Here is a 144,179-nt window from a genome sequence, read left to right as displayed (position 1 = left end):
ATATCAGTGATCAGTTACCTGAACAAACTTCAAGTTATATGTCACTGATCTCACTGCAGTCCCTGAATCATACTTGACTGTAGTACTTGATCACATCCAGTCTTCTGGGTTAAATAATATGTATAAGGCTTGAATATTAGCCTTTCAAGAGTTAACAGGGAAATGAAATCGCATTAGACTTCTAACCCCTGCAACTCTAGTACGGGACATCCATCCTGTACGAACAGACGCACAAATGTGTGATTACTAACTACTAACATCAAATTAATCTAATAATTCGAAGGAGGAGTATCGGTGTTCGTCTGTTCTAAATAGGACTTCGACCCGTGAGCAGCCCCCTGGGGAATTATGTCGGAAAATCCGACACCATTTAATATATCATACAGACAGATAATAGCTGTGTTGTATAAACAAGTTAACCTATAGAAAACGAAACTTGTAGTGGAATTACCGTCTAAAGAAAACGGGATATCATCACCACATACTATTATATTCACCACCTATTATGGTGGGAATTATTCTTAAATACATTAGTCTTTGGACTTAAAACATCTCATATAAATTAACTTAATTATCAATATTAAAGTAGAGTAAATGTGACCCTTCTATCACTTTCTGTCATCTGGACAATGTAAGCCAGGCGTCAGGGTGAGGGAGGAGCAGCCATTGTTTATACTGAGACCAGAGGCTCACGGGAGCAAATTCGGCTCCTGTTAATTTTACTTGGACGAAGTGTTATGGAAACCAAAGGTGTACCATTATCACACGCTGTCAACAAATTTAAGTTAAGTGTCTTTCCGAAACCCGTTTATCTATCATTAGTGGCCATTAATGTCATTGGGTAGGGTGAGCCGGGTAGATCACGAAATCGCCTCATACTAAAGGTAATTAAGCCAGGTCTTCATTGTTCCATGTACAGTGTTTCTCTGATATACCTGTCATATATAGGATTCTGGCTTTACAGCTAGCGCCCTTTTAACAGGTCAAGACGAGGAAGCATGCTTAGTGCATCAGTTACCAGGGTGATGGAAGCTACCTCAAAGAAGGAAAATGTGGTGTCTACACCCTAGTTATACCTGGTGGACTAACCTGCTGTACTATAAGATAAGGAACCTTTTCAATGTATGTAGTTAATACTGTAGTTTGATTGGCTGCATATATATAAATTTAATAAACCCCCCTAATGTGTAGAGGATCGATTTGTGAGATTATGAGATTATTGCAGAAATACAGTCCACTTATCATTATACAAATTGCTATCGAAGTATACAAATTAACGTAAATATATATTCATATAAATTAAATAAATATAAATCTCACAGGTCGGTTCCCACATTATTTGGACCTTCAGAACCGGATTATTCGGTCCTTTGAACCCACATTTGGTCATCTAGTACCGGATGAACCAGTTAACCAGTGGATTCATTAAATAAACTAGTGCAGTGTGATTTAAACAAAGGCCAGCCAGTCAAAGACAGCGGCGTTGCCTCGTGGGAGCTCAGGAGCCCCCCTCAACTGAGTTCAGCCTCATCAGCGGTTTCATGCACACCCACAGATATTTGGTGGCGTGTTATTTCGTGAAATGACAGCGCTAATATTGAAGCTAGCCAAAGTAGTGGCTGTGGTGTCGCGTGATTGTTCACGGATTTCGTGGTGTTAAATTTCGCGAGAGATTATCCACGAATTTTGTGGACTTTATTTCGCGAGGTCACTAATAATATTTAATAGTTCTTGATAATATTAGAAGTTTTATAGAGGCTAATTAAGAGGCTATTATCAATAATTGTAAATATTATTTCTCCAAAATAGAGAATTATTTAATATATAGTGCACTAGTGTTCTCAATATAATATTATTAATTGCCAACCCACAGCAGGGTAGGATATTAAAATTGACTAGTTGAACTATTTATTGTTCATCCTAGTCCCATTATTACCATAGTCAGTTGTACTATATTGATCAACCTAACACCATTAACGAATGGTCCAGACCCTATTTTGAGTGTAATTTTTATCAACTCGAGTTGAGTTGTATATATAATAATTTACTTATGATCATTACACCTTTGAGTGATTAATTAGTGTCTCTACCATCCTAGGGTGATATAGAAGAGCATACCTAAAGGTACTTCCAGTACTTCCAGTGACACTGGTTTATCACTCAAATCATTAGTGTGTATGATTGTATATATATAATGTGTATTAATTTTAAGTGCTAACCTCTAGTAGAGGTAGGATTATTGCCTAGTGAGTGCAGAATTTACCCTAGGCTATCATTAGAGCTTGTTCAGTATTATGAGCGGCCCAAGTACAAGTCCCACAAGGCTTCACCAACTAGCCAGTATGGATAATGCAGGGAGAATGAAAAGAACCCTTGCAGGTCTTAAAGGCTACTTAACAAGACAGATCAAGAAATGTGAAGATTTGTCACAACAATCAACAGTTGATTATGCTGACCTGGAAAGCTATTATCAAGCAGCTGCAGGTAAATTTGAGCAAATCAAATGCCAAATAGCAACATATGTGGCTGAACTTGCCAACACTAATTTATCAGAAACAGAAATAGACGACATTATGGTTGATCTTGCGAATTATGAAGATCACACTCAGGCCACGTTACAGCCTTATGTCAAATTAATTACCCAGAACAAGGCAACAGCAACAACAACAACAGTTGCATCTAATACGAGTCAAGCAGAAGCTCGACTCCCTCCAATTAATTTACCCACTTTCTCAGGAAAAGATGAGGAAGATTGGGACGAATTTTGGAACAAATTCCTTGACCTTGTAGACTCAAAACAATCTTTACCAAAGAGTAGTAAATTCTCTTATTTGCAAGGTCAATTATCAGGTGAGGCTAAAACAGTAGTATCCCATCTGAGATTAACTAATGACGGCTATGATCTGGCAGTAAAACTCCTCAAGGATAATTATGCTGATCCAGAAGTAAGAACATCACATTTAGTTCATGAGCTGTTGCATTTACCCCCACCGGAGGCTTCAGCTGATTCACTCCAAGTCTTCAAGCTGAAGATAGAATCATTGATCAATGCCCTCAGCCTGACAGCAGATACAAACGGGGCTGAGTGGGTCTTGAAAATAATTGTCCAGGAGAAAATACCTAGGGACATATTGAGACAAATGAGTGCTCATTACAATAAAAGCATCTTATCCATGAATGAAATATCTGAAGGTTTAAAGTCAGTAGTTCATCAATTACGAACACATGACAAATTAAAACCACCAGGTAAACCCTCAGAAACCAATAATAGTAAACCACAGAGTACCAAAGGTACTCCAAATCAATCTAGACAATATAATTCAACACCAAAGTGGAACAGTGGCAGTGTGGGCGTATATGCAGTGGGACCCTCCAAGCCTATAGTTACTGTGTCACCCAAGAACGTGACACCAAAGGGTACTGGAAGCTATGGAACATGTTTGTTCTGCAATGAGAAACATTCAATGTACCACTGCCCTAATTTTCCTGATAGTGACGCCCGTGTTGAGCGACTCAAAGATTTGCAACATTGCACGAGGTGCCTCAGGAAACATAACATCAACGACTGTGATACCCAATTACACACCTGTAATAGGTGTAACAAAGGTCAGCACCATGCAGCATTGTGCAGAGACACCAAAACAACGTCTCCTAACCCCAAGGTGGAAGATAGCATTCCCACCACAGTACAGTACTGCAAGGTGCAACCAACAAAGAGTGTCCAATCGGCGAAGTCTAAAGGTAATACGACTTTGCCTACTGCCCAAATTACCATCCTGAATAAGAGGGCCAAGGTCCATACCCGTGGGTTGTTTGACCAAGGATCCCAGAGAACATATGTCACTAAAAAGTTGGCAGATGAACTACAATTAAAGCCCAGATGTAGCCCAGATGTCATTCAACATCTCAGGGTTTGTAACAGATGCAGGACCTCAAGTCTACCAGGTGGTACAACCATCAGTACGTTTAGGCAGGTACGTCTGTCGAGTACAAGCCATTGTGGTGGATAAAATACCAGTAGACCTACAAGTTCAAGGTCTGAGAGCAACAGCCAAATTCCTGAGAAATAGAGGAATAAAATTGGCAGATAATATTAAGTCTGATCACCTCACCGACTTCGGTCTCCTTGTAGGGACAGACTATTGTCATCGATTCATCGGTAGACCTACTAAATATCAGGGCATAACCATGTTAAACTCTGCAGGAGGTAAATTACTCTCAGGCCCAGTATCAAGCCTGTGGAGACCTATGCCTGCAGATAAACAATACTAGTAGAAATCTAAATTTGTCAGCTGATTATATTTCTCCAGTAGCATTATACTAAGGAGATTACAGCTGACTATACCAACAGAGGTTGATGTTAGTATCATCATTTGAAGCTGGAGATGAGTTCATGAGGCCTCAGTGGCAAATCAGTGAACAGTAGCCTAAACAGCTACAAGTCACTGCGACCAATGTCACTGAACCCACTGCAGTCTCAGAACCATACTTTACTTTAATGATGAGCTATTCAATCTTCTGAATCAATTAACTAAATTAAACCCCAATAAATCTGATGACTGATTTGATACATTTATTATTTAATCAAGATGTATTCCATGGGCCTCAGTGTTTATATATCAGTGACCAGTTACCTGAACAAACTTCAAGTTATATGTCACTGATCTCACTGCAGTCCCTGAATCATACTTGACTGTAGTACTTGATCACATCCAGTCTTCTGGGTTAAATAATATGTATAAGGCTTGAATATTAGCCTTTCAAGAGTTAACAGGGAAATGAAATCGCATTAGACTTCTAACCCCTGCAACTCTAGTACGGGACATCCATCCTGTACGAACAGACGCACAAATGTGTGATTACTAACTACTAACATCAAATTAATCTAATAATTCGAAGGAGGAGTATCGGTGTTCGTCTGTTCTAAATAGGACTTCGACCCGTGAGCAGCCCCCTGGGGAATTATGTCGGAAAATCCGACACCATTTAATATATCATACAGACAGAAAATAGCTGTGTTGTATAAACAAGTTAACCTATAGAAAACGTAACTTGTAGTGGAATTACCGTCTAAAGAAAACGGGATATCATCACCACATACTATTATATTCACCACCTATTATGGTGGGAATTATTCTTAAATACATTAGTCTTTGGACTTAAAACATCTCATATAAATTAACTTAATTATCAATATTAAAGTAGAGTAAATGTGACCCTTCTATCACTTTCTGTCATCTGGACAATGTAAGCCAGGCGTCAGGGTGAGGGAGGAGCAGCCATTGTTTATACTGAGACCAGAGGCTCACGGGAGCAAATTCGGCTCCTGTTAATTTTACTTGGACGAAGTGTTATGGAAACCAAAGGTGTACCATTATCACACGCTGTCAACAAATTTAAGTTAAGTGTCTTTCCGAAACCCGTTTATCTATCATTAGTGGCCATTAATGTCATTGGGTAGGGTGAGCCGGTTAGATCACGACATCGCCTCATACTAAAGGTAATTAAGCCAGGTCTTCATTGTTCCATGTACAGTGTTTCTCTGATATACCTGTCATATATAGGATTCTGGCTTTACAGCTAGCGCCCTTTTAACAGGTCAAGACGAGGAAGCATGCTTAGTGCATCAGTTACCAGGGTGATGGAAGCTACCTCAAAGAGGGAAAATGTGGTGTCTACACCCTAGTTATACCTGGTGGACTAACCTGCTGTACTATAAGATAAGGAACCTTTTCAATGTATGTAGTTAATACTGTAGTTTGATTGGCTGCATATATATAAGAACATAAGAACAAAGGCAACTGCAGAAGGCCCACTGGCCCACACGAGGCAGCTCCCATTCTATAACGACCCAATCCCGCTCATATACTTGTCCAACCCGTGCTTGAAACAATCGAGGGACCCCACCTCCACAATGTTACGCGGCAATTGGTTCCACAAATCAACAACCCTGTTACTGAACCAGTATTTACCCAAGTCTTTCCTAAATCTAAACTTATCCAATTTATACCCATTGTTTCGTGTTCTGTCCTGTGTTGATACTTTTAATACCCTATTAATATCCCCCCGGTTATGTCCATTCATCCACTTGTAAACCTCTATCATGTCACCCCTAACTCTTCGCCTTTCCAGTGAATGCAACTTAAGCTTTGTTAATCTTTCTTCATATGAAAGATTTCTAATTTGGGGAATTAACTTAGTCATCCTACGCTGGACACGTTCAAGTGAATTTATATCCATTCTATAATATGGCGACCAAAACTGAACTGCATAATCTAAATGGGGCCTAACTAGAGCAAGATATAGCTTGAGAACCACACCAGGTGTCTTGTTACTAACGCTGCGATTAATAAATCCAAGTGTCCGATTTGCCTTATTACGAACATTTATGCATTGATCCTTTTGTTTTAAATTCTTACTAATCATAACTCCCAGATCCCTTTCGCAATCCGACTTCGCAATCACAACACCATCTAGCTCGTATCTTGTAACTCTATCATCATTACCTAACCTCAGAACTTTACATTTATCAGCATTAAACTGCATCTGCCAATCCTTTGACCATTTCAAAACCCTATCTAGATCAACTTGAAGTGATAGTGAGTCCTCCTCCGAATTAATTTCCCTACCGATTTTCGTATCATCGGCAAATTTGCAAATGTTGCTACTCAAACCTGAATCTAAATCATTTATATATATTATAAACAACAGAGGACCCAGGACAGAGCCTTGAGGCACTCCACTTACAACATTTTCCCACTCTGACTTGATTCCATTTATACTAACTCTCTGTTTCCTTTGGTATAGCCATGCCCTAATCCAGCTTAATATAGCACCCCCAATACCATGAGACTCTATCTTTTTAATCAGTCTTTCATGTGGCACTGTATCAAAAGCTTTGCTAAAGTCAAGGTATACAACATCGCAATCCTTACCACTATCAACTGCCTCAACAATGCTAGAATAAAAAGATAACAAATTTGTTAAACATGAACGGCCATTTATAAAACCATGTTGCGACTCAATTATTAATTTATGTTTTTCAAGATGAAGACGAATTGTATTTGCTATTATAGATTCGAGTAACTTTCCCACAATAGACGTTAGGCTAATTGGTCGATAGTTAGACGCAAGTGATCTATCTCCTTTCTTAAAAACTGGTATCACATTAGCAACTTTCCAAAACTCTGGCACTCTGCCTGACTCTATTGATTTATTAAATATGGTTGACAGTGGGTCACAAAGCTCCTCTTTGCATTCTTTAAGCACCCTGGCAAACACTTCATCCGGCCCTGGGGATTTGTTTGGTTTGAGTTTTACTATTTGTTTAAGAACATCCTCCCTGGTAACTGTTAAACTCGTCAACCTGTCCTCGTCCCCACCCACATAGACTTGTTCGGCTGAAGGCATATTGTTAAGTTCCTCTTTAGTAAATACAGATACAAAATATTTATTAAAAATACTACTCATCTCTTCATCACTATCTGTTATTTGACCTGTCTCAGTTTTTAATGGACCTATCCTTTCCCTAGTCTTAGTACGATATAACTGAAAAAACCCTTTAGGATTTGTCTTTGCTTGCCCTGCTATGCGAACTTCATAGTTTCTTTTTGCTTTCCTTATCTCTTTTTTAACATTTCTAACCAGTTGTACGAATTCCTGTTCTAAAGTGACCTCCCCATTTTTAATCCTTTTGTACCAAGCTCTCTTTTTACCTATAAGGTTCTTCAAATTCTTTGTTATCCACTTTGGGTCATTAGTATTCGATCTATTCAATTTGTATGGTATACTACGTTCCTGTGCTTTGTTTAGAATATTCTTAAATAAGTTATATATTGAATCCACATCGAAATCCCCATTTAAGTCACCTATCGCTGGGTTCATGTCTCGCTCCAAGACCGGCCCACACCCCATACCCAAGACTTTCCAATCAATTTGACCCAAAAAATTTCTTAGGCTATTAAAATCAGCTTTACGAAAATCTGGCACTTTAACAGAATTTTCTCCTACTGGTCTATTCCATTCTATGCTAAATCTGATTTCTTTGTGATCACTGCTCCCTAGCTCACTCCCTATTTCGATGTCATTAATTTGCGTTTCCCTGTTAGTTAACACTAAATCTAAAATATTATTTTCCCGTGTCGGTTCCTTAATGTGTTGCGTAAGAAAGCAATCGTCAATTAATTCTAGAAAATCTTCTGCTTCACTATTCCCTGTTTTGTTCAACCAGTTTATTCCGCTAAAATTAAAGTCACCCATGACATAAATACTGTTAGATCTAGATGCTCTAGATATTTCATCCCATAGATGCTTTGCTTCCATTCTGTCTAAATTTGGTGGCCTATATATTACTCCTATTATAATATTATTAGCTTTTTCGTTTAATTCAATCCAAATAGTTTCTGTGTGTGGCTCTGTTTTGATTCCCTCTTTGAGACTACATTTCAAATTGTCCCTAACATATATGGCTACTCCACCTCCTCGTCTAATATATCTATCTGTGTGAAATAGTTTAAATCCATATATTTGATATTCAGCTAATAGTTCTCTATTTTCTACATTCATCCACGTTTCGGTAAGTGCAATAATATCTATTTTTTCTGTGCAGACAAGAGCATTTAATTCGTTAATTTTATTTCTTAGACTTCTACTGTTAGTGTAATATACCCTAAGTGAATTGTTATTTTGCGGACCTTCTCTTTCCCTGGTCGTTTTGCCAATTCCTTTCTCCCACAAACACATACTTTTATTACCTCCTTCCTCCAAATCAATTCCCATACCTCTATCTACTAACAGTTTAAACCCAAACAAACACCTCTAACCACTTCTTCTAACGAGTTCGCAACAGCAACAACCCCAGCTCTCGATAGATGCACCCCATCACGAGCATACATTTCATTTCTTCCATAGAAGTGTTCCCAGTTGTCTATGAAAGATATTGCATTTGATTTGCAATATCTTTCCAGCCGGCAATTGACACCAAGTGCCCTCGATATCCATTCATTTCCCACTCCCTTTCTTGGAAGAATGCCACATATGATCGGGATTCCTCCCTTGCTCCTAACTAACTCTATGGCTGTTTTATACCTCTGAATCAGTTCCTCACTCCTAACTCGACCAACATCATTTCCTCCCACGCTAATGCAAATAATGGGATTGTTCCCATTACCAGCCATAATATCATTCATGTTGTTTATAATATCACCAATGCCAGCTCCGGGATAGCAAACCCTTAACCTGTTCCCCCTATCTCTAGCACAAAACGTTCTATCCAAATACCTTATCTGGGAATCTCCCACAACTAATGTTTGCTTAGGTACTTCCTTTACCCTCTGAGGGGCCTGCGCTTCCTTTCTCTTCGTTGCTTTCCCTTTTGCGCGATCCACAGTCTCTCCACAGCACTCGTCCTCCAAAACGTCAAATGAATTAGAGGTTGCTATGGCGTTTGAAGGCGGCTTTATCAAAGTCTTCTTAAGGCCCCTGTCTTTCATATAAATTTAATAAACCCCCCTAATGTGTAGAGGATCGATTTGTGAGATTATGAGATTATTGCAGAAATACAGTCCACTTATCATTATACAAATTGCTATCGAAGTATACAAATTAACGTAAATATATATTCATATAAATTAAATAAATATAAATCTCACAGGTCGGTTCCCACATTATTTGGACCTTCAGAACCGGATTATTCGGTCCTTTGAACCCACATTTGGTCATCTAGTACCGGATGAACCAGTTAACCAGTGGATTCATTAAATAAACTAGTGCAGTGTGATTTAAACAAAGGCCAGCCAGTCAAAGACAGCGGCGTTGCCTCGTGGGAGCTCAGGAGCCCCCCTCAACTGAGTTCAGTCTCATCAGCGGTTTCATGCACACCCACAGATATTTGGTGGGGTGTTATTTCGTGAAATGACAGCGCTAATATTGAAGCCAGCCAAAGTAATGGCTGTGGTGTTGCGTGATTGTTCACGGATTTCGTGGTGTTAAATTTCGCGAGAGATTATCCACGAATTTTGTGGACTTTATTTCGCGAGGTCACTAATATTATTTAATAGTTCTTGATAATATTAGAAGTTTTATAGAGGCTAATTAAGAGGCTATTATCAATAATTGTATATATTATTTCTCCAAAATAGAGAATTATTTAATATATAGTGCACTAGTGTTCTCAATATAATATTATTAATTGCCAACCCACAACAGGGTAGGATATTAAAATTGACTAGTTGAACTATTTATTGTTCATCCTAGTCCCATTATTACCATAGTCAGTTGTACTATATTGATCAACCTAACACCATTAATGAATGGTCCAGACCCTATTTTGGGTGTAATTTTTATCAACTCGAGTTGAGTTGTATATATAATAATTTACTTATGATCATTACACCTTTGAGTGATTAATTAGTGTCTCTACCATCCTAGGGTGATATAGAAGAGCTAACCTAAAGGCACTTCCAGTACTTCCAGTGACACTGGTTTATCACTCAAATCATTAGTGTGTATGATTGTATATATATAATGTGTATTAATTTTAAGTGCTAACCTCTAGTAGAGGTAGGATTATTGCCTAGTGAGTGCAGAATTTACCCTAGGCTATCATTAGAGCTTGTTCAGTATTATGAGCGGCCCAAGTACAAGTCCCACAAGGCTTCACCAACTAGCCAGTATGGATAATGCAGGGAGAATGAAAAGAACCCTTGCAGGTCTTAAAGGCTACTTAACGAGACAGATCAAGAAATGTGAAGATTTGTCACAACAATCAACAGTTGATTATGCTGACCTGGAAAGCTATTATCAAGCAGCTGCAGGTAAATTTGAGCAAATCAAATGCCAAATAGCAACATATGTGGCTGAACTTGCCAACACTAATTTATCAGAAACAGAAATAGACGACATTATGATTGATCTTGCGAATTATGAAGATCACACTCAGGCCACGTTACAGCCTTATGTCAAATTAATTACCCAGAACAAGGCAACAGCAACAACAACAACAGTTGCATCTAATACGAGTCAAGCAGAAGCTCGACTCCCTCCAATTAATTTACCCACTTTCTCAGGAAAAGATGAGGAAGATTGGGACGAATTTTGGAACAAATTCGTTGACCTTGTAGACTCAAAACAATCTTTACCAAAGAGTAGTAAATTCTCTTATTTGCAAGGTCAATTATCAGGTGAGGCTAAAACAGTAGTATCCCATCTGAGATTAACTAATGACGGCTATGATCTGGCAGTAAAACTCCTCAAGGATAATTATGCTGATCCAGAAGTAAGAACATCACATTTAGTTCATGAGCTGTTGCATTTACCCCCACCGGAGGCTTCAGCTGATTCACTCCAAGTCTTCAAGCTGAAGATAGAATCATTGATCAATGCCCTCAGCCTGACAGCAGATACAAACGGGGCTGAGTGGGTCTTGAAAATAATTGTCCAGGAGAAAATACCTAGGGACATATTGAGACAAATGAGTGCTCATTACAATAAAAGCATCTTATCCATGAATGAAATATCTGAAGGTTTAAAGTCAGTAGTTCATCAATTACGAACACATGACAAATTAAAACCACCAGGTAAACCCTCAGAAACCAATAATAGTAAACCACAGAGTACCAAAGGTACTCCAAATCAATCTAGACAATATAATTCAACACCAAAGTGGAACAGTGGCAGTGTGGGCGTATATGCAGTGGGACCCTCCAAGCCTATAGTTACTGTGTCACCCAAGAACGTGACACCAAAGGGTACTGGAAGCTATGGAACATGTTTGTTCTGCAATGAGAAACATTCAATGTACCACTGCCCTAATTTTCCTGATAGTGACGCCCGTGTTGAGCGACTCAAAGATTTGCAACATTGCACGAGGTGCCTCAGGAAACATAACATCAACGACTGTGATACCCAATTACACACCTGTAATAGGTGTAACAAAGGTCAGCACCATGCAGCATTGTGCAGAGACACCAAAACAACGTCTCCTAACCCCAAGGTGGAAGATAGCATTCCCACCACAGTACAGTACTGCAAGGTGCAACCAACAAAGAGTGTCCAATCGGCGAAGTCTAAAGGTAATACGACTTTGCCTACTGCCCAAATTACCATCCTGAATAAGAGGGCCAAGGTCCATACCCGTGGGTTGTTTGACCAAGGATCCCAGAGAACATATGTCACTAAAAAGTTGGCAGATGAACTACAATTAAAGCCCAGATGTAGCCCAGATGTCATTCAACATCTCAGGGTTTGTAACAGATGCAGGACCTCAAGTCTACCAGGTGTTACAACCATCAGTACGTTTAGGCAGGTACGTCTGTCGAGTACAAGCCATTGTGGTGGATAAAATACCAGTAGACCTACAAGTTCAAGGTCTGAGAGCAACAGCCAAATTCCTGAGAAATAGAGGAATAAAATTGGCAGATAATATTAAGTCTGATCACCTCACCGACTTCGGTCTCCTTGTAGGGACAGACTATTGTCATCGATTCATCGGTAGACCTACTAAATATCAAGGCATAACCATGTTAAACTCTGCAGGAGGTAAATTACTCTCAGGCCCAGTATCAAGCCTGAGGAGACCTATGCCTGCAGATAAACAGTACTAGTAGAAATCTAAATTTGTCAGCTGATTATATTTCTCCAGTAGCATTATACTTAGGAGATTACAGCTGACTATACCAACAGAGGTTGATGTTAGTATCATCGTTTGAAGCTGGAGATTCATGAGTTCATGAGGCCTCAGTGGCAAATCAGTGAACAGTAGCCTAAACAGCTACAAGTCACTGCGACCAATGTCACTGAACCCACTGCAGTCTCAGAACCATACTTTACTTTAATGATGAGCTATTCAATCTTCTGAATCAATTAACTAAATTAAACCCCCAATAAATCTGATGACTGATTTGATACATTTATTATTTAATCAAGATGTATTCCATGGGCCTCAGTGTTTATATATCAGTGACCAGTTACCTGAACAAACTTCAAGTTATATGTCACTGATCTCACTGCAGTCCCTGAATCATACTTGACTGTAGTACTTGATCACATCCAGTCTTCTGGGTTAAATAATATGTATAAGGCTTGAATATTAGCCTTTCAAGAGTTAACAGGGAAATGAAATCGCATTAGACTTCTAACCCCTGCAACTCTAGTACGGGACATCCGTCCTGTACGAACAGACGCACAAATGTGTGATTACTAACTACTAACATCAAATTAATCTAATAATTCGAAGGAGGAGTATCGGTGTTCGTCTGTTCTAAATAGGACTTCGACCCGTGAGCAGCCCCCTGGGGAATTATGTCGGAAAATCCGACACCATTTAATATATCATACAGACACATAATAGCTGTGTTGTATAAACAAGTTAACCTATAGAAAACTTAACTTGTAGTGGAATTACCGTCTAAAGAAAACGGGATATCATCACCACATACTATTATATTCACCACCTATTATGGTGGGAATTATTCTTAAATACATTAGTCTTTGGACTTAAAACATCTCATATAAATTAACTTAATTATCAATATTAAAGTAGAGTAAATGTGACCCTTCTATCACTTTTTGTCATCTGGACAATGTAAGCCAGGCGTCAGGGTGAGGGAGGAGCAGCCATTGTTTATACTGAGACCAGAGGCTCACGGGAGCAAATTCGGCTCCTGTATTTACTAAAGAGGAACTTAACAATATGCCTTCAGCCGAACAAGTCTATGTGGGTGGGGACGAGGACAGGTTGACGAGTTTAGCAGTTACCAGGGAGGATGTTCTTAAACAAATAGTAAAACTCAAACCAAACAAATCCCCAGGGCCGGATGAAGTGTTTGCCAGGGTGCTTAAAGAATGCAAAGAGGAGCTTTGTGACCCACTGTCAACCATATTTAATAAATCAATAGAGTCAGGCAGAGTGCCAGAGTTTTGGAAAGTTGCTAATGTGATACCAGTTTTTAAGAAAGGAGATAGATCACTTGCGTCTAACTATCGACCAATTAGCCTAACGTCTATTGTGGGAAAGTTACTCGAATCTATACTAGCAAATAAAATTCGTCTTCATCTTGAAAAACATAAATTAATAATTGAGTCGCAACATGGTTTTATAAATGGCCGTTCATGTTTAACAAATTTGTTATCTTTTTATTCTAGCATTGTTGAGGCAGTTGATAGTGGTAAGGATTGCGATGTTGTATACCTTGACTTTAGCAAAGCTTTTGATACAGTGCCACATGAAAGACTGATTAAAAAGATAGAGTCTCATGGTATTGGGGGTGCTATATTAAGCTGGATTAGGGCATGGCTATACCAAAGGAAACAGAGAGTTAGTATAAATGGAATCAAGTCAGAGTGGGAAAATGTTGTAAGTGGAGTGCCTCAAGGCTCTGTCCTGGGACCTCTGTTGTTTATAATATATATAAATGATTTAGATTCAGGTTTGAGTAGCAACATTTGCAAATTTGCCGATGATACGAAAATCGGTAGGGAAATTAATTCGGAGGAGGACTCACTATCACTTCAAGTTGATCTAGATAGGGTTTTGAAATGGTCAAAGGATTGGCAGATGCAGTTTAATGCTGATAAATGTAAAGTTCTGAGGTTAGGTAATGATGATAGAGTTACAAGATACGAGCTAGATGGTGTTGTGATTGCGAAGTCGGATTGCGAAAGGGATCTGGGAGTTATGATTAGTAAGAATTTAAAACAAAAGGATCAATGCATAAATGTTCGTAATAAGGCAAATCGGACACTTGGATTTATTAATCGCAGCGTTAGTAACAAGACACCTGGTGTGGTTCTCAAGCTATATCTTGCTCTAGTTAGGCCCCATTTAGATTATGCAGTTCAGTTTTGGTCGCCATATTATAGAATGGATATAAATTCACTTGAACGTGTCCAGCGTAGGATGACTAAGTTAATTCCCCATATTAGAAATCTTTCATATGAAGAAAGATTAACAAAGCTTAAGTTGCATTCACTGGAAAGGCGAAGAGTTAGGGGTGACATGATAGAGGTTTACAAGTGGATGAATGGACATAACCGGGGGGATATTAATAGGGTATTAAAAGTATCAACACAGGACAGAACACAAAACAATGGATATAAATTGGATAAGTTTAGATTTAGGAAAGACTTGGGTAAATACTGGTTCAGTAACAGGGTTGTTGATTTGTGGAACCAATTGCCGCGTAACATTGTGGAGGTGGGGTCCCTCGATTGTTTCAAGCACGGGTTGGACAAGTATATGAGTGGGATTGGGTGGTTATAGAATAGGAGCTGCCTCGTATGGGCCAATAGGCCTTCTGCAGTTACCTTTGTTCTTATGTTCTTATGTTCTTATGTTAATTTTACTTGGACGAAGTGTTATGGAAACCAAAGGTGTACCATTATCACACGCTGTCAACAAATTTAAGTTAAGTGTCTTTCCGAAACCCGTTTATCTATCATTAGTGGCCATTAATGTCATTGGGTAGGGTGATCCGGTTAGATCACAAAATCGCCTCATACTAAAGGTAATTAAGCCAGGTCTTCATTGTTCCATGTACAGTGTTTCTCTGATATACCTGTCATATATAGGATTCTGGCTTTACAGCTAGCGCCCTTTTAACAGGTCAAGACGAGGAAGCATGCTTAGTGCATCAGTTACCAGGGTGATGGAAGCTACCTCAAAGAAGGAAAATGTGGTGTCTACACCCTAGTTATACCTGGTGGACTAACCTGCTGTACTATAAGATAAGGAACCTTTTCAATGTATGTAGTTAATACTGTAGTTTGATTGGCTGCATATATATAAATTTAATAAACCCCCCTAATGTGTAGAGGATCGATTTGTGAGATTATGAGATTATTGCAGAAATACAGTCCACTTATCATTATACAAATTGCTATCGAAGTATACAAATTAACGTAAATATATATTCATATAAATTAAATAAATATAAATCTCACAGGTCGGTTCCCACACATTGTGACCACACTGCGCCTTGTGATGTGTTGGCAGGAGATGTCTCTCCCGTCTCCCGATGCTGATAAATTTAAAGTTCTGAGGCTAGGTAATGATGATAGAGTTACAAGATACGAGCTAGATGGTGTTGAGATTGCAAAGTCGAATTGCGAAAGAGATCTGGGAGTTATGATTAGTAAGAATTTAAAACAAAAGGATTAATGCATGAATGTTCGTAATAAGACAAATAGGACACTGGGATTTATTAATCGAAGTGTTAGTAACAAGACACCTGGTGTGGTTCTTCAGCTCTCTCGTGCTCTGGTTAGGCCCCATTTAGATTATGCAGTTCAGTTTTGGTCGCCATACTATAGAATGGATATAAATTCACTTGAACGTGTCCAGCGTAGAATGACTAAGTTAATTCCCCAAATTAAAAATCTTTCATATGAAAAAAGATTAACAAAGCTTAAATTGCATTCACTGGAAATTCGAAAAATTAGGGGTGACATGATAGAGGTTTACAAGTGGATGAATGGACACAACAAAGGGGATATTAATAGGGTATTAAAAGTATCAACACAAGACAGAACACGAAACAATGGGTATAAATTGGATAAATTTAGATTTAGGAAAGACTTGGGTAAATACTGGTTCGGTAACAGGGTTGTTGATTTGTGGAACCAACTACCGCGTAACGTGGTTGAGGTGGGGTCCCTCGATTGTTTCAAGCACGGGTTGGACATATATATGAGTGGGAATGGGTGGTTATAAATAGGAGCTGCCTCGTATGGGCCAATAGGCCTTCTGCAGTTGCCTTTGTTCTTATGTTCTTATGTTAGCCATGCCCCAATCCAGCTTAACACAGCACCCCCAATACCACGAGACTCCATCTCTTCAATCAGTCTTTCGCATCAAAAGCTTTGCCAAAGTCAAGACACACAACATCACAATCCCCACCACTATCAACTGCCTCAATCAGCTAGAACAAAAAGATAACAAATCTGTTAAACATGAACGGCCATTTATAAAGCCATGCTGCGACTCAATCATCAATCTATGTTTTTCAAGATGAAGACTAATCTCATTCGCCACTACAGATTCGAGTAACTCTCCCACAATAGACGCTAGGCTAATTGGTCGATAGTCAGACGCAAGTGATCTATCTCCTTTCTTAAAAACTGGTATCACACCAGAAATTACGAAAATGAGTTTTGGAGAACTTCTCTTTCAGCTAAGCTCCTGATGTCAGGGAGGGATAGAAGCCCTAAATTAGAAGATAATAAATACAGAATATGCAGTCATATTCAATGAGACATAAAGAAAACTATCTACCAGTACACACCAATATGATCTATTATATCTACTTATGAAACTGTGTATGGAGTCTGCCTCCACCACATTACTCCGTTCTGGGAGTAGTCTTAAAAGACTTCTGAATCTTCTTTAAATTGGACTTATGTTTAAGTAGGTATAGACTCCAGGCTGCATACTACAGGATTGGTCTGACATAAGTAGTATACAAGGTCCTGAACATATCCTTACACTTAAGTTTATTTTTTTTACTTGAGTTTTTCATCCAAATATCCGATAGTATAGTAATATGTGTACTGCTATGTCCCTCCGCTACCGATAGTAAAATATACAAAAGTCGTTTAGGAGCTTATATTTTATTATATATAATATCACTACAAACTATTAGAAATACATTCCATTATTTTTACGCACATTATTATTACATTCAATAATTATTACATTCAATAATTATTACATTCAATAATTATTACATTCAATAATTATTACATTCAATAATTATTACATTCAATTATTATCACATTATTATAATGTGATACCAGTTTTTAAGAAAGGAGATAGATCACTTGCGTCTAACTATCGACCAATTAGCCTAACGTCTATTGTGGGAAAGTTACTCGAATCTATAATAGCAAATAAAATTCGTCTTCATCTTGAAAAACATAAATTAATAATTGAGTCGCAACATGGTTTTATAAATGGCCGTTCATGTTTAACAAATTTGTTATCTTTTTATTATAGCATAGTTGAGGCAGTTGATAGTGGTAAGGATTGTGATGTTGTGTACCTTGACTTTAGCAAAGCTTTTGATACAGTGCCACATGAAAGACTGATTAAAAAGATAGAGGCTCATGGTATTGGGGGTGCTATATTAAACTGGATTAGGGCATGGCTATACCAAAGGAAACAGAGAGTTAGTATAAATGGAGTCAAGTCAGATTGGGAAAATGTTGTAAGTGGAGTGCCTCAAGGCTCTGTCCTTGGACCTCTGTTGTTTATAATATATATAAATGATTTAGATTCAGGTTTGAGTAGCAACATTTGCAAATTTGCCGATGATACGAAAATCGGTAGGGATATTAATTCGGAGGAGGACTCACTATCACTTCAAGTTGATCTAGATAGGGTTTTGAAATGGTCAAAAGATTTGCAGATGCAGTTTAATGCTGATAAATGAAAAACATAAATTATTAATTGAGTCACAACATGGTTTTATAAATGGCCGTTCATGTTTAACAAATTTGTTATCTTTCTATTCTAGCATTGTTGAGGCAGTTGATAGTGGTAAGGTTTGCGATGTTGTGTACCTTGACTTTAGCAAAGCTTTTGATACAGTGACACATGAAAGACTGATTAAAAAGTTAGAGTCTCATGGTATTGGGGGTGCTATATTAAGCTGGATTAGGGCATGGCTATACCAAAGGAAACAGAGTTAGTATAAATGGAGTCAAGTCAGAGTGGGAAAATGAAAGTGAAAGACAGGGATCTTAAGAAGACCTTGGCAAAACCGACAACTAATAGCCTACACCTAAGGACTTTTAATGCATTTGACGTATTAGAGGACGAGTGCTGTGTTGAACCTGTTGTTCAACGAGGTGGCAAAGACAAAGTAACGAGGAGCATTAAAGCGCAGGTCCCTCAAACTGCTCGAAAGGAAAAGGGAGGATCGAAGCGAATTTTGGTTGTGGGAGATTCCCAGGTGAGGTATTTTGACACAACGTTTTGTGCCAGAGATAGGGGGAACAGATTAAGGGTTTGCTACCCGGGAGCTGGAATTGGTGATATTGTTGGAAACATGAATGATATTATGACAGGAAATGGGAACAAACCCATTATTTGTATCAGTGCAGGGGGTAATGATGTTGGACGAGTTATAAGTGAGGAACTAATACAGAGATTTAGGACAGCCATTGAATTAGTTAGGAGCAAGGGAGGAATCCCGATCATATGTGGCATTCTTCCAAGAAAGGGAGTGGGAAATGAATGGATGTCAAGGGCACTTGGTGTCAATTGCCGGCTGGAAAGATATTGCAAATCAAATGCAATATCTTTCATAGACAACTGGGAACACTTCTATGGAAGAAATGAAATGTATGCTCGTGATGGGGTGCATCTATCGAGAGCTGGGGTTGTTGCTGTTGCGAACTCGTTGGAAGAAGTGGTTACAGGTGTTTGTTTGGATTTAAACTGTTAGTAGATAGAGGTATGACAATTGATTTGGAGGAAGGAGATAATAAAAGTATGTGTTTGTGGGAGAAAGGAATTGACAAAATGATCAGAGAAAGAGAAGGGCCTCAAAATAACAATTCACTTAGGGAATATTACACTAACAGTAGAAGTCTAAGAAATAAAATTCACGAATTAAATGCTCTTGTTTGCACAGAAAAAATAGATATTATTACACTTACCGAAACGTGGATGAATGTAGAAAATAGAGAACTATTAGCTGAATATCAGATAAATGGATTTTAACTATTTCACACAGATAGATATATTAGACGAGGAGGGGGAGTAGCCATATATGTTAGGGACAATATGAAATGTAGTCTCAAAGAGGGAATCAAAACTGAGCCACACTCAGAAACTATTTGGATAGAATTATACGAAAAAGCAAATAATATTATAATAGGAGTTATATATAGGCCACCAAATTTAGACAGAATGGAAGCAAAGCATCTATGGGATGAAATATCTAGGGCATCTAGATCTAACAGTATTTACGTCATGGGTGACTTTAATTTTAGTGGAATAAACTGGTTGAACAAAACAGGGAATAGTGAAGCAGAAGATTTTCTAGAATTAATTGACGATTGCTTTCTTACGCAACACATTAAGGAACCTGTGGGAACCGACCTGTGAGATTTATATTTATTTAATTTATATGAATTTATATTTACGTTAATTTATATACTTCGATAGCAATTTGTATAATGATAAGTGGACTGTATTTCTGCAATAATCTCTTAATCTCACAAATCGATCCTCTACACATTAGGGGGGGTTTATTAGTTTATATATGCAGCCAATCAAACTACAGGAATAGACTACATACATTGAAAAGGTTCCTTATCTTATAGTACAGCAGGTTAGTCCACCAGGTATAACTAGGGTGTAGACACCAAATTATCCTCTTTGAGGTAGCTTCCGTCACCCAGTAACTGGTGCACAAACTCTTGCATCCTCGACTTGACCTGTCAAAAGTGCGCTAGCTGTGAAGCCAGAATCCTATATATGACAAGCTATATCAGAGAAAACACTATACAGTACATGGAACATTAAAGACCTGGCTTAATTACCTTTAGTTTGAGGCTTCCACGTGATCTAACCGGGTCTCCCTATATCCTGACGTTAATGGCCATAAATGAATGATAAACGGGTTTCGGATAGACACTTAACTTGAATTTGTAGACAGCATGTTGACAATGGTACACCTTTGTGTTCCCTGTTCCCTTGCTCACTCCCTATTTCGATGTCATTAACTTGTGTTTCCCTGTTGGTTAACACTAAATCTAAAATATTATTTTCCCGTGTTGGTTCCTTAATGTGTTGCGTAAGAAAACAATCGTCAATTAATTCTAGAAAATCTTCTGCTTCACTATTCCCTGTTTTGTTCAACCAGTTTATTCCACTAAAATTAAAGTCACCCATGACGTAAATACTGTTAGATCTAGATGCTCTAGATATTTCATCCCATAGATGCTTTGCTTCCATTCTGTCTAAATTTGGTGGCCTATATATAACTCCTATTATAATATTATTTGCTTTTTCGTATAATTCTATCCAAATAGTTTCTGAGTGTGGCTCAGTTTTGATTCCCTCTTTGAGACTACATTTCAAATTGTCCCTAACATATATGGCTACTCCCCCTCCTCGTCTAATATATCTATCTGTGTGAAATAGTTTAAATCCATTTATATTCAGCTAATAGTTCTCTATTTTCTACATTCATCCACGTTTCGGTAAGTGCAATAATATCTATTTTTTCAGTGCAGACAAGAGCATTTAATTCGTTAATTTTATTTCTTAGACTTCTACTGTTAGTGTAATATACCCTAAGTGAATTGTTATTTTGAGGCCCTTCTCTTTCCCTGATCATTTTTGCCAATTCCTTTCTCCCACAAACACATACTTTTATTATCTCCTTCCTCCAAATCAATTCCCATACCTCTATCTACTAACAGTTTAAATCCAAACAAACACCTGTAACCACTTCTTCCAACGAGTTCGCAACAGCAACAACCCCAGCTCTCGATAGATGCACCCCATCACGAGCATACATTTCATTTCTTCCATAGAAGTGTTCCCAGTTGTCTATGAAAGATATTGCATTTGATTTGCAATATCTTTCCAGCCGGCAATTGACACCAAGTGCCCTTGACATCCATTCATTTCCCACTCCCTTTCTTGGAAGAATGCCACATATGATCGGGATTCCTCCCTTGCTCCTAACTAATTCAATGGCTGTCCTGAATCTCTGTATTAGTTCCTCACTCCTAACTCGTCCAACATCATTACTCCCTGCACTAATACAAATAATGGGTTTGTTCCCATTTCCTGTTCCTGAATAATATCATTCATGTTTCCAACAATATCACCAATTCCAGCTCCCGGGTAGCAAACCCTTAATCTGTTCCCCCTATCTCTGGCACAAAACGTTCTGTCTAAATACCTCACCTGGGAATCTCCCACAACCAAAATTCGCTTCGATTCTCCCTTTTCCTTTCGAGCAGTTTGAGGGACCTGCGCTTTGTCTTTGCCACCTCGTTGAACAGCAGGTTCAACACAGCACTCGTCTTCTAATACGTCAAATGCATTAAAAGTCCTTAGGTGTAGGCTATTAGTTGTCGGTTTTGCCAAGGTCTTCTTAAGACCCCTGTCTTTCACAACTTGCCAAGACGAGGACTTCTTAATACTGGTCCCGTCAGTCCTTCTTAATGAGGTCCCGTCAACACTGGCCTCCTCCTTCGTTTCATCCCGAAGTCCTAGCCGTCGCACCTCCTCCCGCAGGGAATCCATCTCTGCTCTTAGAGCTCCACCAAATCACTCACTAATCCCTCCATTATTGCAATAATAATGTTATTAGAATCGGAGCTCCAGCTAGCACAACCTCTCACTGCATCGGACCTCTCACTGCATCTGCCAATCAAAGGATTGGCAGATGCAGTTTAATGCTGATAAATGTAAAGTTATAAATGTAAAGTTCTGAGGTTAGGTAATGATGATAGAGTTACAAGATACGAGCTAGATGGTGTTGAGATTGCGAAAGGGATCTGGGAGTTATGATTAGTAAGAATTTAAAACAAAAGGATCAATGCATAAATGTTCGTAATAAGGCAAATCGGACACTTGGATTTATTAATCGCAGCGTTAGTAACAAGACACCTGGTGTGGTTCTCAAGCTATATCTTGCTCTAGTTAGGCCCCATTTAGATTTTGCAGTTCAGTTTTGGTCGCCATATTATAGAATGGATATAAATTCACTTGAACGTGTCCAGCATAGGATGACTAAGTTAATTCCCCAAATTAGAAATCTTTCATATGAAGAAAGATTAACAAAGCTTAAGTTGCATTCACTGGAAAGGCGAAGAGTTAGGGGTGACATGACAGAGGTTTACAAGTGGGTGAATGGACATAACAAAGGGGACATTAATAGGGTATTAAAAGTATCAACACAAGACAGAACACGAAACAATGGGTATAAATTGGATAAGTTTAGATTTAGGAAAGACTTGGGTAAATACTGGTTCAGTAACAGGGTTGTTGATTTATGGAACCAATTGCCGCGTAACATTGTGGAGGTGGGGTCCCTCGATTGTTTCAAGCATGGGTTGGACATGTATATGCGGAATGGGTGGTTATAAATAGGAGCTGCCTCGTATGGGCCAATAGGCCTCCTGCAGTTGCCTTTGTTCTTATGTTAGCCATGCCCCAATCCAGCTTAACACAGCACCCCCAATACCACGAGACTCCATCTCTTCAATCAGTCTTTCGCATCAAAAGCTTTGCCAAAGTCAAGACACAAAGTCAAAGTAAATCCCCACCACTATCAACTGCCTCAACCATGCTAGAACAAAAAGATAACAAATCTGTTAAACATGAACGGCCATTTATAAAGCCATGCTGCGACTCAATCATCAATCTATGTTTTTCAAGATGAAGACGAATCTCATTCGCCACTACAGATTCGAGTAACTCTCCCACAATAGACGCTAGGCTAATTGGTCGATAGTCAGACGCAAGTGATCTATCTCCTTTCTTAAAAACTGGTATCACACCAGAAATTACGAAAATGAGTTTTGGAGAACTTCTCTTTCAGCTAAGCTCCTGATGTCAGGGAGGGATAGAAGCCCTAAATTAGAAGATAATAAATACAGAATATGCAGTCATATTCAATGAGACATAAAGAAAACTATCTACCAGTACACACCAATATGATCTATTATATCTACATATGAAACTGTGTATGGAGTCTGCCTCCACCACATTACTCCGTTCTGGGAGTAGTCTTAAAAGACTTCTGAATCTTCTTTAAATTGGACTTATGTTTAAGTAGGTATAGACTCCAGGCTGCATACTACAGGATTGGTCTGACATAAGTAGTATACAAGGTCCTGAACATATCCTTACACTTAAGTTTATTTTTTTTACTTGAGTTTTTCATCCAAATATCCGATAGTATAGTAATATGTGTACTGCTATGTCCCTCCGCTACCGATAGTAAAATATACAAAAGTCGTTTAGGAGCTTATATTTTATTATATATAATATCACTACAAACTATTAGAAATACATTCCATTATTTTTACGCACATTATTATTACATTCAATAATTATTACATTCAATAATTATTACATTCAATAATTATTACATTCAATAATTATTACATTCAATAATTATTACATTCAATTATTATCACATTATTATAATGTGATACCAGTTTTTAAGAAAGGAGATAGATCACTTGCGTCTAACTATCGACCAATTAGCCTAACGTCTATTGTGGGAAAGTTACTCGAATCTATAATAGCAAATAAAATTCGTCTTCATCTTGAAAAACATAAATTAATAATTGAGTCGCAACATGGTTTTATAAATGGCCGTTCATGTTTAACAAATTTGTTATCTTTTTATTATAGCATAGTTGAGGCAGTTGATAGTGGTAAGGATTGTGATGTTGTGTACCTTGACTTTAGCAAAGCTTTTGATACAGTGCCACATGAAAGACTGATTAAAAAGATAGAGGCTCATGGTATTGGGGGTGCTATATTAAACTGGATTAGGGCATGGCTATACCAAAGGAAACAGAGAGTTAGTATAAATGGAGTCAAGTCAGATTGGGAAAATGTTGTAAGTGGAGTGCCTCAAGGCTCTGTCCTTGGACCTCTGTTGTTTATAATATATATAAATGATTTAGATTCAGGTTTGAGTAGCAACATTTGCAAATTTGCCGATGATACGAAAATCGGTAGGGATATTAATTCGGAGGAGGACTCACTATCACTTCAAGTTGATCTAGATAGGGTTTTGAAATGGTCAAAAGATTTGCAGATGCAGTTTAATGCTGATAAATGAAAAACATAAATTATTAATTGAGTCACAACATGGTTTTATAAATGGCCGTTCATGTTTAACAAATTTGTTATCTTTCTATTCTAGCATTGTTGAGGCAGTTGATAGTGGTAAGGTTTGCGATGTTGTGTACCTTGACTTTAGCAAAGCTTTTGATACAGTGACACATGAAAGACTGATTAAAAAGTTAGAGTCTCATGGTATTGGGGGTGCTATATTAAGCTGGATTAGGGCATGGCTATACCAAAGGAAACAGAGTTAGTATAAATGGAGTCAAGTCAGAGTGGGAAAATGAAAGTGAAAGACAGGGATCTTAAGAAGACCTTGGCAAAACCGACAACTAATAGCCTACACCTAAGGACTTTTAATGCATTTGACGTATTAGAGGACGAGTGCTGTGTTGAACCTGTTGTTCAACGAGGTGGCAAAGACAAAGTAACGAGGAGCATTAAAGCGCAGGTCCCTCAAACTGCTCGAAAGGAAAAGGGAGGATCGAAGCGAATTTTGGTTGTGGGAGATTCCCAGGTGAGGTATTTTGACACAACGTTTTGTGCCAGAGATAGGGGGAACAGATTAAGGGTTTGCTACCCGGGAGCTGGAATTGGTGATATTGTTGGAAACATGAATGATATTATGACAGGAAATGGGAACAAACCCATTATTTGTATCAGTGCAGGGGGTAATGATGTTGGACGAGTTATAAGTGAGGAACTAATACAGAGATTTAGGACAGCCATTGAATTAGTTAGGAGCAAGGGAGGAATCCCGATCATATGTGGCATTCTTCCAAGAAAGGGAGTGGGAAATGAATGGATGTCAAGGGCACTTGGTGTCAATTGCCGGCTGGAAAGATATTGCAAATCAAATGCAATATCTTTCATAGACAACTGGGAACACTTCTATGGAAGAAATGAAATGTATGCTCGTGATGGGGTGCATCTATCGAGAGCTGGGGTTGTTGCTGTTGCGAACTCGTTGGAAGAAGTGGTTACAGGTGTTTGTTTGGATTTAAACTGTTAGTAGATAGAGGTATGACAATTGATTTGGAGGAAGGAGATAATAAAAGTATGTGTTTGTGGGAGAAAGGAATTGACAAAATGATCAGAGAAAGAGAAGGGCCTCAAAATAACAATTCACTTAGGGAATATTACACTAACAGTAGAAGTCTAAGAAATAAAATTCACGAATTAAATGCTCTTGTTTGCACAGAAAAAATAGATATTATTACACTTACCGAAACGTGGATGAATGTAGAAAATAGAGAACTATTAGCTGAATATCAGATAAATGGATTTAAACTATTTCACACAGATAGATATATTAGACGAGGAGGGGGAGTAGCCATATATGTTAGGGACAATATGAAATGTAGTCTCAAAGAGGGAATCAAAACTGAGCCACACTCAGAAACTATTTGGATAGAATTATACGAAAAAGCAAATAATATTATAATAGGAGTTATATATAGGCCACCAAATTTAGACAGAATGGAAGCAAAGCATCTATGGGATGAAATATCTAGGGCATCTAGATCTAACAGTATTTACGTCATGGGTGACTTTAATTTTAGTGGAATAAACTGGTTGAACAAAACAGGGAATAGTGAAGCAGAAGATTTTCTAGAATTAATTGACGATTGCTTTCTTACGCAACACATTAAGGAACCTGTGGGAACCGACCTGTGAGATTTATATTTATTTAATTTATATGAATTTATATTTACGTTAATTTATATATTTCGATAGCAATTTGTATAATGATAAGTGGACTGTATTTCTGCAATAATCTCTTAATCTCACAAATCGATCCTCTACACATTAGGGGGGGTTTATTAGTTTATATATGCAGCCAATCAAACTACAGGAATAGACTACATACATTGAAAAGGTTCCTTATCTTATAGTACAGCAGGTTAGTCCACCAGGTATAACTAGGGTGTAGACACCAAATTATCCTCTTTGAGGTAGCTTCCGTCACCCAGTAACTGGTGCACAAACTCTTGCATCCTCGACTTGACCTGTCAAAAGTGCGCTAGCTGTGAAGCCAGAATCCTATATATGACAAGCTATATCAGAGAAAACACTATACAGTACATGGAACATTAAAGACCTGGCTTAATTACCTTTAGTTTGAGGCTTCCACGTGATCTAACCGGGTCACCCTATATCCTGACGTTAATGGCCATAAATGAATGATAAACGGGTTTCGGATAGACACTTAACTTGAATTTGTAGACAGCATGTTGACAATGGTACACCTTTGGGTTCCATAACACTACGTCCAAGTAAATTTAACAGGAGCCGAATTTGCTCCCGTGTGAGCCTCTGGTCTCAGTATAAACAATGGCTGTTTAACACTCCATACTATTGACGTTACTGGCCGACATTGTCCAGATATGATAGGAGCTAAATTTGCTCCACACGTCTCGGAGGTGACACAACAATGGCTCCCTCCTTCCTCCCTGACGCCTGGCCTACTTTGTCCAGATTTCAGAAAGTGATAGAAGGGTCACATTTACTCTACTTTAATATTGATAATTAAGTTAATTTATATAAGATGTTTTTATGATGGTAAAGTCCAAAGACTAATGTATTTAAGAATAATTCCCAGCAGAATAGCTGGTGAATTATAATGGTATGTGGTGATGATATCCCGTTTTCTTTAGATGGTAATTCCACTACAAGTTACGTTTTCTATGGGTAACTTGTTTATACAATACAGCTATTATCTGTATGATTATTAAATGGTGTCGGATTTTCCGACATAATTCCCCAGGGGGCTGCTCACGGGTCGAAGTCCTAATTAGAACAGACGAACACCGATACTCCTCCTTCGAATTATTAGAGATAATTTGATGTTAGTAGTTAGTAATCACACATTTGTGCGTCTGTTCGTACAGGACGGATGTCCCGTACTAGAGTTGCAGGGGTTAGAAGTCTAATGCAATTTCATTTCCCTGTCAACTCTTGAAAGGCTAATATTCAAGCCTTATTACATATTATTTAACCCAGAAGACTGAATGTGATCAAGTACTACAGTCAAGTATGATTCAGGGACTGCAGTGAGATCAGTGACATTAGATATAACTTGAAGTTTCTTCAGGTAACTGGTCACTGATATATAAACACTGAGGCCCATGGAATACATCTTGATTAAATAATAAATGTATCAAATCAGTCATCAGATTTATTGGGGTTTAATTCAGTTAATTGATTCAGAGGATTGAATAGCTCATCATTAAAGTAAAGTATGGTTCTGAGACTGCAGTGGGTTCAGTGACATTGGTCGCAGTGACTTGTAGCTGTTTTAGGCTACTGTTCACTGATTTGCCACTGAGGCCTCATGAACTCATCTTCAGCTTTAAATGATGATACTAACATCAACCTCTGTTGGTATAGTCAGCTGTAATCTCCTTAGTATAATGCTACTGGAGAAATATAATCAGCTGACAAATAGATTTCTATTGGTATTGTTTATCTGCAGCCATAGGTCTCCTCAGGCTTGATACTGGGCCTGAGAGTAATTTACCTCCTGCAGAGTTTAACATGGTTATGCCCTGATATTTAGTAGGGCTACCAATGAATTGATGGTAGTAGTCTGTCCCCACAAGGACAGCCATTTGGCATTTGATTTGCTCAAATTTACCTGCAGCTGCTTGATAATAGCTTTCCAGGTCAGCATAATCAACTTGAGATTGTTGTGACAAATCTTCACATTTCTTGATCTGTCTTGTTAAGTGGCCTTTAAGACCTGCAAGGGTTCTTTTCATTCTCCCTGCATTATCCATACTGGCTCGTTGGTGAAGCCTTGTGGGACTTGTACTTGGGCTGCTCATAATACTGAACAAGCACTGATGGTAGCCTAGGGTAAATTCTGCACTCACTAGGCAATAATCCTACCTCTACTAGAGGTTAGCACTTAAAATTAATACACATTATATATATATACAATCATACACACTAATGATTTGAGTGATAAACCAGTGTCACTGGAAGTACCTTTAGGTTAGCTCTTCTATATCACCCTAGGATGGTAGAGACACTAATTAATCACTCGAAGGTGTAATGATCATAAGTAAATTATTATATATACAACTCAACTCGAGTTGATAAAAATTACACCCAAAATAGGGTCTGGACCATTCATTAATGGTGTTAGGTTGTTCAATATAGTACAACTGACTATGGTAATAATGGGACTAGGATGAACGATAATAGTTCAACTAGTCAATGGTTTTATCCTACCCTGTTGTGGGTTGGCAATTAGTAAATATTATACTGTGATCACTAGTGCAATATATATTAAATAATTCTCTATTTTGGAGAAATAATATACACAATTATTGATAATAGCCTCTTAATTAGCCTCTATGAAACTTCTAATATTATCTAGAAGTATTAAATATTATTAGTGACCTCGCGAAATAAACTCCACAAAATTCGTAGATAATCTCTCGCGAAATGTAACACCACGAAATCCGTGAACAATCACGCGAAGACACAGTCACTAATTTGGCTGGCTTCTATATTAGCGCTGTCATTTCACAGAATAACACTCCACCAAATCTGTGGGTGTGCATGAAACCGCTGACGAAGCTGATCTGGGCTGAGGGAGGCTTCTGAGCTCCCACGAGGCTTCGCCGCTGTCTTTGACTGGCTTTGTTTAAATCACACTGCACTAGTATATTTAATGAATCCACTGGTTAACTTGTTCGTCCGGTACTAAGATGACCAAATGTGGGTTCAAAGGACCGAATATTCCGGTTCCGAAGGTCCAAATAATGTGGGCACCGACCTGTGAGATTTATATTTATTTAATTTATATGAATTTATATTTACGTTAATTTATATACTTCGATAGCAATTTGTATAATGATAAGTGGACTGTATTTCTGCAATAATCTCTTAATCTCACAAATCGATCCTCTACACATTAGGGGGGTTTATTAGTTTATATATGCAGCCAATCAAACTACAGGAATAGACTACATACATTGAAAAGGTTCCTTATCTTATAGTACAGCAGGTTAGTCCACCAGGTATAACTAGGGTGTAGACACCAAATTATCCTCTTTGAGGTAGCTTCCGTCACCCAGTAACTGGTGCACAAACTCTTGCATCCTCGACTTGACCTGTCAAAAGTGCGCTAGCTGTGAAGCCAGAATCCTATATATGACAAGCTATATCTGAGAAAACACTATACAGTACATGGAACATTAAAGACCTGGCTTAATTACCTTTAGTTTGAGGCTTCCACGTGATCTAACCGGGTCACCCTATATCCTGACATTAATGGCCATAAATGAATGATAAACGGGTTTCGGATAGACACTTAACTTGAATTTGTAGACAGCGTGTTGACAATGGTACACCTTTGGGTTCCATAACACTACGTCCAAGTAAATTTAACAGGAGCCGAATTTGCTCCCGTGTGAGCCTCTGGTCTCAGTATAAACAATGGCTGTTTAACACTCCATACTATTGACGTTACTGGCCGACATTGTCCAGATATGATAGGAGCTAAATTTGCTCCACACGTCTCGGAGGTGACACAACAATGGCTCCCTCCTTCCTCCCTGACGCCTGGCCTACTTTGTCCAGATTTCAGAAAGTGATAGAAGGGTCACATTTACTCTACTTTAATATTGATAATTAAGTTAATTTATATAAGATGTTTTTATGATGGTAAAGTCCAAAGACTAATGTATTTAAGAATAATTCCCAGCAGAATAGCTGGTGAATTATAATGGTATGTGGTGATGATATCCCATTTTCTTTAGATGGTAATTCCACTACAAGTTACGTTTTCTATGGGTAACTTGTTTATACAATACAGTTATTATCTGTATGATTATTAAATGGTGTCGGATTTTCCGACAGAACCAACACGGGAAAATAATATTTTAGATTTAGTGTTAACTAACAGGGAAACACAAATTAATGACATCGAAACAGGGAGTGAGCTAGGGAACAGTGATCACAAAGAAATCAGATTTAGCATAGAATGGAATAGACCTGTAGGAGAAAATTCTGTTAAAGTGCCAGATTTTCGAAAAGCTGATTTTAATAGCCTAAGAAATTCTTTGGGTCAAATTGATTGGAAAGTCTTGGGTATGGGGTGGGGGCCGGTCTTGGAGCGAGACATGAACCCAGCGATAGGTGACGTAAATGGGGATTTCGATGTGGCTTCAATATATAACTTATTTAAGAATATTCTAAACAAAGCACAGGAACGTAGTATACCATACAAATTGAATAGATCGAATACTAATGACCCAAAGTGGATAACAAAGAATTTGAAGAACCTTATAGGTAAAAAGAGAGCTTGGTACAAAAGGATTAAAAATGGGGAGGTCACTTTAGAACAGGAATTCGTACAACTGGTTAGAAATGTTAAAAAAGAGATAAGGAAAGCAAAAAGAAACTATGAAGTTCGCATAGCAGGGCAAGCAAAGACAAATCCTAAAGGGGTTTTTCAGTTATATCGTACTAAGACTAGGGAAAGGATAGGTCCATTAAAAACTGAGACAGGTCAAATAACAGATAGTGATGAAGAGATGAGTAGTATTTTTAATAAATATTTTGTATCTGTATTTACTAAAGAGGAACTTAACAATATGCCTTCAGACGAACAAGTCTATGTGGGTGGGGACGAGGACAGGTTGACGAGTTTAGCAGTTACCAGGGAGGATGTTCTTAAACAAATAGTAAAACTCAAACCAAACAAATCCCCAGGGCCGGATGAAGTGTTTGCCAGGGTGCTTAAAGAATGCAAAGAGGAGCTTTGTGACCCACTGTCAACCATATTTAATAAATCAATAGAGTCAGGCAGAGTGCCAGAGTTTTGGAAAGTTGCTAATGTGATACCAGTTTTTAAGAAAGGAGATAGATCACTTGCGTCTAACTATCGACCAATTAGCCTAACGTCTATTGTGGGAAAGTTACTCGAATCTATAATAGCAAATAAAATTCGTCTTCATCCTGAAAAACATAAATTAATAATTGAGTCGCAACATGGTTTTATAAATGGCCGTTCATGTTTAACAAATTTGTTATCTTTTTATTCTAGCATAGTTGAGGCTGTTGATAGTGGTAAGGATTGTGATGTTGTGTACCTTGACTTTAGCAAAGCTTTTGATACAGTGCCACATGAAAGACTGATTAAAAAGATAGAGGCTCATGGTATTGGGGGTGCTATATTAAACTGGATCAGGGGCTTGGCTATACCAAAGGAAACAGAGTTAGTATAAATGGAGTCAAGTCAGAGTGGGAAAATGTTGTAAGTGGAGTGCCTCAAGGCTCTGTCCTTGGACCTCTGTTGTTTATAATATATATAAATGATTTAGATTCAGGTTTGAGTAGCAACATTTGCAAATTTGCCGATGATACGAAAATCGGTAGGGAAATTAATTCGGAGGAGGACTCACTATCACTTCAAGTTGATCTAGATAGGGTTTTGAAATGGTCAAAAGATTTGCAGATGCAGTTTAATGCTGATAAATGAAAAACATAAATTAATAATTGAGTCACAACATGGTTTTATAAATGGCCGTTCATGTATAACAAATTTGTTATCTTTTTATTCTAGCATAGTTGAGGCAGTTGATAGTGGTAAGGTTTGCGATGTTGTGTACCTTGACTTTAGCAAAGCTTTTGATACAGTGCCACATGAAAGACTGATTAAAAAGTTAGAGTCTCATGGTATTGGGGGTGCTATATTAAGCTGGATTAGGGCATGGCTATACCAAAGGAAACAGAGAGTTAGTATAAATGGAGTCAAGTCAGAGTGGGAAAATGTTGTAAGTGGGGTGCCTCAGGGCTCTGTCCTGGGACCTCTGTTGTTTATAATATATATAAATGATTTAGATTCAGGTTTGAGTAGCAACATTTGCAAATTTGCCGATGATACGAAAATCGGTAGGGAAATTAATTCGGAGGAGGACTCACTATCACTTCAAGTTGATCTAGATAGGGTTTTGAAATGGTCGAAGGATTGGCAGATGCAGTTTAATGCTGATAAATGTAAAGTTCTGAGGTTAGGTAATGATGATAGGTTTACAAGATACGAGCTAGATGGTGTTGAGATTGCGAAGTCGGATTGCGAAAGGGATCTGGGAGTTATGATTAGTAAGAATTTAAAACAAATGGATCAATGCATAAATGTTCGTAATAAGGCAAATCGGACACTTGGATTTATTAATCGAAGCGTTAGTAACAAGACACCTGGTGTGGTTCTCAAGCTATATCTTGCTCTAGTTAGGCCCCATTTAGATTTTGCAGTTCAGTTTTGGTCGCCATATTATAGAATGGATATAAATTCACTTGAACGTGTCCAGCGTAGGATGACTAAGTTAATTCCCCAAATTAGAAATCTTTCATATGAAGAAAGATTAACAAAGCTTAAGTTGCATTCACTGGAAAGGCGAAGAGTTAGGGGTGACATGATAGAGGTTTACAAGTGGGTGAATGGACATAACAAAGGGGATATTAATAGGGTATTAAAAGTATCAACACAAGACAGAACACGAAACAATGGGTATAAATTGGAAAAGTTTAGATTTAGGAAAGACTTGGGTGAATACTGGTTCAGTAACAGGGTTGTTGATTTGTGGAACCAATTGCCGCATAACGTGGTGGAGGTGGGGTCCCTCGATTGTTTCAAGCGCGGGTTGGACAAGTATATGAGTGGGATTGGGTGGTTATAAATAGGAGCTGCCTCGTATTGGCCAATAGGCCTTCTGCACTTGCCTTTGTTCATAAGTTCTTATATGAGTAGGATTGGGTGGTTATAAATAGGAGCTGCTTCTTATGGGCCAATAGGCCTTCAGAAGGTACCTTGTTCTTATGTTCTTATTTTCGTTTGAATATATATCCAATCTATATCACGACAACCAAAACTGAACTGCATAATCTAAATGGGGCCTAGTCGCAGAGTAAGATATAGCTGAAGAACAACACCAGGTGTCTTGTTGCTAACGCTTCGATTAATAAATCCCAGTGACCTATATGCTTTTTTACAAACTTTTATGCATTGATTATTTTGTTTTTGTTTAAATTTCATTCACTGGAAAAGTGAAGAGTTAGAGGTGATATGATAGAGGTTTACAAGTAGATGAATGCACATAACAAAGGGGGGATATTAATAGGATATTAAAAGTATCAACACAAGACAGAACACGAAATAATGGGTATAAATTGAATAAGTTTAAATTTAGGAAAGATTTGGGTAAATACTAGTTTGTTAACAGGGTTGTTGATTTGTGGAACCAACTACCGCGTAACGTGGTGGAGGTGGGGTCCCTTGATTGTTTCAAGCGTGGGTTGGACATGTATATGAGTGGGATTCGGTGGTTATAAATAGGAGCTGCCTGGTATAGGCCAATAGGCCTTCTGCAGTTACCATTATTCGTATGTTTTTATGTTAAATCAGTGTTTACCAAAGACTTTCTTAATCTAAACTTATATGATTTGCATACATTGTTCCGTGTTCAATTTATTGTTGATATATTTAAAACTTATATATCCCCTATGTTATACACTTTCCTTCATATGTATACTTCAGTCATATCATGTCAATGTTTTTACCCTTTCTTGTATTTCCTAATACTCTTGAGTTCCTTATGGGTTGTATTTTTCTAATGCTCCTTCCACCAATCTTAGGTGTGGTGGAGGGAGGTGACGGGTTTTGGCCCAATAAATTATGAGACATCGTTGACTGACCACATTCTTACTGACGGTGTGGCAGAATACAACACAGTGGTTTGTACCCTGACTACAGTATATGAACTGAGTTTTACTTTACCAGAGCCGTGTAATCTTCGCTGGAACCATCTGATCTTCCGTGGACACATCATTCCTGACACTATCTCCGCACTTAACAAACTGAGAAGAGCTGAGTTCTATAGTGTAGCTGGACAATGGTTTCAAAAGTAATCACATTCGTAATCTTCGCGTTCCTTTTGGCTCAAAACTCGACTTACTCTTGGTCGATTATGTCTCAAGAATCTGTTGCAATTGTTCTCAATAATATGTATTTTTACATGAATAATTTAGACAGCAATGCAAAGGAATCAACAGACAAGACAATCGTACCCAGCTTTTTCTCACTAAGTACTTTGACACACTTAAGCGGGATGAATATTATCAGTTTTTTGGGTATAAAATTGTGTAAATACCTTTTAGATGTCATTCTTGATCTCGCATTTGGCGTTGCTAAAGTCTCGGAAGAACCTATTGGCTACATTTGGCAGATATTTGACCTCTATATAACACTGATGTCTAGCTGGTTGATAACCGTTGTGTCTGGGTTTACGTTAAGTTATGCTGTTGATGCTTTCTTTAATTAGCAATTATTTAATAATATTGGAAAGTAATAATAATGTAATGTAATACTAATAGTTTGTAATATTATATGTAATAAAATCTGAGCTCCATATGACTTTTATTTATTTTGTCTTCCGGATATTTGGATGAAAAAATTCTATAAGTGATAAAATAAGTAATAAAGTATATTTTAAATACGAAAGTGTAAGGAATTGTTCAGGATTTGACCTTGTATGATCAGGATCTGACCATATGTTAGACCAATCCTGGAGTATGCAGCTCTAGTCTGGAGTCTCTACCTAGTTAAACACAAGTGGTTCAGAGGTATTCCGCAAGCCTACTCCCAAAACTGAATAATGTGGTGGACTCCATACACAGTTTCCTATGTAGATATGATAGAGCCCAATAGGCTCAAGAGTCTGTACACCAGACAGTTGAGAGGCAAGGACCTTTAGCCTTTGGCAGGACCAAAGAGCCAAAACTGAACCGCCGCAAGCACAACTAGGTGGGAACACACATGCACGGGGCTTCGCGGCTGAGTGGATAGTGCTCGGAGATTGTAGTCCTAAGATCCCGGGTTCGATTCATTGCCAAGACAGAAACAAATGGGCTGAGTTTCATTGACCCCTGATGCCTCTGTTCACCTAGCAGTAAATAGGTACCTGGTAGTTAGACAGCTGCTGCGGGCTGCTTCCTGGGGATGTGTGTGATTGTTAGAGAGATATATAAATATAACGGGGGGGCCTTGTAGCCTCTCCCCGGCCACGAGGCTACAAGCCCGCCCTGGTCTGGTCCTCACCGGGGGACTGTACCTCAGTTGAAGCCTTGCAGCCGAGCGGTGCGGACGCGGGTCCTCCCTGGTGTCGGAACTGCCGGGCGTGCGTCGTTCTCCGTCATCCTGTGCAGTGTGCACTACGCTGTTCTCAACCTCCGATACGTCATAGACTGCGTCTGACGTTCCACTGTTCGTGATAGCAATACTGGAGGAAAATCCCAAACATTATTTTATTGGAAATTTTAAAACATTGAACATTTAATATGTTACAACATTATAAATGGAGTTTAGTGTTTGTGCTAAGTGACAGTTATTCAACACTATTTGCAACGAGGAAACATATTTTGATGTAAGTATATTTATGGAACATAGAGGAAATATGATGTTGTCTCCCCACACAGTGGTTTCCGCCCCTCGCAGTCAACACTCTCCTGGTCATACTTATGGCCATACTACTCGTCTCAGAGTCACACTAATAGTCTCAGGTGTCAAACTTGTGGCCGCGGGGACACTAAAAAAGCCCCGAAATCATCTCAAGATAACATCGGGTGTCACACTACTTTACACAGAGTCATCCTAGTGGTCTCAAGTGTCATATTTGTGGTCTCGGGTGTCACAGTTGTCCCAGGTGTCATACTAATAGTTTGTTGTGTCAAACTACATGCTCCAAATACCACACGGCCCGAGTTAGGTGTCACGCTGAATGTTAATAGTTTCAGGTATCACACTACCAGTCTCATGGTCACACTAGTGGTCTCAGGTGTCACACTACCAGTCTCATGGTCACGCTACCTGTCTCAGGTGTGGATACTCAGGTGTCCTAAGACTGATCCCCGCGGGACTCCACTGGTGACGCCACTCCGAGACCCCCCCCCTCACAGTGACACGCTCTCTTCTGTTTCTTAGGTACTCTCTTATCCAGTGAATTATCTTACATTTCACTCCCGCCTGCATCTTCAGTTTGTGCACTAGTCTCTTATGTGGTACTGTGTCAAAGGCTTTCTGGCAATCAAAAACATGCAGTCTCCCCACCCCTCTCTTCCCTGCCTGATTTTTGGTGCCTGGTCATAGAATTCATTTAACCCTGTGAGGCATGACTTGCCATTCCTGAACCCATTTTGATGTGTTACAAAGTTCTTTCGTTCCATTAATTTTATTCACACAATCTTCTCCATCAACTTGCATAGTATGCATGTTAGGGACACTGTCCTGTAGTTCAATGCTTCCTGTTTATCACCATTTATTAGCCATCTTCCAAATTTTGGGCAGTTCACCTGTTACCAGAGATTTATTATACACCATGGAGAGTGTATAACAAATCACTTGGCAGGCAAAGTGCTTCTGCTCCTTCCTTTAGTATCCTTTCTCATTAGTAGGACCACTTCACCTCTTCCTTCCTTCCCTCTCTTTCATTATTACTGTGTATTCCTGGGAAATACTGCTTTCGTTATGATTCCTGACAGTTTTGTTTCAGTGAGTCCAATTACATCCAGGTTCACTTCTTGTGCTCTATCCCTAAGTTCACTTGCCTTGCTTGTAATCCCATCTATGTTTGAGTACATCAATTTGAAGCTGACTTTCTTCTGTTCATCCTCAGTTCCTGTTGATTCCACTGGAGTAGGGGAACAGAAAGGGTTTGTGGTGGGAGAGCTTAGGAAGGGGGGATCTGGAGGGTGAGGGGGTGGGCAGATCTGTTATGGGAAGAGTAGGGTAGAAGAGAAGGCTTGGGAGTGAAGGACGCAAGACGCAAATGATCTATCTCCTTTCTTAAAAACTGGTATCACATTAGCAACTTTCCAAAACTCTGGCACTCTGCCTGACTCTATTGATTTATTAAATATGGTTGACAGTGGCTCGGAAAGCTCCTCTTTGCATTCTTTAAGCACCCTGGCAAACACTTCATCCGGCCCTGGGGGGGGTTCATCCGGCCCTGGGTCACAAAGCTCCTCTTTGCATTCTTTAAGCACCCTGGCAAACACTTCATCCGGCCCTGGGGATTTCATCCGGCCCTGGGTCACAAAGCTCCTCTTTGCATTCTTTAAGCACCCTGGCAAACACTTCATCCGGCCCTGGGGATTTGTTTGGTTTGAGTTTTACTATTTGTTTAAGAACATCCTCCCTGGTAACTGCTAAACTCGTCAACCTGTCCTCGTCTCCACCCACATAGACTTGTTCGGCTGAAGGCATATTGTTAAGTTCCTCTTTAGTAAATACAGATACAAAATATTTATTAAAAATACTACTCATCTCTTCATCACTATCTGTTATTTGACCTGTCTCAGTTTTTAATGGACCTATCCTTTCCCTAGTACGATATAACTGAAAAAACCCTTTAGGATTTGTCTTTGCTCGCCCTGCTATGCGAACTTCATAGTTTCTTTTTGCTTTCCTTATCTCTTTTTTAACATTTCTAACCAGTTGTACGAATTCCTGTTCTAAAGTGACCTCCCCATTTTTAATCCTTTTGTACCAAGCTCTCTTTTTACCTACAAGGTTCTTCAAATTCTTTGTTATCCACTTTGGGTCATTAGTATTCGATCTATTCAATTTGTATGGTATACTACGTTTCTGTGCTTTGTTTAGAATATTCTTAAATGAGTTATATATTGAATCCACATCGAAATCCCCATTTACGTCACCTATCGCTGGGTTCATGTCACCATACTTTACGTAACAATAGAACCGTTACAGCTCCAAGACCGGCCCCCACCCCATACCCAAGACTTTCCAATCAATTTGACCCAAAGAATTTCTTAGGCTATTAAAATCAGCTTTTCGAAAATCTGGCACTTTAACAGAATTTTCTCCTATAGGTCTATTCCATTCTATGCTAAATCTGATTTCTTTGTGATCACTGTTCCCTTGCTCACTCCCTATTTCGATGTCATTAACTTGTGTTTCCCTGTTGGTTAACACTAAATCTAAAATATTATTTTCCCGTGTTGGTTCCTTAATGTGTTGCGTAAGAAAACAATCGTCAATTAATTCTAGAAAATCTTCTGCTTCACTATTCCCTGTTTTGTTCAACCAGTTTATTCCACTAAAATTAAAGTCACCCATGACGTAAATACTGTTAGATCTAGATGCTCTAGATATTTCATCCCATAGATGCTTTGCTTCCATTCTGTCTAAATTTGGTGGCCTATATATAACTCCTATTATAATATTATTTGCTTTTTCGTATAATTCTATCCAAATAGTTTCTGAGTGTGGCTCAGTTTTGATTCCCTCTTTGAGACTACATTTCAAATTGTCCCTAACATATATGGCTACTCCCCCTCCTCGTCTAATATATCTATCTGTGTGAAATAGTTTAAATCCATTTATATTCAGCTAATAGTTCTCTATTTTCTACATTCATCCACGTTTCGGTAAGTGCAATAATATCTATTTTTTCAGTGCAGACAAGAGCATTTAATTCGTTAATTTTATTTCTTAGACTTCTACTGTTAGTGTAATATACCCTAAGTGAATTGTTATTTTGAGGCCCTTCTCTTTCCCTGATCATTTTTGCCAATTCCTTTCTCCCACAAACACATACTTTTATTATCTCCTTCCTCCAAATCAATTCCCATACCTCTATCTACTAACAGTTTAAATCCAAACAAACACCTGTAACCACTTCTTCCAACGAGTTCGCAACAGCAACAACCCCAGCTCTCGATAGATGCACCCCATCACGAGCATACATTTCATTTCTTCCATAGAAGTGTTCCCAGTTGTCTATGAAAGATATTGCATTTGATTTGCAATATCTTTCCAGCCGGCAATTGACACCAAGTGCCCTTGACATCCATTCATTTCCCACTCCCTTTCTTGGAAGAATGCCACATATGATCGGGATTCCTCCCTTGCTCCTAACTAATTCAATGGCTGTCCTGAATCTCTGTATTAGTTCCTCACTCCTAACTCGTCCAACATCATTACTCCCTGCACTAATACAAATAATGGGTTTGTTCCCATTTCCTGTTCCTGAATAATATCATTCATGTTTCCAACAATATCACCAATTCCAGCTCCCGGGTAGCAAACCCTTAATCTGTTCCCCCTATCTCTGGCACAAAACGTTCTGTCTAAATACCTCACCTGGGAATCTCCCACAACCAAAATTCGCTTCGATTCTCCCTTTTCCTTTCGAGCAGTTTGAGGGACCTGCGCTTTGTCTTTGCCACCTCGTTGAACAGCAGGTTCAACACAGCACTCGTCTTCTAATACGTCAAATGCATTAAAAGTCCTTAGGTGTAGGCTATTAGTTGTCGGTTTTGCCAAGGTCTTCTTAAGACCCCTGTCTTTCACAACTTGCCAAGACGAGGACTTCTTAATACTGGTCCCGTCAGTCCTTCTTAATGAGGTCCCGTCAACACTGGCCTCCTCCTTCGTTTCATCCCGAAGTCCTAGCCGTCGCACCTCCTCCCGCAGGGAATCCATCTCTGCTCTTAGAGCTCCACCAAATCACTCACTAATCCCTCCATTATTGCAATAATAATGTTATTAGAATCGGAGCTCCAGCTAGCACAACCTCTCACTGCATCGGACCTCTCACTGCATCTGCCAATCAAAGGATTGGCAGATGCAGTTTAATGCTGATAAATGTAAAGTTATAAATGTAAAGTTCTGAGGTTAGGTAATGATGCTAGAGTTACAAGATACGAGCTAGATGGTGTTGAGATTGCGAAAGGGATCTGGGAGTTATGATTAGTAAGAATTTAAAACAAAAGGATCAATGCATAAATGTTCGTAATAAGGCAAATCGGACACTTGGATTTATTAATCGCAGCGTTAGTAACAAGACACCTGGTGTGGTTCTCAAGCTATATCTTGCTCTAGTTAGGCCCCATTTAGATTTTGCAGTTCAGTTTTGGTCGCCATATTATAGAATGGATATAAATTCACTTGAACGTGTCCAGCATAGGATGACTAAGTTAATTCCCCAAATTAGAAATCTTTCATATGAAGAAAGATTAACAAAGCTTAAGTTGCATTCACTGGAAAGGCGAAGAGTTAGGGGTGACATGATAGAGGTTTACAAGTGGGTGAATGGACATAACAAAGGGGACATTAATAGGGTATTAAAAGTATCAACACAAGACAGAACACGAAACAATGGGTATAAATTGGATAAGTTTAGATTTAGGAAAGACTTGGGTAAATACTGGTTCAGTAACAGGGTTGTTGATTTATGGAACCAATTGCCGCGTAACATTGTGGAGGTGGGGTCCCTCGATTGTTTCAAGCATGGGTTGGACATGTATATGCGGAATGGGTGGTTATAAATAGGAGCTGCCTCGTATGGGCCAATAGGCCTCCTGCAGTTGCCTTTGTTCTTATGTTAGCCATGCCCCAATCCAGCTTAACACAGCACCCCCAATACCACGAGACTCCATCTCTTCAATCAGTCTTTCGCATCAAAAGCTTTGCCAAAGTCAAGACACAAAGTCAAAGTAAATCCCCACCACTATCAACTGCCTCAACCATGCTAGAACAAAAAGATAACAAATCTGTTAAACATGAACGGCCATTTATAAAGCCATGCTGCGACTCAATCATCAATCTATGTTTTTCAAGATGAAGACGAATCTCATTCGCCACTACAGATTCGAGTAACTCTCCCACAATAGACGCTAGGCTAATTGGTCGATAGGCAGACGCAAGTGATCTATCTCCTTTCTTAAAAACTGGTATCACACCAGAAATTACGAAAATGAGTTTTGGAGAACTTATCTTTCAGCTAAGCTCCTGATGTCAGGGAGGGATAGAAGCCCTAAATTAGAAGATTATAAATACAGAATATGCAGTCAATGAGACATGTTTAAAAGAAAACTATCTGCCAGTACACACCAATATATCTACATATGAAACTGTATGGAGTCTGCCTCCACCACATTACTCCGTTCTGGGAGTAGTCTTAAAAGACTTCTGAATCTTCTTTAAATTGGACTTATGTTTAAGTAGGTATAGACTCCAGGCTGCATACTACAGGATTGGTCTGACATAAGTAGTATACAAGGTCCTTACATATCCTTACAAGTTTTTTTTTTTACTTGAGTTTTTCATCCAAATATCCGATAGTATAGTAATATGTGTATTGCTATGTCTCACCGCTACCGATAGTAAAATATACAAAAGTCGTTTAGGAGCTTATATTTTATTATATATAATATCACTACAAACTATTAGAAATACATTCCATTATTTTTACGCACATTATTATTACATTCAATAATTATTACATTCAATAATTATTACATTCAATAATTATTACATTCAATTATTATTACATTCAATAATTATTACATTTACTAATCATTACACTCCATTATTATTCAAGAATTGCTAATTATAGAAAGCATTAACATAATTAAATATAAACCATGACGCAGAGGATACCAGCCAGCCCGACAGCATAGTTATATAGAAGTAAAACATCTGCCAAAAGAAGCCATTAGACTCTGCAGAGACTTTAGTAACGCCAAATGAGAAATCAAGAATGAGATCTTTAAGGTAATGGATCAATTTTGAACCCAAAAAACTGAAAATATTTATCCAGCTTAGGTGTGTCAAAGTACTTAGTGAGATAAAGCTGGGTACGATTGTCTTGTCTGTTGATTCCTTTGCATTGTTGTCTAAAATATTCATGTAAAAATACATATTATTGAGAACAATTGCAACAGATTCTTGAGACATAATCGACCAAGAGTAAGTCGAGTTTTGAGCCAAAAGGAACGCGAAGATTACGAATGTGATTACTTTTGAAACCATTGTAAAGCTACACTATAGAACTCAGCTCTTCTCAGTTTGTTAAGTGCGGGGACAGTGTCAGGAATGATGTGTCCACGGAAGATACGTTGGTTCCAGCGAAGATTACACGGCTCTGGTAAAGTAAAACTCAATTCATGTACTGCAGTCAGAGTACAAACCACTGTGTTGTATTCTGCCACACCGTCAGTAAAATGTGAATGGTCAGTCAACGATGTCTCATAATTTATGGGGCCAAAACCCGTCACCTCCCTCCACCACACCTAAGATTGCTGGAAGGAGCATTAGAAAAATACAACCCATATTTCATATGTAGAACTCAAGAGTATTAGGAAATACAAGAAAGGGTAAAAGCATTGACGTGATATGACTGAAGTATACATATGAAGGAAAGTGTATAACATAGGGGATATATAAGTTTTAAATATATCAACACTAAATAGAACACGGAACAATGGATGCAAATCATATAAGTTTAGATTAAGAAAGTCTTTGGTAAATACTGATTTAACATAAAAACCTGCGAATGAAGGTAACTGCAGAATCCTTATTTGGCGCATACCACATAATCTCATTCATTTATATGTCTAACCTACGCTTGAAACAATTGAGGGAACCTACTAATTAGAGTTTTCAAATGGTCAAAAGATTGGCAGATGAAATTTAATGATTACAAATGTAAGGTTTTGAGGCTAGTTAATGATGATAGAGTGACAAGACACGAGCCAGAGGGTGTTGAGATTGCGAAGTCAGATAGCGAAAGGGATCTGGGAGTTATGATTAGTAAAAATTTAAAGCCAAAAAATCATTGCATAAATGTTCGTAATAAGGTAAATAGGACACTGGGATATATTAATCGAAACGTTACTAATAAGACACTTGGTGTTGTTCTTCAGCTATATCGGAAGAAATTCCCAAAAATCTTATAAGAACACAAGAACAAAGGCAACTGCAGAAGGTCTATTGGCCCATACGAGGCAGCTCCTATCTATAACCACCCAATCCCACTCATATACATGTCCAACCCGTGCTTGAAACAATCGAGGGGACCCCACCTCCACCACGTTACGCGGTAGTTGGTTCCACAAATCAACAACCCTGTTACCGAACCAGTATTTACCCAAGTCTTTCCTAAATCTAAATTTATCCAATTTATACCCATTGTTTCGGGTTCTGTCTTGTGTTGATACTTTTAATACCCTATTAATATCCCCTTTGTTGTGTCCATTCATCCACTTGTAAACCTCTATCATGTCACCCCTAACTTTTCGAATTTCCAGTGAATGCAATTTAAGCTTTGTTAATCTTTTTTCATATGAAAGATTTCTAATTTGGGGAATTAACTTAGTCATTCTACGCTGGACACGTTCAAGTTAATTTATATCCATTCTATAGTACGGCGACCAAAACTGAACTGCATAATCTAAATGGGGCCTAACCAGAGCAAGAGAGAGCTGAAGAACCACACCAGGTGTCTTGTTACTATGTTGTTGTTTAAGATTTGCTACTCAGAACGATAAGTTCCAGTAGCACGGGCTATGGTGAGCCCGTGTCTTGTTACTAACGCTGCGATTAACAAATCCAAGTGTCCGATCTGCCTTATTACGAACATTCATGCATTGATCGCCTTGTTTTAAATTCTCACTAATCATAACATAAGAACATAAGAACAAAGGCAACTGCAGAAGGCCTATTGGCCCATACGAGGCAGCTCCTATTTATAACCACCCAATCCTACTCATATAAGAACTTATGAACAAAGGCAACTGCAGAAGGCATATTGGCCCATACGAGGCAGCTCCTATTTATAACCACCCAATCCCACTCATATACATGTCCAACCCATGCTTGAAACAATCGAGGGACCCCACCTCCACAATGTTATGCGGCAATTGGTTCCACAAATCAACAACCCTGTTACTGAACCAGTATTTACCCAAGTCTTTCCTCAATCTAAACTTATCAAATTTATACCCATTGTTTCGTGTTCTGTCTTGTGTTGATACTTTTAATACCCTATTAATATCCCCTTTGTTATGTCCATTCACCCACTTGTAAACGTCTATCATGTCACCCCTAACTCTTCGCCTTTCCAGTGAATGCAACTTAAGCTTTGTTAATCTTTCTTCATATGAAAGATTTCTAATTTGGGGAATTAACTTAGTCATCCTACGCTGGACACGTTCAAGTGAATTTATATCCATTCTATAATATGGCGACCAAAACTGAACTGCATAATCTAAATGGGGCCTAACTAGAGCAAGATATAACTTGAGAACAACACCAGGTGTCTTGTTACTAACGCTTCGATTAATAAATCCAAGTGTCCGATTTGCCTTATTACGAACATTTATGCATTGATCCTTTTGTTTTAAATTCTTGCTAATCATAACTCCCAGATCCCTTTCGCAATTCGACTTCGCAATCTCAACACCATCTAGCTCGTATCTTGTAAACCTATCATCATTACCTAACCTCAGAACTTTACATTTATCAGCATTAAACTGCATCTGCCAATCCTTCGACCATTTCAAAACCCTATCTAGATCAACTTGAACATAAGAACATAAGAACATAAGAACAAAGGTAACTGCAGAAGGCCTATTGGCCCATACGAGGCAGCTCCTATTCTATAACCACCCAATCCCACTCATATACTTGTCCAACCCGTGCTTGAAACAATCGAGGGACCCCACCTCCACAATGTTACGCGGCAATTGGTTCCACAAATCAACAACCCTGTTACTGAACCAGTATTTACCCAAGTCTTTCCTAAATCTAAACTTATCCAATTTATATCCATTGTTTCGTGTTCTGTCCTGTGTTGATACTTTTAATACCCTATTAATATCCCCCCGGTTATGTCCATTCATCCACTTGTAAACCTCTATCATGTCACCCCTAACTCTTCGCCTTTCCAGTGAATGCAACTTAAGCTTTGTTAATCTTTCTTCATATGAAAGATTTCTAATTTGGGGAATTAACTTAGTCATCCTACGCTGGACACGTTCAAGTGAATTTATATCCATTCTATAATATGGCGACCAAAACTGAACTGCATAATCTAAATGGGGCCTAACTAGAGCAAGATATAGCTTGAGAACCACACCAGGTGTCTTGTTACTAACGCTGCGATTAATAAATCCAAGTGTCCGATTTGCCTTATTACGACATTTATGCATTGATCCTTTTGTTTTAAATTCTTACTAATCATAACTCCCAGATCCCTTTCGCAATCCGACTTCGCAATCACAACACCATCTAGCTCGTATCTTGTAACTCTATCATCATTACCTAACCTCAGAACTTTACATTTATCAGCATTAAACTGCATCTGCCAATCCTTTGACCATTTCAAAACCCTATCTAGATCAACTTGAAGTGATAGTGAGTCCTCCTCCGAATTAATTTCCCTACCGATTTTCGTATCATCGGCAAATTTGCAAATGTTGCTACTCAAACCTGAATCTAAATCATTTATATATATTATAAACAACAGAGGTCCCAGGACAGAGCCTTGAGGCACTCCACTTACAACATTTTCCCACTCTGACTTGATTCCATTTATACTAACTCTGTTTCCTTTGGTATAGCCATGCCCTAATCCAGCTTAATATAGCACCCCCAATACCATGAGACTCTATTTTTTTAATCAGTCTTTCATGTGGCACTGTATCAAAAGCTTTGCTAAAGTCAAGGTATACAACATCGCAATCCTTACCACTATCAACTGCCTCAACAATGCTAGAATAAAAAGATAACAAATTTGTTAAACATGAACGGCCATTTATAAAACCATGTTGCGACTCAATTATTAATTTATGTTTTTCAAGATGAAGACGAATTTTATTTGCTATTATAGATTCGAGTAACTTTCCCACAATAGACGTTAGGCTAATTGGTCGATAGTTAGACGCAAGTGATCTATCTCCTTTCTTAAAAACTGGTATCACATTAGCAACTTTCCAAAACTCTGGCACTCTGCCTGACTTTATTGATTTATTAAATATGGTTGACAGTGGGTCACAAAGCTCCTCTTTGCATTCTTTAAGCACCCTAGCAAACACTTCATCCGGCCCTGGGGATTTGTTTGGTTTGAGTTTTACTATTTGTTTAAGAACATCCTCCCTGGTAACTGCTAAACTCGTCAACCTGTCCTCGTCCCCACCCACATAGACTTGTTCGGCTGAAGGCATATTGTTAAGTTCCTCTTTAGTAAATACAGATACAAAATATTTATTAAAAATACTACTCATCTCTTCATCACTATCTGTTATTTGACCTGTCTCAGTTTTTAATGGACCTATCCTTTCCCTAGTCTTAGTACGATATAACTGAAAAAACCCGAAGTGATAGTGAGTCCTCCTCCGAATTAATTTCCCTACCGATTTTCGTATCATCGGCAAATTTGCAAATGTTGCTACTCAAACCTGAATCTAAATCACTTATATATATTATAAACAACAGAGGTCCCAGGACAGAGCCCTGAGGCACCCCACTTACAACATTTTCCCACTCTGACTTGACTCCATTTATACTAACTCTCTGTTTCCTTTGGTATAGCCATGCCCTAATCCAGATTAATATAGCACCCCCAATACCATGAGACTCTAACTTTTTAATCAGTCTTTCATGTGGCACTGTATCAAAAGCTTAGCTAAAGTCAAGGTACACAACATCGCAATCCTTACCACTATCAACTGCCTCAACAATGCTAGAATAAAAAGATAACAAATTTGTTAAACATGAACGGCCATTTATAAAACCATGTTGCGACTCAATTATTAATTTATGTTTTTCATGATGAAGACGAATTTTATTTGCTATTATAGATTCGAGTAACTTTCCCACAATAGACGTTAGGCTAATTGGTCGATAGTTAGACGCAAGTGATCTATCTCCTTTCTTAAAAACTGGTATCACATTAGCAACTTTCCAAAACTCTGGCACTCTGCCTGACTCTATTGATTTATTAAATATGGTTGACAGTGGGTCACAAAGCTCCTCTTTGCATTCTTTAAGCACCCTGGCAAACACTTCATCCGGTCCTGGGGATTTGTTTGGTTTGAGTTTTACTATTTGTTTAAGAACATCCTCCCTGGTAACTGCTAAACTCGTCAACCTGTCCTTGTCCCCACCCACATAGACGGCTGAAGGCATATTGTTAAGTTCCTCTTTAGTAAATGCAGATACAAAATATTTATTAAAAATACTACTCATCTCTTCATCACTATCTGTTATTTGACCTGTCTCAGTTTTTAATGGACCTATCCTTTCCCTAGTCTTAGTACGATATAACTGAAAAAACCCTTTAGGATTTGTCTTTGCTTGCCCTGCTATGCGAACTTCATAGTTTCTTTTTGCTTTCCTTATCTCCTTTTTAACATTTCTAACCAGTTGTACGAATTCCTGTTCTAAAGTGACCTCCCCATTTTTAATCCTTTTGTACCAAGCTCTCTTTTTACCTATAAGGTTCTTCAAATTCTTTGTTATCCACTTTGGGTCATTAGTATTCGATCTATTCAATTTGTATGGTATACTACGTTCCTGTGCTTTGTTTAGAATATTCTTAAATGAGTTATATATTGAATCCACATCGAAATCCCCATTTACGTCACCTATCGCTGGGTTCATGTCTCGCTCCAAGACCGGCCCCCACCCCATACCCAAGAGTTTCCAATCAATTTGACCCGAAAAATTTCTAAGGCTATTAAAATCAGCTTTTCGAAAATCTGGCACTTTAACAGAATTTTCTCCTACAGGTCTATTCCATTCTCTGCTAAATCTGATTTCTTTGTGATCACTGTTCCCTAGCTCACTCCCTATTTCGATGTCATTAATTTGTGTTTCCCTGTTAGTTAACACTAAATCTAAAATATTATTTTCCCGTGTTGGTTCCTTAATGTGTTGCGTAAGAAAGCAATCGTCAACTAATTCTAGAAAATCTTCTGCTTCACTATTCCCTGTTTTGTTCAACCAGTTTATTCCACTAAAATTAAAGTCACCCATGACGTAAATACTGTTAGATCTAGATGCCCTAGATATTTCATCCCATAGATGCTTTGCTTCCATTCTGTCTAAATTTGGTTGCCTATATATAACTCCTATTATAATATTATTTGCTTTTTCGTATAATTCTATCCAAATAGTTTCTGTGTGTGGCTCAGTTTTGATTCCCTCTTTGAGACTACATTTCAAATTGTCCCTAACATATATGGCTACTCCCCCTCCTCGTCTAATATATCTATCTGTGTGAAATAGTTTAAATCCATTTATTTGATATTCAGCTAATAGTTCTCTATTTTCTACATTCATCCACGTTTCGGTAAGTGCAATAATATCTATTTTTTCTGTGCAGACAAGAGCATTGAATTCGTTAATTTTATTTCTTAGACTTCTACTGTTAGTGTAATATACCTTAATTGAATTGTTATTTTGAGGCCCTTCTCTTTCCCTGATCATTTTGCCAATTCCTTTCTCCCACAAACACGTACTTTTATTATCTCCATCCTCCAAATCAATTCCCATACCTCTATCAGCTAACAGTTTAAACCCAAACAAACACCTCTAACCACTTCTTCCAACGAGTTCGCAACAGCAACAACCCCAGCTCTCGATAGATGCACCCCATCACGAGCATACATTCCATTTCTTCCATAGAAGTGTTCCCATTTGTCTATGAAAGATATTGCATTTGATTTGCAATATCTTTCCAGCCGGCAATTGACACCAAGTGCCCTTGACATCCATTCATTTCCCACTCCCTTTCTTGGAAGAATGCCACATATGATCGGGATTCCTCCCTTGCTCCTAACTAATTCAATGGCTGTCCTGAATCTCTGTATTAGTTCCTCACTCCTAACTCGTCCAACATCATTACCCCCTGCACTAATACAAATAATGGGTTTGTTCCCATTTCCTGTTCCTGAATAATATCATTCATGTTTCCAACAATATCACCAATTCCAGCTCCCGGGTAGCAAACCCTTAATCTGTTCCCCCTATCTCTGGCACAAAACGTTCTGTCTAAATACCTCACCTGGGAATCTCCCACAACCAAAATTCGCTTCGATTCTCCCTTTTCCTTTCGAGCAGTTTGAGGGACCTGCGCTTTGTCTTTGCCACCTCGTTGAACAGCAGGTTCAACACAGCACTCGTCTTCTAATACGTCAAATGCATTAAAAGTCCTTAGGTGTAGGCTATTAGTTGTCGGTTTTGCCAAGGTCTTCTTAAGACCCCTGTCTTTCACAACTTGCCAAGACGAGGACTTCTTAATACTGGTCTCGTCAGTCCTTCTTAATGAGGTCCCGTCAACACTGGCCTCCTCCTTCGTTTCATCCCGAAGTCCTAGCCGTCGCACCTCCTCCCGCAGGGAATCCATCTCTGCTCTTAGAGCTCCACCAAATCACTCACTAATCCCTCCATTATTGCAATAATAATGTTATTAGAATCGGAGCTCCAGCTAGCACAACCTCTCACTGCATCGGACCTCTCACTGCATCTGCCAATCAAAGGATTGGCAGATGCAGTTTAATGCTGATAAATGTAAAGTTATAAATGTAAAGTTCTGAGGTTAGGTAATGATGATAGAGTTACAAGATACGAGCTAGATGGTGTTGAGATTGCGAAAGGGATCTGGGAGTTATGATTAGTAAGAATTTAAAACAAAAGGATCAATGCATAAATGTTCGTAATAAGGCAAATCGGACACTTGGATTTATTAATCGCAGCGTTAGTAACAAGACACCTGGTGTGGTTCTCAAGCTATATCTTGCTCTAGTTAGGCCCCATTTAGATTTTGCAGTTCAGTTTTGGTCGCCATATTATAGAATGGATATAAATTCACTTGAACGTGTCCAGCATAGGATGACTAAGTTAATTCCCCAAATTAGAAATCTTTCATATGAAGAAAGATTAACAAAGCTTAAGTTGCATTCACTGGAAAGGCGAAGAGTTAGGGGTGACATGATAGAGGTTTACAAGTGGGTGAATGGACATAACAAAGGGGACATTAATAGGGTATTAAAAGTATCAACACAAGACAGAACACGAAACAATGGGTATAAATTGGATAAGTTTAGATTTAGGAAAGACTTGGGTAAATACTGGTTCAGTAACAGGGTTGTTGATTTATGGAACCAATTGCCGCGTAACATTGTGGAGGTGGGGTCCCTCGATTGTTTCAAGCATGGGTTGGACATGTATATGCGTGGGAATGGGTGGTTATAAATAGGAGCTGCCTCGTATGGGCCAATAGGCCTCCTGCAGTTGCCTTTGTTCTTATGTTAGCCATGCCCCAATCCAGCTTAACACAGCACCCCCAATACCACGAGACTCCATCTCTTCAATCAGTCTTTCGCATCAAAAGCTTTGCCAAAGTCAAGACACAAAGTCAAAGTAAATCCCCACCACTATCAACTGCCTCAACCATGCTAGAACAAAAAGATAACAAATCTGTTAAACATGAACGGCCATTTATAAAGCCATGCTGCGACTCAATCATCAATCTATGTTTTTCAAGATGAAGACGAATCTCATTCGCCACTACAGATTCGAGTAACTCTCCCACAATAGACGCTAGGCTAATTGGTCGATAGGCAGACGCAAGTGATCTATCTCCTTTCTTAAAAACTGGTATCACACCAGAAATTACGAAAATGAGTTTTGGAGAACTTATCTTTCAGCTAAGCTCCTGATGTCAGGGAGGGATAGAAGCCCTAAATTAGAAGATTATAAATACAGAATATGCAGTCAATGAGACATGTTTAAAAGAAAACTATCTGCCAGTACACACCAATATGATCTATTATATCTACATATGAAACTGTATGGAGTCTGCCTCCACCACATTACTCCGTTCTGGGAGTAGTCTTAAAAGACTTCTGAATCTTCTTTAAATTGGACTTATGTTTAAGTAGGTATAGACTCCAGGCTGCATACTACAGGATTGGTCTGACATAAGTAGTATACAAGATCCTTACATATCCTTACAAGTTTTTTTTTTTACTTGAGTTTTTCATCCAAATATCCGATAGTATAGTAATATGTGTATTGCTATGTCTCACCGCTACCGATAGTAAAATATACAAAAGTCGTTTAGGAGCTTATATTTTATTATATATAATATCACTACAAACTATTAGAAATACATTCCATTATTTTTACGCACATTATTATTACATTCAATAATTATTACATTCAATAATTATTACATTCAATAATTATTACATTCAATAATTATTACATTCAATAATTATTACATTCAATTATTATTACATTCAATAATTATTACATTTACTAATCATTACACTCCATTATTATTCAAGAATTGCTAATTATAGAAAGCATTGATAACATAATTAAATATAAACCATGACGCATAGGATACCAGCCAGCCCGACAGCATAGTTATATAGAAGTAAAACATCTGCCAAAAGAAGCCATTAGACTCTGCAGAGACTTTAGTAACGCCAAATGAGAAATCAAGAATGAGATCTTTAAGGTAATGGATCAATTTTGAACCCAAAAAACTGAAAATATTTATCCAGCTTAGGTGTGTCAAAGTACTTAGTGAGATAAAGCTGGGTACGATTGTCTTGTCTGTTGATTCCTTTGCATTGTTGTCTAAAATATTCATGTAAAAATACATATTATTGAGAACAATTGCAACAGATTCTTGAGACATAATCGACCAAGAGTAAGTCGAGTTTTGAGCCAAAAGGAACGCGAAGATTACGAATGTGATTACTTTTGAAACCATTGTAAAGCTACACTATAGAACTCAGCTCTTCTCAGTTTGTTAAGTGCGGGGATAGTGTCAGGAATGATGTGTCCACGGAAGATACGTTGGTTCCAGCGAAGATTACACGGCTCTGGTAAAGTAAAACTCAATTCATGTACTGCAGTCAGAGTACAAACCACTGTGTTGTATTCTGCCACACCGTCAGTAAAATGTGAATGGTCAGTCAACGATGTCTCATAATTTATGGGGCCAAAACCCGTCACCTCCCTCCACCACACCTAAGATTGCTGGAAGGAGCATTAGAAAAATACAACCCATATTTCATATGTAGAACTCAAGAGTATTAGGAAATACAAGAAAGGGTAAAAGCATTGACGTGATATGACTGAAGTATACATATGAAGGAAAGTGTATAACATAGGGGATATATAAGTTTTAAATATATCAACACTAAATAGAACACGGAACAATGGATGCAAATCATATAAGTTTAGATTAAGAAAGTCTTTGGTAAATACTGATTTAACATAAAAACCTGCGAATGAAGGTAACTGCAGAATCCTTATTTGGCGCATACCACATAATCTCATTCATTTATATGTCTAACCTACGCTTGAAACAATTGAGGGAACCTACTAATTAGAGTTTTCAAATGGTCAAAAGATTGGCAGATGAAATTTAATGATTACAAATGTAAGGTTTTGAGGCTAGTTAATGATGATAGAGTGACAAGACACGAGCCAGAGGGTGTTGAGATTGCGAAGTCAGATAGCGAAAGGGATCTGGGAGTTATGATTAGTAAAAATTTAAAGCCAAAAAATCATTGCATAAATGTTCGTAATAAGGTAAATAGGACACTGGGATATATTAATCGAAACGTTACTAATAAGACACTTGGTGTTGTTCTTCAGCTATATCGGAAGAAATTCCCAAAAATCTTATAAGAACACTAGAACAAAGGCAACTGCAGAAGGTCTATTGGCCCATACGAGGCAGCTCCTATCTATAACCACCCAATCCCACTCATATACATGTCCAACCCGTGCTTGAAACAATCGAGGGGACCCCACCTCCACCACGTTACGCGGTAGTTGGTTCCACAAATCAACAACCCTGTTACCGAACCAGTATTTACCCAAGTCTTTCCTAAATCTAAATTTATCCAATTTATACCCATTGTTTCGGGTTCTGTCTTGTGTTGATACTTTTAATACAATATTAATATCCCCTTTGTTGTGTCCATTCATCCACTTGTAAACCTCTATCATGTCACCCCTAACTTTTCGAATTTCCAGTGAATGCAATTTAAGCTTTGTTAATCTTTTTTCATATGAAAGATTTCTAATTTGGGGAATTAACTTAGTCATTCTACGCTGGACACGTTCAAGTTAATTTATATCCATTCTATAGTACGGCGACCAAAACTGAACTGCATAATCTAAATGGGGCCTAACCAGAGCAAGAGAGAGCTGAAGAACCACACCAGGTGTCTTGTTACTATGTTGTTGTTTAAGATTTGCTATTCAGAACGATAAGTTCCAGTAGCACGGGCTATGGTGAGCCCGTGTCTTGTTACTAACGCTGCGATTAACAAATCCAAGTGTCCGATCTGCCTTATTACGAACATTCATGCATTGATCGCCTTGTTTTAAATTCTCACTAATCATAACATAAGAACAAAGGCAACTGCAGAAGGCCTATTGGCCCATACGAGGCAGCTCCTATTTATAACCACCCAATCCTAATCATATAAGAACTTATGAACAAAGGCAACTGCAGAAGGCATATTGGCCCATACGAGGCAGCTCCTATTTATAACCACCCAATCCCACTCATATACATGTCCAACCCATGCTTGAAACAATCGAGGGACCCCACCTCCACAATGTTATGCGGCAATTGGTTCCACAAATCAACAACCCTGTTACTGAACCAGTATTTACCCAAGTCTTTCCTAAATCTAAACTTATCAAATTTATACCCATTGTTTCGTGTTCTGTCTTGTGTTGATACTTTTAATACCCTATTAATATCCCCTTTGTTATGTCCATTCACCCACTTGTAAACGTCTATCATGTCACCCCTAACTCTTCGCCTTTCCAGTGAATGCAACTTAAGCTTTGTTAATCTTTCTTCATATGAAAGATTTCTAATTTGGGGAATTAACTTAGTCATCCTACGCTGGACACGTTCAAGTGAATTTATATCCATTCTATAATATGGCGACCAAAACTGAACTGCATAATCTAAATGGGGCCTAACTAGAGCAAGATATAACTTGAGAACAACACCAGGTGTCTTGTTACTAACGCTTCGATTAATAAATCCAAGTGTCCGATTTGCCTTATTACGAACATTTATGCATTGATCCTTTTGTTTTAAATTCTTGCTAATCATAACTCCCAGATCCCTTTCGCAATTCGACTTCGCAATCTCAACACCATCTAGCTCGTATCTTGTAAACCTATCATCATTAGAGTCGGTCAGGTGAAGTCACAGTGAGAGGTTGTGTTAACCGGAGTTCCTGAGTGTTGTTATATTATCATAGCAATATGGAAGTTGTAGTGAAGGACCTGGTGACTCTAGTGGGAGCCCTGAGGACAGAGTTGGACTCTCTGCGGGAGGAGGTGCGTCAGCTTAAAAAACAACGAGAAGTAACGAAGGAGGAGACCAGCAGTAAAGGGACCTCGTCTTGGAGAGTTGCGAAAGACAGGGGCCTTAAGAAGACTTTGATAAAGCCGCCTTCAAACGCCGTAGCAACTTCAAATTCATTTGACGTTTTGGAGGACGAGTGCTGTGGAGAGACTGCGGATCGCGCAAAAGGGAAAGCAACGAAGAGAAAGGAAGCGCAGGCCCCTCAGAAAGTAAAGGAAGTACCTAAGCAAACATTAGTTGTGGGAGATTCCCAGATAAGGTATTTGGATAGAACGTTTTGTGCTAGAGATAGGGGGAACAGGTTAAGGGTTTGCTATCCCGGAGCTGGCATTGGTGATATTATAAACAACATGAATGATATTATGGCTGGTAATGGGAACAATCCCATTATTTGCATTAGCGTGGGAGGAAATGATGTTGGTCGAGTCAGGAGTGAGGAACTGATTCAGAGGTATAAAACAGCCATAGAGTTAGTTAGGAGCAAGGGAGGAATCCCGATCATATGTGGCATTCTTCCAAGAAAGGGAGTGGGAAATGAATGGATATCGAGGGCACTTGGTGTCAATTGCCGGCTGGAAAGATATTGCAAATCAAATGCAATATCTTTCATAGACAACTGGGAACACTTCTATGGAAGAAATGAAATGTATGCTCGTGATGGGGTGCATCTATCGAGAGCTGGGGTTGTTGCTGTTGCGAACTCGTTGGAAGAAGTGGTTAGAGGTGTTTGTTTGGGTTTAAACTGTTAGTAGATAGAGGTATGGGAATTGATTTGGAGGAAGGAGGTAATAAAAGTGTGTTTGTGGGAGAAAGGAATTGGCAAAACGATCAGGGAAAGAGAAGGTCCGCAAAATAACAATTCACTTAGGGTATATTACACTAACAGTAGAAGTCTAAGAAATAAAATTAACGAATTAAATGCTCTTGTCTGCACAGAAAAAATAGATATTATTGCACTTACCGAAACGTGGATGAATGTAGAAAATAGAGAACTATTAGCTGAATATCAAATATATGGATTTAAACTATTTCACACAGATAGATATATTAGACGAGGAGGTGGAGTAGCCATATATGTTAGGGACAATTTGAAATGTAGTCTCAAAGAGGGAATCAAAACAGAGCCACACACAGAAACTATTTGGATTGAATTAAACGAAAAAGCTAATAATATTATAATAGGAGTAATATATAGGCCACCAAATTTAGACAGAATGGAACCAAAGCATCTATGGGATGAAATATCTAGAGCATCTAGATCTAACAGTATTTATGTCATGGGTGACTTTAATTTTAGCGGAATAAACTGGTTGAACAAAACAGGGAATAGTGAAGCAGAAGATTTTCTAGAATTAATTGACGATTGCTTTTTTACGCAACACATTAAGGAACCAACACGGGAAAATAATATTTTAGATTTAGTGTTAACTAACAGGGAAACGCAAATTAATGACATCGAAATAGGGAGTGAGCTAGGGAGCAGTGATCACAAAGAAATCAGATTTAGCATAGAATGGAATAGACCAGTAGGAGAAAATTCTGTTAAAGTGCCAGATTTTCGAAAAGCTGATTTTAATAGCCTAAGAAATTTTTTGGGTCAAATTGATTGGAAAGGCTTGGGTATGGGGTGTGGGCCGGTCTTGGAGCGAGACATGAACCCAGCGATAGGTGACTTAAATGGGGATTTCGATGTGGATTCAATATATAACTTATTTAAGAATATTCTAAACAAAGCACAGGAACGTAGTATACCATACAAATTGAATAGATCGTATACTAATGACCCAAAGTGGATAACAAAGAATTTGAAGAACCTTATAGGTAAAAAGAGAGCTTGGTACAAAAGGATTAAAAATGGGGAGGTCACTTTAGAACAGGAATTCGTACAACTGGTTAGAAATGTTAAAAAAGAGATAAGGAAAGCAAAAAGAAACTATGAAGTCTGACAATCCGACTTCGCAATCACAACACCATCTAGCTCGTATCTTGTAACTCTATCATCATTACCTAACCTCAGAACTTTACATTTATCAGCATTAAACTGCATCTGCCAATCCTTCGACCATTTCAAAACCCTATCTAGATCAACTTGAAGTGATAGTGAGTCCTCCTCCGAATTAATTTCCCTACCGATTTTCGTATCATCGGCAAATTTGCAAATGTTGCTACTCAAACCTGAATCTAAATCACTTATATATATTATAAACAACAGAGGTCCCAGGACAGAGCCCTGAGGCACCCCACTTACAACATTTTCCCACTCTGACTTGACTCCATTTATACTAACTCTCTGTTTCCTTTGGTATAGCCATGCCCTAATCCAGATTAATATAGCACCCCCAATACCATGAGACTCTAACTTTTTAATCAGTCTTTCATGTGGCACTGTATCAAAAGCTTAGCTAAAGTCAAGGTACACAACATCGCAATCCTTACCACTATCAACTGCCTCAACAATGCTAGAATAAAAAGATAACAAATTTGTTAAACATGAACGGCCATTTATAAAACCATGTTGCGACTCAATTATTAATTTATGTTTTTCATGATGAAGACGAATTTTATTTGCTATTATAGATTCGAGTAACTTTCCCACAATAGACGTTAGGCTAATTGGTCGATAGTTAGACGCAAGTGATCTATCTCCTTTCTTAAAAACTGGTATCACATTAGCAACTTTCCAAAACTCTGGCACTCTGCCTGACTCTATTGATTTATTAAATATGGTTGACAGTGGGTCACAAAGCTCCTCTTTGCATTCTTTAAGCACCCTGGCAAACACTTCATCCGGTCCTGGGGATTTGTTTGGTTTGAGTTTTACTATTTGTTTAAGAACATCCTCCCTGGTAACTGCTAAACTCGTCAACCTGTCCTCGTCCCCACCCACATAGACTTGTTCGGCTGAAGGCATATTGTTAAGTTCCTCTTTAGTAAATACAGATACAAAATATTTATTAAAAATACTACTCATCTCTTCATCACTATCTGTTATTTGACCTGTCTCAGTTTTTAATGGACCTATCCTTTCCCTAGTCTTAGTACGATATAACTGAAAAAACCCTTTAGGATTTGTCTTTGCTTGCTCTGCTATGCGAACTTCATAGTTTCTTTTTGCTTTCCTTATCTCCTTTTTAACATTTCTAACCAGTTGTACGAATTCCTGTTCTAAAGTGACCTCCCCATTTTTAATCCTTTTGTGCCAAGCTCTCTTTTTACCTATAAGGTTCTTCAAATTCTTTGTTATCCACTTTGGGTCATTAGTATTCGATCTATTCAATTTGTATGGTATACTACGTTCCTGTGCTTTGTTTAGAATATTCTTAAATGAGTTATATATTGAATCCACATCGAAATCCCCATTTACGTCACCTATCGCTGGGTTCATGTCTCGCTCCAAGACCGGCCCCCACCCCATACCCAAGAGTTTCCAATCAATTTGACCCGAAAAATTTCTAAGGCTATTAAAATCAGCTTTTCGAAAATCTGGCACTTTAACAGAATTTTCTCCTACAGGTCTATTCCATTCTCTGCTAAATCTGATTTCTTTGTGATCACTGTTCCCTAGCTCACTCCCTATTTCGATGTCATTAATTTGTGTTTCCCTGTTAGTTAACACTAAATCTAAAATATTATTTTCCCGTGTTGGTTCCTTAATGTGTTGCGTAAGAAAGCAATCGTCAACTAATTCTAGAAAATCTTCTGCTTCACTATTCCCTGTTTTGTTCAACCAGTTTATTCCACTAAAATTAAAGTCACCCATGACGTAAATACTGTTAGATCTAGATGCCCTAGATATTTCATCCCATAGATGCTTTGCTTCCATTCTGTCTAAATTTGGTTGCCTATATATAACTCCTATTATAATATTATTTGTTTTTTCGTATAATTCTATCCAAATAGTTTCTGTGTGTGGCTCAGTTTTGATTCCCTCTTTGAGACTACATTTCAAATTGTCCCTAACATATATGGCTACTCCCCCTCCTCGTCTAATATATCTATCTGTGTGAAATAGTTTAAATGAAAAACATAAATTAATAATTGAGTCGCAACATGGTTTTATAAATGGCCGTTCATGTTTAACAAATTTGTTATCTTTTTATTCTAGCATTGTTGAGGCAGTTGATAGTGGTAAGGATTGCGATGTTGTATACCTTGACTTTAGCAAAGCTTTTGATACAGTGCCACATGAAAGACTGATTAAAAAAATAGAGTCTCATGGTATTGGGGGTGCTATATTAAGCTGGATTAGGGCATGGCTATACCAAAGGAAACAGAGAGTTAGTATAAATGGAATCAAGTCAGAGTGGGAAAATGTTGTAAGTGGAGTGCCTCAAGGCTCTGTCCTGGGACCTCTGTTGTTTATAATATATATAAATGATTTAGATTCAGGTTTGAGTAGCAACATTTGCAAATTTGCCGATGATACGAAAATCGGTAGGGAAATTAATTCGGAGGATGACTCACTATCACTTCAAGTTGATCTAGATAGGGTTTTGAAATGGTCAAAGGATTGGCAGATGCAGTTTAATGCTGATAAATGTAAAGTTCTGAGGTTAGGTAATGATGATAGAGTTACAAGATACGAGCTAGATGGTGTTGTGATTGCGAAGTCGGATTGCGAAAGGGATCTGGGAGTTATGATTAGTAAGAATTTAAAACAAAAGCATCAATGCATAAATGTTCGTAATAAGGCAAATCGGACACTTGGATTTATTAATCGCAGCGTTAGTAACAAGACACCTGGTGTGGTTCTCAAGCTATATCTTGCTCTAGTTAGGCCCCATTTAGATTATGCAGTTCAGTTTTGGTCGCCATATTATAGAATGGATATAAATTCACTTGAACGTGTCCAGCGTAGGAGGACTAAGTTAATTCCCCAAATTAGAAATCATTCATATGAAGAAAGATTAACAAAGCTTAAGTTGCATTCACTGGAAAGGCGAAGAGTTAGGGGTGACATGATAGAGGTTTACAAGTGGATGAATGGACATAACCGGGGGGATATTAATAGGGTATTAAAAGTATCAACACAGGACAGAACACGAAACAATGGGTATAAATTGGATAAGTTTAGATTTAGGAAAGACTTGGGTAAATACTGGTTCAGTAACAGGGTTGTTGATTTGTGGAACCAATTGCCGCGTAACATTGTGGAGGTGGGGTCCCTCGATTGTTTCAAGCACGGGTTGGACAAGTATATGAGTGGGATTGGGTGGTTATAGAATAGGAGCTGCCTCGTATGGGCCAATAGGCCTTCTGCAGTTACCTTTGTTCTTATGTTCTTATGTTTTATTCCACTAAAATTAAAGTCACCCATGACATAAATACTGTTAGATCTAGATGCTCTAGATATTTCATTCCATAGATGCTTTGCTTCCATTCTGTCTAAATTTGGTGGCCTATATATAACTCCTATTATAATATTATTTGCTTTTTCGTTTAATTCTATCCAAATAGTTTCTGTGTGTGGCTCAGTTTTGATTCTCTGTTTGAGACTACATTTCAAATTGTCCCTAACATATATGGCTACTCCCCCTCCTCGTCTAATATATCTATCTGTGTGAAATAGTTTAAATCCATTTATCTGATATTCAGCTAATAGTTCTCTATTTTCTACGTTCATCCACGTTTCGGTAAGTGCAATAATATCTATTTTTTCTGTGCAGACAAGAGCATTTAATTCATTAATTTTATTTCTTAGACTTCTACTGTTAGTGTAGTATATCCTAAGTGAATTGTTATTTTGAGGCCCTTTTCTTTCCCTGATCATTTTGCCAATTCTTTTCTCCCACAAACACATACTTTTATTACCTCCTTCCTCCAAATCAATTCCCATACCACTATCTACTAACAGTTTAAACCCAAACAAACACCTCTAACCACTGGTTCCAACGAGTTCGCAACAGCAACAACCCCAGCCCTCGATAGATGCACCCCATCACGAGCATACATTTCATTTCTTCTATAGAAGCGTTCCCAGTTGTCTATGAAAGATATTGCATTTGATTTGCAATATCTTTCCAGCCGGCAATTGACACCAAGTGCTCTCGACATCCATTCATTTCCCACTCCCTTTCTTGGAAGAATGACCCAAAGTGGATAACAAATAATTTAAAGAACCTTATAGGTAAAAAGAGAGCTTGGTACAAAAGGATTAAGAATGGGGAAGTCAATTTAGAACAGGAATTCCTACAACTGGTTAGAAATGTTAAAAAAGAGATTAGGAAAGGAAAAAAGAAACTATGAAGTTCGCATAGCAGAGCAAGCAAAGTCAAATCCTAAAGGGTTTTTCCAGTTATATCGAACTAAGACCAGGGAAAGGATAGGTCCATTAAAATCTGAGACAGGTCATATAACGGATAATGACAAAAAGATGAGTAGTATTTTTAACAAATATATTATATCTGTATTTACTAAAGAAGAACTTAACAATACGCCTTCAGCCGAACAAGTCTATGTGGGTGGGGATGAGGACAAGTTGACTACTTTAGCAGTTACCAGGGAGGATGTAATTAAACAATTAGAAAAACTAAAACCAAACAAATCCCCCAGGGCCGGATGAAGTGTTTGCCAGGGTGCTTAAAGAATGCAAAGAGGAGCTTTCCGAGCCACTGTCTACCATATTTAATAAATCAATAGAGTCAGGCAGAGTGCCAGAGTCATAGAAGGTAGCTAATGTGGTACCAATTTTTAAGAAAGGAGATAGATCACTTGCGTTAAACTATCGGCCAATTAGCCTAACGTCAATTGTGGGAAAGTTACTTGAATCAATAATTGCAAATACAATTCGTCTCCATCTTGAAAAACATAAATTAATAAATGAGTCGCAACATGGTTTTACAAATGGCCGTTCATGTTTAACAAATTTGCTAGTTTTTTATTCCAGCATAGTTGAGGCAGTTGATAGTGGTAAGGATTGTGATGTTGTGTACCTTGACTTTAGCAAAGCCTTTGATACAGTGCCACATGAAAGACTAATTAAAAAAATAGAAGCTCATGGTATTGGGGGTGCTATATTAACTTGGATAAGGGCATGGCTATTCCAAAGGAAACAGAGAGTTAGTATAAATGGGGTTAAGTCAGAGTGGGATAATGTTGTTAGTGGAGTACCTCAGGGCTCTGTCCTGGGACCTCTGTTGTTTATAATATATATAAATGATTTAGATTCAGGTTTGAGTAGCAACATTTGCAAATTTGCCGATGATACGAAAATCGGTAGGGAAATTAATTCGGAGGAGGACTCACTATCACTTCAAGTTGATCTAGATAGGGTTTTGAAATGGTCAAAGGATTGGCAAATGCAGTTTAATGCTGATAAATGTAAAGTTCTGAGGCTAGGTAATGATGATTGAGTTACAAGATACGAGCTAGATGGTGTTGAGATTGCGAAGTCGGATTGCGAAAGGGATCTGGGAGTTATGATTAGTAAGAATTTAAAACAAAAGGATCAATGCATGAATGTTCGTAATAAGGCGAATAGGACACTGGGATTTATTAATCGAAGCGTTAGTAACAACACACCTGGTGTGATTCTTAAGCTATATCTTGCTCTGGTTAGGTCCCATTTAGAATATGCAGTTCAGTTTTGGTCGCCGTATTATAGAATGGATATAAATTCACTTGAACGTGTCCAACGTAGGATGACTAAGTTAATTCCCCAAATTAGAAATCTTTCATAAGAAGAAAGATTAACAAAGCTTAAGTTGCAGTCAGTGGAAAGGCGAAGAGTTAGGGGTGAATAGAGGTTTACAAGTGGATGAATTGACATAACAAAGATGATATTAATAGGGTATTAAAAGTATCAACACCAGACAGAACACGAAACAATGGGTATAAATTGGATAAGTTTAGATTTAGGAAAGACTTGGGGAAATACTGGTTCAGTAACAGGGTTGTTGATTTGTGGAACCAATTGCCGCGTAACGTGGTGGAGGTGGGGTCCCTCGATTGTTTCAAGCATGGGTTGGACAAGTATATGAGTGGGATTGGGTGGTTATAAATAGGAGCTGCTTCGTATGGGCCAATAGGCCTTCTGCACTTACCTTTGTTCATAAGTTCTTATATGAGTAGGATTGGGTGGTTATAAATAGGAGCTGCTTCTTATGGGCCAATAGGCCTTCAGAAGTTACCTTGTTCTTATGTTCTTATTTTCGTTTGAATATATATCCAATCTATATCACGACAACCAAAACTGAACTGCATAATCTAAATGGGGCCTAGTCGCAGAGTAAGATATAGCTGAAGAACAACACCAGGTGTCTTGTTGCTAACGCTTCGATTAATAAATCCCAGTGACCTATATGCTTTTTTACAAACTTTTATGCATTGATTATTTTGTTTTTGTTTAAATTTCATTCACTGGAAAAGTGAAGAGTTAGAGGTGATATGATAGAGGTTTACAAGTAGATGAATGCACATAACAAAGGGGGGATATTAATAGGGTATTAAAAGTATCAACACAAGACAGAACACGAAATAATGGGTATAAATTGGATAAGTTTAAATTTAGGAAAGATTTGGGTAAATACTAGTTCGTTAACAGGGTTGTTGATTTGTGGAACCAACTACCGCGTAACGTGGTGGAGGTGGGGTCCCTTGATTGTTTCAAGCGTGGGTTGGACATGTATATGAGTGGGATTCGGTGGTTATAAATAGGAGCTGCCTGGTATAGGCCAATAGGCCTTCTGCAGTTACCATTATTCGTATGTTTTTATGTTAAATCAGTGTTTACCAAAGACTTTCTTAATCTAAACTTATATGATTTGCATACATTGTTCCGTGTTCAATTTATTGTTGATATATTTAAAACTTATATATCCCCTATGCTATACACTTTCCTTCATATGTATACTTCAGTCATATCATGTCAATGTTTTTACCCTTTCTTGTATTTCCTAATACTCTTGAGTTCCTTATGGGTTGTATTTTTCTAATGAGTCGCAACATGTAAAGTAAAGTAAAGTGTTTTAATGTAAAGTTCTGAGGTTAGGTAATGATGATAGAGTTACAAGATACGAGCTAGATGGTGTTGTGATTGCGAAGTCGGATTGCGAAAGGGATCTGGGAGTTATGATTAGTAAGAATTTAAAACAAAAGGATCAATGCATAAATGTTCGTAATAAGGCAAATCGGACACTTGGATTTATTAATCGCAGCGTTAGTAACAAGACACCTGGTGTGGTTCTCAAGCTATATCTTGCTCTAGTTAGGCCCCATTTAGATTATGCAGTTCAGTTTTGGTCGCCATATTATAGAATGGATATAAATTCACTTGAACGTGTCCAGCGTAGGATGACTAAGTTAATTCCCCAAATTAGAAATCTTTCATATGAAGAAAGATTAACAAAGCTTAAGTTGCATTCACTGGAAAGGCGAAGAGTTAGGGGTGACATGATAGAGGTTTACAAGTGGATGAATGGACATAACCGGGGGGATATTAATAGGGTATTAAAAGTATCAACACAGGACAGAACACGAAACAATGGATATAAATTGGATAAGTTTAGATTTAGGAAAGACTTGGGTAAATAGTGGTTCAGTAACAGGGTTGTTGATTTGTGGAACCAATTGCCGCGTAACATTGTGGAGGTGGGGTCCCTCGATTGTTTCAAGCACGGGTTGGACAAGTATATGAGTGGGATTGGGTGGTTATAGAATAGGAGCTGCCTCGTATGGGCCAATAGGCCTTCTGCAGTTACCTTTGTTCTTATGTTCTTATGTTCTTAATGCTCCTTCCACCAATCTTAGGTGTGGTGGAGGGAGGTGACGGGTTTTGGCCCAATAAATTATGAGACATCGTTGACTGACCACATTCTTACTGACGGTGTGGCAGAATACAACACAGTGGTTTGTACCCTGACTACAGTATATGAACTGAGTTTTACTTTACCAGAGCCGTGTAATCTTCGCTGGAACCATCTGATCTTCCGTGGACACATCATTCCTGACACTATCTCCGCACTTAACAAACTGAGAAGAGCTGAGTTCTATAGTGTAGCTGGACAATGGTTTCAAAAGTAATCACATTCGTAATCTTCGCGTTCCTTTTGGCTCAAAACTCGACTTACTCTTGGTCGATTATGTCTCAAGAATCTGTTGCAATTGTTCTCAATAATATGTATTTTTACATGAATAATTTAGACAGCAATGCAAAGGAATCAACAGACAAGACAATCGTACCCAGCTTTTTCTCACTAAGTACTTTGACACACTTAAGCGGGATGAATATTATCAGTTTTTTGGGTATAAAATTGTGTAAATACCTTTTAGATGTCATTCTTGATCTCGCATTTGGCGTTGCTAAAGTCTCGGAAGAACCTATTGGCTACATTTGGCAGATATTTGACCTCTATATAACACTGATGTCTAGCTGGTTGATAACCGTTGTGTCTGGGTTTACGTTAAGTTATGCTGTTGATGCTTTCTTTAATTAGCAATTATTTAATAATATTGGAAAGTAATAATAATGTAATGTAATACTAATAGTTTGTAATATTATATGTAATAAAATCTGAGCTCCATATGACTTTTATTTATTTTGTCTTCCGGATATTTGGATGAAAAAATTCTATAAGTGATAAAATAAGTAATAAAGTATATTTTAAATACGAAAGTGTAAGGAATTGTTCAGGATTTGACCTTGTATGATCAGGATCTGACCATATGTTAGACCAATCCTGGAGTATGCAGCTCTAGTCTGGAGTCTCTACCTAGTTAAACACAAGTGGTTCAGAGGTATTCCGCAAGACTACTCCCAGAACTGAATAATGTGTTGGAGGCAGACTCCATACACAGTTTCCTATGTAGATATGATAGAGCCCAATAGGCTCAAGAGTCTGTACACCAGACAGTTGAGAGGAAGGACCAAAGAGCCAAAACTGAACCGCCGCAAGCACAACTAGGTGGGAACACACATGCTCGGGGCTTCGCGGCTGAATGGATAGTGCTCGGAGATTGTAGTCCTAAGATCCCGGGTTCGATTCATTGCCAAGACAGAAACAAATGGGCTGAGTTTCATTGACCCCTGATGCCTCTGTTCACCTAGCAGTAAATAGGTATCTGGTAGTTAGACAGCTGCTGCAGGCTGCTTCCTGGGGATGTGTGTGATTGTTGGAGAGATATATATATAAATAAATATAACGGAAAGGGGATAGATTGGATAGACAGGCGGGGTCCAGGAGCTGAAAAAAGCTCGACAGACACTAATAGTAAATACACAAACACTATAAATATAAGAAGACTAAAGACAAGATACTTGAAGCGGCAACCACGTCCCAACAATTACCTCCAAGACAATAAGTTACACTGAAACACCAGACTACGCCCACTGCTCGGGCGTCTCAGCCCCTCCATCCAATTTCCCTTCCACTCTCACACCCATCACATGGTCACCCACACCTCTCATGTTCATCCAACCTCCAAACTCAATTACCGACACCTCCTCCTCCCTCCTGTCTACCATCTCGTCCAAAACCAATCTCCCATCCCACCTGTCTATCCATTTCCTCTTCGCATTAATTCCTCTTTCCTGTCCCGTTCTCTGTTCTTCCCTCCCTTCTCTCCCCGGCCACGAGGCTACAAGCCCGCCCTGGTCTGGTCCTCACCGGGGACTGTACCTCAGTTGAAGCCTTGCAGCCGAGCGGTGCGGACGCGGGTCCTCCCTGGTGTCGGAACTGCCGGGCGTGCGTCGTTCTCCGTCATCCTGTGCAGTGTTTCACTACGCTGTTCTCAACCTCCGATACGTCATAGACTGCGTCTGACGTTCCACTGTTCGTGATAGCAATACTGGAGGAAAATCCCAAACATTATTTTATTGGAAATTGTAAAACATTGAACATTTAATATACTCTATGTTAAAACATTATAAATATAATGGAGTTTAGTGTTTGTGCTAAGTGACAGTTATTCAACACTATTTGCAACGAGGAAACATTTTGATGTAAGTATATTTATGGAACATAGAGGAAATATAATGTTGTCTCCCCACACAGTGGTTTCCGCCCCTCGCAGTCAACACTCTCCTGGTCATACTTATGGCCATACTACTCGTCTCACTAATAGTCTCAGGTGTCAAACTTGTGGCCGCGGGGACACTAAAAAAGCCCCGAAATCATCTCAAGATAACCTCGGGTGTCACACTACTTTACAGAGTCACCCTAGTGGTCTCAAGTGTCAAATTTGTGGTCTCGGGTGTCACACTAGTTGTCTCAGGTGTCATACTAATAGTTTGTTGTGTCAAACTACATGCTCCAAATACCACACGGCCCGAGTTAGGTGTCACGCTGAATGTTAATAGTTTCAGGTATCACACTACCAGTCTCATGGTCTCACTAGTGGTCTCAGGTGTCACACTACCAGTCTCATGGTCACGCTACCTGTCTCAGGTGTGGATACTCAGGTGTCCTAAGACTGATCCCCGCGGGACTCCACTGGTGACGCCTCGCCACTCCGAGACCCCCCCCCCCCCCCTCACAGTGACACGCTGTCTTCTGTTTCTTAGGTACTCTCTCATCCAGTGAATTATCTTACCTTTCACTCCCGCCTGCATCTTCAGTTTGTGCACTAGTCTCTTATGTGGTACTGTGTCAAAGGCAATCCAAAAACATGCAGTCTCCCCACCCCTCTCTTCCCTGCCTGATTTTTGATGCCTGGTCATAGAATTCAATTAACCCTGTGAGGCATGACTTGCCATTCCTGAACCCATTTTGATGTGTTACAAAGTTCTTTCGCTCCTGATGTTCCATTAATTTTATTCACACAATCTTCTCCATCAACTTGCATAGTATGCAAGTTAGGGACACTGTCCTGTAGTTCAATGCTTCCTGTTTATCACCCTTCTTGTATATCTGGACTACATTAGCCATCTTCCAAATTTTGGGCAGTTCACCTGTTACCAGAGATTTGTTGATCACACACTCTCCATGGTGTGATACACCATGGAGAGTGTATAACAAATCACTTGGCAGGCAAAGTGCTTCTGCTCCTTCCTTTAGTATCCTTTCTCATTAGTAGGACCACTTCACCTCTTCCTTCCTTCCTTCCATCTCTTTCATTATTACAGTGTATTCCTGGGAAATACTGCTTTCGTTATGATTCCTGACAGTTTTGTTTCAGTGAGTCCAATTACATCCAGGTTCACTTCTTGTGCTCTATCCCTAAGTTCACTTGCCTTGCTTGTAATCCCATCTATGTTTGAGTACATCAATTTGAAGCTGACTTTCTTCTGTTCATCCTCAGTTCCTGTTGATTCCACTGGAGTAGGGGAACAGAAAGGGTTTGTGGTGGGAGGGCTTAGGAAGGGGAGATCTGGAGGGTGAGGGGGTGGGCAGATCTGTTATGGGAAGAGTAGGGGAGAAGAAAAGGCTTGGGAGTGAAGGGAGGGCTTGGGGGGGGGAGAAGTACTCACCTATTTGTGAGTACTTCTCTCCGCCCCCCCCTCCAAGCCCTCCCTTCACTCCCAAACCTTCCTTTCTCCCCTAGTCTTCTCATACCAGATCTGAGTGTGTGTGTATAAACGAGTTAACTGAGGCTGTATGCTAATTAATATCAATGTCTCCTGATGATACTAATATTGATGAAAATACTCATAACTAAGCTTACGAGACTAATTAGACATGGGAACTACTACAAAATATTGCAAGTTTATATGTATGTATTAATGAGTTACATTGTTAACATACATCGCGTCCTACCTCTGCATATTATTTAATATAATACGCAGAGGGTGGACGCTACCTCCGACTCTGCAGGTACTCCACTCACTGCCTCTGAAGGCGCTCCACTCATTATCACTGCCTCTGAAGGCGCCGCACTCGTTAATTGCTCAATCTCGTGCGGCTAGAATTGCCGCTAATCCCTCTAAGAAGAAGTTGCGAACTGGACACTAATTGCTGGAGATCCGTCGACTAGTTAATAGGCCAGAGTCTCGTTCGTTATCGGAATTAACCAGACAAATCGCTCCACCGATTTGTCTGGTCAAGAACGGCCATGCACCAAATTTGCAAAAGTTACTTTGCTGTTCAGTTGTGTCAAAACCTCAGCTTGTCCCCTTCCATTGTCACAACCCTGCACAGCTCCGACACATCCTGCAAGGCACTCTGTGTTGAGTTCAGCTTGCGACGCCTTCTCTAAATAGCATTCAACGAGACATCCGTTCCAGAGTATTGCTCATGGCCCATTAAGACGACTGTTCTTGACCCACTGACACACCTGCTCATTGCCCACTAAGACGACTGTTCTTGACCCACTGACACACCTGCTCATTGCCCACTAAGACGACTGTTCTTGACCCACTGACACACCTGCTCATGGCTCACTAAGATGATTGTTCTTGACCCACTGACACACCTGCTCATGGCTCACTAAGATGACTGTTCTTGACCCACTGACACACCTGCTCATGGCTCACTAAGACGACTGTTCTTGACCCACTGACACACCTGCTCATGGCTCACTAAGACGACTGTTCTTGACCCACTGACACACCTGCTCATGGCTCACTAAGATGACTGTTCTTGACCCACTGACACACCTGCTCATTGCCCACTAAGACGACTGTTCTTGACACACCTGCTCATGGCTCACTAAGACGACTGTTCTTGACACACCTGCTCATGGCTCACTAAGACGACTGTTCTTGACCCACTGACACACCTGCTCATTGCCCACAAAGACGACTGTTCTTGACCCACTGACACACCTGCTCATAGCTCACTAAGATGACTGTTCTTGGCCCTCTGAGAAGACTGTTCTTTGGCCTTGTGAGGCGGTTATTTTGGCATACTATAAGGTTTATAATGATTATATCTAATAATTGGAGTTTATCCAAGCTCTCACAATCAATTCATAACAATTTCTCACAGCTTGGATAGACCACATAACAGCATTTCGTGCTCTGATAACCCCCTAGATAGTCGCCACTGAAAAAGTATCTTTTCTTTCAGGTTCTCTTCCCCACTGAACTAAGTGAACACCACCACTGACGTATTACCGTCGACTTCATCACCAAACCCTTGAATTCTGTCATAAATACAGTTGCATATGCAAACTGTTATAACAAAATCCTTTGCTGAAAGATAAAGAAAATAATTATCCGGCCTATATGTGAACAATTACACATCAGAGGTCTTCGTGTGGGATTATTCTGGCGAAGCTTCATTTTTGGGTGAAGCATCTTCATCTAGATCTGAAGCAGTTTAAGGGCGGAGACGCTATTGGAGATATGCAGCACCTCACGATACTTATGGTAAGTACATAAGTAATTTTGTCTGTGTAGTGTATTTTATTTCCCTGTAAAGAGGTAGACATACACGTTTTGTGTCCCAGCTGCGAATAAAGCCATTAATTAATTACATTTGTAAATACTTGTCAATATTCATCTACTATTTACTGTCAGATCAATTTCAGCCACATTCCACCTCTTGGGCTCACGTTTATACAATCGACTCAATCTCTTCAATTAATTATTCAATTCATAACAATTGCTTTTGCGAAAATCTGAAAAATTTAGTTTTTCTGTAAAAAACTGTTTTTTTTCCATTACCATTGCTACGTAACACTCTCGACATTTATATAAGAACCTTGTACTGTAGTAAATTCCAATTGGACTGTAGCTCCATCAACGCCCACTAATGTTTGTCTAATCTATGCTGAAACACTCTAGCGAACTCACAATTATTATTTTATCTGGTAATACATTCATAAATATATTTCCAAACTACAATCTACTATCAGGTCTTTTATTTATTCTATTGTTATACAATTTATTTAAATTGAGGATCACCATCCCTGTTGGCCTTGAGGTGGGACAGGAAGCCGGGGGTATGTCAAAGATTTCCCAAGATCCTGTTTTTTATTTATCATACTTTATGTTCGTAAATGATTTCCTCTACGTAGCATTCAAATTCGAGGGCAGTGAAAGTTTATTTAATCAGACCAGCACTCTACTTCATCTTTGTCGTCATGATCTCACTCGCGTTCTTTTTTGCGCGGATTGTCTTACAGTTTCTCATTCTCCTCTTTAGGAACCACAGTTGCCTATATCGTGTAAGCAAACAACGTATCGTGTAAGCAAAAATTATATTTTCTCGAATATAAATAAGTTATGTTAAAATATATGTTCTTGTGTATAGTTTGGCCCAGGAAGGTTAGGTTAGGGGTTTTGTGTCTGTATATAATTAAGTATGTTTGCATAACATGTGTGAAGCATTTACAGAGATACAACTTAGTGACCAATTCCTGTTTAGGAGCTAAAGACACTTTACATTTGACTCACAACCAACCTTCCTCAGGCTTGTTCATGCCATCCAGCGGCCGACCTCAAAGACGCATTCAAAAATTTAAATTGTTGTTTATTCAAAATCGCAGTTTCCTCATATATAAATTAAAATTTTATACATATTACCATAATGCACATATCTAGGCGTAGGTTAGATAAGATGTTTAGATTCTGGTGGGAACTATTCGTATTTGTGAGCGTGAGCAGCCTGTCCTCAGGCCAGGCTTATTAAAGCCTCTCCTCAGGCCAGGCTTGTTAAAGCAGTAACCTGTCCTCAGGCCAGGCTTGTTAAAGCCTGTCCTCAGGCCAGGTTTGTTAAAGCCTGTCCTCAGGCCAGGATTGTTAAAGCAGTAACCTGTCCTCAGGCCAGGCTTGTTAAAGCCTGTCCTCAGGCCAGGCTTGTTAAAGCCTGTCCTCAGGCCAGGCTTGTTAAAGCAGTAACCTGTCCTCAGGCCAGGCTTATTAAAGTCTGTCCTCAGGCCAGGCTTGTTAAAGCCTGTCCTCAGGCCAGGATTGTTAAAGCAGTAACCTGTCCTCAGGCCAGGCTTGTTAAAGCAGTAACCGTCCCTCAAGGCACATTCATAATTGTTTACGTATCATACATTATAATTATGTTTGTTCTTATATATATATTTATATTATTATACATTAGTTTTCTACATATAGCTTGGCGTACGTTAGGCTAAGTTAGGTGTTTTGGTTCCATGGGCGATTATTTGTACTTTATTTGTCAACCCGTCCTCGATTCAAGCCCATTACCAACCCGTCCTCGACTCAAGTCCATTCCATCCAGCGGTCGACCCCACAGACGCATTCATAAATTTTTACATGCTGTTCATTCAAAACGGGAATTTTCTCAAGTATAAATTAATATTATAATATATTAGCATATTGTGCATATATAGGCATAGGTTAGATGTTTAGGTTCTGTTGGCGATTATTTGTATTTGTAGTACGTGGGTGAAGCATTTATAGCGTAGTGATTCGAACAAAATTCGTCAGTGAAACACTTGTTCCGGATATGTTCGAACGTCAGCAGTTGTGAGTCGTGTGTAAACCGCTTTTCATTCATAAACAGGGGGGGGGGGGGGGGTTGGCGGGTGCATGGAATCACTTTTGGGTCTTTGTTTGGAGGACGGGCTTGTATTTGTATTCAGCCCGTCCTGCAAACAAAGATCCAAAAGTGATTCCATGCACCTGCCAAACCCCCTGTTTATGAATGAAAAGCGGTTTACACACGATTCACAACTGCTGACGTTCGAACATATTCGGAACAAGTGCTTCACTGACGAATTTTGTTCGAACCACAACGCTGTAAATGCTTCGCCCACGTACTACAAATACAGATAATCGCCAACAGAACCTAAACACCTGACCTAACCTAACCTATGCCTATTTATACACAATATGCTAATATATTATAATATTAATTTATACTTGAGAAAATTCCCGTTTTGAATGAACAGCATGTTAAAATTTATGAATGCGTCTGTGGGGTCGACCGCTGAATGTAATGGACTTGAGTCGAGGACGGGTTGTTGTATTACATGGGTGAAGCATTTATAGAGGTGTGATTCGAACAGTAGTAGTCAGCGAAACCCTGTTCGAAAAATGCTCGAACGTCATCAGTTGTGAATCCAGCCTGTCCTCCAAAGACACAAAAATGATTCCGTGCACCCGCCAACCCCCCTGTTTATGCAACCCGTCCTCGACTCAAGTTCATTACATTCAGCGGTCAACCCCACAGACGCATTCATAAATTTTAACATGCTGTTCATTCAAAACGGGAATTTTCTCAAGTATAAATTAATATTATAATATATTAGCATATTGTGTATAAATAGGCATAGGTTAGGTCAGGTGTTTAGGTTCTGTTGGCGATTATTTGTATTTGTAGTACGTAGGCGAAGCATTTACAGCGTTGTGGTTCGAACAAAATTCGGCAGTGAAGCACTTGTTCCGGATATGTTCGAACGTCAGCAGTTGGGAGTCGTGTGTAAACCGCTTTTCATTCATAAACAGGGGGTTTGGCGGGTGCATGGAATCACTTTTGGATCTTTGTTTGGAGGACGGGCTGGTTTATGCAACCCGTTCTCGCAAACAAAGATCCAAGATCTTTGACCCAGTCGCCAAACTCCCTGTTTGTGAATGAAAAACGGTTTACACACGACCCACAACTGCAGCCCGTCCTCCAAACAAAGATCCAAAAGTGATTCCATTCACCCGCCAAACCCCCTGTTTATGAATGAAAAGCGATTTACACACGACTCACAACTGCTGACGTTCGAACATATCCGGAACAAGTGCTTCACTGACGAATTTTGTTCGAATCACAATGCTATAAATGCTTCACCCACGTACTACAAATACAAATAATCGCCAACAAAACCTAAATACCTAACCTATGCCTATATATGCATAATATGCTAATATTTTATAATAATTTATATTTGAGAAAATTCCCGTTTTGAATGAACATCATGTTAAAATTTATGAATGCGTCTGTGGGGTTGACCGCTGGATGTAATGGACTTGAGTCGTGGACGGTTGAGAACTTCAACTCTGTAAAAGATCTCAGGCTATCTTAATTGCAAGCTTAATTGGCATTCAGTTCTTTAATTCTGCTTTTCACACTGGGGAGGGACGGCTCCTCTCGTAGATTATATGTTTTGCAGTTCTTGGGAGTCCAGGAACGATTGCCATGGCTTCATTTCGTACGCTTTCAAGTTTTTTCATATCGCTTTGGGCATAAGCGCACAAAACTGGTGTGGCATAGTTTATGACGGAGCGCACATAGACTGTGTACATCACTTTAAGCGCGGTAATAAAGGCCCCATGTCCATTCCAGGTCATAGCTTTCAGTGCCCTGAGTCGACTTTTGCAATGCTATTGCCAAAAAACTGAGTTCGGTGCTACTTACCGGAGGAAACAGAAGAAGCAAAAATGGGATGACAGATCAGTCTGCTACCTGGAAGAACTTTATCTGCCTGAGCAAGCCCGTGAGCTCATGCCTGTAAAGAGGTAACCTTCCTGGGAGGTCACGTTCAACCCATGCAGGATTATTATCAATGAAATGACAACGAAAAATTTCAACATGATACCACAAGAAATGAGACACATGTATCTCGAGGACATTTATAAAGAAGCCGGAAATGAATTAGATGAAATCTATACTGATGGGTCATCTTAACCCTGTCAATGACAGGGATGGTGCAGCACACACTATAATTAGGAATAATGCCTTTCAATGCGGAAATAAAGAAAAAAACATGTATTAAGAACTTTGCCTCTTCAAGACATAGTTCTCCTCCTTTATAGAGGGAGCCGGTCGGCCGAGCGGACAGCACGCTGGACTTGTGATCCTGTGGTCTTGGGTTCAATCCCAGGCGCCGGCGAGAAACAATGGGCAGAGTTTCTTTCACCCTATGCTCCTGTTACCTAGCAGTAAAATAGGTACCTGGGTGTTAGTCAGCTGTCACGGGCTGCTTCCTGGGGGTAGAGGCCTGGTCGAAGACCGGGCCGCGGGGACACTAAAGCCCCGAAATCATCTCAAGATAACCTCAAGAAGGCAAGCAGAGTTAACTGCCATTGTTATTGTTTGAACGAAACACTAATGGTTCAGTGGTCTGCACTGATTCAAAAGCAGCACTACAAAGCCTTATTAAAAATCGGGCAGAAAATCTTGCGATAGTTTCTGAAATTAAGATCGCTGTGAGAGTACTAACCAATCAAGGAAGAGTCGTCAAATTCCTTTGGATCCCCTTCCATGTTGGAATCTGTGGGAATGAATGAGCAGATGTGCTAGCTTCTAAAGGCACTGAAGGAGACCATATTGAATACTTCATACTAAAGATTCTTCTACAAATTAGAGGTATTACCAGGCAACATCACCCTGACAAGGTAACTGAGAAAAGGTGGATAAAAGAACAAATCAGTGAATCTGTATGCTGCAACAATGGGGTTGCAGCTGGCAATCTCAATCATTATGAAAGAGGAGGAGGTGGCACGGGAGGGGAATCAGTATCAGCAAGAATCCGTCTTGGATACAAATATCTATGGATATTCGGAATGGAAACAACAGTTGAGCAGCGGAGTTCCAGAATCTGTGATGAGAGTGACTGACATCGCCTGGACCACTAGCTAAGAGAATGTGAACATCTAAAAGTTATTAGAAATGTGTAGAATAATAAATCCCCCATTGAGTTAGGAAAATACGCTTTGTCAAATACAGATACTGTTCTTAAAAGATTTCCCCATTTTGCACCAGCAAAAGATTACGTAAGATTTTAATGGCTGAGAAATGTTTATCTTCTTGTTTGAGATGCTGTTCACTTGAGACGGTTAAGCAAGTCCCAGCTGTGTCTGGGTACAAGTAACAGGGTGAACAACCCAGCTGTTTTTTCCCTATTGGGGAGTGTTGTACATGCTGTTATGGCGGTACGACTACTCACAGGATGAGTGGCGCTGCCCAATAAACTTAGGGCAAAATTTAAGTTAACAGTCATGCAAACAGAGCAACAATGAGTCATGTATACATCCACAGTCTTACACAGCTCTAAACTCTCCTCTACTCATACATTACACATTGGGCTGTTTTGCGACCTTATTATTCCTAATAGGTGCAATTATTAAAACATTGTTCTTTAATCTGTATTAAATGCCATTAGCGTACATAATGTTAGATCTCAGTATTCTGGCAGCTTGAAAAAAATTATTATCTTTCAATTGGATTTAGTTCTGTTAATTCATCTCACCTGCAAGTAATATTTATGTACTGCACTCAACAATCCCATAATGCATCCGTAATATTTAAAACAATTACTCTATCAAACTATTGTTATCCACAGTTGTGTATTAAAACACCCCAGCTGCATCGTCCGTCAACTCAATCGTCAATCACTCCATCACCAAGCCCCAATATTTGATCAAATCAACTCTCATGCTTTAAATTAATGCCAGTTAAGAATCCGTTTGACGCCCACCAGTGACGTGTGATCACTATCTCCTACACGTTGAAGTCTCCACCGGCTATATTCAAGCAAGCAATATTTAATTACTTATCCCTACGACACATGCAGTTAGACATCTCTAATGTTAACCTCATAAAAATTCAAGTGGCAAACAGCTAGGCAATCAGTATATCCTCATCTCACCCATCATATAATGAAAGAATTTTCTATTTATTAAATTTTTCAATGTGTAAACAAACCCAACTTGCACAAATACAATCAATGTGCAACTTGCAAAGACAATCAATGCACAACTTAAACAAATACAATCACTAACAGGGTCATAACCCAATTAGTGAGAGTGACTGAGGTCATCACCCTGCTAGAGAGAGACTGGTAGGGAACATGACCCTGCTAGAGAGAGACTGGTAGGGAACATGACCCTGCTAGAGAGAGACTGGTAGGGAACATGACCCTGCTAGAGAGAGACTGATAGGGAACATGACCCTGCTAGAGAGAGACTGGTAGGGAACATGACCCTGCTAGAGAGAGAGAGAGAGAGAGAGAGAGAGAGAGAGAGAGAGAGAGAGAGAGAGAGAGAGAGAGAGAGAGAGAGAGAGAGAGAGAGAGAGAGAGAGAGAGAGAGTTAGAGAGAGAGTTAGAGAGAGAGAGAGAGAGAGAGAGAGAGAGAGAGAGAGAGAGAGAGAGAGAGAGAGAGAGAGAGAGAGAGAGAGAGAGAGAGAGAGAGAGAGAGAGAGAGAGATTATCTTGTTTAGTAATTTTCTTACAGCTTGCGGGTCCCCACATTTGAACAATGCTAACCAGAGTATGTGTATTTTACTCTGTCCTTCATAGACAGTGTGGCAAGAGGGCTGCTGCAACACACAGTGAGTGTTTGAACAATCATCCACTGAATGTAATTCGAGTTTTTAGTTTTTCAAGTCATAATTACATCACTTATATTTCGTAACTGTTGCATTACATAGTAAAACATGGTTACAGGTGTAGTAAACAAGGTGTTGCAGTTTTTAGATGATGTTCACACTCTCAGTAAATATATAAGTGGTCACACTTGAAAGATTAAACATCTGAATATCCACAAACGTTTCAAGCAGGGAAGAAGAACATATTAACGGGGTATTCCCATAACGCGCAACAAGGGAAGGACATGTTAAAGGGGTATTCCCATAACGCGCAACAAGGGAAGGACATGTTGCAACCCGTTCTCGCAAATTTAATAAGTCAATATTGACTTATTAAATATGTGCATAGGTGACATACTTAACATAATAGTTTCCCTTGAAAAACTTCATAGAAAACAAAGACCTTACCTAACCTACTTAGTATGTTAAGATAAGCATCTTATTGCTTCGTAATTACAATTATTACCTAACCTATACCTATAATAGGTTAAGTAACAATTGTAATTACGAAGCTATAAGATGCTTATTTTAACATACTAAGTAGGTTAGGTAAGGTCGGTGTTTTCTATGAAGCTTTTCAAGGGAAACTATTATGTTTAGTATGTCACCTATGCATGCAACTAATAAGTCAATATTGACTTATTAAATTTGCGAGAACGGGTTGCATATTAACGGGGTATTCCCATAACGCGCAAAACAATCACCAAGATCGTGAACAAATTAAAGGAATCTAAAGCTCCAGGTGAGGATGATATTACATCTATAATCATGAGGGGCACCGTCTCCGTACATTGGAAATATAAACATTTCACTAACAAGCTCTCAATAAGGAACAAACAACTCAACAGAAACTTACCGACCTATCAGGCTTACATATCTACAAGTTCATGGGAAGAATCCTAAGAGAGGGACTCATTCATCATCTCACTGTGGTCAATATAGTCAAATCAACACAACATTGTTTTGTTTACAGTAAATTTTGTCTTACTAACCTGCTTACATTTTTGGGGAACAGTGACCGGCTATTCTGAGAAAAGACTCAGTAAGCGTAGTAGACCCTAGCCATTATGTAAACATAGAAGACTGGTAAGCTGCAAATATTGACTCATAAGTAAGGTGCTTCACCTTATCCTCATCCACAGCTTTATATCCGGCAGTACATTCATTTGTAACCATTCACATGTGTATTTAACGAAAAATTGTTCCTTATGTTCCCTATTTTATTATGTGTATTTGTTGCAGAGTGGAACGGAATTTTGCAGAAAAAATATCCTTCAATAACTACTAGAGTTTCTTTACCGTGAATATGGGTAACTTGACTGTTCTTGTAAAGAAAACAATGCTGTGCTGATTTGACTAGATTGTCCACTGTGAGATGGTGAATGATTTCCTCTATTAGGATTCTTTCCATGAACTTGTAGATATGTAATGATGCTAAGAAAATAGAAACATAGAAAGCTTATAGTATAAGATAAAAAATGCCAGCAAACTGCAATCAATGTAAAACTGGCAGAGAATAACATTTATGAGTCTAGAAAAGAATGACTTAAGAGCATTGAACACGATACGTCAGAACCATGCTGGAGTATGGTTCTGATGCCCACTTAAAGCACAAATCCTCACAAATAATAGTCCTGAGTTACTAATCGCGACTCATTCCCGAACTGTCAGGATTATTCCCCAGGACAAGTCTAATGGAGCCATATCTCATCACGCTTGAGTAAAGATACGACAAATACATAATATGGACGAGTTAAGGCGGAAATGAGCAGTATTAGGTAGAGTAGTTCAAGGGGGACGTGGATATATTATGGCGGACATGATCAGTATGAGATGGAGTATATCAAGGAGGACGTGGATAAGTTAAGGCGGACATAATCAGTATAAGGTAGAGTAGTTCAAGGGGGACGTGGATAAGTTAAGGCGGACATGATCAGTATAAGGTAGAGTATATCAAGGGGGGACGTGGATAAGTTAAGGAGGACATGATCAGTATAAGGAAGAGTAGTTCAAGGGGGACGTAGATAAGTTAAGGCGGACATGATCAGTATAAGGTATATACAATCAAGGATTAGAAGGAGAGAGAGAGAGAGAGAGAGTAGAGGTTAATACAAAATATGATTTAATAGGTAAATGTGCCAAGGAAGAGATGGTAGAGAGTCTCTTGCATTACAAAACAAATAGGTTCTTAGATGAGGCTCTTGAGCTAACGGTCAACTACACCAGCATTATTCAGCGAGGCTGTTGGATGCCTTGACCATTCTTCACTCGTAATTACCGAGAGGAAGGAAATACCAAGACCCACCGTTAAAATTATCGTCATTGACCGCCACCGGCTGCTCGCCACCTGCCGCCCAGAGCCTGCTGCCGGCCACCTGTCGTCGACAGCCTGCTGCCAGCCACCTGCCTGCCCACAGCCTGCTGCCCACCACCTGCTGCCCACAGCTTGCCGCCCGCCACCTGCTGCCCACAGCCTGCCGCCCGCCACCTCCTGACCCCAGCCTGCTACCCGCCACTTGCTGCCCACAGCCTGCAGCCCGCCACCTGCTGACTCCAGCCAGTCGCCTGCCACCTGCCACTCACAGCCTGCCGCCCGCCACCTGCCGCCCGCCACCTGCTGCCCACAGCCTGCTGCCAGCCACCTGCCGCCCACAGCCTGCCGCCCACAGCCTGCCGCCCGCCACCTGCCGCCCACAGCCTGCCGCCCGCCACCTGCCGCCCACAGCCTGCTGCCCGCCACCTGCCGCCCGCCACCTGCTGCCCGCCACCTGCCGCCCACAGCCTGCCGGCCGCCACCTGCCGCCCACAGCCTGCTGCCCGGCACCGGCTGCCCACAGCCTGCTGCCCGCTACCTGCCCTGCCGCCCACAGTCTGCCGCCTGCCACCTGTTGCACACAGCCAGCTGCCAGCCACCTGCCGCCAACAGCCTGCTGACCCCAGCCTGCCGCCCGCCACCTGCTGCCCACAACCTGCCGCCCGCCACCTGCCGCCCACAGCCTGCCGCCTGCCACCTGCTGCACACAGCCAGCTGCCAGCCACCTGCCGCCAACAGCCTGCTGACCCCAGCCTGCCGCCCGCCACCTGCTGCCCACAGCCTGCCGCCCGCCACCTGCCGCCCACAGCCTGCTGCCCGCCACCGGCTGCCCACAGCCTGCTGCCCGCTACCTGCTGCCCACAACCAGCACACATTTGCCTGCTACCTACCACATGTGACTTCCCACCTTCGCCCCATCACCAGCCACTCACGACTAACCGGCTGCCTTCCACCTGCCGTTGTCCAAATCCCTCCTATCGCCTGCCCTCCGCCTGCTGCCTCCAGACCACCCAAGCCCTGCGGTGAAACTTAATGAACACCCAGCCAGCTGCCCTTTATTCCTGTCGCTGCTAGGTATATTACCCCGTAGAACCACCACATACTACCTCCCACATCCCTCCTACCTCCCACATACCTCCTACCTCCCACATCCCTCCTACCTCCCACATCCCTTCTACATCACACATACCTCCTACCTCCCACATACCTCCTACCTCCCACATACCCCCTACCTCCCACATCCCTCCTACCTCCCACATCCCTCCTACCTCCCACATCCCTTCTACCTCCCACATCCCTCCTACCTCCCACATCCCTCCTACCTCCCACATACCTCCTACCTCCCACATCCCTCCTACCTCCCACATACCTCCTACCTCCCACATACCTCCTACCTCCCACATTCCTCCTACCTCCCACATCCCGTCTACCTCCCACATCCCTCCTACCTCCCACATCCCTCCTACCTCCCACATACCTCCCACCTCCCACATACCTCCTACCTCCCACATTCCTCCTACCTCCCACATCCCTCCTACCTCCCACATCCCTCCTACCTCCCACATACCTCCTACCTCCCACATCCCTCCTACCTCCCACATCCCTCCTACCTCCCACATACCTCCTACCTCCCACATACCTCCTACCTCCCACATCCCTTCTACCTCCCACATCCCTCCTACATCCCTTCTACCTCCCACATTCCTCCTACCTCCCACATCCCTCCTACCTCCCACATCCCTTCTACCTCCTACATCCCTTCTACCTCCCACATCCCTCCTACCTCCCACATACCTCCTACCTCCTACATCCCTTCTACCTCCCACATTCCTCCTACCTCCCACATCCCTCCTACCTCCCACATCCCTCCTACCTCCCACACACCTCCTACCTCCCACATCCCTTCTACCTCCTACATCCCTTCTACCTCCCACATCCCTTCCACCTCCCACATACCTCCTACCTCCCACATCCCTTCTACCTCCTACATCCCTTCTACCTCCCACATCCCTCCTACCTCCCATATACCTCCTACCTCCTACATCCCTTCTACCTCCCACATCCCTCCTACCTCCCATATACCTCCTACCTCCCACATCCCTCCTACCTCCCACATACCTCCTACCTCCCACAAACCTCCTACCTCCCACATCCCTCCTACCTCCCACATACCTCCTACCTTACACATTCCTCCTACCTCCCACATACCCCCTACCTCCCACATACCTCCTACCTCCCACATACCTTCTACCTCCCACATTCCTCCTACCTCCCACATACCTCCTACCTCCCACATCCCTCCTACCTCCCACATACCTCCTATCTCCCACATACCTCCTACCTCCCACATACCTCCTGCCTCCCACATACCTCCTACCTCCTACATCCCTCCTACCTCCCACATACCTCCTACCTCCCACATACCTCCTACCACCCACATTCCTCCTACCTCCCACATACCCCCTATCTCCCACATCCCTCCCACCTTCCTCATACCTCCTACCTCCCACATACCTCCTACCTCCCACATACCTCCTACCTCCCACATACCTCCTACCTCCCACATACCTCCTACATTCCTCCTACCTCCTACCTCCCACATACCTCCTTCCTCCCACATACCTCCTTCCTCCCACATACCTCCTATCTCCCACAAACCTCCTACCTCCCACATACCTCCTACCTCCCACATACCTCCTACCTCCCACATACCTCCTACCTCCCACATACCTCCTACCTCCCACATACCTCCTACCTCCCACATACCCCCTACCTTCCACATACCCCCTACCTCCCACATACCTCCTACCTCCCACATACCTCCTATCTCCCACATACCTCCTACCTACCACGTACCTCCTACCTCCCACGTACCTCCTACCTCTCACATACCTCCTACCTCCCACATACCTCCTACCTCCCACATATCTCCTACCTCCCACATACCCCCTACCTTCCACATACCCCCTACCTCCCACATACCTCCTACCTCCCACATACCTCCTACCTACCACATACCTCCTACCTCCCACATACCTCCTACCTCCCACATCCCTCCTACCTCCCACATACCTCCTACCTCCCAGGTATCTAGGCATTTAAGGACATCTAAACGACCGCGACGATATTACTCACAGAGCCACTTGGTAAAAATGAGTATGGGATAGAAAATAATAGAAGTAGCAGCTATTGTTGTATAAAGTAGATGTAGAAGTAGTAGTAGTAGTAGGAGTAGTAGTAGATACTTCAGTAGTATTAGCAGCAGTAGTAATAATTGCATTAGTTATGTAGTTGTTGACATAGTATTATTAGTAGCATCAGTAAGAGTGGTAACATAACATAGATGTAACATACACAGGCGATGAGTCACAATAACGTGGTTGAAGGATGTTGACCAGACCACACACTAGAAGGTGAAGGGACGACGACGTTTCGGTCCGTCCTGGACCATTTTCAAGTTGATTGTTCTGTAATACCTGTATAATATTACCTGTAACATACAGGTAATATTATTGGACCACGAACACGCGTGGTCTTGTGTCAGCCCCAGTGGTCAGACACGGGGCTGGCAACGCGGCCGTGGCAGCCTGAGCGGTACACACGGGGCTGGCAAGGCGGCCGTGGCAGCCTCAGCGGTACACACGGGGCTGGCAAGGCGGCCGTGGCAGCCTGAGCGGTACACACGGGGCTGGCAAGGCGGCCGTGGCAGCCTGAGCGGTACACACGGGGCTGGCAAGGCGGCCGTGGCAGCCTCAGCGGTACACACGGGGCTGGCAAGGCGGCCGTGGCAGCCTCAGCGGTACACACGGGGCTGGCAAGGCGGCCGTGGCAGCCTCAGCGGTACACACGGGGCTGGCAAGGCGGCCGTGGCAGCCTCAGCGGTACACACGGGGCTGGCAAGGCGGCCGTGGCAGCCTGAGCGGTACACACGGGGCTGGCAAGGCGGCCGTGGCAGCCTCAGCGGTACACACGGGGCTGGCAAGGCGGCCGTGGCAGCCTCAGCGGTACACACGGGGCTGGCTGTTGCACATAACATTCACATGCGTTCAAGGACGAAGAACCGTGAGTGTAGGTGCTGATGTACACGCATGAGGGAGTTCAGTGAGGGAATGAGGGCAGCAGCGTGCGCTGAAGCAGTAAAGCCAGCTGGAACAACTCGCAATTATTATTACTCTCACAAATCATACACACACACTCACGTCTCCCGGGAGAATGTCTCTACCGCGTGCACGCAATTGAGTGCGGGTCATCATCTCGCCCGTCCTCAGCAGCGTCCACAACGGCACTAAACTGATGCACTAAATTGCTCGGACCTCACCTAACCGAGGACCTGCGGATAGAAAACGGGACATCACGTCAATTTTGCGAGTCGCTATGATTTTTGGTTCATCAATTTTTGACCTTAGGGGATTTATGTGTAAATAAAAGATGCTCTTCGAGAGGTCGGGTTGATGTATTAGATCTTATCTTATCTTGAGGTTATCTTGAGATGATTTCGGGGCTTAGCGTCCCTGCGGCCCGGTCCTCGACCAAACCTCGTGTTTATTACACACCCCGAGGAAGCAGCCCGTAGCAGCTGTCTAACTCCCAGGTACCTATTTACTGCTAGGTGAACAAGGGTATCAGGGTGAAAGAAACTCTGCCCATTTGTTTCCACCTCCACCGCGGATCGAACCTTAAGACCACGAATCCCGAGCGCTGTTCATTCAGCCGTCAGGCTCCCCTTGGCCACAAGCCTTTAAAATAGTAGGTACTTTACCTAGGTAAAAGTTAAAGATATGAAGGTTGTGAAGAGACTGAGGTTCTGATAGTCGTTGATAATGTATACAATGTAACACATTTCCAATTACCTGAAGCGTGTAGGCGGGGAACCAGATACTTTTTAACTCGAGTTAAACATGGACAAGTTATTTTTACCCGTGAATGTTTAGGGTCTATATTATTATACTTCCTTGGGACCAGAGCCTCATTTTCTCTCACTCCCTGGCTCACTCACTCCCTCCCTGGCTCACTCACTCTTTCACTCCCTGGCTCACTCACTCTTTCACTCCCTGGCTCACTCACTCTTTCACTCCCTGGCTCACTCACTCTTTCACTCCCTGGCTCACTCACTCTTTCACTCCCTGGCTCACTCACTCGCTACACAGTAGTACGTGAGTAATGGGTTTCAACCCGTCCTCAGACTCCTTCCAGACACATTCATCAATGTTAACACACTGTGTATTAAAAATTGGTTTAGTGTCCCATGTTAGTTAATATTATTATATATTAAATTTCTACGTAAAGTTAGGCATAGGTTAGGTTAGGTATTTTGGTTGTGTATTTGAAGTACCTGGGTGAAACATTTACAGAAGTGCGATTCGAACAGAGGTCGTCAGCGAATCAGTGTCCTGCACCCCGTCCTCCAAAGACCCAAAAGTGAGTCTATGCACCCGCCAAACCCCCTGTTTATGCAACCCGTCCTCGACTCACGTCCATTACAACCAGCGGTCGACCCCACAGACGCATTCATAAATTTTAACATGCTGTTCATTCAAAACAGGAATTTTCTCAAATATAAATTAATATTATGATATATTAGCATTTTGTGCATATATAGGCATAGGATAGGTTAGGTTAGGTTAGGTGGTTGGGTTCTGTTGGCGATTATTTGTATTTGTAGTACGTGGGTGAAGCATTTATAGCGTTGTGGTTCGAACAAAATTCGTCAGTGAAGCACTTGTTCTGGAAGTGTTCGAACGAAATGAGTTGTGAGTCGTGTGTAAACCGTTTTTCATTCATAAACAGGGGGTTTGGCGGGTGCATGGAATCACTTTTGGATCTTTGTTTGGAGGACGGGCTGGTTTATGAATGAAAAACGGTTTACACACGACTCACAACTGATTTCGTTCGAACACTTCCAGAACAAGTGCTTCACTGACGATTTTTGTTCGAACCACAACGCTGTAAATGCTTCACCCACGTACTACAAATACAAATAATCGCCAACAGAACCTAAACATTTAACCTAACCTAACCTATGCCTATATATGCACAATATGCTAATATTTTATAATATTAATTTATATATGAGAAAATTTCCGTTTTGAATGAAAAGCATGTAAAAATTTATGAATGCGTCTGTGGGGTCGACCGCTGGATGTAATGGACTTGAGTCAAGGACGGGTTATGTCCTGATAAATAATGGCCAAATACTTGTTAATTGATCGTCCCCTGTTTATCCAACTTCTCCTCACACTAGACTGTCTAACACGAAGCCGAGAGTGCCATTACTGTACTTTTCAGTAATTATCATTGCAGTGGGCTGCAATTGTTTGGGCAGTGATCCTAATTAATCTTTAATTAGATCACTGAGTGTTGTGATTTGTGTGTCGTGGGTATCTCTTGTCAATGAGACGAGGACTTGGTGTATATTTAGGATTTGTCTTAAAGCAGCGGCCGTCCTTCCCAGACAAACCGTCCTCACACTAGGCTGGTTAAAGCAGCGGCCGTCCTCCCCAGACGCATTCATCAATGTTAAGATACTGTGTATTAAAAATTGGTTTGTTCTCATATATAAATTATTATTATACATAAAAATTCTATGTATAGTTAGGCGTAGGTTAGGAGTTTAAGTTCTGTGGGCGATTATTTGTATTTGAAGTACGTGAGTGAAGAATTTATAGAATTGTGGTTCGACCAGAGTACGTGAGCGAAGCACTTGTTCTGGAAATGTTCGGATGTCATCAGTTGTGAGTCCAGCCCGTCCTCCAAACAAAAATCCAAAAGTGATTCCATCCACCCGCCAAACCCCCTGTTTATGAATGAAAAGCGGTTTACACACGACTCACAACTGCTGAAGTTCGAACATATCCGGAACAAGTGTTTCACTGACGAATTTTGTTCGAATCACAACGCTATAAATGCTTCACCCACGTACTACAAATACAAATAATCGCCAACAGAACCTAAACACCTAACCTAACCTATCCTATACCTATATATACACAATATGCTAATATATTATAATATTAATTTATACTTGAGAAAATTCCCGTTTTGAATGAACAGCATATCAAAATTTATGAATGCGTCTCTGGGGTTGACCGCTGAATGTAATGGACTTGAGTCGAGGACGGGTTGGATCGGCCACAGCTTCGAGCGAGCATGAGGTCGGCCACAGCTTGGAGCAAGCATGAGATCGGCCACAGCTTGGAGCGAGCATGAGGTCGGCCACAGCTTGGGGCGAGCATGAGGTTGCCCACAGCTTGGAGCGAGCATGAGGTCTGCCACAGCTTGGAGCGAGCATGAGGTCTGCCACAGCTTGGAGCGAGCATGAGGTCGGCCACAGCTTGGAGCGAGCATGAGGTCTGCCACAGCTTGGAGCGAGCATGAGGTCGGCCGCAGCTTGGAGCGAGCATGAGGTCGGCCACAGCTTGGCGTGAACACAGCCCGAGGATGAGTCGGCCAAACATATATATTTTCATTACCTAAGAGAGAGAGAGAAACACGTAACCATGACATCAAAGAGTCGTCTACAATGGTTATGAAAAACGTGAGCGGATGTTTGCGTCACAGCCCCACCTCGTGCGAGTGTGCTTATCTATCGGTGCTTATCTATCAGTGATTATCTATCGGTGCTTATCTATCAGTGATTATCTATCGGTGCTTATCTATCAGTGATTATCTATCGGTGCTTATCTATCAGTGATTATCTATCGGTGCTTATCTATCAGTGATTATCTATCGGTGCTTATCAGTGATTATCTATCGGTGCTTATCTATCAGTGATTATCTATCGGTGCTTATCTATCAGTGATTTTGGGGAAGTGAGGTCCAGCTCTTTATGCCTCGTCTTGTTGATTATGTTACGTTGTAGCTTAACTGGACTGACGTTCGAATCCTTAAAGTGGTTGCTGGAGGTGGTTTCCACAACTTCTCTTAGTACATTCCTCATGTTTCGTACAGGGTTTGAATATTTTCTTACATTTCTTCGACATATTTTGTTTCCAGCTTCCTCTTGCGTCCTCTTTTTCTACTTTCTCTCAACTTAAATAGGCTGTCCTTGTCCACCATGTTAATTCCCCTTGGTATCTTGCATGTTGTGATAATTTCTCCTCTTTTATTCCCCAAAGGTTGTAAGGTCCATTTTCTTTAACCTAGCCTTATAGCTTAATCCTTTCAGCTCTGGCACTAATCTAATGACAAACCTCTACACGTTTACAATTTCCAGGCCGGTGCTGCATGTTCCAGTTGTGGTCTAATAAAAGCTATGTAGATTGCCTTGAAAGTGTCTTGATTTAGAGTTCTAAACGATATTCTGATGTTGCCTAGCGTCCCATATGCTGCCGATGACACCCTGCCTAGATGTGCCTCTGGTATTATGCTGGGATTATATACGCTCCCAAATCTCTTTCTCTTCTGATCCCTATTAACATCTGGTGTTAATTCTCCCATCCCATCTTCATTATCTTAGACTTATTGGGAGAGAACTCCAGCATCTAGTTGTTTGCATACTCCTGGAGGTTGTCTGCAGTCTTCCTGCAACCTTCCTAGTTGTCTGCAGTCTTCCTCTATTGTCTGTGCTTTATTATCTTTGCATCGTCTGCTAACATTGACATGTGTGAACTCCCACGGTTAAATCTTTAACATATATTAGAAACAGGATTGGTCCTAGGAACAAGCCTTAGGTGGTCTCACTTATTACATTCCTCAGTTGGAGACCTCGCCTGTGAATGTTTTTTTGTCTTCTATTCATCAGGTACTCCTTTACCCAGTTTAGTGTCTTCCCAATTATCCTAACTTGCTTCTTCCTATTGTACGCCAGTGTTTTCTCAAGAACAGTATCAAGTGCTTTTTGACAGCCTAAAAAAATGCAGTCGACACAACCTTTTCCCTGTAACATTTTAATAACCTTGGCATAGAATTCGAGCAAGTTCGTCAATCACAACTTTCCCCTTCTAAATCCATGCTGTCGATTAGTTACAAAGTTCATCATCTCCAGGGGCTCCACTGTTCTCCACCTGGCTACTCTCGCCTTCACTTTACTTGGAATTCTTGTCAGTGACACTAATCTTTAATTAATGTATTTCCTATCTGTCCCTTGTCCTGCATATTGGGGCTACGTTTACTCTTTTCCGGATATATGGGCGACCAACCCACATTATTTGGTCTCGACTATTTCGCGGAATCTGGGTGAGATAACGTGGCCAGGCTAGGAGTGCACGTGGCCAGGCTAGGAGTGCACGTGGCCAGGCTAGGAGTGCACGTGACCAGGCTAGGAGTGCACGTGGCCAGGCTAGGAGTGCACGTGACCAGGCTAGGAGTGCACGTGGCCAGGCTAGGAGTGCACGTGGCCAGGCTAGGAGTGCACGTGGCCAGGCTAGGAGTGCACGTGGCCAGGCTAGGAGTGCACGTGACCAGGCTAGGAGTGCACGTGGCCAGGCTAGGAGTGCACGTGACCAGGCTAGAAGTGCACGTGGAGTGGAGTCGGTGGCCGGCGTGTGTGAGGGACGGAACACAGTTCCACCGTCCCTCCACGTCTCGACAAGCCAGACTATTTATGTATGTAGGTCAGATTAGCATTTTATATGCACCACAATCACCTTCTGTGGTTGATTGTTCAATAAATCACTGAACTATATGTTTAGCAGATCTCTCACCCTATCCATGAAGGACTGAAGAAAATGTATATATGCTGATACCCATTGTAAATGTGAGGCCACGTCTGTGGTAGAAAAAAATAATAATAATTATTATTGTTGTTGACATGCTCGTTTCTCCCACCATCCTGAGGAGTACAACCCCACAACATGCCACTACCCCACAACATGCCACAACCCCACAACATGCCACAACCCCACAACATACCACTACCCCACAACATGCCACTACCCCACAACATGCCACTACCCCACAACATGCCACAATCCCACAACATGCCACTACCCCACAACATGCCACAATCCCACAACATGCCACTACCCCACAACATGCCACTACCCCACAACATGCCACAATCCCACAACATGCCACTACCCCACAACATGCCACTACCCCACAACATGCCACTACCCCACAACATGCCACAATCCCACAACATGCCACTACCCCACAACATGCCACAATCCCACAACATGCCACTACCCCACAACATGCCACAACCCCACAACATGCCACAATCCCACAACATGCCACTACCCCACAACATGCCACTACCCCACAACATGCCACAATCCCACAACATGCCACTACCCCACAACATGCCACTACCCCACAACATGCCACAATCCCACAACATGCCACTACCCCACAACATGCCACTACCCCACAACATGCCACTACCCCACAACATGCCACTACCCCACAACATGCCACTACCCCACAACATGCCACAATCCCACAACATGCCACTACCCCACAACATGCCACTACCCCACAACATGCCACTACCCCACAACATGCCACTACCCCACAACATGCCACAATCCCACAACATGCCACTACCCCACAACATGCCACTACCCCACAACATGCCACAATCCCACAACATGCCACTACCCCACAACATGCCACAATCCCACAACATGCCACAATCCCACAACATGCCACTACCCCACAACATGCCACAATCCCACAACATGCCACAATCCCACAACATGCCACTACCCCACAACATGCCACAATCCCACAACATGCCACAATCCTACAACATGCCACTACCCCACAACATGCCACAATCCCACAACATGCCACAACCCCACAACATGCCACTACCCCACAACATGCCACAACCCCACAATATGCCACTACCCCACAACATGCCACTACCCTACAACATGCCACAACCCCACAATATGCCACTACCCCACAACATGCCACAATCCCACAACATGCCACTACCCCACAACATGCCACAATCCCACAACATGCCACAATCCCCACAACATGCCACTACCCCACAACATGCCACAATCCCACAACATGCCACAATCCCACAACATGCCACTACCCCACAACATGCCACAACCCCACAACATGCCGCAACCCCACAACACGCCACAACCCCACAACATGCCACAACCCCACAACATGCCACTACCCCACAACATGCCACTACCCCACAACATGCCACTACCCCACGATATGCCACAACCCCACAACATGCCACAACCCCACAACAGGCAACAACCCCACAACATGCCACAATCCCACAACATGCCACAACCCCACAATATGCCACAACCCCACAACACGCCACAAACCCACAACATGCCACAACCCCACAACATGCCACTACCCCACAACATGCCACTACCCCACGATATGCCACAACCCCACAACATGCCACAACCCCACAACAGGCCACAACCCCACAACATGCCACAATCCCACAACATGCCACAACCCCACAATATGCCACAACCCCACAACATGCCACAACCCCACAACATGCCACAATCCCACAACATGCCACAACCCCACAACATGCCACAACCCCACAACATGCCACAACCCCACAACATGCCACAATCCCACCACATGCCACAACCCCACAACATGCCTTAACCACACAACATGCCACAACCCCACAATATGCCACAACCCCACCATATGCCACAACCCCCACAACATGCCATAATCCCACAACATGCCACAACCCCACGATATGCCACAACCCCACAATATGCCACTACCCCACAACATGCCACAATCCCACAATATGCCACAACCCCACAACATGCCACAACCCCACAACATGCCACAACCCCACAACATGCCACAACCCCACAACATGCCACAACCCCACAACATGCCACAATCCCACAACATGCTACAATCCCAAATTATGCCACAACCCCACAACATGCCACAACCCCACAACATGCCACAACCCCACAACCCCACAACATGCCACAACCCCAAAACACGCCACAACCCCACAACATGCTACAACCCCACAACATGCCACAACCCCACAACACGCCACAACCCCACAACATGCCACAACCCCACAACATGCCACAACCCCACAACATGCCACAACCCCTCAACATGCCACAACCCCACAACATGCCACAACCCCACAACATGCCACAACCCCTCAACATGCCACAACCCCACAACATGCAACAACCCCACAACATGCCACAACCCCACAACATGCCACTACCCCACAACACGCCACAACCCCACAACACGCCACAACCCCACAACACGCCACAACCCCACAACACGCCACAACCCCACAACATGCCACAACCCCACAACACGCCACAACCCCACAACATGCCACAACCCCACAACATGCCACAACCCCACAACACGCCACAACCCCACAACACGCCACAACCCCACAACATGCCACAACCCCACAACCCCACAACACGCCACAACCCCACAACATGCCACAACCCTACAACCCCACAACACGCCACAACCCCACAACATGCCACAACCCCACAACACGCCACAACCCCACAACACGCCACAACCCCACAACACGCCACAACATGCCACAACCCCACAACATGCCACAACCCCACAACACGCCACAACATGCCACAACACGCCACAACCCCACAACACGCCACAACCCCACAACATGCCACAACCCCACAACACGCCACAACCCCACAACATGCCACAACCCCACAACACGCCACAACCCCACAACATGCCACAACCCCACAACACGCCACAACATGCCACAACCCCACAACATGCCACAACCCCACAACACGCCACAACATGCCACAACCCCACAACATGCCACAACCCCACAACACGCCACAACGTGCCACAACCCCACAACACGCCACAACATGCCACAACCCCACAACATGCCACAACCCCACAACACGCCACAACATGCCACAACCCCACAACATGCCACAACCCCACAACATGCCACAACCCCACAACATGCCACAACCCCACAACAACCCATCACAAGGGGTTAAAAATACAATAAAGAGTTAAAACAGGCGACGATGAGCACTGTGTGTGTGTTTATTATTATATTAACTATTTGGGTATGCAGGATGGAGCTGTTAGCTCTAGGGCCCCGCCTTTGTAACTGTTGGTTGTCTAATGTACTGACTCCCGACCAATTTTGATTGTATCATATCTGCTACTTATTTATGTGTCTCTCACACACACACATCCCCAGGAAGCAGCCCGTAGCAGTCCCAGGTATCTATTTTGACTCCCAGGTACCTATTTACCTGGGACCCACCGTGTTGCTGACTCCCAGGTACCTATTTACCTGGGATCCACCGTGTTGCTGACTCCCAGGTACCTATTTGCTGATAGGTGAGCAAAGCAACACGTCAAAAAAACTGATTATATTTTTCTGCTTCGACCGGGAATCGAATCCAGTCCCTTAGGACTACGACCCATGAGCACTGTCCATTCAGCAGAGAGGCCCCTGCGCGTGAATGTGTGTGTGTGTGTGTGTGTGTGTGTGTGTGTGTGTGTGTGTGTGTGTGTGTGTGTGTGTGTGTGTGTGTGTGTGTGTGTGTACTCACCTATTTGTGTCTGCAGGATCGAGCATTGACTCTTGGATCCCGCCTTTCGAGCATCGGTTGTTTACAGCAAAAACTCCGGTCCTATTTCTCTATCATAGCTAGTTTTAAAATTATGAATAGAATTTGCTTCCACAACCTGCTCCTTAAGTGCATTCCATTTTTCCACTACTCTTACGCTAAAAGAAAACTTCCTAACATCTCTGTGACTCATCTGAGTTTCCACCCATGTCCCCTCGTTCTGTTACTATTCTGTGTGAACAAAATCGTCTATTTCCACTCTGGCAATCCCCCTAAGTATTTTATACGTTTCTATAATATCCCCCTTCTCCCTTGTTTTTTTTAGTGTCGTAAGGCTCAGTTCCTTCAGGGGCTCTTCATACCTCAACCCTCGTAACGCTGGGACGAGTCACGTTGGAAACTTCTGAACCTTTTCCAGTTTCCTTATGTGTTTCTTCAGGTGGGGACTCCATGATGGTGCGGCATACTCTAAAACTGGCCTCACGTAGGCAGTGTAACACGCCCTAAATGCCTCCTTACTTAGGTTTTTGAATGATGTTCTAACTTTTGCCAGTGTAGAGTACACTACTGTCGACATGCTATTTATATGTGCCTCAGGAGTTAGATTAGGTGTTACGTCCACGTCCAGGTCCCAGGTCTTGGTCTCCTATCACCTAATCCCATTTCTATAACTTTACATTTGCTCGTGTTAGTAGTCCAGTAGCTTAGTATCTTGCCATCTTCCTCTGACTTAATCCTCCTCATATTTTTTTTAATCAGCAAACATTGAGAGGAATGAGTCTATTTCTCATTCCCTGGGAGATCATTAAGGTACATGTGAAACCCGGTGGGTCCCAGTATTGAGCCCTGCGGGACTCTGCCGGTGACATCATGCCACTCTGAGATCTCTCTCTCCTCTCGCTGACTCCTGCTGCTTTCGAGACCTCTCTAATGTGTTACTGTGTCAATCGATAAATATGAATTCTGCTTATCCTTCTGTCTGAATTTGTGTAGCCTGTTCACATAAATCTATTGAATCTAGTGTTTAGGTGTTTCCGTGTATGTTATTCTCTGTTATTATCAGCAGATGAGGGTAAGTGTGTGTACTTACTGTGTACGTAAATGTGCCTGTTGGGTACAACACATTGGCTTCAATACTCTGCCCTTCCATCCTCTGGTCAAATAACTTTCATTGTTCATGTTTCATGTTAAAATTTGAAACTATTTTTTAAATTTGCCTCGACTCTCTCTTCTTGTATCTCATGCCATCTACTTGAGACTGGCACTAAACGGTTTTGTTCTCAACACTCACAGTCATCTCTCTCCCCTGAGCTCTCACCTGTACCTGCTAGTTCTGTGTCATCTCCTATTGAACACCCTAGTTCTTCAACCTTTAAATTCCAACCACTTGGGCTAGACGGTAGATGAGTCCAACTGACTCATCTACCGGATCATCAACCCGACCTGCATTAAGCGAGACCGTCGCTTAATGCAGGTCGGCGTTCAATCCCCGACCGTCCAAGTGGTTGGGCACCATTCCTTCCCTCGTCCCATCCCAAATCCTTATCCTGACCCGCTTCCCAGTGCTATATAGTTGTAATGGCTTGGCGCTTTCTCCTGACAATTTCCTTCTTCCCCTCAATAGTTTTTGTGTTGTTCTCCGTGTCACGTGCTGCCATCTGTGTTCAACGAGGCAAGGCTCAGCTGTGACGTCCCCCCCCCTCAGGTCCTGACACGGGTCTTACTGCATATCTCCTTGCTGGAGCTGCATATTAGAGGGTTGGTCTAATGTAGGTTTATACAGAATTCAGAAGGTCTCTGTGTTCAGGTTCTTGAAAACTATTACAATATTTTTTACTTTGTAGTATGCTTCAAACATTAACTTGTTAACGTGTTCTTCAAGTGTTCTAGCCTGCCTAACTGAACATCTAACGTGATCTTTAAGTGTTCTAGCCTGCCTAACTGAACATCTAACGTGTTCTTCAAGTGTTCTAGCCTGCCTAACTGAACATCTAGCGTGATCTTCAAGTGTTCTAGTCTGCCTAACTGAACATCTAACGTGATCTTCAAGTGTTCTAGTCTGCCTAACTGAACATCTAACGTGTTCTTCAAGTGTTCTAGCCTGCCTAACTGAACATCTAACGTGATCTTCAAGTGTTCTAGTCTGCCTAACTGAACATCTAACGTGTTCTTCAAGTGTTCTAGCCTGCCTAACTGAGCATCTAACGTGATCTTCAAGTGTTCTAGCCTGCTTAACTGAACATCTCCGACATACATGGAGGCGTCTCCTACTTAGTCTCTCCATTCCCTGGAGTTTTCTTTCCATTTTCTATACTCATTTCTTGGAATTAGATAAGACAAAATTCTAGCAATCATCTAGGAGGCAGAGATGAATCCACCTCCATGTAGGTCTCCATGTAGGTCTCCATGTAGGTCTCCATGTAGGTCTCCATGTAGGTCTCCATGTAGGTCTCCATGTAGGTCTCCATGTACTCCTGCAGTCATCAGCGCATTCTTTATTTTTTACCAATCCATTTCATCTGCGTTTATTTACTGCTAACATTATATAATTGTTACAATTTCTTGTTAATGTGTTGCGACAAACGTCATCACTTCAGGTTCTTCCCTCTCAGTGTGTGAATCTTTGTTTCCTAGCCGAGAGGTATTCCCCTCCAGCCGCCCCTCAGTGTGTTCTCATCTTCGTGTAAGAGCCCTTCATGTGGGACAAGGTCAAACGCTCTCTGGTAATCATGTAACACGCAGTAAGCCCACCCTTCACTCCAGCTGTCTGTCAGCGGCAGTTTTGGTGTGTGCGTGTGAGGCCTGGAGTGTGTCGTCACCCCTGGAGGGAGCACAGCTGGCTCACCTCTCCCTCCACCTGCCCTGGAGGGTGAGTGGAGCACAGCTGGCTCACCTCTCTCTCCTCCTGCCCTGGAGGGTGAGTGGAGCACAGCTGGCTCACCTCTCCCTCCACCTGCCCTGGAGGGTGAGTGGAGCACTGCTGGCTCACCTCTCCCTCCTCCTGCCCTGGAGGGTGAGTGGAGCACAGCTGGCTCACCTCTCCCTCCTCCTGCCCTGGAGGGTGAGTGGAGCACAGCTGGCTCACCTCTCCCTCCTCCTGCCCTGGAGGGTGAGTGGAGCACAGCTGGCTCACCTCTCCCTCCACCTGCCCTGGAGAGAGAGTGGAGCTGACTGAAGAGAGCAAGAGTGAGCAAGAGTGAGGAAGATGGTGGTGTGAGCAAAATACCGTAATGTCCCCCAAGGGTCAGTAAGAAGAATTACATTGTATTAAATTTCCGTGACCAACGTTCCTAAACAGATCGATGCCCTCATCTCGCTGTTTGTAGCTGGAGCGAATCTTACGAGAACATAACTTAAAAAGGATTTAAAAAGCTGTGAGAAATCTTGTACAAGCTGTAAGAGTAGTGTGAGAAGTACATACTCGTACTCAGCCACAATAAGTGTGAGATGATGAGAGGTGCAAGACAAGAGCCTGTGTACCCTTGACGCCAGACAAGGAAGCAGCTCCAAGGGCTTAGGTACAGGAAAGGTACCAATAGGTTGTCCTTCACGCTTGGAACATTCACAAAGACTCAGGCAAACAGCTTAACATCAATGGTGTATGTAAGAGTTATTCCTGTTAACACGAACTCATTCAGGAGTCTATATATCACGTATGTGAGACCAGTATTTGTGTATGCAGGCAATCATCGAACTTGTACTTATTGCAATAAGGAACCTCGTAATGGTCGAATGATTAGGGTGTATAGAATAAATATATCTCCTAAAATATGAAGAGAGTTTTATAGAAATACATGCCATCATGTTGGAGAATTAATACACAGAGGGAACATAGCCACACCATACAAGATAATTAGAAGTATCAACAAGGAAGGTCAAGACGGGATGTTTGACTTGGGAAAGAACACTATAAGGGGACATAACCGGAAACTGGATTCCTGAATGGTTCCAACATATTTTTATGAGAATGCAATGCATAAAATGGAATTGCCAGCAGAGAATTAATAGTGATGAGGAGGGCCCTGGAGATAAAGCTCCTGGGCTCCACACACACACACACACGAATCTAAAGATTAGCTGGAAGACAGAAGAGTTAGGGGGGACATGATCACCACATTCAAGATTCTGAAGGGAATTGATAGGGTAGATAAAGACAGGCTATTTAACACAAGGGGCACACGCACAAGGGGACACAGGTGGAAACTGAGTGCCCAAATTAGCCACAGAGATATTAGAAAGAACTTTTTAGTGTCAGAGTAGTTGACAAATAGAATGCATTAGGAAGTGATGTGGTGGAGGCTGACTCCATACACAGTTTCAAGTATAGATATGATAGAGCCCAATAGGCTCAGGAATCTGTACACCTGTTGATTGACGGTTGAGAGGCGGGACCAAAGAGCCGGAGCTCAACCCCCACAAGCACAACTAGGTGAGTACAACTAGGTGAGTACACACACACACACACACACACACACACACACACACACACACACACACACACACACACACACACACACACACACACACATTCAGGAACCTGTGTAAGGAATCATTCAGAATCTTGTATACCACATATGTAAAACCAATCCTGGAGTATGCGGCCCCCAGCATGGAGCCAGTACCTTATCAAGCACAAGACGAAGCTGGAAAAAGTTCAGAGGTATGCCACTAGACTAGTCCCGGAGCTAAGAGGCATGAGTTACGAGGAAAGGCTCCGAGAGATGCAATTTACGACACTGGAAGACAGAGGAGTAGGGGGAGATATGATCACTACCTACAAAATCCTCAGGGGTATTGACAGGGTAGACAAGGATAAACTATTCAACACTGGTGGTACGCGAGCAAGGGGACACAGGTGGAAACTGAGTACCCAAATGAGCCACAGGGACGTTAGAAAGAACTTTTTCAGTGTCAGAGTAGTTAACAGATGGAATGAATTAGGGAGTGATGTGGTGGAGGCTGACTCCATACACAGTTTCAAATGTAGATATGATAGAGCCCAGTAGGCTCAGGAATCTGTACACCAGTTGATTGACGGTTGAGAGGCGGGACCAAAGAACCCCTAACTCTTCTGTCTCCCAGTAACGTGAGGTTTAATTCCCGTAGTCTCTCCTTGTAGCTCATACCCCTCAGTTTGGGTATTATTCTGGGGGCAAGCCTTTGAACCTTTTCCAGTTTAGTCTTATGCTTGACTAGATATGAACTCCATGCTGGAGCCGCATACTCCAGGATTGGTCTGACATATGTGATATACAAAGTTCTGAACTGATTCCTTACACAAGTTTCTAAATACCGTCCTTATGTTGGCCAACCGGACATATGCCGCTGATGTTATCCTCTTGATATGAGCTTCAGAGGACAGGTCTGGCGTGATATCAACCCCCAGGTCTTTCTGTCTCTTTGACTCTTGAAGTATTTCATCTCCCAAATGATATCTTGTATCTGGTCTCCTGCTCCCTACACCTATCTTCATTACATTACATTTGCTTGGGTTAAACTCTAACAACCATTTGTTCGACCATTTCTGCAGCTTTTCCAGGTCTTCTTGAAGCCTCAAGTTGTCCTCCTCTGTCTTAATCATTCCCATAATTTTGGCGTCGTCAGCAAACATTGAGAGGAATAAGTCTATACCCTCTGGGAGATCATTTAAGTATATCAGAAACAGGATAGGTCCAAGTACAGAGCCCTGTGGGACTCCACTGGTGATTTCACACCGATCTGAGGTCTCACCCCCTCACTGTAATTCTCTGCTTCCTATTGCTTAAGTACTCCCTTATCCACTGGATCACCTTACCAGTTACTCCTGCCTGTCTCTTCAGCTTATGTACCAGCCTCGTATGGGGTACTGTCACAGGAGTAACTGAATTCTATGACCAGGCAACACAAATCAGGCAAGAAAGGGAAGGGTGGGCAAATTGCATATTTTTGGATTGCCAGACAGCCTTTGACTCAGTACCACAAGCGCTGTACTAGTGCACTGTACTAGTGCACAGTGCACAAGCTGGAGATACCTTGAGAGAGATGCAGGCGGTAGTGAAAGTGAAGGTACTCCACTGGATAAGGGAGTATCTAAGCAACAGAAGACAGCGAGTCACTGTGAGGGGTAGGCCTCAGAGTGGCTTGGCATCACCAGTAGAGACCCGCAGTGTTCAGTCCTAAGACCTATACTGTTTCTAATATATTTAAATGATCTCCCAGAGGGAATAGACTCGTTCCTCTAAATGTTTGCTGATGTGTAAGGAATCATTCAGAAAATAAAAAGAGAATAAATGAACCGAAAATTATGAGGAGGATTAAGACAGAGGAAGATAGTATGATACTACAAGATGACCTAGACAAACTGAAGGAATGGTCCAACAAATAGCTACTAAAGTTCAACCCAAGTAAATGTAAGGTGATGAATCTAGGGGTAGGAAATAGGAGGCCAGACACTGGAAACAGAATGGGAGATGAAGTCCTTCATGAAAAGGACAGAGAAAGATCTAAGGGTTGATATCAAGTCAAACCTGTCTCCTGAATCCCACATCAAAAGAATAAAATCGGCGGCGTATACGAGGCTGGATAACATCAGAACTGCCTTCAGGAACCTGTGTAAGGAATCATTCAGAACCATGTATACCACATAAGTAAGACCAATCTGGAGTATGCGGCCACGGCATGGAGCCCGTACCTTGTCAAGCACAAGGAAAACGAAGTTGGAAAAAGTTCAGAGGTATGCCGCTAGACTAGTCCCAGAACTAAGAGGCATGAGTTATGAGGAATGGCTGCGTGAACTGCACCTCACGTCGCTGGAAGACAGAAAAGCTATGGTAGACATCATTACCACATACAAAATTCTGAGGGGAATTGACTGGATAGACAAGGATAGATTATTTAGCACGGGTGGTACGCGAACAAGGGGACACGGGTGGAAACTGAGTACCCACATGAGCCACAGAGACATTAGAAAAAAACGTTTTCAGTGTCAGAGTAGTTAGTAAATGGAATGCACTAGGAAATGATGTGGTGTAGGCTGGCTCCATACACAGTTTCAAATATAAATATGATTGAGCTCGTTGACCAGACCACACACTAGAAATTGAAGGGACGACGACGTTTCGGTCCGTCCTGGACCATTCTCAAGTCGATTGTGATGAGGAGGTAGGGACAGGCAATAAATAGGCAAGAGAGAGCTGAGGAGGAAATTCAGGTGTAGGGGATAGTAGTAATGAGAACTGCAGCAGGCCTATTGGCCCATACGAGGCAGCTCCTATTATAACCACCGAAGGAGATAGTAATAGGAAAAAAGAAGAGGATAGCAAGGGAGCGTAGGAGAAGACAATGAACAGAAAAAGGGAGAAGAGAGAAAGAAAAGGAAAGAGAAAGAAAGAAATGGAAGGGGGAAAGCTTATGTTAAGTCACGTTTGTTAGAAAGATTAGAGCATTTGAGTATATATTTGAGCATTTCCCTTTCACAGTATATACTCAAATGCTCTAATCTTTCTAACAAACGTGACTTAACATAAGCTTTCCCCCTTCCATTTCTTTCTTTCTCTTTCCTTTTCTTTCTCTCTTCTCCCTTTTTCTGTTCATTGTCTTCTCCTACGCTCCCTTGCTATCCTCTTCTTTTTTCCTATTACTATCTCCTTCGGTGGTTATAATAGGAGCTGCCTCGTATGGGCCAATTGGCCTGCTGCAGTTCTCATTACTACTATCCCCTACACCTGACTTTCCTCCTCAGCTCTCACTTGCCTATTTATTGCCTGTCCCTACCTCCTCATCACAATCGACTTGAGAATGGTCCAGGACGGACCGAAACGTCGTCGTCCCTTCAATTTCTAGTGTGTGGTCTGGTCAACATACTTCAGCCACGTTATTGTGACTCATCGCCTGCATGATTGAGCTCGAGAAGCTCAGGAATCTGTACACAAATAGATTTACGGTTAAGAGGCGGGAATAAAGAGCCAAAGCTCAACCTCCGTAAGCACAATTAGGAGAGTAAACTAGGTGAGTACACACACAGTGGGGCCTAGCGGCTGAGCAGGCAGTGCTCGGGGGTCATAGTCCTAAGGGCCAAGGTTCGATTCCCGGCCGAGGCAGAAACAAATAGCATTTCTTTCACCCTGGTGCCATGTTCACATAGCATTAAATAGGTACGTGGGAGTTAGACAGCTGTTACGGGCTGCTTACTGTGTGTGTGTGTGTACTCACCTAATTGGTGAGTACACACACACTGTGTGTGTGTGGGGGGGGGGGGGGAAATAGTTAGTAGTTAGTAACAGTTGATTGATTGACAGTTGAGAGGCGGGCCGAAAAAGCAGAGCTCAACCTCCGCAAGCACAACTAGGTGAATACAACTTGGTGAATACACACACACACACACACACACACACACACACACACACGTAAGGGGCCTCGTAGCTTGGTGGATAGCGCGCAGGACTCGTAATTCTGTGGCGCGGGTTCGATTCCCGCACGAGGCAGAAACAAATGGGCAAAGTTTCTTTCACCCTAAGTGCCCCTGTTACCTAGCAGTAAATAGGTACCTGGGAGTTAGTCAGCTGTCACGGGCTGCTTCCTGGGGTGTGTGTGTGTGTGTGGTGTGGGGGGGAAAAAAAAAGTAGTTTGTAAACAGTTGATTGACAGTTGAGAGGCGGGCCGAAAGAGCAAAGCTCAACACCCGCAAAAACACAACTAGTAAACACACACACACACACACACACACGAACAAACATACACATGTGAGGAATCATTTAGAACCTTGAATACCACATATGTCAGGCCAATCCTGGAGCTCTAGCGTGAAGTCCATTCCTAGTCAAGCACAAGACAATGTCGGAGAATGTTCAATAGTATGTCACCAGATTAGTTCCAGAACTACGAGGTGAGAGTTAAGAGGCAATGCTGCGTGAACTGAATATCACGTCGCTGGAAGATAGAAAAGTTACGGGAGACGTGATCACTCCATACAAAATTCTCAGGGAATTAATAGACTATTTAACACCGGTGATACTCGCACTAAGGGACATAGGTGGAAACAGAGTACGGAAATGAGCCAAAGAGATATCAGACATAATTTTTGTCAGTGTCAGAGTAGTTAACAAATGGAATGCACTAGCCAGTAATGTGGTGGAGGCTGACTCCATACACAGTTTCAAATGTAGATATGATAGAGCCCAATAGGCTCAGGAATTTGAACAGGAGTTGATTGACAGTTGAGAGGCGGGATCAAAAACCCGGAGCTTAAACCCCGCAAGCACAACTAGGCTAGTACATATTTGACCTCTCAACAATGGAAGACATTAGACACTGTTGAGACATGATTACAACACATAACATTCTCAGAATTATAAGTTGAAGTTCCAGGTTGATAGAGATGAGACGAAGCTCTGGAGCTTCGTTCAGACGACTGCACCAATGTTGGCCCGGGAACTGCCAGGCATTTAGTAAGAGAAACGACTGAAAACGGACCTAACAACGCTAAAAATGAGAAACGAGAGATAAGTGATATGATAGACAGTTATTATTTACTGAAATATTGCTATTATATAAAAAATGGATGAATTCTTTACAATGAAAGATCTTTAAGAAATGATAGATGTGCCATAGAAATATGAGAGCGTAAGTGTCGTAAAAAATGCGATACACAGAAAAAGGAGCATTGGAACCCAACCAAACATTCAGCTTCACACGAAGATTTGTCAGGTGAAAAATTCCAAGAATATAGAGATAAATCTCTAATTAACGTTTACTCATTGTAGAGGCAGAGCCTGGAGGTCACCCCGGCCTACAGCTCCCGGACCCGCCTCTCATCGCCATCTTCCTAAACGTGTAACTATGTAATGGAGGAAGATACAAACTGTAACTAGCACACCACAAATATAAATTGCCTATCCTGTAGGAGACTGAGGTCACGGTAGCCGAGCCATTATGTGACAACGTAACACTTATCACCACCAGTCACAGGATGTCACACGATAATAAATGATCGAAACTAAATAGGAAAATGTTCGGATCAATCTTAAGGCAGGGCGGGGTCCATGAAATTAAGCGCGATTCTATAGGCAGAATCCGATGGTGTAAACATATGAAACAAACCCTTAGGGCGCATTACGCGTCCGAATGAGCAGTGTTGCCGGGTCCGGTTGAGCAGTGTTGCCGGGTCCGGTTGAGCAGTGTTGCCGGGTCCGGTTGAGCAGTGTTGCCGGGTCCGGTTGAGCAGTGTGGCCGGGTCCGGTTGAGCAGTGTTGCTGGGTCCGGTTGAGCAGTGTTGCCGGGTCCGGTTGAGCAGTGTTGCCGGGTCCGGTTGAGCAGTGTTGCCGGGTCCGGTTGAGCAGTGTTGCCCCACAAACACCTGCAGCCAGCACAGTCGCTCACCGTATGTGGGACGATGAAAGTGACGAGGTTACGACAGCAGGCGCCGCCCACCTGGCCTTCACAGTCACACAATACTGTAGTGTGGGTGGTGGCCTCCAGTACTGTAGTGTGGGTGGTGGCCTCCAGTGCTGTAGTGTGGGTGGTGGCCTCCAGTGCTGTAGTGTGGGTGGTGGCCTCCAGTACCGTAGTGTGGGTGGTGGCTTCCAGTGCTGTAGTGAGGGTGGTGGCCTCCAGTGCTGTAGTGTGGGTGGTGGCCTCCAGTACTGTAGTGTGGGTGGTGGCCTCCAGTACTGTAGTGTAGGTGGTGGCCTCCAGTACTGTAGTGTGGGTGGTGGCCTCCAGTACTGTAGTGTGGGTGGTGGCCTCCAGTACTGTAGTGTGGGTGGTGGCCTCCAGTACTGTAGTGTAGGTGGTGGCCTCCAGTACTGTAGTGTGGGTGGTGGCCTCCAGTACTGTAGTGTAGGTGGCGGCCTCCAGTACTGTAGTGTGGGTGGTGGCCTCCAGTACTGTAGTGTGGGTGGTGGCCTCCAGTACTGTAGTGTGGGTGGTGGCCTCCAGTACTGTAGTGTGGGTGGTGGCCTCCAGTACTGTAGTGTAGGTGGTGGCCTCCAGTACTGTAGTGTGGGTGGTGGCCTCCAGTACTGTAGTGTAGGTGGCGGCCTCCAGTACTGTAGTGTGGGTGGTGGCCTCCAGTACTGTAGTGTGGGTGGTGGCCTCCAGTACTGTAGTGTAGGTGGCGGCCTCCAGTACTGTAGTGTGGGTGGTGGCCTCCAGTACTGTAGTGTGGGTGGTGGCCTCCAGTACTGTAGTGTGGGTGGTGGCCTCCAGTACTGTAGTGTGGGTGGTGGCCTCCAGTACCGTAGTGTGGGTGGCCTCCAGTACTGTAGTGTGTGTGGATGGTGGCCTCCAGTACTGTAGTGTGGGTGGTGGCCTCCAGTGCTGTAGTGTGGGTGGCCTCCAGTGCTGTAGTGTGGGTGGTGGCCTCCAGTGCTGTAGTGTGGGTGGCCTCCAGTACTGTAGTGTGGGTGGTGGCCTCCAGTACTGTAGTGTGGGTGATGGCCTCCAGTACTGTAGTGTGGGTGATGGCCTCCAGTACTGTAGTGTGGGTGGTGGCCTCCAGTACTGTAGTGTGGGTGGCCTCCAGTGCTGTAGTGTGGGTGGCGGCCTCAAGTACTGTAGTGTGTGTGGATGGTGGCCTCCAGTACTGTAGTGTGTGTGGATGGTGGCCTCCAGTACTGTAGTGTGGGTGGTGGCCTCCAGTGCTGTAGTGTGGGTGGCCTCCAGTACTGTAGTGTGGGTGGTGGCCTCCAGTACCGTAGTGTGGGTGGTGGCCTCCAGTACTGTAGTGTGGGTGGTGGCCTCCAGTACTGTAGTGTGGGTGGTGGCCTCCAGTACTGTAGTGTGGGTGGTGGCCTCCAGTACCGTAGTGTGGGTGGCCTCCAGTACTGTAGTGTGTGTGGATGGTGGCCTCCAGTACTGTAGTGTGGGTGGTGGCCTCCAGTGCTGTAGTGTGGGTGGCCTCCAGTGCTGTAGTGTGGGTGGTGGCCTCCAGTGCTGTAGTGTGGGTGGCCTCCAGTACTGTAGTGTGGGTGGTGGCCTCCAGTACTGTAGTGTGGGTGATGGCCTCCAGTACTGTAGTGTGGGTGATGGCCTCCAGTACTGTAGTGTGGGTGGTGGCCTCCAGTACTGTAGTGTGGGTGGCCTCCAGTGCTGTAGTGTGGGTGGTGGCCTCCAGTGCTGTAGTGTGGGTGGCCTCCAGTACTGTAGTGTGGGTGGTGGCCTCCAGTACTGTAGTGTGGGTGATGGCCTCCAGTACTGTAGTGTGGGTGGTGGCCTCCAGTACTGTAGTGTGGGTGGTGGCCTCCAGTACTGTAGTGTAGGTGGTGGCCTCCAGTACTGTAGTGTGGGTGGTGGCCTCCAGTACCGTAGTGTGGGTGGCCTCCAGTACTGTAGTGTGTGTGGATGGTGGCCTCCAGTACTGTAGTGTGGGTGGTGGCCTCCAGTGCTGTAGTGTGGGTGGCCTCCAGTGCTGTAGTGTGGGTGGTGGCCTCCAGTGCTGTAGTGTGGGTGGCCTCCAGTACTGTAGTGTGGGTGGTGGCCTCCAGTACTGTAGTGTGGGTGATGGCCTCCAGTACTGTAGTGTGGGTGATGGCCTCCAGTACTGTAGTGTGGGTGGTGGCCTCCAGTACTGTAGTGTGGGTGGCCTCCAGTGCTGTAGTGTGGGTGGTGGCCTCCAGTGCTGTAGTGTGGGTGGCCTCCAGTACTGTAGTGTGGGTGGTGGCCTCCAGTACTGTAGTGTGGGTGATGGCCTCCAGTACTGTAGTGTGGGTGATGGCCTCCAGTACTGTAGTGTGGGTGGTGGCCTCCAGTACTGTAGTGTGGGTGGTGGCCTCGAGTATCGTAGTGTGGATGGTGGGCCTCCAGTACTGTAGTGTGGGTGGTGGCCTCCAGTACCGTAGTGTGGGTGGTGGCCTCCAGTACTGTAGTGTGGGTGGTGGCCTCGAGTATTGTAGTGTGGGTGGTGGCCTCCAGTACTGTAGTGTGAGTGGCGGCCTCCAGTACTGTAGTGTGAGTGGTGGCCTCCAGTACTGTAGTGTGGGTGGTGGCCTCGAGTATCGTAGTGTGGATGGTGGGCCTCCAGTACTGTAGTGTGGGTGGTGGCCTCCAGTACTGTAGTGTGGGTGGTGGCCTCCAGTACTGTAGTGTGGGTGGTGGCCTCCAGTACTGTAGTGTGGGTGGTGGATTCCAGTACTGTAGTGTGGGTGGTGGCCTCCAGTACTGTAGTGTGGGTGGTGGCCTCCAGTACTGTAGTGTGGGTGGTGGCCTTCAGTACTGTAGTGTGGGTGGTGGCCTCCAGTACTGTAGTGTGGGTGGCGGCCTCCAGTACTGTAGTGTGGGTGGTGGCCTCCAGTACCGTAGTGTGGGTGGTGGCCTCCAGTACTGTAGTGTGGGTGGTGGCCTCCAGTACTGTAGTGTGGGTGGTGGCCTCCAGTACTGTAGTGTGGGTGGTGGCCTCCAGTACTGTAGTGTGGGTGGTGGCCTCGAGTATTGTAGTTTGGGTGGTGGCCTCCAGTACTGTAGTGTGAGTGGCGGCCTCCAGTACTGTAGTGTGAGTGGTGGCCTCCAGTACTGTAGTGTGGGTGGTGGCTTCCAGTACCGTAGTGTGGGTGGTGGCCTCCAGTACTGTAGTGTGAGTGGTGGCCTCCAGTACTGTAGTGTGGGTGGTGGCCTCGAGTATCGTAGTGTGGGTGGTGGCCTCCAGCACTGTAATGTGAGTGGTGGCCTCCAGTACTATAGTGTGGGTGGTGGCCTCCAGTACCGTAGTGTGGGTGGTGGCTTCCAGTACTGTAGTGTGGGTGGTGGCCTCCAGTACTGTAGTGTGGGTGGTGGCCTCCAGTACTGTAGTGTGGGTGGCGGCCTCCAGTACTGTAGTGTGGGTGGTAGCCTCCAGTACTGTAGTGTGGATGGTGGCCTCCAGAACCGTAGTGTGGGTGGTGGCCTCCAGTACCGTAGTGTGGGTGGTGGCCTCCAGTACTGTAGTGTGGGTGGTGGCCTCCAGTACTGTAGTGTGGGTGGCGGCCTCCAGTACTGTAGTGTGGGTGGTGGCCTCCAGTACTGTAGTGTGGGTGGTGGCCTCCAGTACTGTAGTGTGGGTGGTGGCCTCCAGTACTGTAGTGTGGGTGGCGGCCTCCAGTACTGTAGTGTGGGTGGTGGCCTCCAGTACTGTAGTGTGGGTGGCGGCCTCCAGTACTGTAGTGTGGGTGGTGGCCTCCAGCACTGTAATGTGAGTGGTGGCCTCCAGTACTATAGTGTGGGTGGTGGCCTCCAGTACCGTAGTGTGGGTGGTGGCCTCCAGTACTGTAGTGTGGGTGGTGGCCTCCAGTACTGTAGTGTGGGTGGTGGCCTCCAGTACTGTAGTGTGGGTGGCGGCCTCCAGTACTGTAGTGTGGGTGGTGGCCTCCAGTACCGTAGTGTGGGTGGTGGCCTCGAGTATTGTAGTGTGGGTGGTGGCCTCCAGTACTGTAGTGTGGGTGGCGGCCTCCAGTACTGTAGTGTAGGTGGTGGCCTCCATTACTGCAGTGTGGGTGGTGGCCTCCAGTACTGTAGTGTGGGTGGCGGCCTCCAGTACTGTAGTGTGGGTGGTGGCCTCCAGTACTGTAGTGTGGGTGGCGGCCTCCAGTACTGTAGTGTGGGTGGCGGCCTCCAGTACTGTAGTGTGGGTGGTGGCCTCCAGTACCGTAGTGTGGGTGGTGGCCTCCAGTACTGTAGTGTGGGTGGCGGCCTCAAGTACTGTAGTGTGGGTGGTGGCCTCCAGTACCGTAGTGTGGGTGGTGGCCTCCAGTACCGTAGTGTGGGTGGTGGCCTCCAGTACCGTAGTGTGGGTGGTGGCCTCCAGTACTGTAGTGTGGGTGGCGGCCTCCAGTACCGTAGTGTGGGTGGCGGCCTCCAGTACTGCAGTGTGGGTGGTGGCCTCCAGTACTGTAGTGTGGGTGGTGGCCTCCAGTACTGTAGTGTGGGTGGTGGCCTCCAGTACTGTAGTGTGGGTTGTGGCCTCCAGTACTGTAGTGTGGGTGGCGGCCTCCAGTACTGTAGTGTGGGTGGCGGCCTCCAGTACCGTAGTGTGGGTGGTGGCCTCCAGTACTGTAGTGTGGGTGGTGGCCTCCAGTACTGTAGTGTGGGTGGTGGCCTCCAGTACCGTAGTGTGGGTGGTGGCCTCCAGTACTGTAGTGTGGGTGGCGGCCTCCAGTACCGTAGTGTGGGTGGTGGCCTCCAGTACTGTAGTGTGGGTGGCGGCCTCCAGTACTGTAGTGTGGGTGGTGGCCTCCAATACCCTAGTGTGGGTGGCGGCCTCCAGTACCGTACACACAATAAATTCTACAAAACACAGTTAAAGGGGAAAATATGAAGACTTGAAACATCACACTCAGTGCAAAAAAAGACACCACTGGGAGTCCTTTGAAGTCTTTAGTCTTTATTTGTACACCTCTTATACTTAAGACTTGTACACCTCTTACTTCCCTGTATGCACCTGCTGAACACACGCCATCACAGCTCGAAGGAACACTTGCCATGCACTTATGTCTCAACGTTGCTCTAAGCAACTGCAACCATCTAGTTCATCTGTGCAACAACTATATAACTAAAATTGTGTCAAGAGTTGAAGATACATTGCATAAAGTGCAGGTGATATCACAACGAATGCTGGCCAGACCACACACTAGAAGTTGAAGGGACGACGACGTTTCGGTCCGTCCTGGACCATTCTCAAGTCGATTGTGAGAATGGTCCTGGACGGACCGAAACGTCGTCGTCCCTTCAACTTCTAGTGTGTGGTCTGGTCAACATACTTCAGTCACGTTATTGTGACTCATCGCCTGCATCACAACGAATGTTTGGTGTAGCCATTTTGAGCAGGAGGTGATTAATAATGCCAGTAATAAACAGTGTACATAGTTGTTAGATGAGTCTTATGACAGTTCAGATCAAAAGTTAACAGGAGAGGGGGGTGAGGGGAGTGAGGGAGGGGATTATCAGGATAAAGCACCAAGCCATTACGACTATATAGCACTTGGAAGGGGTCAGGATAAGGATTTGAGATGGGACGGGGGAAGGAATGGTGCTCAACCACTTGGACGGTCGGGGATTGAACGCCGGCTTGCATGAAGCGAGACCGTCGCTCTATCGTCATTCTTTACTATAGTAAAAATCATTATAAAGTTGTGTCAACATTATCTTGGAGTGGTTGTGCTTGACAAATATGACGCTGATAGCACTTTAGAGGGTATTAAAGTATTAGTATAATCGAATAGAAAGTTGGACTTGAAGAACCTTGTAGGAACAGGAACATAATGCGAATGTTATGAATAGAATTAACAATAGAGTATTCGCAGGATTAAAAGAGGAAGTTCCATCACTCATTTGAATTAAATGTGTCTGTCACTCCTTACTGTTTCTCACACCTCTCATAAATGTCTACCTAGAAATGTGGAAGTTTCTCATTGCAGAAACCCATAAATGGTTATCTGAATGTTGAATGTAACCCATAAATTATGAAACCCATAAATGCTGAATGTAAAAGCTTATATGAATCTCAGATTGATGGTCTAAGTCCACTAAAAATACCTGCAGACTATAGAACAAGGCGGCAGTCTATCCAACCAGTTATAGATCGAATAACTGAACTATGGTCAGACCAGAAGGCTTATTTTAAGAAGACGAGAGAAAGTAAGAGGTGAAAGAACCGAAGACAGAAAGAAAGAAAGAAAGAAAGAAAGAAAGAAAGAAAGAAAGAAAGAAAGAAAGAAAGAAAGAAAGAAAGAAAGAAAGAGAAAGAAAGCAAGGACATCGCTGAAATTCTTTTTGACATCTATTCTGATGATAAAATCTTGCATTTCTGTTTTTTTGTGTGTGTGTGTTTTTTTTAGTGAAGTACAATGAGTCAATAAATTATTTGAGCTCTACAACATTGATAAAGTAAAGCTGCTGGATCACCTTCTGTTTGGTAGATCAGTTGGAAAGAAGGTTGTCTCCTGCCTGCAATGTTGACCTGCTCACTTGCAATGTTAATGAACATTTGAACCCAAACCATACCTAGAATACCGCTTTGAAATAAAAGTTGAAGAATTAAGAACCAATAAACTTATTACAACAAATGAATATATTTAGACACCGATGTCAAAGTTTTGTGTTTCAGCAGCTGAAGTAGAGGCTGTCTGATAATATAAAAGCTCTGAAAAACATCTCTCTTCTCAGTAAGTAATATAGTGCAACCAAGCAGAGTTATCTCTTCAATTTGTGAAGGCATGGAGGGCTTAGGCGCTTCACAAGAAATAATGGGTAAGGCGGCATACCTATTAGCAAAAATATATTTAGTTGATTTGAATAAAGAGACATTCCAGGAAAGTTCTTCAAATTAAAGATCTCTCTCTCTCTCTCTCTCTCTCTCTCTCTCTCTCTCTCTCTCTCTCTCTCTCTCTCTCTCTCTCTCTCTCTCTCTCTCTCTCTCTCTCTCTCTCTCTCATTCTCTCTCTCTCTCTCTCTCTCTCTCTCTCTCTCTCTCTCTCTCTCTCTCTCTCTCTCTCTCTCTCTCTCTCTCTCTCTCTCTCTCTCTCCCTCCTCTCCCTTTTAACCTCTGCATCTATCTATCTATCTATCTATCTATCTGTTTCAATCTCTCTCGCATTTCTCTCACCCTGTATCTTTCTCTGTACCTCTCTCTATCTCTCTTTCTATCTCTCTCTCTCTTTGTATCTATATCTCGGAATCTCTCTATCACAAAATAGATAATTATCTACCATTGCCGTGTGGGTGGACGCCGGTGGAGGGAGCTTCGCGGTGTAAAATATTTTATAAAAATAGATTTGTTATCCATTTGCTTTGAGGGCAGAGTTCTGTAGCTCTGGAACAATGAACAAGTCGCGAACACGACTTGGTAATGGTAATGATTACGTGATACATAGACGACGTTTCCGTCCCAGATGGACCGAAACGTCGTCGTTTTTTCACTTTCTGATGTGTGGTCTGGTCATCATATCTTCAGCCACGTTATTGTGTCTCATCGTCTGCGTTATTTTGAAATGTTTGTTTTCAAAATATTTAGCTGAGTAGCCGGCGGGCAGTGCCATAATCGTCGTGGGGGTCAGAATGTGACCCTGGCACGCTGTTCCCTTTTAAATTCTGGCGACACCTACCAGCCTATGTTCATCCCCTACCCCAGACCATTCCCTCTGCCAATTTGGGTGAGTCTAGTCCGAACCGTCTGGGCTCCAACCTTGGCCATACAAACACTTAAATAAACAATCAGACAAACAGGTAAACATTCTGGAAAATTTCCTTATTAAGACTACTCAATAGGTTGGTCGATAGAGCTACGGCCTCACACACGTTGGGTCCGCGGTTCGAGTCTCCTAGAGCCCAGGTGAATGGAAGGCAGACATTCTCTCTGATAGTATAGATATATTTATATTTACCTAAGTTCGTCTATATATATTATTAGAGCAAAGCAAAATAATTTTCTCCATCGATGATGCAACACACATACTGGAGTGATGTGTGACATCTCACGGCTGTCAGACCTAACCTAACCATCCTGGCCTGTCCCTCGCTAAGGGCAGTTCTGTAGTTTATTGCATTACATTATTATGTACATAAAAGCCTATTATTATGGGCTGCAGGAACTGGAACGCAGACGAACGCACGCTGAGGCAGCGGCCCGCTCTTCTGGTCGTTCGTAGCGTCACTAAACTCTTGTACTGAAGTGCCCCAACCTAACCAACCCCAGGACCCACCAACTAAAAACAGGACATCACGTCCATTTCGCACTCTATCACCACTTTTTGTACATCAGCTTTTGGCCTTAGGTAAAATATACGTCCAAATACGACGTGTTATTAGGAGAGCGGGTTGCCGGCAGTGTATTAGAACACCAGTGATCTGAGCAGTTGGTCACGACCTAAATCTTCCTAAAAAACCTACACAAGGAACAGAAAAATTAACTTCTGAAGCATATTAAGTCTGAAACATGTGCCTTTGAGGAAAGCCAGAAAGAGGTCCAACGTAGAAAGAGAACGCAGACAACACTACAAACGAAGAAAAAAATAACGGAAATGCTTAAGCAGACACGACTTTCCATACAAAGAAGGAATAATTTAAACAGGGAAACTGAAGAAATCGAACAGAGACTGAAGCATTCATATCAGATTGAAGAAAGGCAACTAGAACAGAAAGCAATTCAAGAAATAAAGAAAAACCCAAAATACTTTTTCACATATGCGAAATCAAACGCAAAAACCACTGCCTGTACTTGACCTATTCGTACGAGTAAAGGTTCATACACGGAGGATGACAAAGAAATCAGTGAAATCCTAAAAAAAGCAGTATGGGACAAATGTTTAGTACTCCAAAAAAAAAAAAACAGCATGAACGTGGAAGATCCGGACAACTTCTTTATGAGTGACATCCAAAACCCCTGTAAATATAACTGATATCAACACGAGCGTGGCAGATTTTGAAAGATAAATTGACAATATGCCTATGCACTCAGCCTAGGGGTCAGACTCATTGAATTAAATTTGTATAAAGAAATGCAAGGTGCCAGTAACGCAGGCACCCAGTATAGTGTGGAGGAAGAGCTTGGACACGGGGGAGATACCAGATGCGCTTAAATCAGCAGACATTGCCCCTCTACACAAAGGAGGGAGCAAAGCATTGACAAAGAATTATAGAGCAGTTGCACTAACGTCTCACATAATATAAGCATTTGAGAGAGTGATCAGGAGTCAGGTCACTAGTTTCATGGAAACCAATGACCTTCACAACCTAGGCCAACATGGATTTAGAGCGGAAAGATCATGCTTCTCACAGCTACTTGACCATTACTACAAAATCACTGAGGCATTAGAAGAAAAACAGAATGCAGATGTGGTATACACGGACTTTGCAAAAGCATTCGATAAATGTGACCATGAGAGTGATAGCACACAAAATGAGGTCAATGGGAATAACTGGTAAAGTAGGACGCTGGATACTCAGTTTTCTGTCGAACAGAACACAAAGAGTAACAGTCAATCATATAAAACCGAGTCCAAGTGCAGTTAAAAGCTCTGTACCCCTGGGTTCAGACCTTGCACCGCTGCTTTTCCTTATTCTCTTATCAGATATAGACTCAAATACAAATCACAGTTTCGTATCATCCTTTGCAGATGATACAAAAATCAGCATGAAAATTACCTCTGTTGAAGACATTGAAAAACTACAAGCAGATATTAATAAAGTTTTTGACTGGGCAGCAGGCAATTACATGATGTTTAACAATGATAAATTCCAGGTACTCAGGTACGATAAAAATGAGGACCTTAAACATAGTACAGGGTACAAAAAAAAAATCAAATCTACCTATAGTAAGAAAACTGAATGTAAAGGATTTGAGAATAATGATGTCTGACGACCTAATGTGTTGACATGTATGCCGATGTCAAGTCATTAATCCTGCTGCTTAGGCAGCTTGCTGTTTTGGCCTTCAGCGTTAGTTCTTTTTTAATGATATACTGTGCACCTCTTCCTTTGTGTGCTGTGTCCCATATAAGAAAAAACCAAATACAAAAGAATTTTCCATTAATTATATGTTTGTTTTTCAGGTTATTATTGTGTGTTATTAGTATCATCTTAACTCTTGTGGGTTGTGAAAATACATTTATGTGTATTTTAGTTTGTGTTTGATAGGGTATTAGGTATGCTTAGGGGTGCCTTCTCGCCATGCCCTGTGGCTGGGGGGATTGGCGCCCTGAAGCTACATAAACACCCTATACCCCCCAAAGTGGCAAGGGAAGTTAGGGGACAAGACTCGCAATTTAAACTTCCACAATAAAATAACGCAAATTGGAATCTGACAGTAATTTACGGTAGAGGAACTCCAAGTGTTTTAACGGGGAGATGTTTAACGTCGCGTTAACGGAGATCTATGCTATTGGCCGATAGCACAGTCTTTCACGTTCAGCAAGGACAGGCAACAACTTCATAATGAGGGGTCCAGTCTGGGCCTCCGGCTTCCAGGTGGCTTCCCTCTGTGTTTCACTGTTCTCTTAAATCGACCAATGGCGTGGTAGGTCCATGGTGCCTCCACGAATCACAGGCTTGGCTCGGATGGCGTGGTACACGCACGACGTCACAGCCAGGCCTATTTGTTTACACAAGTGGCGAGGGCCATTAGTCTTCTATGGCCCCAAACCTTTCCACTACCACGAAACTCTATTTCTGAATATTTGCATCTTTATAATTTCTTCTGTAATATACATTACATAGGCGCTCTCTATCTTACTAAAAATGCCACGACGGCCATGATTTTATCTGACAGCTGATAACATATGCTGCCCATATATATATACCCTACAAGGTACACCCAAGGTATACCTCGTAGGGTATATAATAACGAGCATAGCTTTTTTTTGCAGGGATATTCCTGCACGAGCCCTAAGCCTCTGGCTGGCTCACTAAGTGTTGCTTGTTTCTGTTTTACTTGGGCGGAGTATGAGTAATTATGACTCGTGTGGTCGCTTCAGCAAGATTTTGCCATATGTGTTTAACAACTTCTTCTGCTCTATTGAATCTAAGTTGAACTCTTAATGGGTTTGTAACTGTGCACTGTGTTAAATAATGTTCCAGTGGTCTGTTGGGCAGGTGCACTCGATCTGTGCTACCTTACCTTGAGGCTACCTTGAGGTGCTTCCGGGGCTTAGTGTCCCCGCGGCCCGGTCGTCGACCAGGCCTCCTGGTTGCTGGACTGATCAACCAGGCTGTTAGACGTGCACTCAAAGAAAAGTTACAAAATGACGGTGTGCACTCTCCACCACACATTTTAAGCTAGCTGGTGTTGTGACCACTCACATCATGTGAACGATATTCTATTGTGCACCCCATACTCATTTTGTGAGTGATAGTGTATTGTGCACCCCATACTCATTTTGTGAGTGATAGTGTATTGTGCACCCCATACTCATTTTGTGAGTGATAGTGTATTGTGCACCCCATACTCATTCTGTGAGTGATAGTGTATTGTGCACCCCATACTCATTCTGTGAGTGATAGTGTATTGTGCACCCCATACTCATTCTGTGAGTGATAGTGTATTGTGCACCCCATACTCATTCTGTGAGTGATAGTGTATTGTGTACCCCATACTCATTCTGTGAGTGATAGTGTATTGTGCACCCCATACTCATTCTGTGAGTGATAGTGTATTGTGCACCCCATACTCATTCTGTGAGTGATAGTGTATTGTGCACCCCATACTCATTCTGTGAGTGATAGTGTATTGTGCACCCCATACTCATTTTGTGAGGGATAGTGTATTGTGCACCCCATACTCATTCTGTGAGTGATAGTGTATTGTGCACCCCATACTCATTCTGTGAGTGATATTCTATTCAACATAAGAACATAAGAGTGAAGGTAACTGCAGAAGGCCTATTGGCCCATACGAGGCAGCTCCTATTTATATCCACTCAAACTCATTCATATATATGGCTAGGCTATGCAAACAATCTAACAATGTTTAAAAATCAAGGGATCTTACTTATGTTATGTTATGTGGTAATTGCTTCCACAAATCAATAACCCTGTTTCTGAACCGGTATTTACCCAGGTCTTTCCTAAATCGAAACTTACTCAATTTATACACATTTTCGTGTTCTACTTTGTGTTCATACTTTTAATACCCCTTTTCATATCCCCTTTGTTATGTCCATTCATTCACTTGTACACCTCTATCATGTCACCACTAATTCTTCGCCTTTCTAGATAATGTGATTTTGTGATTTACGGGATTAACTTTGTGATTTGTGGGATTAACTTTGTGATTTGTGTGAATTACTTTGTGATTTGTGGGATTAACTTTGTGATTTGTGGGATTAACTTTGTGATTTGTGGGATTAACTTTGTGATTTGTGGGATTAACTTTGTGATTTGTGGGATTAACTTTGTGATTTCTGTGATTAACTCTGTGTTTTCTGTGATTAACTTTGTGATTTGTGAGATTAACTTTGTGATTTGTGTGAATAACTTTGTGATTTGTGGGATTAACTTTGTGATTTGTGGGATTAACTTTGTGACTTGTGGGATTAACTTTGTGATTTGTGGGATTAACTCTGTGCACCCTATTTTCCTGGCACAGGTGGCGGTGATGGTGGGGGCGGAGAGCACCCTGAGCCAGTTGGGCAGTGTCTACCTCATCACTCCTCAGCGCTACCAGCTCAACCCTCGCGCCGTCTACAGGTACACACACGCGCCATTCCATGTAGATAATAAAAAGTTCCCCACTTATGACAGGACAGTTACAGCTGACAGAACTACACGGAGCCCGCACCAACACTTTGACCCTGCAAACACACAACGTAACTGTCCCTATTTTCAGCTTGTTACAACTTGTAATAAAGCTGTTACGTCTTGTTGTTGTTGTTGTTAAAGACTCGCTACCTGGAACAAAAAGTTCCAAGTAGCACGGGCTATGGTGAGCCCGTAGTTGTTACGTCTTGTTTTAACGTTTTAATGACGTATTAGAACGTTGTTACATCTTGCTATATTGGTTGTTACAACTTGTTAGGTGTTAAAACTGTTCAAACGTTGTAGCAACGTCGTAGTTTCGGCGTGTGCTTGGCGGGATATATCTTTTGGGGAACATACATAATTTAACCTCTTAAAATGTTCTTATATAGATAATTACAAGTTATATTAATGAACGGGAAATTCATCGTACACCTTAAAATAAGCTATTACTAATTTCAAAGCAAATAATCTGAATAAAGTGGGATAAATCACTGAACTTTTGGATAATTGAGCGTGATCCCAACTAAAGCCTTTATCATAAGGTTTTCCAGCATATTATTGCACATATCTTACATATGTCAGCGAGTTCTGTTTAGTCTCCGCTTCGAAATTTCCGATATGCTTCGTACAGTTCGTTTTAGTGGGATTAAATAAAAAGTGGTAGTGTATTAATTAATTACAACATACAATATTGTAATTATTGATAATAGATAGTACATGATGTATGCTATTTTTTCTGTTTCCTAGCCCCCCTCTGGTTATGAAGTTATGGTGAGTTCAAGAATAGTCAACAACTAATTGTATGACTAGTGGCAGGTATATTTTCTATGGCAGTGTGACATATGACGGGTTTTGTCAGAGTGCATTCTTTGTCAAACTGTATTGCATGTTGAAGGAGCTGAAATTTTTTTATAACTCTTCATTGTTTCATATGGATATCGACAATACTTTCCTTAATTTTGCCCGTTTTTAATAAAATTTCACTTTACCCGTCAGATGGCTCCAAACAGGGAAAGACAATACCGGGCAGAGCTCCTCAATTATGGGTTCAAAGAAACATAAAGACAAAAGCTCATATGAGGCCACAATATGTCGTCTCTTTAAAAGCGCTGACTGCAGAGATCAGGCTTCAGGCTGAGAGCACAAGGTACATAGGGAGCCAGCAACCCGTTGAGTCGCTTAGCCAGTCTGTATGTGGGTGTGGGTATCTGGCTGATGATTGACCGAAGTGGGTTTCCAGGCTTGTGGGTCTTGACATTTCCATAGGCATACCCAGGTTTGTATTTCCCAACAACTTTTGGCAGGTGGAGTCCGATAAATATTATATATATATATATATATATATATATATATATATATATATATATATATATATATATATATATATATATATATATTATTAAATATGACCGAAAAAGTAAGATTAATAATTCTAACACGAATTTTCTCAATATTTCTTATTTTTCTTTGCACTGTTGATGGTAACTGAAAACTCAATTCCACAAAGTTCATTTTTATTTCTAGTCTGACGCGACACTTGAACGCGTTTCGTGATAACTTATTACATTTTCAAAGACTTTAGTTTACACACACACAACTATAACTAAACAGAGTTTAAACAGCTTCGATTTTATACCTGCATTTGGGTGAGGTGATATGCTACAACAGTTTTTGGATGAGGTGAAAACAAACTTTCAACACAAGACAGAACACGAAACAATGGGTATAATATTTTGTAAGTTAAAGGGAAGAATGGAAGTAACTGCAAAGGGCCTATTGGCCCATATTTCTTGATGCTTCTATATTGGTGCGGAGTCTTGAAGTGGGTAGAATATAGTTGTGCATTAATTGGCTGTTGATTGCTGGTGTCGACTTCTTAATGTGTAGTGCCTAACAGATATCAAGCCGCCTGCTATCGTTCTATCTATCGATGGTTTCCGTGTTTTTTGTTAAGACTTCTCTGGTGATGGTCTGGTTGTGGGAAGAGATTATATGTTCCTTAATGGAGCCCTGTTGCTTATGCATCGTTAATCGCCTGGAAAGAGATGTTGTTGTCTTGCCTATATACTGAATTGTTTGAGGCTTACAGTCCCCAAGAGGGCATTTGAAGGCATAGACGACATTGGTCTCTTTTAAAGCGTTCTGCTTTGTGTCTGGTGAGTTTCTCATGAGTAGGTTGGCCGTTTTATTGGTTTTATAGTAAATCGTCAGTTGTATCTTCTGATTTTTGTCTGTAGGGATAACGTTTCTATTAACAATATCTTTTAGGACCCTTTCCTCCGTTTTATGAGCTGTGGAAAAGAAGTTCCTGCAAAATAGTCTAATAGGGGGTACAGGTGTTGTGTTAGTTGTCTCTTCAGAGGTTGCATGGCGTTTCACCTTTCTTTTTATGATGTCTTCAACGAAACCGTTAGAGAAGCAGTTGTTGGCTAGGACTTGCCTTACCCTACAGAGTTCTTCATCGACTTGCTTCCATCCTGAGCTGTGGCTGAGAGCACGGTCGACATAAGCGTTAACGACACTCCTCTTGTACCTGTCTGGGCAGTCACTATTGGCCTTTAAGCACATTCCTATGTTTGTTTCCTTGGTTTAGATGGCAGTGTGGAAGCCTCCGCTCCTTTTAGTGACTGTTACATCCAGAAACGGCAGCTTCCCATTGGTCTCTATTTCGTACGTGAGACTCAACACAGAATTTCGCTCAAATGCCTCCTTCAGCTCCTGCAGACATCTGACATCAGGTACCTGTATAAAAATATCGTCAACTTACCTGCAGTATATGGCGGATCTCAAGTCCATGTCAACTAAGACTCTCTGCTCCATGGTACCCATGTAGAAGTTCGCAAACAGGACACCTAGGGGAGAACCCATGGCTACCCCATCTACTTATACATGTGCCCATCCGGGCTCAAGAAGGGTGCCTCTTTAGTACAAGCTTGGAGTAGTTTCCTTAGAATGTTTTCTGGTATGTCAAGAGGAGTACAGGCCGGATCACAGTACACTCTGTCTGCTATCATCCCGATTGTTTCATCCACAGGTACGTTGGTAAACAGTGATTCTATGTCCAACGAGGCTCTTATCTCTGTGGCCCGTGTTCCGCAGTAAGTCAACAAATTCCTTTGGAGACTTCAGGCTGAAGGTGCAAGGGACATAAGGAGTCAGCAAGCCGTTGAGTCGCTTCGCCAGTCTGTACGTGGATGTGGGTATCTGGCTCATGATTGGCCGAAGTGGGTTTCCAGGCTAATGTGTCTTGACATTTCCATACGTGTATCCAGGCTTATATTCCCCAATAATCTTTGGCAGGTGGAGTCCGGATTTCTTGGCGTTCACAGTTTCAATCAATTTCTTGACCTTTGCTTTCAATTCAGCTGTAGTGTCCTTCGTTACCCTTTGGAATTTAGTTTGGTCAGAGAGAATGAGGTTCATTTTCGCCAGATATTCGTCTTTTTTAAGAATGACGTATATTGGCGACTTGTCACCTCTCCTGACGACTATCTCCTTGTTCTCACGAAGGCTCTTAGCTGCCGCTTTGAGCTTGGGGGACAGTATGGTGCTTCTGTAATTGCCTCGATTCTTTCCTCCTTCCGCAATAAGTTCTGCTTGTAAGGTGTCTTTGGTGGTGACCTTCTTTTGTGTTTCGAGGTCGAATACGTCGTCTCGTCTGCCTCGTCGCAAAGGCAGCTGCAAGAACAGTTAGTGATGCAGCGGCCAACATGCTGAAGCCAAAACAACTCGGGTTTGGCATTCCACAAGGGTGTGAGGCGGCAGCCCATGCAGCTCGAGCCTTCATCGCCAACATCACAGACGAAAAGGCCCTTATCAAGCTAGATTTAAAAAATGCCTTCAATTTGGTGCGGAGGGATGCTGTACTCCGTGCGGTTCATAGTCATTTCCCTTCCCTCCTTCCGCAATATTGTACATTCCACCTTCCACCTTTTGTACATTCATGCTACAGTATGGATCTTAAGCTACTTTTTGGCGAACATGAAATTGACTCGCGAGAAGGCGTCCAACAGGGTGACCCCCTTGCTCCTCTCCTTTTCTGCTTAGTCATCAAAGAAGTCACAGAGGTCCTGTCCAGCGAGCTTAACATCTGGTTCTTGGATGATGGTACCCTAGCTGGTTCCCAAGACTCAATCCTAGAGGACATCAGAAAAATCCAGGAGCAAGGTGCAGTTTTAGGCCTCACCCTGAACCCTTCTAAATGTGAAATAATATGTTCCAACCAGGGCATCGTAGAGAGAATAGAGGGTCTTCTGCCAAATATCCATAAAACTAAACCTGAAGACAGCACACTCCTAGGAGCTCCCCTGGGGTTGAAAGCCATCGATGAGGTCCTTGATAAGAAAATCGCCGACCTTAAGAGGATGGATGGGAGGATTGAGGATATTGATGCTCATGATGCACTCTACCTCATCACCAGATGTCTGTCCCTCCCCAGGTTAACCTACTTTCTGAGGTGTTCACCATCTTACAGTAGCCAAAAACTAAGTGAGTATGACCGGTTACTGAAATCAATGCTAGAAAAAGCCCTTAACCTCTCTCTCGATGACCTACAGTGGAAACAAGCCTCTCTTCCCGTAAGACTTGGGGGCCTCGGAGTTCGAACAGCAACGCAAATCGCTGTTCCAGCCTTCCTGTCCTCCTTATCAGCATCCGACGACCTTGTGAAGGAAATTTTACCAGCCCACTTACATCAGCTGGCAGGTGTACATGATCCCAATTTTACACGCTGTGCCACAGAGTGGGCCTCTCGTGCAGGCCAATCACCTCAACCACCATCCCCAAAAGCCCACAAGCAATCCAGCTGGGATGGCCCCATTGTAGACCAAGTTGCTGCAGAGTGCCTGGGTGCTGCAACAACACAACACGACATTGCTCGCCTCACAGCAGTAGCAGCACCACATGCAGGGGATTTCCTGTTAGCAGCCCCAATGTCGGCAACTGGCACGCGTCTAACACCACACGCCCTCCGAATTGCTGTGGCCCTCCGCCTTGCTGCCCCAATCCACACCAGATATAGGTGTATTTGCGGCGAGGTGGTGGCTGACAGGTACGGCCACCATGGCCTACTCTGCCAAAGCACAGGGGGATGGCACTCGAGGCACAGTGAAGTTAACGACATCATCAAGAGGAGCCTCACCACAGCTGGATGCCCAGCTGAAAGAGAGCCCCGTTACCTAACGCCTCGTAACTCTGATGCTCTTATTGGTCGCCCGGATGGTATCACAGTGAACCCCTGGAAGAATGGCAAGCAGTTGGTATGGGACTACACGTGCGTATCAACCCTGGCTAACACCTACATTAACCTCAGTGTTGCACAACCAGGTGGCGCTGCCACCCACAGGGAAGCAGCCAAATCCCGTAAGTATAGAGAACTGGATCACCACTACAATTTTGTCCCCATTGCTTCTGAGACACTCGGCGCCTGGGGTAAAAGTGCTACTAGTTTTTTGAAGGAACTGGGTTCTAGGCTCATTGAAACAACAAGGGACCCAAGAGCTGCAAGCTTTCTTTTCTAGCGCCTCAGTGTGGCGATACAGAGGGGAAATGCGCACTGCATCCAGGGTTCCTGCCCGCCATCTGAGGAGCTGGAGTAACTCGACAACCTATGATAACCATCTTTGTAACCCATATGTAACTCCTTTTTTGTAACAAAGTTCAAATAAAGTAAATATATATGTGTACATACAAAAGAATGGGGGTGGTAGGAGAAGATAATATTAGTGTTCAGTGAGAAACCACAAGGTCTCCTCTGAATACTTTTTATTTTCTTCTCCGAGGCTATGGGTCCCCACATTGGCACCAGAGGTGGTACCCTCACAAACTTTTATATATATATATATATATATATATATATATATATATATATATATATATATATATATATATATATATATATATATATATATATATATATATATATATGCGAACAAGCCTGAATGGTCCCCAGGACTATATGCGAATGAAAACTCACACCCCAGAAGTGACTCGAACCCATACTCCCAGAAGCAACGCAACTGGTAACTACAGGGCGCCTTAATCCGCTTGACCATCACGGCCGTCAAAAGGAAGTGATAGCCGAGGCTATTTGAGCCACTTCCCCGACGGCAACTCGGATGGTAATCTTGGGCATAGCATTTCACCAAATCACCTCATTCTTTGGGGCACACGTGAGGAACACAAATGCGAACAAGCCTGAATGGTCCCCAGGACTATATGCGAATGAAAACTCACACCCCAGAAGTGACTCGAACCCATACTCCCAGAAGCAACGCAACTGGTAACTACAGGGCGCCTTAATCCGCTTGACCATCACGGCCGTCAAAAGGAAGTGATAGCCGAGGCTATTTGAGCCACTTCCCCGACGGCAACTCGGATGGTAATCTTGGGCATAGCATTTCACCAAATCACCTCATTCTTTGGGGCACACGTGAGGAACACAAATGCGAACAAGCCTGAATGGTCCCCAGGACTATATGCGAATGAAAACTCACACCCCAGAAGTGACTCGAACCCATACTCCCAGAAGCAACGCAACTGGTAACTACAGGGCGCCTTAATCCGCTTGACCATCATTTGACCAGGCTTGTTCGCATTTGTGTTCCTCACGTGTGCCCCAAAGAATGAGGTGATTTGGTGAAATGCTATGCCCAAGATTACCATCCGAGTTGCCGTCGGGGAAGTGGCTCAAATAGCCTCGGCTATCACTTCCTTTTGACGGCCGTGATGGTCAAGCGGATTAAGGCGCCCTGTAGTTACCAGTTGCGTTGCTTCTGGGAGTATGGGTTCGAGTCACTTCTGGGGTGTGAGTTTTCATTTTCATATATATATATATATATATATATATGTCGTACCTAGTAGCCAGAACTCACTTCTGAGCCTACTATGCAAGGCCCGATTTGCCTAATAAGCCAAGTTTTCATGAATTAATTGCTTTTCGACTACCTAACCTACCTAACCTAACCTAACCTAACTTTTTCGGCTACCTAACCGAACCTAACCTATAAAGATAGGTTAGGTTAGGTTAGGTAGGGTTGGTTAGGTTCGGTCATATATCTACGTTAATTTTAACTCCAATAAAAAAAAATTGACCTCTTACATAATGAAATGGGTTGCTTTATCATTTCATAAGAAAAAAATTAGAGAAAATATATTAATTCATGAAAACTTGGCTTATTAGGCAAATCGGGCCTTGCATTGTAGGCTGAAAAGTGAGTTCTGGCTACTAGGTACGACATATATATATATATATATATATATATATATATATATATATATATATATATATATATATATATATATATATATATATATGTCGTACCTAGTAGCCAGAACTCACTTCTCAGCCTACTATTCAAGGCCCGATTTGCCTAATAAGCCAAGTTTTTCTGAATTAATATATTTACAATAATTTTTTTCTTATGAAATGATAAAGCAACCCTTTTCACTATGTATGAGGTCATTTTTTTTTTATTGGAGTTAAAATTAACGTAGATATATGACCGAACCTAACCAACCCTACCTAACCTAACCTAACCTATATTTATAGGTAAGGTTAGGTTAGGTAGCCAAAAAAAGCTAGGTTAGGTTAGGTTAGGTAGGTTAGGTAGGCGAAAAAACATTAATTCATGAAAACTTGGCTTATTAGGCAAATCGGGCCTTGAATAGTAGGCTGAGAAGTGCGTTCTGGCTGTTAGGTACGACATATATATATATATATATATATATATATATATATATATATATATATATATATATATATATATATATATATATATATATATATATATATATATATATATATTTTATTAGAAGGGGATCTTCGACAAGTCGCCGGCCTCTTGGCCCCGTCGTGCCCACTAGTGTTAGTGGCCCTCAGGTAAAATTAATAATAATAAAACGGCAAACAACGGATTTCAAAAATAAAAGTTATCCCCTTCGACGCAGCAGAGCACACTGTAATACAGAAAACGTGCCAGTATTTGGGCTATGTGTCAGTAACTTTAACAAAAACCTGTTTAGGTTTAACTAACAATTTCTTGAATGGCCGTTATGCAGAAATTTGTGGAAATGTGTGGCGGTTCTGTGGTATAAATTTGAAACCTAACGCTTCTGGAAATTTTGGTATCTTATTTTTTTTGTAAATATACGAAAGTTCTTACAATAATGTTCTTAAAGCTACTAGCACGCATAGCGTTTCGGGCAGGTCCTTAATCTTAATTTTCTTTGGAATACAACCTGCCAATTCGTTGAACAAGCAGGTACTCATTTACTTCTAGGGTAATACATGCTATATTTAAGAATTGACGCCTAGTCAATCTTCCCCGCCAGGATGCGAGCCCTGACCAAAGCGCTTGCGAAGCTCGGGGCAAGTGAGATACCGCTGTGCCACGAGGATTGCGGCGCAGTGGTAATTCTTCCTCATAGATTTATGGGTCTGTTAGTTCAGCTGGTTTCGTTTTCGTCTATCAATCGTGGATTCTGGGTTCGATTCCCGAGAGGGACAGGCAATGGGTGGCCACGTTTCCTTTCGCCTAATGCCGATGTTCACCTAACGAGAGCTAGGTAACTGTTGTGGGCATGCATCGGGGGAGGATCAGTAGCTTTACCTTATACATTCATAAGAATTAAAATTTTCAACCTGTATTTTGCAGTGAAGAAATATCAAGACCAAGTTAGTCTTGGAAAGCTTGAAAGTGTTGCCCGGCCAGCAGGCGTGAGTCACGTTGGAGCTTCTGAAAAACGTCGTCTGGATTACCTGGTTGATGGGGTTCTGGGAGTTCTTCTACTCCCTCAAGCCCGGCCCGAGGCCAAGCTTGTCTTGTGAGAGCTTGGTCCAAAAGGCTGTTGCTTGGAGCGGCCCGCAGGCCCACATATCCACCACAGTCCGGTACTCCTTGAAGAAAACTAAGTTTTGTTCATTTATTATGCAACCCATATCCATCTTGTGGGCGGTAGTAGAAAGGATTACAGAGGCACATAATGGGCTCAGGGACTGAACCCCTATAATTCATTTAGTTAAGCAAGTTACAATCTTGATGATCCAATTACAAAATTCAATACACATCGTCACATCTATCTAGTTTTCTCTTGAAGATGTCCACGGTTGTTCCGGCAGTATTGCTTGTGCTCGCTGGGAGGATGTTGAACAACCGTGGACCTCTGATGTTTATACAGTGTTCTCTGATTGTGCCTATTGCACCCCTGCTCTTCAATGGTTCTATTGTGGATTAGCATCTTCCAACTGATGGAGGCAATATGATGGTCTTGTGACGAGAAGATGGACAAGCAGAGGAGATGATGAAGACATCCACAAGGGCCGTGACGAGGATTCGAACCTACGTCCATGATCATCTCAGACGCTGCTTTAATCGACTGACCTACGACATGGTAAAAGAGCTGAAACCAGAAGTTGTACCTAACTTACTTGGATCCTGCAGCCTCTCCGAGACACAAACCAGGGTTTTACACAACTCCCCCATGCACTCGACCTATGTCACTAGGCCGTTCGCCCTTACTTCGTTACACATAGAAATCACAATAGCGTGATGCATCAAATGAATGAGTATGAACAAATCAAATGAACAAATCCACAAGGGTTGTGGATTTGTTCATTTGATGCATCACGCTCTTGTGATTTCTGTGTGTAATGTGTATAGGAGATGATGCTATAAAGTGCTCCAACACCTCACCCAAGACCACCTTCTTGTAGCCTTGACAGGAACGGGAAGCCAGAAGCCAAGCTCCATGACCACTACAAGCGTTGGAAGAAGACAGGTGGTAAGCCAATAAGGAAGTGAGGAAGGGACTGGAGAGTAGGAAGCAAGGACTCTGGCCGCCATGAGGGGGCCTGACGGTTGAGTGGACAGCGCTCGGTATTCGTAGTCGTATGGTTCCGGGTTCATTCCCTGGTGGAGGCGGAAACAAATGGGCAGAGTTTCTTTCATCCTGATGCCCTTGTTCACCTAGCAGAAAATATGTACCTGGGAGTTACACAGCTACGGGCTGCTTCCTGGGAATGTGTAACAAAAAAAAAAAAAGAGACCTGGTCGAGGACCGGGCTGCGAGGACGCTAAACCCCGAAATCATCTCAAGATAACCTCAAGATCTCAAGATAAGCCGCAATGGCTCTGATGACGCCAGAGGCACCAGGGGTCATCTGCAATATACTGGCAGATGAAACCCTCATCTGCCGCCATTCCTTCTGAGACACTCGGCGCCTGGGGTGAGAGTGCCACCAGTTTCCTTAAGGAACTGGGTTCTAGGCTAATTGAAACAACAAGAGACCCTAGAGCTTCCTGCTTCCTTTTCCAGCGCCTCAGCGTGGCGATAGAGGGAAAATGCACACTGCATTCAGGGTGTTCGCTGGCTTGTGCTCCAATGTAGTTCCTAAACACATATATTCATCTGTATTAAATACAGGTAACGAGTATGAAATGCCGTGTTGTTACTTATTGATGCAAATTTGCAGATCTAATATATGGAAATATAACATTTCTAGGAATCCGATAATAACCTTTTGTGCCCTTTGTAGTCCTCTTTGCGCCGCTAACAGGATGAGTATGGGGTGCACAAAAAACAACCGTTCACGGAATGAGTATGGGGTGCACAATAAACTACTACTCACAGAATGAGTATGGGGTGTACAATAAACTACCACTCACAGGATGAGTATATGGTGCACAATTTTCTACCATTCACAGGATGAGTATGGGGTGCACAATAAACTACCACTTACAGGATGAGTATGGGGTGCGCAATAAACTACCACTCACAGGATGAGTATGGGGTGCACAATAAACTACCACTTACAGGATGAGTATGGGGTGCACAATAAACTACCACTCACAGGATGAGTATGGGGTGCACAATAAACTACCACTCACAGGATGAGTATGGGGTGCACAATAAACTACCACTCACAGGATGAGTATGGGGTGCACAATAAACTACCACTCACAGGATGAGTATGGGGTGCACAATAAACTACCACTCATATGTATGACTGTATGTGTATACAGGATATGTGTAAGCCGGTCAGAATTACATTTCACCTTCGTAAACGCACATTAATGACATTATGCACAAAATATCTCGAACACTGTTTATGAAGGACAGAAGCAAATTTGTGTACTCACCTCGCTGTGGCTTGAGGGGGTTCAGCTTCGGCTCTTTGGTCCCGGCTCTCAACTGGTGTACAGAGTCCTGAGCCTAATGGGCTCTGTCATATCAATATTTGAAACTTTGTATGCAGTCTCCCTCCACCACATCACTGCCTAATGCATTCCATTTATTAACTACCCTGACACTGAACAAATGATTTATAATGTCTCTGTGACCCATTTGCGTACTAAGTTTCCACCTGTGTCCTCGTTTCCACCCGTGCTAAATAGTTTGTCTTTGTCCACCCTTTCAATTCCTCTGAGAATTTTGTAGGTGGTGATTATGTCGCCCCTTACTCTTCTGTCTTCCAGGGATGTGAGGTTTAGTTCCCGTTACCTTTCCTCGTAACTCATATCTCTCAGTTTTGGAACTAGTTTGGTGACGTGTGTGTATTTATGTATGTAGGTTAGAGTGGCATTTTAAAGACACTACAATCACCATCTTTGGTTGATTGTTCAATAAATCACTGAATTATATGTTTAACATATCTCTGACCCTGTCCATGGAGGACAGAAGAAAATGTATTATATGCTGGTTAGCATTGTAAATGTGTGGCCACGTCTGTGGTAGACAAAAACAAAAATGCCGCGTTTCATCACTGTCTGCTCTGACCAGCCGAGTCTCCTCGGTGGCAGGACAGCAGTTTATATCTTGAGTGCTCACCTTTTCTCCTTGCTCCCTCGCGGTGACCTGGACTACGCCACTATATCGTGCAGTCACCAGGAGGATCACGAGGCTGCAAGGTGACCGTCCCTTGGTGCCTCAACCCATCCCTTTAAGTTGACAGGAGAATTCCCAGATTCACTAACGGTCCTCGAGTTGCACTTCTTGCAACTTACAGCATACGTTGTCTACATGTTCCCCAGGGCGTGTCAGCTGGCCAGTTGTATGGTACAATGTCGTCTTCTCGCTCCCAGACAACTTGTAGCCACAAAATGATCAATTTTTCAGAGATGATCGTGTTGCGCCCTCCCCGTCTGAAGGTTCAAGGTGTAGTGGCGCTCAGGGCACCTGCCCCTCACCACTCAGGCGCCGCCAGCGTTTCACGGCCACCTCATTAGTCAGTCTTGCTCGCATGTTGCCAATCATCTTGCTTTCCTTCATCTCGAGAACACAGCGTCATCGCTCTTACCAAGAAATCTTGGCACAAATTGTATGAAGAAGCTACTGGCGGCCGCCATTTTGGCCGAACGGCTAGGTTTGCTTTTTTCACTGCAGGAAATGAAAAATTTAATATATTCATAATACTGGCTTCCTGCGTCCGAATAATATTGTTAAAGTGAACCTGGGGGCCGTCATACATATTTACAGGTAAAAGCATGACTCACTAGGTGGGCGAGGCCGGGAAATGGACGTCTCACGTAACATCTGTTCTTAATATGGGTATTGTTAATTATTCGTTTAATTTGATTGGTGAACTTATTTCCAAAACAATGTGTAATACGTTTTTCAATATTAAGGTTGAGTGTGTTGGTAGTTGTTACGGCCACTATGGGCCAGTAACCGGGTTCTTGATGTTATAACCTCTTTTATAGTATCCGACCCCAAGTCGGTAGTATGCTTTCAAGAACTGGCGGTATATTGCAATACAGAATTAAAGGGGAATAAATAATACACGGTTCCCTTCACCAATATATTCACCGTCACCAATATATATATATATATATATATATATATATATATATATATATATATATATATATATATATATATATATATATATAAACTGAAAACTCACACCCCAGAAGTGACTCGAACCCATACTCCCAGAAGCAACGCAACTGGTATGTTGCTTCTGGGAGTATGGGTTCGAGTCACTTCTGGGGTGTGAGTTTTCAGTTGCATATTGTCCTGGGGACCATTCAGGCTTGTTCGCATATATATATATATATATATATATATATATATATATATATATATATATATATATATATTGTGACGATAATCTCCTTCAAGAGATTGAGCCTGCTCTTCCCTCCAAAATTACGTCTTCACAATTATATAAAAAGACTATGGAAGAAATGTCCAACAACGACAACAACACCAGCAAGGCTTGCAAGGGTGAGCAGAAACGTATGCAGCCCGCCACCTGTTCGGACCCAAATCACCAAACTACCCGTTGATCGCTACGGCTCCGCTGATTGGTCGCCGGTCTGGCTGCACCTGCACTCGCCCCCCAATACTACCCGATGTCTGGGGTCGCCCCAACATCAGTCTTCAGAATGTTCCGTGCTTTCGTAGCCAGCACACCTCCCAGCTAGACTCTAGAGTGTACTGAGAGAGGTGGTGGCTTTAAGCCAATATTCCAGCACCTCCCACTTACTGTTGTATTGCACTTCTTGTTATTTTGCCTTAACGTAACTTTTCATTTTGTCATTTAAGAATTCTTATTATTTTGATTCATTGATTTTATTATAAGAATTTGTTTGTGCATTATTTTCATGTTTTGATTTATTTAACGTCATTAAAATTTCATTGTTAAAGTTTTACTTGTGTTTTGTGTGTCTTCTCCTTACCTTACCACAGACGAAGTTCCAGTTTTTCTATTTTTTTTTATAACTATGTGACGAGGCCATACCCCTAGCCTTAAACAGCCGAACACCAACGCGTTACCGTCACAAGTTTTATGGGGGCCTGTCCTAGGAGCCTCACTCAGGTACTGGTGCCAAGTGGTAATTTATGGTAAGCGTATTTAACTCTGTTAACGTAGCTTTACTATTTTTCATTCAATTTCATTTTTTATAAGGTGCGGTGTATTGTGCATTACGAGAGTAACATATAGTGAAGGTGAGACAACTTTGGATTACGTGGTGACTGTAGGCCTCAGTCATACTCTTAATTGGTCATCTCTCCCTCCATGTTATTACTCGTATTTACCATCTATGTCCCTTGAATATTTCTCATTCTGACAGATCATCATATTGGTACCCTGGTACTGTGGTCTGCCCCGGGTCAAGAGTACCCAATCTTCTGCAATCTGACTGTAGGAGGACAAAGAGGGCCATAGTTCCTCTAGCTCGAACTTTAGTTGCTGAATTGGGACCTCAGCAGCGGTTCTCGTCACCAGTTGACACCTCGCACCCCTACACGTCAGTCAGAGATGATGATACATACAACGGTAGGGAATTAGCTTATTTTTTCAGAGCACAAAAGTTCGCTAATTCTGTAAGTATCATATTAAATTCAGTGGGAAAAACTTGCTTTATGTCCTATAGAGACTTGGCAAGGTATGCCTACATCCTTGGACTACCAATTTTACTTTTGAAGCATTTAACTGTTTCATTTGTTTTCGAAACTTTGTTTCATTTGTTAGTAGGATTTTCTTGCCCTTATTCTCTTACATGAGTACCGGGTACAAGATTTCCTGCGCCCTTGATTTAATTTAATCATTTAATATCTTTCACTTAACGTTAATTGTTAAAGATCACACAGGATAGGTGCCAGTTGCCACGTTGTCCTGTTTCTGACATTTCATTATTGAACATTCGTGTACCTTTATTTGCTAATTTCACCATGTTTCGTCTCCAAACTTTCCGTGCAAATCCAGCAGGTGAAATAGGGACTTTAAGTCGTGCCAAGAGGACTGAACTACAAACTCTTGCACATGAGTATCAACTAGAAGTTCCCTACCAAGCCAACAAAAATGACCTACACAACCTGTTGCTGGATTACTATTTAGAGCAAGGTAAGATAGACTCTGAAACTCATGAAACTTACTATATTGCAGATAAAACTGACTTGGCAACGATGAAACTTAAACTAGAGCTGGCCAAGATTGAACGTGAGCAGCAAAGGGAAGCCCTCGAACAACAAGAACGAGCTGCTGCCATACGAAGAGAAGAACAAGAACGAGAAATCACCCTCAGAGAACGTGAAGCTGCTTTGAGAAGAGAAGAACACGAACGTGGACTCGCCCTCCAGGAACGTGAGGTTGCACTACTCCAGGAGCGGGAACGAGTACAGCTTGAAACACTCCAGGAGCGGGAACGAGTACAGCTTGAAACCAAACGACGCGAGTTGGAGATGCAACGCGAACATGACAAGCAACAAGCAACTCTGGCTCTAGAGTGTCGTCAACGTGAAATCGCCCTGGAAACTTCACACTTCACTCAACGCCAGCAAGCTACTGCAAATCTTCCCGTCAGTTTTAATATATCACATGCAAGTAAGTTAATGCCATCCTTTGTAGAAGCAGAAGTTGATGTGTTCTTTACCACCTTTGAAACCCTTGCTAATCAACTCAGTTGGCCTGTCGACCAATGGGCAACACTTCTCAGAGTCCATCTTACAGGTAGAGCTGCAGTCACACTCAGTACTTTGGCGTCTGAGAATGACTACTACACTCTGAAACAAGCAGTGTTAGACGCCTACCTACTTTCCACCGAAAGTTATAGAAGGAAATTCCGTGACCACCTGAAGGCAAGTACCACTACCTTCCTCGAGTTTGCTAACACGAAACGGAGGTATTTCATGAAATGGCTGGAAGCAGCACATGTCTCTACTTTTACAGAACTCGTGAACCTGATGCTTGTTGAAGAATTCTTGAGACGTGTGCCGCCTCCTGTCCGCCTCTACTTAGCAGATAAAGAAGAAACCGACTACCTGAAGTGTGCTAAGTCGGCTGACACTTACAGCCTCATCCACCGGCTGACACCTGAACCATCCTCCAGTAAGAAGTCGTGGTACAGTTACGAGAAGGTGAGCCCCGATCAAGCTGGTTCACAACTGTACTGCAAGTATTGTAGACTCTATGGACATACCATAGACAAGTGTGGTAAGTCTCAATACAAGGGAACCACTGACCAACAACGACCCAAACCAACTCCTCCTAAGTCCGGTAAGCCTGTGATGAATGTTGGTGTTGATGTTAATGATCTTTCTCTTTTCAGTAACCACCTGTATACTGGAACTGTCTCTGCCAACGGTTCAAATCCGGAGGGACGTTTCAAATTGAAGATCTTGAGGGACACAGCGGCTCTACAATCGATCATCTTGAAGTCGGCTGTGCCCAACATAGTCTACACCGGGGAAACGGTCTTCATCACTGACCTCACTGCTACTACTCCATACCCTCTCGCCAGAGTCCACCTGGATTGTCCCTACGTGAACGGGGAAGTCCAAGTCGCCGTCAGGGAAAAGCCTTTTCCCATGCCTGGAGTGCAACTTCTCCTAGGCAACGACTTGGCAGAAGACCTGCAACCAACCAACCTGATCGTCATGGACAAACCCCAGGTGTGTAACTCTGTGCCAAGTAACCCTATTCTTGAGTATGTTCCAGCAGAGGTTCAAGAGAGTGAAGTTTCTCCTCCGGTTCTCGTGACCACCCGTGCACAAGCCGCACGTCCACAGCCAGCTGACTCTACTGCTACCGCTGTCCCTCAAGACCCTCAGAAACTACCCCCGCATCTGACCAAGTTGGAGTTCCGTAAGTTGCAGAGGGAAGATCTTACTTTAACACCATTGTTTTTCCAGGCTGAGACTCAACCCGACAGTATTCCTGGGTTCTTCCTAGAGAACGACTTGCTCTACCGCCGATATAGACCCAGTAAACTGAAGGAGGAGGACGATTGGGCCAACACCGAACAACTTGTGATTCCCACCAGCCTGCGGCCCACTATTCTACACCTGGCCCACGGATCATTCTCCTACTACGGCTTCAACAAGACTTACCATGGGATTCGTCAAGACTACTACTGGCCAGGTATGGTAAATAACGTCAAACAGTACGTAAAACAGTGTCATACATGTCAGATGGCAGGCAAACCGAACGTCTCCATTCCCAGAGCACCACTGATTCCCATACAGGTGCCTGCGGAACCTTTCCACAGACTCATAATAGACTGTGTTGGTCCTTTACCTCGGACCAGTTCAGGTAACGCCTACATCCTAACCATCCTGTGTCCTACCACCAGATTTCCCATAGCAGTTCCAGTGAAGAACATCACGGCTGCTACGGTTATCAAACATCTACTGAAGATCTTCACTCAATACGGATTTCCCAGGGAGATTCAAAGTGACTGTGGCACCAACTTCACCAGTGATCTCTTCAAAAGAACACTGGAGGAGTTCAACATCAAACAGGTATTGTCCAGCCCCTATCATCCTGCTTCACAGGGTTCTCTTGAACGTAGTCATCAGACCATCAAAGCACTCTTGAAAAAGTTTTGTAGTGAAACCTCAAAGGATTGGGATAAGCAGATTGACCTAATAATGTGTATTTTCAGAAGTCTCCCCAATGAGTCCCTAGGAGTATCTCCTTATGAGATGCTCTACGGCCGTAAGTGCCGTACTCCCCTTAAGGCTTTCAAAGACTCTCTCAGAGATGCCACCTTCAGTGAGCATCAGAATGTGCCCCAATTTCTTCAAAACCTTCAGCACATTCTAGAGAGAGAGTCCACCGCTTTGCCCATGATAATCTATTGAAAGCCCAGGTGAGAATGAAGACTCATTACGACCAGACCAGCAAAGTAAGAAAATTCAAGCCGGGAGACTTCGTCCTTGCTTATTTCCCTATCCCAGGTTCACCTTTACAGAACAGATTTTCAGGACCCTACTGCGTCAAAGAGTGCAGGAATAATAATAATTATGTGATAGAGACTCCAGATAGGCGGCGGAAGACCCAGCTGTGCCACGTCAACCTCCTGAAGCAATATAATGGTACTCCTCCCACTGTCTTGATTAATTGTTCTACCTTCACAGAACCCTACATCCACAGTGAGACCATCCCGGCTTCTTCTCCCGAAAGCACTGACAAGGAGTCGGCGCTTTCTAATTCCAAAATCCTTAATGATCTTCCCAAATGCTTTCAGGATAATACTCGTGCTCCTATGCCCTCTTCTAATTCCACTCTCACCTCGTCAGATAAGCCCTACATCCTCCATGTCGACGCCAATGGTACCGACGATGGTGGTGTCGTGATGCAGCAACGAGGCGAGAAGAATACACCTGTCAGCGACTACTGCTACAAGGAACGACGGAACAATTGGCAAGGAGCTACTCTTCCTCATCCTGAAGCTTCAGCACTTCACTCCACACCTGAAAAGTGCTCGGTCCACCATCAATACGGACCACACCACCCTACACCTCCTGCAGCACGCCCACTTCTCATCTCAACGTCTTCTACTATGGGCTTGCTAACTGCAGAAATTCAACCTGGAGACACGCTATACCAAGAGTCTGACAACATCTTAGCCCATGATCTCTCCAGAGTTTATGAAGTAGAAGCAACTCCATCTAATACTCCACCACATAACGACGTACTTCTTCCAGAACCGCAGGCTTCGGGGGAGAGTTGTGACGATAATCTCCTTCAAGAGATTGAGCCTGCTCTTCCCTCCAAAATTACGTCTTCACAATTATATAAAAAGACTATGGAAGAAATGTCCAACAACGACAACAACACCAGCAAGGCTTGCAAGGGTGAGCAGAAACGTATGCAGCCCGCCACCTGTTCGGACCCAAATCACCAAACTACCCGTTGATCGCTACGGCTCCGCTGATTGGTCGCCGGTCTGGCTGCACCTGCACTCGCCCCCCAATACTACCCGATGTCTGGGGTCGCCCCAACATCAGTCTTCAGAATGTTCCGTGCTTTCGTAGCCAGCACACCTCCCAGCTAGACTCTAGAGTGTACTGAGAGAGGTGGTGGCTTTAAGCCAATATTCCAGCACCTCCCACTTACTGTTGTATTGCACTTCTTGTTATTTTGCCTTAACGTAACTTTTCATTTTGTCATTTAAGAATTCTTATTATTTTGATTCATTGATTTTATTATAAGAATTTGTTTGTGCATTATTTTCATGTTTTGATTTATTTAACGTCATTAAAATTTCATTGTTAAAGTTTTACTTGTGTTTTGTGTGTCTTCTCCTTACCTTACCACAGACGAAGTTCCAGTTTTTCTATTTTTTTTTATAACTATGTGACGAGGCCATACCCCTAGCCTTAAACAGCCGAACACCAACGCGTTACCGTCACAATATATATATATATATATATATATACACACACACACACACACAATTGTGTCTCTTTCACGCAGGACACAAATACTTCAGCAGTGTCCATCAACAAACATTGTTACAACATTGTACATTGTTTGTAACAATACATTGTAACATTGTATTGTTACAAACACAGCACCCTATCTACTTGTACTGGACAACACTGGCGAGTTCACCTTCTACATGGGCCAGTCCACCTACACAGTATCACGATGTGCCTACACCCCACCTTCGCTCTCCAGCTACTCACTGGCAGAGGGCTTCAACAACACACTGGCAGGGGTCTCAAACAAACTCATACAGAGGTAGCTAACCCCTGGCAGAAGCCTCTAGCAGCTTGCTAGCAGCACTTCATGCTAGGAACATCACTGTAACCCTTAATAGCCAATCCCGGGTACGCCGATCGTCACCAACACTGCATATACCAACAGCTAACACACTGCTTAGATCGACGGCGACTACTTAGTCTTCTTGCAGGACCAAGCTAAGGGTTCATGGACTGCCCAAGGTTAACTACTTTCCTCAGTACAACCGCCCCCGCATGTCACTTTTGTGGACATAAAACGTCATTAATTAGATGGACAGGAGACTGGGGAAACCATGAGGTAACACTTGTTCACCGTGGAGTTGACATTATGCTCGTAGCACAACCTAGATGGCGCAGATCGTAACACGCCACCCACCAGAGGTCATCCACATCGACCTCTCTTTCTGACTACGACAGGAAACCAGAGCCATACATTGCTGCCACGCCACCACCAACAGATGGTGTTGTTCATATAGCGTCCAATACCAGGGGAGTTGGAGTGCAGACCCATAGATGGCGCTGAATTTGTCACTCTACACTCCGACGATGGTGACGATACCGTAACAGTAGTCACCCAGAAATTTACTGCCATTCATTGTTTAAATAAATCAGAGTAAATGGGTATCATAAAGAAATGAAAGTTGTGTCATCAGCAAATAGAATTGGTTTAAGTTGTTGAGCAGCATTTGGTCGATCATTGATAAAAATGTGAAAGAAGAGTGGAACAATATACTACGTAAGGCACACTTATTTTACTTGGCATTATGGGAGGAGTAGCATCGTTCACAGAAACACACTGCTGCCTGTCACTGAGGTAAGACTGTTAGTTTTGTAGGTAGTGACCCCGGACTCCATAGTGGTACAGTTTGAGAAGGTTTTGTCCTTCTAGTCAGGCACGTATCGTATCTACAAGTTGTCCCTCCCCTGGGATATAGACCTTTACAATACGTCATACAAAACTTGACAGTTTGCGACCAGTCGAATCCTCTCTTCTTCGCCAGCTTGTAGTAGCAAACTGGGCAATTAGAGAGAAGGTTGATCAACTTCGCACACCATTACAGTCTGTGTCAATGAGCATAAACAATCAGCTGCAGGCCTCCAAACTATCGTTTCGTGAAAGGTTTGTAGGCTGGGTAGTGCGATCAGAGCCCATGGCCGCACTCAGTGACTGCCAGAGTGCAAGTGTGCTCCTTGACCATGAATATTACCAAACGTCACCGAATAGTCTAGAGCCGATAAACATTCCAGTGCCAGAAAATAGAAAAGACCTTCCAAAAACATATCACACCTTCTCATAATGCAACTCGCTCTCGCACAAGACAGCACATATATGACTTATTGCTTATAGTCACTATTTTGCTTATCAATAAGTACATACGTGACATATTCCAAGCCATATTTTTTTTCAAGGCACTAACTGTTCCTCTCAGTTTTATTAAACAATATAAATTTTATACAAAATTTGACAATATCCTGAGTTATTTTACAATTTATTTAAATATTTTAGTTTTGCTTTATTGTTTTTATCATTATACTCAACATATATCTTGTGCTCACCAAATAAACTAGGTTTTCATTTATACTCTAATATTTATTCGTTAATTAATTGTTGTATATCCACAGGAATCAGCGAGAATTTGCGAACAAGTTTGGAACACGAGGCGTCCATCTCATCGAGGCGTTGGGCACTGGTTACAACCCCAACCTGCACAGTAACCTCACTCCAGCACCCGACAAGCAGGTGGCCAGGGACCTCCACCAGAGCAGTAACCCCGTTCCTGCACCCGACAAGCAGGTGGCCAGGGACCTCCACCAGCGCAGTAACCCCGTTCCTGCACCCGACAAGCAGCTGGCCAGGGACCTCCACCAGCGCAGTAACCCCGTTCCTGCACCCGACAAGCAGCTGGCCAGGGACCTCCACCAGCGCAGTAACCCCGTTCCTGCACCCGACAAGCAGCTGGCCAGGGACCTCCACCAGCGCAGTAACCCCGCGCCAGCCAACTACAACTCCGTCAGATAGGACAAGCAGCAATCCAATTATAACTGGAAAGTTAGGAATAAATATTACAGAACAAGTCCACAGGAGCCTTGATGAGGGTTTGAACCTATGCGCTGATGAAGCCTAACCGGGATTTCACACAATTCCCCCAATGCAATTGGGCTCTGTCAACCAGAAGTACTACTACCTCTGACGCTCCCACTTCAATACACAGTGAATTGTGTATCGAAGTAGGAGCGTCAGAGGTAGTTCTACTGGCTGACAGAGTGCAATTGCATGGGGGAATCATGTGAAACTCCGGTTAGACTTCAGTGGAAGCCTCGGTACCCTCGTGGGTGCAGCAACAGTTCAGGTTGCAATTCTCTTTCCATGTGGTGGTACAGTTGACTAGCAACCTGTCCTCTTAAAAATAACGTCGCTTTTGGCCGTTTGCCCGTATTGCCGAAAGTGGACGTAATTTGAAAATGAAAAAAAATGAAAATAAATTTGGGATTTTTCGTTCAACAACTGTAAGTTAAGGGTCCTCTGGTAGGTTAAGTGGACAGGAAATTCTCATAAAGTTTTAAAACGCCATGAAAAATGTTAATTGAAAGTTTCCTCTCCTAACCTTTCTGAGTATGCCGGACGACTCAAACAGAAAACGGGACAGTACGTCACTTTTGTGGGTCGATTTAATTTCAAATTACGTCCACTTTTGGCCATAGCGCGCATACCAGCGAAAAGTGACGATATTTTTAAAAAGACGGGTTGTGACTAGAGCGCATCTGGGAACACTCAGCGCATAGGTTCGAACCATTATCAAGGCTCCTGTGGCTTTGTTCTTTGATATATCCGTTAATGTGATTTCTCTATGTAATAAATATTATATTATATGCAGTTTGTCTACCTTATGTTAGAATTAAAGGTACGTATTTAAGTCAACATAAGTTACATACATAAGTACTTACTTTGAATGTACTTACATATATTGAAAGTATTACACATACACACACATGTGTGTATATATATGTGTGTGTATATCACGAAAATAAACACGTGTATATCAGGAAAATAAACACGTGCTGTTCTAAGCAGCAGCCTTAGCTGCGGCTTAGAACAGCACCACTACACTTAACCCACCACCACTTAACCCACTACACCATCAGACTGATGGTGTAGTGGGTTAAGGCGTACTAGTTATGGCAGCTACTGGAAGGTAGTTGTGCTTTCTGGGTTCGAGGCCCACTGGTGGGTGTTGTCCAAACTATATATATATATATATATATATATATATATATATATATATATATATATATATATATATATATATATATATATATATATATTTCGGCAGGTAGCCGAAAACGTTAGGTTAGGTAGTCGGAAAATAATTAATTCATGAAAACTTGGCTTATTAGGCAAATCGGGCCTTGCATGGTAGGCAGAGAAGTGCGTTCTGGCTACTAGGTACGACAGATATATATATATATATATATATATTTTTTAAACCTAGAAGGGGTACCACCTCTGGTGCAAGTGTAGGGACCCAAAGCCTCGGAGAAGAAAATAAAGAGTACTCAGAGAAGACCTTGTGGATCCTCACTGAACACTTTGATATTTTCTTCTCCTACCACCCCTATTCTTTTGGTATGTGTGTATATTTATCTAACTTTATTTGAAAAAGTCATTACACAAAAAAAGTTACAATATTGATTACATGCAGGGTACAAGGCTGCTTGTCACAAGTTGAACAGCTCCTCCAACTCCTCAGATGGCGGGCAGGAACCATGGATGCAGTGAGCATTTCCTCTCTGGATTGCCACACTAAGGCGCTGAAAAAGAAAACTGGCAGCTCTAGGGTCTCTAGTTGTTTCGATTAGCTTAGACCCCAACTCCTTCAAAAAGCTAGCAGCACTTTTACCCCAGGCACCAAGTGTCTCTGAGGCAATGGGGACAAAACTGTAGTGGTGCTCAAGGTCTCTGTATTTACGTGACTTGGCCGCTTCCCGGTGATTGGCAGCTCCTCCTGCTTGTGTAGCACTGAAGTCAACATGGGTATTGGCTAAAGTTGAAACACAAGTGTAGTCCCACACCAACTGTCTACCATTCTTCCAGGGGTTCACCGTGATTCCGTCTGAGCGACCGACAGGCTCATCAGAGTTGCGGGACATTAGGTAACGGGGCTCTCTCTCTGCTGGACAACCGGCTGTGGTAAGGCTTCTCTTAATAATGTCGTTAACCTCGCAGTGTCTTGCATGCCATCCTCCTGTCCTTGGGCAGAGAAGGCCATGCCGTCCATATCTGTCGGCCTCTGCCTCGCCGCAAATACATATTTGGTGTGGATTGGGGCAGCTAGGCGGAGAGCCACGGCAATTCGGAGGGCCTGCGGTGTGAGACGGGTGCCGGTTGCTGACATTGAGGTTGCTAATAGGAAATCACCTGCATGGGGAGCTGCTACAGCTCTAAGTCGGGCAGTGTCATGTGGTGTTGTTGCAGCTTCTAGCAAAGTCGCAGCTTCTTGGTCGGCAATAGGGCGATCCCAGCTGGATTGCTTATGGGTTTCAGAAGGCGGTGGTTGGGGTGCTGGTCCTGCGAGAGAGACCCATTTGGTTGTGCAGTCTGTGAAGCTGGGATCATGTACCCCTGCCTGTTGAACTAGGTGCTCAGGTAGGATTTCCTTCACCAAGTTGTCAGACCCCACTGAAGAGGACAGGAACACTGGTACAGCAATTTGTGTTGCTGTGCGCACGCCAAGGCCCCCGAGTCTGACAGGAAGGGAGGCCTGTTTCCACTGTGAGTCGCTGAGGGGAAAGATTGAGGGCTTTTTCTAGTGTTGATTTCAGCAAGCTGTCGTACTCTTCTAATTTAATATTGTTGAAAGATGGCGAACATCTTAGAAAGTAGGTCAGCCTGGGGAGGGACAAGCATCTGGTGATGAGGTAAAGTGCATCATGAGCATCGATGTCTTCAATCCTCTCGTTCATCCTCTTCAGGTCAGTGGTCTTCTTACCAAGGACCCCGTCGATGGCATTCCTTCCAAGAGGAGCACCTAGGAGTGTGCTGTCCTCAGGGTTGGTTGTATGAATGTCAGGCAAAACAACCTTTATTTGCTCTATTATGCGCTGGTTAGTGGAGGTTATTTCGCACTTGGAAGGGTTCAGGTAAGGCCTAGGCTTGCTCCTTGCTCCTGAATTATTCTTATGTCGTCCAAGAGTGAGGCTGGGGAGCCGGCTAGAGTACCATCGTCCAAAAACCAAATGTTGAGCTCACTGGACAGGTTATCGGTGACTTCCTTGATAACTAGACAGAAAAGAAAAGGAGCAAGGGGGTCACCCTGTTGGACACCTTCTTGTGATTCAATTTCGTGTTCCCCAAAAAGCAGAGTTAGATTCTTGCTGTAGCATGAGTTTACAAACGGGTAGAGGGAAGGAAAAAGGCGATGAACTGCACTGAGTACTGCATCCCTTGTAACCAGATTGAAAGTATTTTTGAAGTCCAGCTTTATCAGGGCTTTTTCATCCGTAATGTTGGCAATGTAGGCTCTAGCTGCATGTGCCACTGCCTCACACCCTTGGGGAATGCCAAACCCAAGCTGTTTTGGCTTCAGCATGTCGGCTGCTGCCTGACTAACTGCTCTAGCAGCAGCCTTAGCGACGAGAGGCCGGAGTGAATTGCCCACAGCTATCGGTCTGATTCCTCCATCTTTTTTCCTCGGGGCACAGAGGGTAGCGCCAAAAAAGAGAGGCCGTATGATCTCTGGTATGTTGCCAGCTAGACATGTGTTGGCGAATCTAGTTAGTTCCACCAGGAGGCCCTGTGCAATGTCTCCCAGTGCAGGGTTGAGCATTTGTTTGATGTGGTTGGGTCTTAGTCCTGTGAACCCACCTGCTGATCCTGGTGGGAAGGATAAAGCTGCTTTATGCACCATGGATTCGAGCACACACAGGGGTTCTGCTCTGCTGACACCGACTAGGGGAACACTGTCGTCACGAGAAGCTCTGGGTGGGTGTTTTTCCCTCAGGGCTTGTGCTGTATGGGCATCCCTGGTGGCAACTGTGTCTTCACTGGTGATGACTCTGATCGCCCCTATTGTGTTGCCTTCTTCTATTTTCTTGCTGACTGTTGCTCTGATTTTGGATGCCTCGGGTCTGCTGTTGATACCTTTCCTGCCCTGGGTGTTTTTGGCACCCACGGTTTTTGGTTATATATATATTGTTTTTTAATCACATAACAGTGTTCTAATTACGTGTTTATTTTCGTGATATATATATTGTGACGGTAACGCGTTGGTGTTCGGCTGTTTAAGGCTAGGGGTATGGCCTCGTCACATAGTTATAAAAAAAAATAGAAAAAACTGGAACTTCGTCTGTGGTAAGGTAAGGAGAAGACACACAAAACACAAGTAAAACTTTAACAATGAAATTTTAATTACGTTAAATAAATCAAAACATGAAAATAATGCACAAACAAATACTTATAATAAAATCAATGAATCAAAATAATAAGAATTCTTAAATGACAAAATGAAAAGTTACGTTAAGGCAAAATAACAAGAAGTGCAATACAACAGTAAGTGGGAGGTGCTGGAATATTGGCTTAAAGCCACCACCTCTCTCAGTACACTCTAGAGTCTAGCTGGGAGGTGTGCTGGCTACGAAAGCACGGAACATTCTGAAGACTGATGTTGGGGCGACCCCAGACATCGGGTAGTATTGGGGGGCGAGTGCAGGTGCAGCCAGACCGGCGACCAATCAGCGGAGCCGTAGCGATCAACGGGTAGTTTGGTGGTTGGAGTTCGAACAGGTGGCTGGTTGCATACGTTTCTGCTCACCCTGCAAGCCTTGATGGTGTTGTTGTCGTTGTTGGACATTTCTTCCATAGTCTTTTTATATAATTGTGAAGACGTAATTTTGGAGGGAAGAGCAGGCTCAATCTCTTGAAGGAGATTATCGTCACAACTCTCCCCCGAAGCCTGCGGTTCTGGAAGAAGTACGTCGTTATGTGGTGGAGTAATGGATGGAGTTGCTTCTACTTCATAAACTCTGGAGAGATCATGGGCTAAGATGTTGTCAGACTCTTGGTATAGCGTGTCTCCAGGTTGAATTTCTGCAGGTAGCAAGCCCATAGTAGAAGACGTTGAGATGAGAAGTGGGCGTGCTGCAGGAGGTGTAGGGTGGTGTGGTCCGTATTGATGGTGGACCGAGCACTTTTCAGGTGTGGAGTGAAGTGCTGAAGCTTCAGGATGAGGAAGAGTAGCTCCTTGCCAATTGTTCCGTAGATCCTTGTAGCAGTAGTCGCTGACAGGTGTATTCTTCTCGCCTCGTTGCTGCATCACGACACCACCCACGTCGGTACCATTGGCGTCGACATGGAGGATGAAGGGCTTATCTGACGAGGTGAGAGTGGAATTAGAAGAGGGCATAGGAGCACGATTATTATCCTGAAAGCATTTGGGAAGATCATTAAGGATTTTGGAATTAGAAAGCGCCGACTCCTTGTCAGTGCTTTCGGGAGAAGAAGCCGGGATGGTCTCACTGTGGATGTAGGGTTCTGTGAAGGTAGAACAATTAATCAAGACAGTGGGAGGAGTACCATTATATTGCTTCAGGAGGTTGACGTGGCACAGCTGGGTCTTCCGCCGCCTATCTGGAGTCTCTATCACATAATTATTATTATTCCTGCACTCTTTGACGCAGTAGGGTCCTGAAAATCTGTTTTGTAAAGGTGAACCTGGGATAGGGAAATAAGCAAGGACGAAGTCTCCCGGCTTGAATTTTCTTACTTTGCTGGTCTGGTCGTAATGAGTCTTCATTCTCACCTGGGCTTTCAATAGATTATCATGAGCAAAGCGGTGGACTCTCTCTAGAATGTGTTGAAGGTTTTGAAGAAACTGGGGCACATTCTGATGCTCACTGAAGGTGGCATCTCTGAGAGAGTCTTTGAAAGCCTTAAGGGGAGTACGGCACTTACGGCCGTAGAGCATCTCATAAGGAGATACTCCTAGGGACTCATTGGGGAGACTTCTGAAAATACACATTATTAGGTCAATCTGCTTATCCCAATCCTTTGAGGTTTCACTACAAAACTTTTTCAAGAGTGCTTTGATGGTCTGATGACTACGTTCAAGAGAACCCTGTGAAGCAGGATGATAGGGGCTGGACAATACCTGTTTGATGTTGAACTCCTCCAGTGTCCTTTTGAAGAGATCACTGGTGAAGTTGGTGCCACAGTCACTTTGAATCTCCCTGGGAAATCCGTATTGAGTGAAGATCTTCAATAGATGTTTGATAACCGTAGCAGCCGTGATGTTCTTCACTGGAACTGCTATGGGAAATCTGGTGGTAGGACACAGGATGGTTAGGATGTAGGCGTTACCTGAACTGGTCCGAGGTAAAGGACCGACACAGTCTATTATGAGTCTGTGGAAAGGTTCCGCAGGCACCTGTATGGGAATCAGTGGTGCTCTGGGAATGGAGACGTTCGGTTTGCCTGCCATC

The 144,179-nt window shown here is 42.4% G+C and overlaps 1 protein-coding gene across 1 annotated transcript; it reads left to right on the top strand.

Moving 5' to 3' along the window:
* Positions 1–36,001: 36,001 nt before the first annotated feature.
* Positions 36,002–138,575, top strand: LOC123749608 (uncharacterized). The gene is made up of 4 exons (XM_069337030.1): positions 36,002–36,264; positions 70,011–70,312; positions 116,080–116,180; positions 137,328–138,575. The coding sequence occupies exons 2-4, from the start codon at positions 70,289–70,291 to the stop codon at positions 137,722–137,724; spliced, it is 522 nt and encodes a 173-aa protein (XP_069193131.1). The 5' UTR covers positions 36,002–36,264; positions 70,011–70,288; the 3' UTR covers positions 137,725–138,575.
* Positions 138,576–144,179: the final 5,604 nt, after the last annotated feature.

Source organism: Procambarus clarkii, chromosome 4 (genome assembly GCF_040958095.1).
Source record: "Procambarus clarkii isolate CNS0578487 chromosome 4, FALCON_Pclarkii_2.0, whole genome shotgun sequence".
Lineage (NCBI taxonomy): Eukaryota > Metazoa > Arthropoda > Malacostraca > Decapoda > Cambaridae > Procambarus > Procambarus clarkii.
Note: the sequence above shows the minus strand (reverse complement) of the source record. Positions and strands in the feature narration are given on the sequence as shown.

Bases quoted from the DNA above. Each gene is read 5' to 3' on its own strand.
- LOC123749608 (XM_069337030.1), top strand. From the start codon at position 70,289: ATGCAGCACCTCACGATACTTATG. The intron at 70,313-116,079 runs GTAAGTACATAA...TTCCTGGCACAG, and splicing joins AGCACCTCACGATACTTATG to GTGGCGGTGATGGTGGGGGC. The intron at 116,181-137,327 runs GTACACACACGC...GTATATCCACAG, and splicing joins AACCCTCGCGCCGTCTACAG to GAATCAGCGAGAATTTGCGA.